This window comes from Spermophilus citellus, assembly GCF_964194105.1.
Source record: "Spermophilus citellus genome assembly, chromosome: 15".
Taxonomy (NCBI): domain Eukaryota; kingdom Metazoa; phylum Chordata; class Mammalia; order Rodentia; family Sciuridae; genus Spermophilus; species Spermophilus citellus.
Window position 1 is genome coordinate 52379481 of NC_138195.1, and position 119815 is coordinate 52499295.

Consider the following 119815-nt stretch of genomic DNA (forward strand, 5'->3'; position numbering starts at 1 on the left):
AGTATGCGGGGTCTCTCCTTCACTGAGTTTTTATCTCATAGAAGTGGATGAGGGAGACTGCAATGTCACACAGCTGGGACAGGCTGGGCTGGCCTGGCAGGAGCCCTGCAGAGGTCTCAGCACTCTTGGACAGAGACAGGCTCAGTGTCCTGGGCGCTGTACCCCTCTTAGGGCTCTGGAGGGTCCCCTGGCTGACAGAGAGCCTGGTGTGGAGTCTCCTCCTCTCTCTGGTGTCTAGGGCACCCTCTGCACTCACACACTTGGCTGGACTGGCACCTTCTACTTTGGGGCCTCCTCCAGCCCTGCCTGCCTTGTGTGCCCTGAGAAAGGGCAGTGGATGGGAATCCTCTTTATGCCAATAAACAGGAAAAGTCTTGGTGGCCTCTGCACCCCAAATCAGACAAGGGCTCCTGCTTCTAGAGTCAGGAACCTGTTCCTGCCTATCTCACCTGCTCCTGAATTCCTGTTCCCTGACCCCAAAGATTTGCATTTTGTTTCCTCTGCTCCATTTCATAGTCTGCAGTCAGGAAGCCTGGGCTTGTCCACAGTCCTCTGCTTTCACCTGTATAGGATTTAAATGTTTTGTCAACTAGTTGCCAAAACTTAAAACTTGGAAAATTTCACATGTCAAGTGGGATTTCCAGTTCTCTCCCCTCCCTCCCCACGGGGTAGCACTATTCTTAGATTGCCACAATTAGCTGGTCTGGGGTCTGGATGCCCCTCAGTGGGGCTGGAACCCCATGCCCATGGGCCTCCTTGATGACACCACCATCAGCCCCATGGAACCTCGAGGGACTGCCACAAATCCAGTGTGGCTCAGCCTTGGAGGCCCAGTGTGCTAATCTGGAGGGTCTTGTGAACCTGAGGACATCCCAGGCAGATTTCTCAGCATCTCTATGATGGGGCCAGAGCATTGGCATGTTTAAAGTCCCCCCGTAGGTAACCCCCCCACACACACACACACACAGGTGACTCTGGTGAGTGGCAAGGTTGGGAAGGACAAGAGCACTGATCCTGGGCGAGAGAGCTTTGCAGACACCTGGCTTCTGATGGTCCTGCTCCTCTATGGCTCCCGTCTGGGACACTCTACCAGGGGCCCACTTGTGAGAGTCCTGCCCAGTGCTGGCCTTGCTCCTGGAGGAACTCACTGTTCCCTCTCCCCTGGACACTTCACTGGTTCAGGGTGTGATGCCCAGTGTCGGGGGGCTCAAACCCCCATCTCAGACGAGAGGATCCAGTGTGAGCAGCCGCAGTGGGGCCCAGGGCTGCCATGCCCGTGGCAGATTCGCTCCTATATATGGTTACCCGGGAGTCCCGTGGCTGAGCTAACGTGTGACCTAATCTGCTGACAATCTCTCCCAGTCTGGGGCCTGACTTGGGGAGAGCCTCACCCTGGAGAGCGTCCACTTGGTGGCAGAGGGGTTGGGAGGAGGCAGGTCAGTGGCGTGGAGGCAGGGCAAGCACAAGTCGGAGGGCGGCCCCAAGTCCCTCGGGCTGGGCTGTGTCGTCCAGCTTCCTCCCCGTGCTCTGTGTAAACAAGGAAACCCCCAGCCTCTTTGCTTTCCAAAATCCTTTTAATACAGCGCGGAAGGCTACATTTCCTTAGGCAAGCCGTACAGTCTCCAGGAGTAAGGCACACAACGGAATGCCACCCCGCGGGCGGCCCCGGGGAAGCGCGGGGGGCTGACCCTCGCGCCCTCCAGCCAGGGCCCACGGGTTCTGTTTGTCTTCTTAGCTGGACACACACACACACACACACACATGAACAGACACAGACACGGACAGGGTCACCATCTGGGGGCTGGGGGGGGGGTGGAGGAGGTCCAACAGTGAGTTTGGCAATGAGAGCAAAGATCCCCGCTGCCACCAGCCTCCCAGCCCCAGGGTGGGGGGGCTCAGCCACCTCTTTGGAGGCTAGAACACCCCACAATTCAGGGTTAGTTGTTGCACTGGGCTAGAATGTAGTGAGGCTGGATTAAATATTTGTTTAGAGTAGATTCAAGTTGATTAGATGCTGGAGGGCAGGCGTAATGGCTCCGATGACATTTCCAAGTTCAAAGAGCACGGGGCGAGACCCGGCTCAGGTGAGAAAGCTCCAGACAGGGGCCTTGGGGACTCTTGCTTGCTTTTTCCTCTTCCCTCCTTGGGCACTGCGGATCGGGCCAAGGGGTGGCAGACCCTGGAGGGGCTAGGTCATCAAATGCTTCCCTCTTCCCCTGTCCATTCCCCGTGCTGCCCATGAAATTAATAAAAGTGTAATGACAAGCTCCTAGCAAGGAGGTGTAGGAAGAGACTACAACGCTGTGCTTGTTATCCTCAGTGGAAGAGGCACAAAGGGGTCACGGTTCCCTTTTTCGATATGTATCTAATAATAGCTCCCCTTAAAAAAGGGAATACTTTCCAAAATACACATATGTATAAATACAGGACAAGAACATATTAATAAGTCTAAACATTTGAATAATATGCTGGCTACTTAATACTGATATTTTCATCCATGGAAAACAATAACAGAATAACAATAACATGGCTTAGAGAATTGCAAAGATTTTTTTTCTCATCAGAATTATGTACCAACTTCATATAATATTCTATGTAGACAATATTTCCTTCTTAATGTAGTTCAGTTGCATACTTTTTACAGGACAAAAGCATAGTAAAAAAAAAAAAAATCCAAAACCATAACAGGAAAAAGAAAAAAGAAAACTTCTCACCATAAATATTTTCTTGCTGCTCAACCAGAAGGTTTGCAAAATACTTTCAGAAATCTTTCTTTGATATTCTATTGCCCTCCTGAAAGCTCTGAAAAATTGAAAATGCTTCTCTCTTTTTTTTTGTCTCAAAAAAATCAGGCAAACATATTTTTCTTTTCTTTCTTTTTTTTTAAAACAAGGCCCTCAAATATATACAGACAAAAATCACTGTGAAGATTTTTCGGGAGAAGCTACCAAATTCAGTGTTGTGAGAAAAACTGGTAACTGTGCAGAAATTTTAACATCTATGAGTTTTTTTTTCCCAAAATACACACATAGTATTTTTGTTTTTTTTTAAAAAAAGGATTTCTGTGTCAAGTATAATGCAAAATAAATACAAATTCACAAGTAGAGCTATCAAATACTTCATGGGGGGTAAACACCATTATCTCCCAACTAGATCGCTAGATCTACTGACTGCAAGCAGTTGTCCCTTTTGAACATACTAAAACCACAAAACTTTCTTGTCTCCTGGGCTCCCAGGTCCACTGAGCACTTAATTCTCACAGTACTGGCCCAGACAGCAATGTCTCCTGCTGACCTCGAAGAGCCTCCAAGGGCCACCCCAGGAGGGATAGCTCAGCCCCTGCTGCACAGATGTTAGGACAATGGCCACCAAAAAGGCCACTTTGGGGTGAGAGGCCATCTCTGGCTGGCTCTGGCCTCCTGTGCTCTGGAATCCCGGTTCTTTTAAGAGTGTGGGCTTCCCTACCTTTGCAGCCCAGTTGGCAGGCCCCAGGCATCCTTGGGCCAACGGTCCCCATGTCTGGCATGTCCTCACAGTGGAGGTTAGCATACTGCCACCATGGCAAAGTTTCTCTTTGGAGGCCCAGTAGGATGACTGACAGCAACAGCTTTTCCTTAGGGACAAAAGCTTTGGGCCAAGGCCACCCAGGTCACCCAAACACAGCAGCTGGGCTGGGGCAGCCTCAGAGGCAATCCCTAGAGGTGGTTGGGTGCTCAGTCCATCCCCCATCCCTACACGCAGCAAGGAGGGAGCTCAAAAACGGCTCTTAAGTGCTCAGAGGATATGGCCCCAAAATCTTCCCTGCAGCCAGCGGGTTGCAGATACTCTCCATCTCGTCCACTTGCTCCCTGGACCCTTGGTTAACACTTCACTGTAACTCTTCAGTTGCACAAAACATTTTCAATTGAAAACAAAAGGTGACTGGGCACCGGATGGGTGTCCTCAAGCCATGGTAAACACTGAATTTCAGGCCCATTTCATGGTCTGATTTTTTTTTTCCCCACAGAGGCAAAATGTTGGGGCAAAATCAAGCGACCCAGTCCTGGCAGCCAGTTCTCTCCCTCCCCCAGCGGGGGGACGGGGAGAGGACAATAGGAATGGGGCTTCTCACTGGGGAGAGAGGAGGCGCCCTCCTGCCTGCCAGAACGGTGGTCTCCCTGACCATGTGATGTACCAAGAGGCCTCTCTGATCCCTTGGGAGGTAGGCAATCATTGTCCCCTTTTTCCAAATGAGAGGTTCTGTGGCTTGTCTCAGGGTTGCCCCAGTGAGGGCTGGGGAGACCTGGGTTAGGAGGATGGGGGGGTTTGCAGGGAGGAGACAACAGTCAAAGCAGAGTTGCAGGGGGCAGAAGGGGAGAATGTGACTCCCCAGGCGACACAGTGAGGGGCAGTGGTATGGAGTACAGGGCTCCTGGAGGTGTTGCCCACCATCCAGGGGACTCCTTCCAAAAAAAAGCTCTCTGTTCTGGAGCATGGTCTGGGGCCAGCCTACTTCTGGAACATCAGAGCTGGGGGACTTCTAGGCTTTGTAGTGTTACTCTTTCATTTAACTCGTGGGGAAACTGAGGCTGGAGATGAGAAATCCTTGCCCCAGGTGACATGGTACATCTCCAGAATGCCAGGCCTGTGTCCTTCCTGTCAGAGTATTTTCTGTGCTACATCTGGCAGCTTGGTGGGGTTGCAGCACCTGGTATGGGTGGGAGGAAAGAGGCAGAACAGGGAACAGGGCTCACAGCACCCAGCTGGTGGGCAGTGCTGCTGGGGGTCACTGGGGTGCTTCCCCACAGGCCCCAGGACATACCTTGGAGCATCATTCAGAGCCTTCCCTGTCCTGCTTCTGCCCTCTGGGTCCCCCGGGTGTAGCTCCTGGGTGTGATGCACTGACATCAGAGACGGTCAGAGTTTGGGGCTCAGTGTGGGCAGGGCACAGAGGCCCGCTCCCCAGCAGCTGCAGAGGAGGCATCTGCCCCCGGTGGTTGCTACCTAGGACTGACTGATGGGGCTTTCCAAAGTGGCTTTTCATACAGGGCAAATCGAAAGGTTCTGGGTGAGAGAAGCTGGCCTGGCTGGTCTTGGGGAAGTAGTCCCCTGCAGGCTTTGGGATTCACAGTAAATTTAGTGCACTTGTGGCCAATACAAGGCTGCTCACTCCAAAGGGACTCTCAGAAGAGAAGAGCCAGGGGAACACCAAGGACTCTGTGGGGCCTAGGCCTCCACAGACCCCCAGGCTGTGAAGAGCCCCGGGCCTCTGCCTCCCGCAGCCTGTTGGGGCAGCAATGTCAGTAACACTGTTTGTCAACACACTCAAGACAAAGACCCCAAGAGCCCCCTGGCCAGGGGACATGCAGTCCCTGGGAGCAGCGCAGGGGAGGCAGCGTGGCCGGCAGGGGGCGCTGCAGGTGGCTCACTGTACGCGGCGACAGTAGTAGCCCAGGACCTTGCACTTCTCGCAGAGGTGCTGTGGGTGCTCCTTGCTCTGGTCAGACACGTCCAGGCCATCGGGCTTCTCCAGGGGTCTCTGCAGAGAGGGGGAGGAAAGGGCCCCAGAAGGGTGCAGAGACAGAGAAACACAGAGACACACAGGGAGAGTGAGACAGATGCAGAGAGAGGCCCAGAGACAGGGGAAAAGACGCAGAGAGATGGACGGACAGGTACAGATAGAGTGTCAGAGACAGAGATACACAGGGAGGGGCTCAGACCAAGAGGTAGAGAGACACACATTCACAGAAACAGACAGACACATACAGAGATACACACAGGGATGGGGGTGGGGGAGGTGGGGGGAGGAAGGAAGAGGGATGGGGGAGAGAGAGCGCCTGTAGTCACACAGGCAGTCCAGCCCAGATGCTCACGACCTTCCTGCCCGCCTCTTGCCTGTCTGCGGGGTTCTGTGGCTGGGCTGGGGCTGGAGCATGCAGGGCAGGGGGTGTCTTATACCTGGACCCCTGGGTATATATGCCACTTTGATCTCCCACCAGTGCCATCACCTGAAGCTCACAAAAGTCCAGGATCAAGGCACAATAGGGGTACACAGACATTTCCAGATGAGGAAACCATGTCCAGAGCGAGGGATACCCCACCCACATCTCCTGAGTCCCAGCATCCAGCATATCTTCCTTGGCCATGAGCCACTCCCACACCTGCTCAAGTGGCCTTAGGAATCAAGGAGAGATTCATCTGAACACAGCCACAGCTTCTGGCTCAGCTCAGTGAGCCTTAGCTGTATGAAGGCAGCATCTGGGGCTTGGACTCACCCCACAGCCCAGAGCCAGCCCTGTTCATGACATGACTGTGGACCTGCACTGTTTTCTAACAGGGAAACTGAGGCCCAGAGAAGGGGGGTGACTTGAAGACTGCAGGGAGTTCAGTTTCCTCATCTGTAAAGTGGGCTACCCACAGCACTACCCATGGGTTTGGGGAGGGTCCCAGAGACCTCCGGCTGTTTGTAAACTGGGCAGCGTTAAGCACGATTCTGATAGCCTGGGAGCTCCCCTGCTCCCTTGATCCCTCCCCTCCTGGCCCCCAAGAGCCAGCAAAGGCTTGTCTCCCTGGAAACATCCTGGAGGCCCCTAGCAGCACCCCCAGCAGACAGCTTCTTGGCTCGTTCACAGAGATGTTGCTTTTCCTCTAGTGTAGCCCCTGCCCAGACCCTGCAGAAGGGTCCCTTGAGTGGACTCAGAGGAAGCTAGTCGGGGCCAGCTGGGGCCACACACCAAGGAGAGGGGCCAGGAACTGCAGGCTAGTGTGTGGGAAGGGACCCTTGGATGCAGTGATGTGACCCAGGATGGTCAAGGGAGGGAAGCTGAGGGGCGCACTGTCCCCTCAGCCAGACGGTGAACTGCTCAAAAGTAGCACAGTGGCTTTCCTGCTCGATACTGTCCTGAACCTGAGCCGACACTGGGAACAGCTGGGGGAATGGGAGGGTGGGAATGTTCTATCAGGTAAGGCTGAAGACTGAGGGTGGAGAGGATTCCTGGTTTGTGCCTCCAAGCTTTAAGCGACAAAGGAAAGCCCTGGGGGAAGGGCGGGAGCCTGGGCCACAAGTCCAGGGGCTTTCAGAGGGCTGTCTTCCCTTCTGGATGCTTTCCTGGCCAGTGGAGGGGATGGAGTTTGACTTTGTGTTGGATCTCAAGTGCCAGTTCTGTTCCTACAGTAGACCAGGGAGACAGAACTGGGTCCAGGACCGGCAGCTCCCCATGGGCTGAGCCCACTGGCTAGTTCCCTGCCTGTGCTAAAAATGGCTGCTTGACCTTGAGCTGAAATCTGGGTCCCTGGACCCTCATTCTAGAGGTCTCAGCCACAGGGGGGCCACACGGGCTCCCTGCTCAGTTCCCAGACGATGGTCTGATCATCTTTCCCCAAAGCTTGGGTTCTGGCCACCCTTTGTGCTCTTCCTCCCCCACAGCCCTCTGACCACTGTGCCTCCCTCAGCCAGTGGCACAGAAGGGTCCAGAGAGGACGCAGTGAGCAGGCCTGGCCCTGCCTTGTTCCCCCGGCTTATACCTTACTTGGCTAAGAGCTGCCACCTCAGTTAGGCCGCCCAGTGAGAGGTGTATGACCGTCAGCCTCAGATGAGGAAACTGAGGCTCTAAGACATTCCAGAGTCTCATCCAGGGTCTTCATGGAGGAAGTGCAGCCAGACCCTCTGCCCCCAGAGTACCTGCACCTGTTAGCCAGGCCCCTAGCTGCCCCAGGCCTGGCTTATGACCAGGGCCCGCTCCAGATCTCATGCACTCCCTCTAACTGTCCTAGGTCCCTGGCTCTCTATCCCGAGGGCAGCATCCTCCCTTGACACTGCTCTGCCTCCTGGGAGGCATGCCCCTTCACAAGCACAGGGCACCCCTGGGATTCACCAGCACCTGTCCAGCTGCGTCCTCCCTGTGGAGCACCTGCCTTCTGGTCTCATCCAGGGGCTGTCAGAGGCTGAGCAGGACCAGGGGAAGAGCAGCGCTTCCCTGGAGCCCGAGAGACCCTCAGCTCATCCTGCAGACTTTGCTGGAAAACTCCTCCGTTGGTGTCTTCTGCAATGTCTCCATATGACATGATATCACTAGACTTAGAGCTTCGCACACCAGCTCGGCCCCCCAACAGCTGAGGGCTACTAGGGAGGATTTCTCCTCTAGAACCTTAACTTGCTGTGGGAGACCAACCTTACACATGACTGAGTCCACTCCCTGGCTGGGTGCAGAGGTACAGAAATGTGGCAGAGTTTTCCCCACCCTTCTTGGGTGCGAGGGTCGGTGTCTCTTGCATGGGTGTGTCAGCTCCATGGGTGAAGCTGTGCTCACCTGTTCCTTTGTAATATAACCCCTTGCCCTGTTTAGGATAGAATCTTCCATGGAAGTGCCTTGTGTGTGTCCCCTTCTCTTACTGTGCCCTTGGGTGTGGCCTACCCTGGTGTCAGTCAACCTGCTGACAGTGGACATCATGAAGATAGACTCAGCCCCCTGAAACCTAACCCCGTGCCTCATTTGAATAGCTTCTCCTCAATAAAAGGGGTCAGCGCGTGCTCTCGCTCTCTTCCTATGGACCCTTAACTTCAGAGGAGCTGTCACAACGACCCCAAACCAAAAGGTACTTGTGTCTCTTGTGTGGTTATTTCGTGCAGCCCAGTCAGCCCAGTTTACCTGGAGTGACCCCTGAGCCTTTTAGTGTCGAGAACAGAAACCCGCCAACTTGCCCTTCTGTAGCCTGGATGAGAGGTTAGAAATATTGGCTGCCCTTTGCTTACGGGTGTGTGTGTGTGTGTGTGTGTGTGTGTGTGTGTGTGAGAGAGAGAGAGAGAGAGAGAGAGAATTGAATGAGATGACTGTCTTAAAGAATTTGATACCCATAAAGAGCTCTGCAAAACTTAGTAATTGCTGTGTGGCCATAAGAAAGTTACTTTAACCTCTCTGTGCCTCAGTCCTCTCTTCCATAAAACAGGGCACAAGAACATCTACTTTTGATAGGGTTGTTGTAAGGGGTACATAAGGTATGTAAAGTGATTAGAATGGTGCCTATATATGGAGAGCATTTGAAATGTTGGCCAGTACTAATACCATGTATTATCATTAGTATTTTGTAGGATTAGGGGCAGGCTGGGGGCAGGGGAACCGGAGAGTCCCTGGCCAGCCCCAGCCCCCAGCTCATGGGACCTGTGCTCCTCCTTCCTTGGCCATGACCTGCTGGTGCTGCTTCCCTGCGTGGGCCCTAGCCTGGCTGCCCGGCCCTGGCCTGCTTGCCAGTGGGCGCTCGGGAGAGCCGTCAGGATGACTCCCCTCGAGGGAGGGGAAAACACGTAGCAGCTGGGACTGACCTGCGCAGTTGCCCCACCCCTGCGAGAGGCAGGCCCATTAGTGTTTTCTTCTCCTGGGGGGGGCAGGGTCTGCAGGGGCAGCCACAGCTGGAGCCTGACAGGAAACAGATGTGGCTGGGGCGGGTGGCGCAGGGTTCTCAGGGACTGTGGCATGGTCAGGGCGGGGGCAGGGTGGGAGATCCACCACAACCCTCCACTGGGGGCAGAGGGAGGAGCTCTGCCCTGTCCTCAGCTCACCACAGGCTCCCGCCTGCTGGAAAGACAGGAGGGATGCTGTCCCAGAGCCTCCTCCAGGCTTGTGACTTACTGAGAGAGAAGCACAAAGGCCCAGGAGAGTAGACCAGGGAGACAGAACTGGTCCAGGACCCTCCATGCTGGCTGGGTGCCCTGCTCAAGGCCCATCTCCTTTCCGGACCTCAGTCTTCCCACGCACACAGTAGGTGCTCCACAAACACTGGCTGAGTGACTGAGAGAGGGCAGGGGGAGCCCCAGGCCCTGGAGAGATCCTTCCAGACTGGGCCCTTGAAGGCTCCAATCCTGGAGATGGAGGTGGGGTGGTCACTCAGGCTGTGCTTGGCTGTGCAGGCAAGATGGAGGTGATGGGCAGGCCCAGGGATGGTGGGAAGGGACAGAGGCCAGCAGGATACAGGACAGCGACTGAGGAGACAGAACCAATGCTAAGAGCCAGGTCCCACCTGCTGTAGGTGATAAGCTGGGCCTGGCTTGATCCCATCTCCCATCCCCAGCCAGCCAGGGTGGCCTGCTCTGCCTGCTCCCCTCACTACTCCCAGGTCCCATCTACCTTGCCAGGTCCCCTGCTGTCCTCCAGCCCTAGACTTGTTCCCTCTTCATGAATCCCAGCTTCTCTCCTGATCCTGGGTAAGTCACTTACACCCCCATGCCTCAGTTTCCCCCTCTGTGAAATGGGGAAACAAGTTGTACCCCATGGGGTGTCTGAGAAAGAACAGATAGAAAGTCTTAGAGGGTGCCTGGGAGTCCAGCAAACACAGCACACCCAGGTCCTCGGTGACGGAACTGGGATGCAAATCGAGGCCCATCTGGCCTGGGGGGTGGGGCACTGTTCCCAAACATATTGGTGATTTCAACTCAGAAGTACCGTCTCCCACCTGGGGGACCCTTCCTAGACCAATCTCTGCACACCCCCTGGGTTAATCGTCTTAAAATGAAGTCGAAAGTCCTGTTGTTCTTGGGGTCCTTTACGTATCCGCCCCAGGCTCTGGTGACCTTCCCATTTAGCTCCCACCCTGTTCCTCTCCATCTGCTCCTTCACCCAGATGTAGGTTTTGAGCACCCCAAATCCTTAGAGCCTCAAGCATTTGCTCCTACAGAGCTCTTCCTAGGATGCATCCCCCCACTTATGACAGGCCTAACTCCCCCTCCTTTTGATCCCCAGGTACAGAACACCTCCTCTGAGTGGCTATCTCTTTGAGATCTGCCTTAGTAGGGCCCTCAACCCCTTCCCACCCCATTCACACGTGTGCACTGGATGAGTAGAGGAGGGGACCCTCCTGCTGCAGCACCCTGCTGGCCCCCTAACGGTTTCAGGGCAGCACCCCTATTCATTACTCCCATTCGTTAGTTTTAAAATTCACCTGGGTCCTCAGCTCTCAGGATCTTGCTGAAGTTGCACCTTTATCATATTCCTGTCCTGGGGAAGCGGCCGTCCCTCCCCCCTCACCCCATTTCTGGTGAAACAAGGGAAGAATGGACGATCTGGCCTCATCCTCACTGTACAAGTACCAAAAGGAGGACCAATAATGGAAGAGTCTCCTCCATTGTCCTTCAGAGCATGCCCCACCCTCTGCAGCCGGGCCGCCCCGCCCAGCCCATCAGGCAGCTGGCTCACCTGCTTGTGCGGGTACACGTTGATGTGGCACTTGATGCACTCCTGTCCCATGTTGGCCCAGGAGTTTCCGCTCATCCATTTTCTTTTGCACTTGGGACACTTGTACTCGCCAAAGCAGCGCTTTTTGCCCTGGTACGGTGTCAGACCCTCGCCTTTGGGGCGTGCCTAGAGGACAAGAAGCAAACACAGGGGATTAGGATCCATGGGTCCACAAGTCCCCACAGGGTCCCATGGCCTCTGCTTCAGCCTGCATATTCTGTGTCTGTGCAGACACCTTTTGTCCCCAATCCAGAGATTATAAGGTCACCTCCAGAGCACCAGGAATCACAAGCCTGGGAGACAACTCCATGCACACAGCGGAGAACAGACAAGGGGGCTCTACAAGGAGTAGAGTACTAAGGGAAGGCCAGGAGTTACTTTTTTTTTCCTTTTTTCTTTTTCCTTTTTCCTGGTGCTGAGGATTGAACCTACCACCTACTGCATGCTAAGCGAGTGCTTACTCTACCACTGAGCTACACCCCATCCTATTAACAGTCTTAATTATAGTATCTCCTCTTTAATGTAGTTTTGCTTTCCTCACTTTCAGTTACTTATGGTCAATATTAAATGGAAAATCCCAGAAACAAATAAGTGTTAAATTGCACATTGTTCTGAGTGGCATGATGAAATATCCCTCTGTCCTACCCTGGACATGAATCATTCCTTTGTCCAGTGTATCCATGCTGTATATGCTGCCTACCATTTATCAATTAGTAGTCATCTTGGTTATCTGGCTGACTGCCAAGATATGAAAGTGACTGTTCAAGAAACCCTTATTTTACCTAATACTGTCCTAAAGTGCAAGAGTAGTGATACCAGCAAATTCAGATATGTCAAAGAAAAGCCAAAAAGTACTTCCTTAAATGAAAAGATGGAAGTTCTCAATAAGAAAAGAAAAGTAGGCTGAGGTTGCTAAGATCTATGGTAAGAACAGATCCTCTGAACATTGAACTGTGAAGAAAAAAAAGAAAGAAAGGAACTCATGCTAGTTTTGCTGTCACAACTCAAATTACAAAAGTTTGGGTCAGAGTGCCCTAAAAGTGCTTAGTTAAGATGGAAAAGACATTAAATTATAGGATCTGGTGCTGTCCATGGAATCCACTGAGGCCCTGAAACGTATCTCCCTTGGTAAGGGGGAGACCGGGGGGACTATGGTATTGCTGATCTCAAAGGTAGAAAATCTCAGAGTTGCCTTGACTAGTACATCTTTTGTTATGAGCAAGAGGGATTTTTTAAATGTATTTAAGAACCATCAGACAAAAATGGGAATAACGGGGGATTGAGCCTGATGTAACTTCCCTATGATGTGTATGAATATACCACAGTGAATCTCACCTTTATGCACATCCACAAGGGCACTAATTTAAAAAACCTACAAATATATAGCAGAAAAATCAATAGTAGAGAGAAGTAACAGAGGGGAGGGAGAGGGGAAGTATAGGGGACCAAATTAGATCAAATCATATTCCATGCTTGTATAATCATGTTAAAACTAACCCAAATGTTATGTACAATTAAAAGAAACTAATTAGAGAAAAAAGAAGCAGAAAAAATTTCCTTTGTGAACTGTTTGTTCATATTCTCTGTGTTTTTTTTTTCCTGCTGGGGTTTGCTGATTTGTAACTGCACTTTACATACTAAAGAAGCCAGTTCTCTTCTACATGTTTTTAAAAATGGCTCTATTGAAATGGGATTCACATTTCCTACATTTCACCCATTTAAAGTGGACAATTTGCTGGTTTTTCGTATATTCACAGAGTTGTACAACCTTCACCACAATCTAATTTTAGAACACTTTTGTCAAATCCCCCAAAGTAGGCCTGAATCCACTGATGGTTACTCTCTATCCAACCCCCTTCTCCCCACACACCCAGCCCTATCTCCTGGATTTCCCTATTTTAGATATTTCATCTGAGTGGAAACATACAATGTTTGTCTCTGTGTTTCTGACTCCTCTCACTTACTGTTTAAAGGTGCCTCTGTGTTAAAGCACACGTCAATACTTCATTACTTGTTGCCAATTCCTGTTCCACTGTACTATGATGCTGTTTCATTTACCCATTCATCAGATAATAGACATTTGGACTGTCTCTGATTTGGGGCTATTAATAATAAAACTGCTCTGAGCACTCGATTCTGCACTGTAGTGTTTTACAAAGTTGGCTTGGTTACCCCCTGTTTAGAAATAGGAGATTTCACATAGAAACAAGACCACGCTGGTCTAGAACTCTTGCTGGATGAGAGCCGAGGAGTGGATGACCATTGGATGGCTCAGGTGCATCCTCCGTGTCCCCTCTTCCACCAGCGGCTCCCTCTATCTATCTTGCCTGTTTGGCCCATGCAGGCTCTGAGTTTAGGACAGGTTTAAACACAGGCTCTGCGCTGTGAACAAGCGTGGTCCCCAGAGGGTAGTGACAGCATCCCTTCACAGCCTGTTAGAAATGAAGACGCTCAAGCCCCGCCCCCCTTAGATCCATCGAATCAGAACCTGCATTTTGACAAGAGCCCCAGAGAATTTCCTTGCCATTAAGTTTAAGAAACCCTGGGCCACAAGTTGACCTGTGTCCATAGTAGTTTCCCTGAGTAGTTGCCCAAATTCTAAGTAGTGCGTTGTGGTGAAGAGCACAGACTGGATCCAAACCCAAGCTCTGTGATCCTGGGAAAGTTACTTAATAAGCATTGTGATGATCACCGAACACTTTTCTGAGGATTTTCTGATAATACAGACTCTAAGAATAGTGCAGGGCAGGCTGAAGGTAAAACAGGAGCATTAGCACCGAGATTATTGTGGATTAATACAGAACAACAGTGGCATATAAAATAATAACTTCTTCCTCTGGAAATCATGTTTTTGAAATTTTTCTATATATATTTTTTAATTTCAGGAGCCACGGTACCACTTGTGATGGCCTACTAGGATTTCACGAAAAATACTGAAGAGGGATATATGTGCTGAGTATGTAAATCTAAACTTAGAAAGTGACAGCAACACTGCCCTGATTTGGGTCCACTGCCTTCTGCCCCTGGGATCCTCACTGGACCTTGTAGCAGCTGGGCTGCCCTGGGGAGAAGGCTCAGTCTGCAGTCAGGCTGCTGGGTTTGTGGTGGAGGGGTTAACCTGAGTCTCTGGTGGCACCTTGATCTCTGTAGCTCTCAGGTTAGGGGGTGTCCCTCTGACCCTCCCAGGGCCACCTTCTCCACTGGGGCCTGGTACTCATAGCTCTGAGCAGCCTCCCTTCTCCTCTCCTGCCATTCTGCAGTAAGACCCCTTGTCGGCTGGCTCTCCTCTCTGCTCCTAGAAGCACCTACATGTTAAGGGGGACAAGGGAACAGGGGTGTCTGAGACTCCTTGATGAAGATGGGAATTCGGGGCACGTCCCCAGCCAGGCCTGCTTCTGCAGGAATCTGTTCTGTGGGCCTCCTGACTCACAGAGCCGACAGGACCTGGTGCCTGGCCTCACACAGTCAGGGCGAAGGGAAAGAGTCAAGGTACCAGAGGAGAGAGGTCAGGTCACCTAGGACACTCAGCAGAGCAAAGCATGAAGACTGAGGCAGGATTAGAGAGAGACCATCAATTTTAGCCCCGGGGAGTTTCTGCTTCAGAAATGAGTGGAAAAGAAACCACACAGATAATGGGGTGCAGAGTGTGGACCAAGGGAGAAGCAGGCCTCACTTCTGACGTAGATAAGCAGCCCTTCCAGTAGGCAGGTAGAGGGCCCTTGGCCTCACGTAGGCCCAGGCATCCTTGGCCTGCTGCTCCTATGACCATCAGGCCAGGCCCTGGGAGGACCCTGCACTGACACCCCATCACTCTGGATGTGTCTCAGATCCTGGACTCCAGGGCCAGATGCCAATGTCACAAGCTGGCTCCACATGTGACTATGTTGGGGGGATACTCTGCAAGTCACTCAACATCTCTGTGCCTCGGTTTCCTCATCTAGAAACTGGATGATGATGGAGAGCCTACCTCCCAAGTGCACGGGAGGCTGTAGGCATGTGACGGTCTCAGCTCAGAGTCCTGGCACACCGCAGGGCCTGGCCACATCGGCTCTTTCAGTCCCACTCCCTCGGCGGCACAGGGGGAGCTGAGGCTTTGCAGATGATACAAAAGCCAGGACTGAGATCTGCGGACTTCACCTAAGAGGAAGGTTCCAGAGACGGGGGGACACCTGGGTAGCAGGTGGGCTGTCTATCCCAGGGTTAGAGGGGTGGCATTAGGTGTATTCGCCTTCTGGAATTCTCGTGGAAGAACCAAGAAAGAGGAAGCTTGGAGATGTGCTGGCAGAGGACAAGGAAAGAGGGAAAGAGACTGAATTTGTGGGGCTCCCTGACCACCAGTGCCATGCAGCTCTTTCCAGAGCACTGGGGGGCAGGGAACAGTGTCGACTGCCTTGACAGCTGGTGACACTGAGGCACAGGGCAGAGGCAGGACTTGCCTACAAGCATCCTTACTGGGAGAGATAAGGCTCTTCCACCTGGCTTGCCCCTTCTGTCAAACCCCCACACGTGTGTCCCCCATGCAATGAAGCCACAGCCTGCTCTTGGGAGGCAAGATCTCCAGGCAGGAATTTTGGAGAAAATTCTTAGGGCCTCTAGCCCAGGCCAGGCCAGGGTTGGGCCTTGGCCTTGCCCGCTGTAGGACAGAGGGGTAGGTGGCCCACTGGGCAAGGAGGAAGAGGCAGTAGATAAGGGAAGACAGGCCAGTCAGTGGACAGCGGGCAGCAGTGAGGAGCACTTCCTGGAAGGGCCCGTCCTGACATTGTTTATGCTCCCAGTGAGGCAGGGCCAAAGACAGAAGGCATTTTTAGCAGAACAAAGGCTGTTCTGCCCCCAACACCCTCCCCTTGCCTTCTTCCAGAAAGACATGACCTCTCGTAAACTTCAGCAAGAAACATACAGTCCTGGCTCTGCAGGGGCCCCCACTGGGGTGGCCTGGACCTGGGGCAAGTTGTTAGGACCCAGGTCCCTGCTATATTCCCCCTGCCCTGAGAATCACTCTGCCAGGAACCCTGCACAGCTCAATGGGGCTTGGAAATCACCCCTGAGCGCACAGACAGGCCCTCTGGGGACACAAAAGGCAAGGGGACTTGATTGAGGACACAGTGGATCAGGGACAGAGCGGCGAGTGGGAAGTGGCCTCTTATCTTCAGATTGGGGCTCGAATGGCTGCCGCAGAGCATCCTGGAAAGTGGGTGGTTGTGGCTAGGGAGAAGGCAAAACTGGGCCTGGGACAGGGAGGAGCTACCCAGGCAGGCAGCAGCTTGGGACAAGGTGGAGGATGGGGACACCCTTCAGAATTCAGGTTCTGTGCTTTCTTCCCTTCGGTTCATGGATCTTTCGAGGTTGGCTGGGTGGTGGTGAGCTCCCTGAGGCTGTGGGTATGCAAGCAGAGACTGGAGAAGCAACTAGCAGGGAGCCTGCCGAGGGGATGTTTGTCCTGGTCAGGCAGTTGAGCCTGGTAAGGTCACTTCCTCCAGGGAACTTCTGACTCTGTCATCCTGACCTTGGAGCTGGTGAAGCTCACTGGGACAGGTTGGAGAATGGGCACTGTCAGACATTGCTGGGGCCGGGGCCGGCCAGACATATTTTCCTACTATATTCCTTCAGGAATACTTAGCTATGAGGCTTCAAGCTTTAAAAAAATATCCATTCCTTCCTCCTCTCTGGGTGACTGTCCTAATGAGATGATTAGACATGTGGACCAAGGGGGTGCTCCAGATGTTCACCACAGCTTTGAGAACAATGAGGCCCTGGACAAGCTCCATGTCCCACAACAGCTCCCCGGTTCTCTAAATTCTGTTACACCCATTGGACGAAGGACAACTCAGCCATTAAAATGGTGGCGATGACTTTTGTGAGGACCACAACCATGGAAAGAAAGAAGCAAAGAATGGGGCCAGCAGGAAGCCAGCCAGAGTTTCAGAGGTTGCCTCCAGGAGATAGGGCAGGGGTGGCCTCATTTATGCTTATGGTCGATCCTAATGAAGGAGCTGTCTTCCCTGAGTGGGCCCAACTCACTGACTGGGGTGATTGACCAGCCCACTTCATGGTCTGCAGACCCTGCCTGCCCACCAGGGGGCGCCCTGTGTTCTCCCTGTGATAGGGACCCTGTGAGGAGGGCAGTTCTGTCCTTACTCCTGCCCCTTGCAGTGTGGACACTGGGGCTGGTATGGGACACTGATGGGCCTCTGGCTGCTGGTTCTGCAGGACCATATTCATGTCCTAGAGCTACCTGCTCTCAATCACAGAAGGCATCCCCCACCCTCCACCCCTCCTGCTCCTGTGTGGTTCAGGGAAGCTAGAAGTAGTCCCCATTGTCCTGTGACATAGCCTGCTCACTCTGCTCTGCCCCGCTGCCTGATGTCCTTCCACAGTCAGTCATTCTCAGGGTGCAGGGGGTCCCTAAGGGTCCCTTTGGACTGGCAGTCTCTTTTTCATAGATGATGATCATGATGGCCTTTGGTGGTTTGGTGTGGAGCATCACAAGGACGCGGACACAGGAGGGGGTGGCAGGAAGTTGCTGAGGGCTTGTGGCTGTTGGACTTGACTTTCTCAACTTCTGGGAACCAGGATCACACAAAGGAAAAAGTCCAAGTTGGGATGGGAAGAAACAGGAGGGGGCCGCTGTCCCAAGTCTTGGCAAACTGGGGCATCCCTTCCCCTCTCTGGGCCTCAGTTTCCCCACTTCCAGAACACGAGGTGGGACTGGCCTCAGGGCAGGGACACTTGCCTCCCCAGAGGCCCGCAGCCCAGTGTGTGCCTGGCAGCCTTATGGCACTCCCCTTCTGCAGAGCACTGCGTGGTCCCCTGCGTCCAGCTGAGAGGCTCTGGCTGAAGCCAAGAGTGTCTGGGGAGGAAGCAAAGCTGGGCTCCTTGCCGCCCCGTCCTGCCCCTCTGTGTGCTCTCCCGCGGCCCTGGCCTTGAGTCCAGCGTCCCAGAGAGGAAGAGCCCTGGGTCTCGGGAGTTTCGGATGGTTCTGCCCTGTTAAAGAAGCAGAGGCCGAGGGGCAGCTGGCCCACTGCTTTGAGGGGCATCAGAGAAGGTGAGGAAAGGCTAAGCACAGGCTCATGGCCTAGCCTGGGGCTCTGTGTGGCCCTGCTGGCCCTTCTTGGAGGCTTCCCTAGCAGAGACCAAAACTTCCCCTCTGGAACCCCTCTTCTTGCTCTCCCTGCTGTCTCTCTTTGAGCCTGGGGTGCTGGAAGCACCAGATGCCCAGCTGGGCCCTGGCTCTCCCAGGTCCATCTCAGAGCCTCAATTTCCTCGTCTGCCAAGTGAGAAGACTGCTTCAGAGGAGCTGGGGACACTGACCTTCAGTGAGCACCTACTACATACTAGCACTTCCTAAGCTGCCACTCCACAGCCCTCCACTTGTCAGGAGTGCAGAGGCCCAGGGAGGCCAAGCAACCTGCAGAGAGCCCCAGCCCGGATGCCAGAGTGTCAAAGTGCCACTTTCCACCCAGTGCACAGCCTCCCCGGGAGGTGGTTGTGAGAGAGCCAGAGACCAGGCTGCTCTGAGGAACACAACCGCCTCTGGCTGACACCTCAGCCGCATCCATTCATTCACACGGCAGACGTTTTTTTGTTCCACACCCCCTCCGCACCCATACCAGGTTTTGTGGACAATTTCAGGGATATGGAAACAAACAATGCAGCGAGAAACACTCTGCCTTTATGGAGCTCAAGTCTAGGGCCTTCAAAAGGGTCAGCCCATCACTGTTCCCCCAGTCATGGCCCAATACCCATCACACACCCCTCAGTGACCCACCCCAGGCTCAAGCCTGGCTCAGACTCTGTGGAATCTGTGGAAACACATTAGACCCACATCCTCAGGCAACGGCCCCCCAGACCCCCTAGGTGACAGGCACAGGGCCAGTGGGTGACACCCAAAGTCATCTCTAATCCTTGTAGCAGCCCCTCAGAGGCAGCGCTCCTGTCCCTAATGGCAGGCGAGGAGCAAGGCTCAGGACGGGCAGCAGCTTCCGACATCACCTGACTGGTAAGCAGGGGGGTCAGATCCGAGGTCAGGGTGGTGGGTGCCCAAACCTGTGCTTTCCCTTCCTCCCTGTGCTCTGCCGCACGGCTGGGGGCCCTCCCAAGACCCCCACAATTACGTGTCCACACAACACATGCCCTGGGAGGCCCTGCTAGCCTTAGCCCGTCCCAGGCAGCCGCAGGCTGCAGGATGGCCCAGAGGAAGCAGCCGGTCAGAGGGACAGGTGGGCTGGGCCGAGGGGCCCGCAGGATGCTGGGAGGGAGGAAGGACGCAGTGAGCGGCCACCCTGGCTTCCTCCCGAGCCTCAAGGGCCTCCTTGTCTGAGCCCAGACGGCCTGGCCTCCTGGCCCCAGGCCCTCTCCTCTTTTCTGGGTTCCTGCCGCAGCCCAGCATGGGCCCAAGAGGCTCAGCCTCCTCGGCACCCCTCCCAACCCACTCCCAGCCCAAAACCACCGCAAAAATGCCATCCTGATTCCACAACACTAGGGTTTGTCAAAGTACAGGGAACAATGGGAGCTTTCACAGTGACAGGAAAAGGCCTCAGGAAAGCCCTGGGGAGGGGGCTTAGCTGGGCAGGGGGGTGGAGAGCAGCGAAGGGTCCAGATAGAGACAGAGAGCAAAGGAAAAGACAGAGGGGAGGGAGGAGACCCAGGAGGGGGGAGAGAGCAGCCATGGCAGGAATAAGGGATGGGGCAGGGCGGGCCCCACAGAGCAGAGGGGACAGGGTGTGACGAGAGGCACGGGGGTGATGCGGGAAATCAATCAACTTGAGGGAAAGAGGAAACAAACTTAGGAAGGGACAGAATGCAGGTCCCCAGGACCTGTGCGCCCCTGGCAGGTCTCCAGGCGCTGTGCCCAGGAACCCCTCTCTCCAATCCCCCCCCCCCCCCACTACCACCACCAGGCCATCTGCAGGAATCTCAGGCAGAACCTTTCAGAAAGCGAAGACTCTGAATCACATGCACAGGCGAGCACTCCCTGGTTATCTGTTTCCTGCTTCTGGCCTCCCTCCACCCGCCAACCAGCCACGGAGCGGAGCGAGGGCAGGGAGTGGGAGAGGGGCCAGGCCAAAGGGTGGAAAACATCCGAATCACAGGCATTGCAAAAGACGCGGGCATCCTCCCCTCATGTGACTGTGGGTGGCTGCGTAGGGGTGGATCTGAGATTTGCAACCACCCAGCGGTTTGTTGATCCCTTCAGTGGCGCTGAGTGGCAAGCCAGGTCCCTGTGCTTCCCTGCCTGCGACCCTGTATGTTCAGCAAGTGCTTTCCTCTCTGGTACCCCTTCTCTCCTGCTACACCCCAGTCCAGCCTGGCCAGGTCCCCCTCAGGTACTCTGACAGCCACTTCAGGCTCAGGGTCCCCCTCACTGGAGGACAGAGATGGGGCGCACAGGGTGCTGGAGCCCCTTCCCCATCTGTCCCCAGCTGACCGTCTAACCTCAGCCTCTGCGAATCCCTTCTACAAAACTGAAGCTTGAATAAAAACCCAAGTCACTTCCCCCCACCCAGCCCCTTGCTTTTGCTCTTGCGGTTCCCTATGCCCCCTACACAGCAAATGACCAGGTGTCCTTCAAGGACAATCTCTAGGGCACCCTCCTCACTTCCCTGCCCCCGACAGTGTCCACTGCCCTCCTGGAGTCCCGTGCTGGCTTTCCAGCCGAGAACCTCCTGTATCTCCCCTGAAGAAAGCTGGGCTCCCCAAACTCCCAGGCTGTGGCCTGCACCCCTTGCTTGGCTGTGGATTGGCTAGGACATCCGGCTCAGAGATTTCATCTGAAGTTAAAGACACTTGAGAGCTTCCATGATGACTCCCAGGAGCCTCTGTGTGCGTGGGTGGCCCTCTGGAGCCCTCACTGCCTCGTACTCCTCTTGGGGCCCCAGGCCCTGCCAGACCTCAGGACCCATCAGCAGCTGGAGGGGTCCCTGGACATGAGCAGATGTCATGATGGGAGAGGTGGACAGCAGGGACAAGGATGGGGCAGGAGCCCCACAGGCAGGAGATGGCAGCGTGGGGCTGACCCTGGGTGGGCTCTGTCCTCTCCTAGGACGCCCCTTCTGGACTCTGCTGACCACCCTGGCTGGCAGCGCCATTTTCATAAGCTGCCTGGTCCCTGGTCCCTGGTCTGTGTCTGAGGCTGCCCTGGGGAGGCCTGGAGAAGGTGGCCGTGGGGAGCCCGCTGTACCTGCTGGGGGGAGGCGCTACACGAATCCCGGGGGCAGGAAGGTGGTGGGTAAAGGGCAGTCCTCAGGGCACCAGGAGGTTTTCGGTGTGAGGGCCACAGCGCGGGAGGAGGGGACAGGGGAGCTCAGCTGAAAATAGCGATGGGGGAAGGGCGTGGAGGGTGGCCGAGTGCCAGAAAAGAGCTCTGGTCTGTCCTGGCTGGTGAAGCGCTGGAGTCAGCAGTTTGGGGCTACTCTGACAGGAGCCGGGGGGGGGGGGGGGGGGGCTGGGCTCCTAGGGCTGCCTGGCGGGAGGCTGTAGGTCTGACTTCCAGACTTGGCTCCGTCCTCACACAAATCACCTCCTGGCGGGGGCCTCCATTTCCTCATCTGGCTAGCAAGGGGTAGGCAGAGAAGCGAGCCTTCACCTCTGAGGACCCGGAGCTCTGGAGCTCTCGGAGCTTAGGACAACAGGACGACACAGGTACCGACTGCGCTACATCCACCAGGTGCAGAGGCTGGCCATGCAGTAGACATGGAGGCAGCTCCATGGTGAAATGGCTCCACATGAGAAACCGAAGGCCCAGAGAAGTTAAGTCACCTGTCCAAGGTCACAAAGCAAGGAAGAGGCAGGCCTTGAACCCTGGTCCTTCTTGTCCAAATCACTCATTGCTGTATGAGCTGCCCGAGGTCCAGAAGGCCATCGACTGGTGTTAAGGTCACTAGTGGTAACTGGACTCAGGCAGAGCAGGGTTTAAGAGGTTTCTGTGGCCGTCCCAGTGTTTGCCAGCTCTTCCCATGATTCCTTGGGGTCAGCTGGTGTTGGGAATCAGAGAACAAGAGGTGGGATGCCAGGTGTGCAGACCTCACAGGTTCTTCCCCTCAGGGTGGAGCCCTGCCAAGCGATGACCTTTCCATTTGACATTCCCTACCCTGCAGCTAGGTCATTCCTGACCCCAAGGGCTGGGAAGTCAGTGCAAAACTGACCCCGTCCCACTGTCCCCAAGGCCCCAGAGGGTTTGGTGCAGGCAGCTCTGTAGGAAGCAGGAGATTAGAGTGTCCCCAAAATGGCTGGTTCCCCTCCTGGGCCCCAGGTACCCCCAGAAGCAAAACTCTGACAGCTGCTGTGGGCAGGATCACCTTCAACAGCCATTCCATCCCCACTACAGATGAGGAATCCAAGGCACAGAGAGGTTGAGAGATCTTCCTGAAGTCACACAGCCTGAAAGTAGCAGAGCTGGGATCTAAACCAAGGCTTGGTTCGCTCCCACAACAACCCAAGCTTCCGGCCTGGCCTCCAGCTCTGACCTTCTTTGTGCCCTTGTCTATGGGCAGCCCCCACACCACAAATAATCCTGCTGGTGCCCCAACAAGAAAAAAGAGGGAGTGCATACCCAGAGTGGGGCTGGCTGGCTGGGGGTCACTCTTAACACCCACCTTTGCACTTCCCAGTCCCACGAGCTGCTTATCCTGCCCCAGTGAGATCCAGTAGAAATTGCACTTACTTCTAGAAACTTCCTTGGCTGTCCTGCCCTCTCTCGTAATCCCTCACACCTACCAAAGGAAACCAGCACCCTCCTGTGCCCGCAGCTCCTACAGTGGTGCAGGTCGCCAGCTGCAGGCCTGACCTCGTGCCATGCCTGTCACAGAGCACCCAGGCTGCAGGCGCTGTGGGAGCTGGCCGGCCAGGCTGGGTGCTGACTGCCGCCCTGAGCCAGTGCGGTCACCACCATGCGCCATGGAGGGAACTGCAGTCCACTTTTCTCACCAGGATATTGGCGGGTTCCTTCTCGAACCCCACGCGCCTCACAGTGGGGAAGTCTGCTCTCGTCTGACTCCAGGTGCCCGAGGCTTGATTTCAAGGCACAACATTTTCCTCACTCACACTTGAGCCTGTACCTTGAGCCTACACCTGGGGCACTGTTGTCACACAGACAGCTGGCCTCACCAGTGGGTTGGGGGTTGTCTCCAGAGTTTGCACCTCTAGTCCCCGGGGAAGCCGGAGTCCCATTTTGGTGACTACTAATCAGTCTGTGGAAGCAGCAGTGTCTGTCAGGAGCTGTCTCCACACTGCCCCCAAATGCCCATCCTACAGCTCAGGAAACTGAGTCACAAAGAAGGCAGGTGCCTTGCTCAAGCCTCACAGGAAGTCAGGGTGGGAGGGAGCTGGGATCGGGGCCCAGGGCTGCTGAGCTCAGGAGCAGGCTGGTTGCAAGTCTGAGAGGGCCGCAGCCTGGGCTGGGCAGAAGGGCCAGGTCTTTAGGGGCAGGACTAGGGGTGTTGGAGGTGGTGTCTTGGCAGCAGGGTGCTGGGAGAGGGCTGGCCTGGCACTCCTGGCCCAATCCCAAGCCTGTGACTCCTTGTCATCTGGAAGCCATCACTGCCAGTAATGACCACAGAGCAGACCTGGCTGCTGGGGGCTGTGGCCCCGTCTGTGCAAGACGGAAAAAGAACACGGCCTGCAGGGACCTCCTGCCCCCACCTGTGCTCCTGGCACTTGCCTTGGCCCTGGCACACACAGCTCCCAGTGGGCCCAGCTGTCAGGAAAAATCAGCCCTGGAGCTGTAGGCATGGGGGCCAGGATGGGTGCCCAGGAGCCTGGCCAAAGCCAGGAGACCTGGGCTTAGCTCCCTGCTCTGCCTACTAGATCCCCGGCTCTTGACTTAGCTCCTTGGGCCTCAGTGTCCCTGCGGTAGCTCGGGGGCTGCCTGGCTGGGCTGGGTGCCTTCCACAAACCGGCATGTGTTTGATCAGCTTGGGCCCAACCTGCCCAGGGGTCCTGCTTGTCCTCTGCAGGCCAGGGGGTGCGAAACAACCAGCACAGGAGTGAAGAAGGCGCTGGGTGACTGTCACATACACACTTATCTCACCAGCCATAGGGCCCTCCATCCTTACCCTCAACAACTAGGTACTGGGTACAACCAAGAGTAGGTGGTTAATGAGACAGACGTCACCCCTTTCCAGTGAACTTACAGGAGTTGGGGAAGGATCAAGACAAGGATCTCTTGCAAATTATCCAAGCTGTTCTGAGAACTAGGAAGGGATGGGGTGCTAGGGCCAAGGCTAACAGGGTCTTCTTTGGAGGGGGCAGTCACACTACAGGGTGGGTCCCGGGCGATCTGGGCCATTCCCAGTATCTGAAGTTTTACCACTTCAAACACTTAAAGGCGAACATTTCTTATCTCCCTCCCGCCCCCAGCACACCCCCCAGCACCCTCTGTGACCTGGGTAAGTTCCTCCACTGCCTGGGCTCAGTTTCTTCAACTGTCCACGAGGTGACGGGGTGGGCCCAGGAAGGCCAGGGCTTCATCTTGGGCGTCCCCTCCAACTGGCAGGTACCAGAGAACTGTGTGGAGAAGGATTCTGAAGCTTCCTGCCAGCTTGGTTGGCAAGAGCTGTGGTGGGGATGCCCACCTCCCACAGCTGGGGGCTAGGGGCTGGTACAGGCCACGTGACTTGTGTCAGCATTCCTGGTCTAGGACTCCTCAAGATCCTTCTGGAACTAATGTCCCACCACTAGACTGCACCCAGCCTTGAGAAGAGTGTGAATCCTAACATGGCCTGATCACTGTGCCTTCCTCCTCTGGACTCGTGACAAGCCTTGCTCTCGCCCTGCTGACACGTGGGTGCTGGGCCTTCCCAGCCTGGTCCTGGCTGCAGAATCGCTTCATGCCTCTTCCTCCAGGAAGCCTTCCTCCCACCCTCCCCGCAGCCCACCCACCCACCGCGCTCTGTGCGCATCTGTGGGAAGCTCTCGGATGCTCCCTGAGGTTGTGTGTCTCGCTCCTTCCCAGGCCCCTCAGGTGGAGACCTCAGAGGGCCTCTGATTCCCTGGTCCAGCATGGGTGTGGCACCAGGCAGGGAGCCTCCAGGAGGAGGTCAAGGGCACGTGGCCATCCCGACACTTCTCTCAGCCTGAGATTGGGAGCTAAGCAGAGAGCCAGAGAGTTGGGCGGCACACGGAAGGGGGAGGTGGCGGCCCGGCAGCTTCCTGGACAGCATGCCGGCTGATGCTCCCGGTCCTCAGTGTGGCTATTGTCCCTGATGGGCCAGAGAGAGGGCTCAATAGGCCCTCTGTCCCTCCCTGAGCAGGCTGGCCTGGCTCAGTGGCGTCCCACTCGGGCAGCTGGGAGGCGAGGGCCAACACTTCCTGTCCCCACCGCAAGTGTTCAGAGTGGCAGGAGGAGGGGGAGCTCTCAAGACAAGCACCCATCTGTGTTCCCCAGAGAAGAACTGCCCAGCTGGGGGAGGAGGCGGGAGAACGGAGGGCCAGCCATGGTAGGGACATTTCTAACTAACTCTGTGTCTCAGCCCTTCCCAACAAGCCTGGGGTCCCTTGAGCTGGAGCAGACAGGCCATGCACATCCTTGCCATACCTCAGGGCCTTTGCACTTGCTGTTCCCTCCCAAGAATACCCTTCCCCCAGATTGCCATACCATTCGCTTCTTTATTTTTCTCTTCCCATCCTCAGAGAAGCTGTCCCTGACCACCTTATTTGAACTTAACCTGCACCATGGCCTATCCATTTATGTGTGTTTCTTTACTGTCACCCCACAAAAATACTAGCTGCAATCTTTCCTTGTCTTCCTTGTTCACTGTAGTAGACTTCCTCATACCCAGGACAGAGCTAGGTGCATAGTAGGTGCTCAGTAAATACATTATGAGTGAATAGATCAAAGTAACATACACGAGCACTGGTTCACATGCTGAGGGACCTGCTCGGGAAGAGCAGAGCCCTGTGTTTGGGGAGCTGGAGAGGCCAGAGGGAGTGCAGGAGGAGTCAGGTAAGTCACAGGGGAGAGGGCTCCATGTGGCTACAGAAGCTGGTGTAAGGTCTGGATATCAGAATGTCTTGGGATGGCAGCGGGGGATGGGGAGGCCCCTGGGACCCCATCACAGGGTGGCTACTGTCTCTGATGGTCACCTGAGCCTGTGCAAGATGAAGGGGGACCAGGCACCTAGCACAGTGTTATATTCACATTGTCTCTCTCACGTCCACGTGTTCATGGCACACTCACGGGCTCCCCTGCAGGTGGGCACATGGCTCAGGGCAGGGCAGGCCAAGCTAGAGACAGCCAGGCCACGTGAAGAAGGGCACGAGGCAGACCCAGGCTCCCCACCATTCCCAGCTGCCGGCCAGGCCCCAGAACGTTTCTTCTGAGCCAAGAAGGAGGAATGGACGGGACAGGTGTTGAGTCCACAGTGGAAGGAAACCCAGGAGAGAGTGAAACTGGAGCCCCGAGGGCAGGCCACCAGGCCCTCCTGGTCACTCAGTATGAACAGGGCACCACAAAGTGTGAGGGTCTGGCTGCGCTTCCCGCTGGCCCTGTGCTCAGCAGACAGGGTGGCCGCGGCCAGGGAGGTGCGAGGTCTCCAGCCCCAGAGCCCAGACGGGCAGGAGTAGCTCAGGCCTGGGCCAAGAGCAGTGCCAGGGAAGAGTCTGAAGCAAACGTGGGGAGGGAGGAAGGCCAGGCGGCTTCCAGATACTCCCTGACTCCTCCCGGAGCTGCCATGCTCTGCTGGGACCCTGTCATGTGTCTGAGAAGGCCTGAACCCCATGGACTGCCTTGCCAGGCCACAGGGGAGGGCTCTTCAGTCTGCCACTGTCCACCTCTCCAGGAGGCTGGCACCAGGGCAGAGACCTGGGTAAGTCCTCAGCAAAGACAGTGTCCCCAGACCCTGGAGCTCATGCCATGTGCTCCTTACTGGGCACTGACCCTCTCCAGCTCTCGTCTGACTCCCAGTAGCTCAGAAGACTGGAATCCCAGGAGTGAAAAGAGCCACCGGGATCCTTGGCACGAGGAAACCCTGGGGAAAGGCTCCTGGCTCTGCCACCTGGAGCAATGGGCCTTTGTAGAGAGCTGGGCCTGCCAGGCACACGGTGCACACACAGGGAGCAACAGGTAATGTACTTCCCTCCATGACCAGCCAGATTCACCACCATCACCACCACCACCACCATCACCATCATCACCACCACCATCACCATCATCACCACCACCATCACCACCACCACCACCATCACTACCACCATCACAACCATCACCATCACCACCACCACCACCACAATCATCACCATCATCACCACCACCATCACCATCATCACCACCATCACCACCATTACCACCATCACTACCACCACCACCATCACTACCACCATCACCACCACCACCTCCATCACCATCACAATCACCACCACCACCACCTCCATTACCATCACAACCATCACCACCATCACCACCATCACCACCACCACCACCATCACTACCACCATCACCACCACCACCTCCATCACCATCACAATCACCACCACCACCACCTCCATTACCATCACAACCATCACCACCATCACCACCATCACCACCACCACCTCTATCACCATCACCACCACCACCTCCATCACCACCATCACCATTACCACCACCATCACCACCATCACCATTACCACTACCATCACCAACTGAAAGAGGAACACATGCCCAAGAGCAAAGCAAGTGACTCCAGGATTCCAAGCGAGGTGGTTGGCAGAGCTTGCAGCTAACCTCCAGATCTTGGTGGGGCTGCAAGGTGCGCAAGGGTGACCTCCTGAGAGCGTGCACACGTACTCTCTCTCTCTGTGTGTGTGTGTGTGTGTGTGTGTGGCTGTGCAAAGGCCTTTGCTCTAGGCCCCTCTTCACCAGCCAAGACAGGCTGGAGGAGGTTCAGGACTCATCACAGGTAGCTCTGAATTTCCAAAGTGACAGCATGAGCCACATGGAAAATTGTGACTACACTGAAGGAGGGGAAACTACAACAGCTCCAGCTCTTCTGAAAAAAGTCCTCTGCTTCCCTGGCGTGCCCTGCTTGTGGCCCCACTGGAGGTGGGCCATTGTCCGACTTGTGGCCCTGCAGCCTCTCATCCCACCATGGGCCAAGGGAGAGCTCTGGCTGTGTAGCTCTGGAGATCCAGGTTCAAATCCTGCTGATGTCATTTATTAAGAGCTTGGGGAAGTCTGTGAATCTCTCTGAACCTTAGTTTTCCAACATTCAACTGGGGATAGCAATAGCTATCTGGTGGGTAGTGAAGAATTTCTATACTTTTGAGTGCAAAGTACTTAACACATATTTGGAAATTTGGTAAATAGTAGCCATTATCACCACCACCACCATCACTATCACCACCAACATCATCATCACAACAATCACCATCATTATTACCACCACCACCACCGTCATCACCATCACCATCACCATCACTATCATCATCACCACCATCATCACCATCATCACCACCCCCACCACCATCATAACCATCACCATCATCACCAAAGCCATCACCATCATCACCTGCATCACCATCACCATCATCATCAGCAACGTCTTCATACTTGCCTAGAATCTCAGATATCCAAGACCTTTCCACCCTCCTGCACTAGCCTGCTAAACTTTTGAAAACCCCAGGGAGTCTGAAATGCACAGTTGCTCCCTCTGAGTGAGTATAAGCGAGCCCCCCCATTCTCCTCCAGCAAATGCAAGCCCCTCTTCAAGATGCGTTCTATGCTGAGATTGGCAGCTGGAGGTGGTCATGGAAGCCCCTGTTCCCTCCTAGTGTGCCAGGGTTGCCTGTGTGAGACCTCGTGAAATCCTCACTGTGACTCTGTGAGTTAGGATCCACCAGCCCCCAGCCAGGAAAGTCCCTGTGTAGGGACTTTCTCAAGGTCCCACAGTGAGCGAGGGACAGCTCACACCTGACTCTTCCCAGCCCACCCTGTCTCCTGCCTGACCTGCAGGCCAGGCACTGCCACACTCGTGCACAAGTCCTGGGGGAGTGAAACCAAGGCCTGTGTGGTTCGGCTGGCAGAAAACGGCCCAGGAGGTCACCTGGGACAGCAAGATCCCCTCCTGGGCCTGGTGAAATCGCCAGGCTACAGGCTGTACATGAGTAATCCTGAGTCGCGGAGCTGGCTCCTGTCACCTCAGGGGGACCTGAAGGTCAGTCCTACAGAAGGCTGATGGCTTTGTGCAAAAAGTCTGGCCTGGGAAGGGTCATGCAAAGGGCCATGTTGTGATGGCCAGCAATTAGGAGTCCTGGGCTTGGGCACCAACTCTATCAGGGCAGTCACCTCCTCCTGGACCTCAGTTTTCCCATCCAGAGTCGGGGGTGTGTGTGCGTGTAGGGAGGTCTCTAGGTGCAAAAGCCTCTACCGTCTAAGCCTGATCTTGCACTCTGGGGACTGACAGCTGTACTGTGAGATGGAACTGATGCAAGGAGCAATCGAGAGCTGCTGCTGCACATCTATCCTGCTGTCCTTCCTGTTGTATGGTCAGACGTGCCCCTCTCACTTGCTCTGCCTTCCACTCCTCCATTGCCAGTGCTGGAGGAAGAGCTGAAGCCAAGGGAGCTCCATGGGGGTCTCTGCTCTCCCCACCCCGACTCCTTCTCCCAAGAGAGGCCCTCTAGACCAGGAGGGAGGGGGCGCATGTCCAAGCTCACACAATCATCGCCCTGTCTCAGGGAGACAAAGGCCAGGCCCTGGGCCCTGGCTGCCGCCTGCCCAGAAGGAATGATACTTCACAGTGTTGCTGAATTTAGAATTTTACAAAATGTTAGTGCCATAATAACTTAGATGCCTGGAATCTCTAGAATTCAGGCTAATAACGTGTTGTGATCACAGACGTCGAGAATCTTCATTTCAAAGAACAATAACAACAGCACATCAGACACCCAGAAACAACATGGGAGGCTCAGACCCACACCATCTTGATCTGCACTGACGACGGAGGAACTCAGACTCAAAACCACACGATTCAGAACAATTGAGCGTCAGAGTCACCCAGTGTGGGCAGCCCGGCTGAGTGATAAAACTTAGTGATCACACAGTCTAGGAATCTGGGATGAACATCAGAAGGTGGTAGAAGCAGGACCCCTGCAACGTTTTTGCAGAACCTTGTCATCTTCACTGCCACGACTCAGAAGAATAAAATGGTTTTGCATGGCTGCAGAGCCCTGATCATCCCCTGCCTGAGGTTCACACCATTTCAGACCTGGGCACGTGCTTTTGCCCAGCTGCTCATCAGAATCACCTGAAGAGCTGACCAAATGCCCGTGGCCAGGCCTCCCCCAGACCTACTGAATCAAACTTTCCAGCACTCCCCAAAATAAACAAACCAAAACACCCCAGGATACTCTAATGTGAAGTCTCTGTTGAGAACCATAGACCTCGTCTCATCTCTCCTCCATATTACAGACGGGGAAACAGACTGCAATTAAAAGTCACTGGCCCGAGGACCCCAGTGATGTTCCCCAGCCCCTACATCAAGATCAACCCGCCTGGGCCTCTTGTTTCCTTCACCTGTACCCCTTTGGCTCCCGGGGTTCTATCCTCAAATCACTGCACCTGTCTCACAGGACCCTGCCCCCAGGGCTTCCCTAGGGGTCTTAGGTACCAAGCAGGTCAGGTCAGAGTGAGCCACAGAGAGTTGCCAGGCTCCCTCCCCCGCACGCTCAAAGCCCACCAGGAGGCCTGGGGTAAAGAGAAGCCCCAGGCACAGGCAGTCAGAAACCAGGGTCCCAGCCATCCATCACTAGCTTGCTGTGTGGCCTCAGGCAAGTCTCTTGGCCTCCAGGTCAATGATCTCAAGGTGCGAGGCTGGACAGAGGACTGCTGCGAACCCCTTCTGGCTCTGCCTCTTGACCTCCCACAACAGGGCCAATATTTAAGTGGGTGGAACCCTCAGGACTTTTGCTACTTTGTTCCTGGTCAATTAGGAAGCTGCTCATTGTGTCTAACCTGAAACATTCCAGCTGCAGTTTCTCAGTACCCTGCTGCATGATGATAGAGACTGTGGGAACAAATGCCCTTGGCTTGCTCAGGGGAAGCCCTGCCCTCCTGCCTCCAAGTTGATCTGGTTCCTCATCCCTAACCCTGTTCCAGGTCCTGCAGTCTCATTGCCTCTGGTGGGGACCACACTCCCAAATAAACTGGGGTGGCCTTATGGGGGACTGCTAGATGGACAGAGGCTGTCAAGGCCTCTGGATGTTTTAGTGCCCTCGACACAATCCTGGTTCCATAAACAGCCTCCAAAACAGGGGTCCTGCTGGGCCAGGGTGTCTTCTCCAGTGAGATGGGAATTTCCAACCAGGATCCCCTATTAGGCTCTAGCAAGAAGCCCAAGGGCTGACCCCCCAGGAATGGGGAAGTAGGAGTCAGGATGCTGCAGAACAGTGTTTCCTAAACTTGAATGTGCCCATGAGTGACCTGGAGAGCTTGTGAAAGCCTGGCTTCTGCAGCCTGGGGGGCGGAGGGCAGTGCTCTGCAGCTCTGATGAGCTCCTGGTGCTGCCCCTACTGCTGAGCCAAGGAGTAGACGTTGAGGCAGGACTTTGTGTGTTCACAAATAAAATTTTTTTTCTTCTGAGGACCCCCTTCCTTCATTCAACTTTGCTGGGAACTTTTCCACGGTTAGCTGGAGGATCCACACAGCAGCCAGGGGACAGGCTGGGGGCATATTCCTGGGTCCGCCATATAGAGTGAACACTTCCGTGTAGCAAGGGGCTGAAGGTAGGAGGGGCTTGTTCAAGGTCACCTGGCTGTCCTCCTACCTCTAAAGTCCCCTGTGGCTGATGGCAACCAAACACCTCGGCAAGGAGCAGCCCCATCCCCACCCCATCCCCATCCTGCAACTAACTCCCTGTCCTGCCTCCAGTTCGCCTAGGAGGACTGAGGCCCTCGGGGGCTCTCCAGGGGCCTGGGGGGGACTGTGCTAGCCCCTGCTCTGGCTCTCCATGGCGACCTGAGCCTGTGGGATAGGCCAGGCCACAGACCAGACTCCTGAGGGCTGCAGTGGCCTGGCCCGGGGGTGGGGGGAGGACACCCACAGAGGTGGCTTGGCTGGGCTCTGGGGGGGAACAGGAGAAACCAAGGAAGGGTACCCCAGGCAGGCGGCACAGCAGGAGCAAAGGTCTGGAGGCTGGAAAAGCTCCGCTGTCCAGTGCCTGTGGCTAGCGCTACTGGGGCGGGAGGGGCAAGGAAGGGGGAGCGCTGCAGGCTGCAGCAGCCCGGGCTGCCTCTCCTCCCCTTGCACCAACCCTCCCACTAGGCCCATGAGCCTCAGTGGACAAACGGGATAGATAAGACTCGGGAGGTCCAGTGGCCTCATGAGATGGATGCCCAGCCTCGCGTTAGCATTCTGCAGAGGTCAGTCTTTGCTGCCTGAAGAACAGGAGAGACCAGAGAAAGCTGCCTGCAGGAGGGGGCACTGGGGAGCTAGCCAGGTCACGGTTTGGAAGTGGCTTGTGTCCCCACGGGGCTATATGTTGGGAGCTTGGTCCTAGGGATGGTGCTACGGGGAGGTCCTTAGATCACTGAGGTGCACCCCTGAAAGGCAGCAAAGGCGTTTTCCTGGGTGGTTCTGAGAGGGTGGCTATGAAAGGCCACAAGCTGGGTTTCTCCCTCCTGGCCCTCGCCAGAGCTGTGCTGTGCACCTGCACTGTGAGTCTCTGGGTTCCCCGCTTAATAAATGTCTTTATAAGGCCAGCAGCAAACAGCTGACTAATACTGATGTGGTTTCTCACCCCAGGGCTCCATTCAGTCGGCCTCACAAGTAGTTCAAGTCCAGGGATGGGTCCCACCACCCACTCTGCTCGCGTCCCTGTCCCTCCAGGCCCAGGGCAGAAGATGGAGAAGGTGAGACCCAGACACATTGAGAGTCCCGGGGCGGGGAGGCTCCTCACCATCTGTGATCCTGTCTAAAGCAGAACTGGCGGCTGAGGATGTGAAACTGGCCCTCCTAGGCTCTTTCCTGCCCTGCCAGACAGCAGGAAGGCTGCCTGAAGCCCCACGCCCTGCACTCCACTCCGCATCCCTCCCCCAGCCCGGCAGCTGCTCCCTCTTTCTGAGCCAGGCAAGGTGGACACTTGGTGAGCCCACCCTTGGCCTGTCCCAGAGGGGCGCTGACAGCCACAGGCTACAGCAGGCACCTTCCATGACCCCTCAGCCTCCTCCTGAGGCCCCCCGCCCCCAGGGCAGGGCAGAGCTTCCATTCCTCATCCTGTGGGATAGGCCAGGCCACAGACCTGGAAGCAAACCTGGGTGACCCAAAAAGTCACCAGAGCCTTTCCCGCTCCCTCCCAAACCCCCTGACAGGCCTCCCTGCCACCCATCCTGGAATGGCAGGCCCCTTTCTCCAGAAAGGAGGGTGGGAGGGAGGCTGGAGGCCCCTCTGTGGAACCCCCAAGCCCTCTCAGGCCTCAGACCTCCCAAACGTGTAACGATGGTGACAGCTCACACAAATGGTCCACGGAGGGGCCAGGTGCTCCCCTCAGCACGTCACCTGAGGTGACCTATCCAGCCCCAGCATCCCAGGAGGCAGGATTCTTTAGTGTCATTGAGGGAGAAACTGAGGCCTAGATAGACTGGCTTCTTCTCCTGAAGGCGCACAGCTAGTAAGAGGCAGAGCTAGGAACTGATGGCAGGCCCTGGAGCCGAGGGGCCTCGGGAGGGGCTGGGGCAGTGCTGGGCCCCCAGACACCAGGCCTGGGGCACTACCCTCCCTCAGCACCTCCACCAAAGCCACCACCTGCCACGCAGCAGTCACACTGCAGCCCCCAGCAACGCCCATCCCCACTGACATTCTCGAAGTGCTTATGGCATTCCAGGTCCTGTGCCAAGTGTCTGCACACCGCAGCCAGGCCCTGGCCAGCCAGCCTGCCCGGCGGCAGAGGATCCCCAGCAGTACCTGCAGGAGTGATGGGCAGTGAGGATCACCGGCTGCACACTGGCCCTTCCTCCTCCTCCCTCCTCCCGTCTGCTGTAGGTTTTAAAATGTGCAGAGAGCGCAGCCACACTTTCTCTGCTACTTCCATTGTGTAGTGGTCAAAGGGCCTTTTGTCTGTGGTTTTCTTTCTTCCCCTACTTCCCTCCATCTCTTCCTTCCTTTCTTCCTCCCTTCCCACCTCCCTCCCTCTATAGAATTTTTTATAACTTGTCGTCCTCTCAGACTCTGTAAAAATACCCAGTTTTCCCCTGGCTCATTGATTGGTCTTGTCTGTTTTCTGTTACTATAATGAAATACCTGAGGCTGGGTAGTTCTAAAAAAAAAAAAACAAAAAAAGAGATTGACTTAGCCCACAAGTTTTGGAGGCCAAAAGTGCAAATAGCCCAGCACAGGTTGTGGTGAAGGCCTCATGGTGAGAGCTTAAAGGGAGAGACCACAGGGCAGAGACAGGAACTGAAGTGACGGGAGGGACCAGGCTTGCTCTCTTATAAAATCTTTTCCCAGGAGAGTGACCTTAAGCCCCTTCAAGGGTGGTGCCCAGTGACCTAATCACCTCCCACTAGGACTCAGCTCTCAAAGGTCCACCACCTCTCACCTCGCCACACTGAGGACCAAGCTTCCAGCACATGAACTCAAACTATGTCCAAACCAGAGCAGGTCTAACCTGGGCTAACTAACCAAGGACTTCACACGTCTTTAGCCTGAGAACCTATCTTCACATGGACTTTGCTAAGGTCATGTGTGAGGCAGGCTTCAGGGAAGGAAGGGGCCTGGATCCCACCCTGTTCCACCCCTCACCCTCTGCCCTCCATGACACTCAGCTGTGGGGCTCTGAGAGCTTCTAGCCCTGGGTCCGAGTTCTGCAGGAAAACGCCCACATACCCTCAGTCCCTCTCTGCCTGCCCCTGCCTTGGCTGCAGCCCCTCTGAACCCAGAGATTAGCCAGAGCTGCCATGCGGGCAGGGTCCAGGCAAGGGTCAGACGTGGTTGGCCGTCCCTGCTTGCTGTCTCTGGACACCCCCAGCCCTCAGGGTCGGGCCTTCCTGGGGAGGAGGCCTGGCCAGCTTCCTCTCTGCCCCTCCCCCAGCAGGACCCTGAGACTCTTTACATCCCTCACACCCGCCTCTAAGGTTTCAGCTGCTCTGGGACTCAGTTCTCTCCCTGCTCTATTTTTCTTTTTCTTTTGCAATCTCCAAGAAACCCGAGCTGCCAGATGGGTGGGGGTGATGATTGTGTTCTCTCGGACATCTGGATTTCATTAACAGCCCTGGGCAGGCTGACTCAGGAATGGCAGCTCCCCGGGGCTCGGGCCCTTCCCAGACCTCTCATGGTGCCCGTCTCTTAGCTGGACACAGGAGGCGCAGGTGACAACACTCCTCAGGCCTCCCTCAAAGGAGTAACCACTACCCCCCCCCAAATGCCTTGGGCCTGATGGAGGCTGAGGGCGTGGAGAATTTCTGCTCCCAACTCAGTACTTGAAGGGTGGGGACCAGGCTGGAGGTGGCTAGAAAGAGTAGAGGGCTTAGGGAGAGGACACTGGATCCTGTGTGTACTTCCCCCACCCTGCCCGAGGCTCTATTCCCACACAGGTGCTGAGTGAGTCATTGACTCCAAATTGGAGATGAGGAAAGGTGGCCCAGGGAGGTTAAGTGACTTGCTCAAGGTTGCACAGAACAGTAATATGCAGAGCTAGAACCTGAACTCTGATCTTTGGTTTATAAATTTGAGATTGTTTCCTTTGAGCACAACAAGATACCTCCCACACCAGCATCAGGGTCCTTACTAATGACATGTGGATTGTGAGTTTTAGAGAAAAGGTAGCATTTTGAGTTTTCATGTCATATCATCAGAGGGGCCCACCACAGCCATCCAATAGAAAGCAGCCCCCAGATTCTTTTCAGGATTGCACTCTGAGCTTGCATCCGTAGGTACTTTTGCCTTGTGGGCCCCTTCCTCCATATAATAGAGTTCCTGATTGTGTAAGTATAAAGATAAATATCCAAGGTGGATTCATAATTATAAATTCATCATTGTTATAGTAACTTTCTATTCTGGCCTTAAATACAAATGGAAACATTTCTGTGGAACCCCAAAAGTATCAGGGGCTTGGGCACTTGTCCCTCCTGTTCCTCATGGAGAAACCACCCTGGCAGGGCCTACCCAGGAACATTTTCACAGTCTCCATTACGTTTGATATTTCCTTGATTTTTCTTGATTTGCACTTTATGGTCCTTCTTCAACAACAGAACGCCAGCTCAGAGTGGGGACCTTTCCTCTTTTGTTTACTGGGGTGTCCACAAATGCCACCCTGCAACCTCTGCGCTCCCTGTCTTGGACCTGGTCTGACCATCTCCTATCCCTGCTCATGGCTGGTTTCCGCAGCAGCCTTCTCCCTTCCAGCCCGGCCTCCCACGGCCACTATCACGATCCTTCAAAATGCTAATCCCAGCCTGTCACCGAAAACCCTTGGATGGCTTCTCCCTGCCCTCCAGATTCAGTCCAAGTTTGTGCAGCCTGGCACGCAGGCCCTTCACCACCTGCTCCAACCACACCTTCCGCTCCCCCCTCGGGAGTGCCAGCCCTGGCCAATGGCTGGCGCTGCCCAGAAAGCATATTCCAGTTATTTACAGCCTGGCCTGGAAGCCTGCCCCACCCTAGGTCCCGCCTCCTCCTCTCCGAGGCCTCCCCGAAGCCTAGGCAGAGCTGGATTCTCACTCGGCAAACCTCCGTGGCAGCCTTGGTCACCCAGAATGGCCAGCACTGCTCTGTGTGTCTCCCTGAGGACGAGGTCAGGCCTCATCCAGCGAAGGTTTGGCACCCAGCAGATGCCCAGGAAGGGCTGCAATTCAAAGCCCCCGCTGCAAAGTCATACCTCATAGGCAAGTGCAGTGGGCTCAAAGAAGGACACTGCAACTTAGGTCCTTGTGGTCCTGCCCCATCAGTGTGCAGAAGCCAAGGCAAGACACCCAGGTGACCCTGCAGGCAGCCAGAGGATGCCAACCGTGCCTCCCTGCCGTCGATGCATGTCTGCTGCCACCAGAGCCACACCTGACCTCCCTGACTCCAAGAGGGCAGAAGGTGCCCTGATGCTGGCCTATTATGGGGCACACAGACTGGGTGAGACCAGGCAGGTCTGGCTTCTGTCTGCAGGGTCCTCGACCCTCTTTATTCCCAGCAGCTCATTTTTTGAAGAAAATTTCTTTTGAAGAACCCCAAACTTTCTGGGAATGACAGTGGAGATGGAAGTCTGAATGCAAAGGGTGACTGCAGGGTGTAAGTGGCAAAGATTGGGCTTTGGGATCAGCAGGAGCTGAGTCCCAGCCTCAGCCTTGAGACTCACCTGCTGTGTGACCTTGGGCAAGTCACATCTCTGGGCCTCAGTTTTACCCAGTGGCATTTGGGGATCTCTAGCATGTACCTGAGAGGGTTTTTGAGGGAACTGACAGAGTTAATGCATATAACATGCTAAACTCGGTGATGAACTCGTTCAGAAGCTTTTACTATCATCTCTAGGCAAGTGGCTGGCACACCTTGTAGGGAAGGCAAAGCTTGTGTTTTTAAGCACCACGTGGTGGACACTCTTGTCTCCTGAGACCCCTTGGGTCAGTGCTGACATTAGCTAGAGATGGAACGCTGGTCTCTCCTCCCATGAGGAGAGAATTTCCTTCAGCCACATTTAGAATTGGTCTCCAGCACCTTCCACCTCTGCTTTAGGGGCTCCCTGTCTTCCTGATGTGCCCAGTCCCCATCACACTGGCCTTAGGAACGGGTGAGGCCTATTCGTCAGATGAGTGGAGTTCTGAACACCTTTACCCTAATCTTAAGGTTGGAAAAGAATCAACTCATAGGCCACAAGTCCCGGCTCCTGGACTCCACTAGTGTGGCCGCTGCAGCCAGGGCTTGGGCTTCACCTTCTCTGCTGCCTCCCTCGGACCCCTGGGCTCATGGGCAGACTCAGGACTGACTAGGGGGAGGTGAAGTCCAGCCCAGTTGGATGACTGAGGATTCTAAAAACTTTTGAATCATTTAAAAATCATTCCACAGAAGAGAAGATCTGATGGAGCAGAAAGAAAATTTAAAGAAATAATAGCTGAAATTTTTCCAAATCTAATTTAAAAAAAAGAAAAAAAACTTTAATCAACACATCCAAGCAGCTCGACAAAATCTAAATAGGGTAAACAGAGATGCTTACACACAGACTCAGCATAGTGAGATGGCTGAAAAGTCCAAAAACACTGGAGAGCAGAGCTACGTAGGAATTATATGTCTACATGTCACTCTTGTAAGTTAAGATGATAAGATAAGCCCTACAGTGACCTAGAAAAAATGACTAAAACTATCATGAAAAATTAAAGAAATTAAAATATTACATTAGAAAATTAGTGCCAAAGAAAGCAATAAGAGAGAAATAGAGAAACAAAAACATGAGTGACTTAGGAAATAAAAAGTAAAATGCCAGGCAGAAATCCACCTGCCTCCATCATAGCATTAAATATGAATGGATTAAAGAATCCAATCAAAAGGCAGGGATCCTCAGATTGTGAAACAGAGCCCCTTTAAAGTTAGAAGTTCTGAATTGTTTTAGCTCCTGAACTTCCTTGTGCTGAGAATAGAAATAGAAAACTACCTGACCCAGGTGGGCACCAAGGAAACTGGGGTTCTGTGAGCTCTCTGGCTAGCACAGCCTAGCTAAGTCTACATATGTGTATCTCCTGGGTTTTGTTTCTACAAATGATAACCACTTCTATAAGACAAGAAAAACAATCTAACTGTTTCTCTCCAGTTTGATCAACTGCATTAAATTCATTTTTCCTTTTTGCATCTTTTGCTTATTTTGTAGCTAGGGACGTGGATTGGGGGAGCTGAATCCAGCCAGCTGGAATGCAGGCAGTTTCCCAGCTTGCCTGCCAGTAACAACTGGATAACAAAAAGCAATTGCTACATGGTGTCCTCAGGAAACACACTTTAGATTCAAACACAGCTACAAATTAGAAGTAAAAGAATAGGAAAATCCAGTAGTAACATTGAAAACTGGGAATTTGCTGTCAGAAAAAGTAAACTTTTAACACAAAAAAATATTACTGGAGATAAAAAAGGATATTTTAGAATGATAAAGGATCAATCTATCAGGAGACAAAACAATTAAAAACATACATGCACCTAAGAACAAAGCACCAAATATACATGAAACAAAAAAAAAATAGCATTAAAGAAAAGCAGATACTTCAAAAATAATAGCTGAAGACTTCAATATTCCCACTGAAAATAATGGACAGAATGGGGCAGAATATCAACAAGGCAAAAGGAGACAGATGCATCACTCTAAGCCACCCAGTCTCTACAGACACCCTCAGAACACTCCACCCAGCAACAGAATGCATTCTTCCCAAGTGCACATAGAACAGCCTCCAGGACTGCCCACGTGCTCTGAAGCAAACCACAATCAGTTTAGAAGGGATGAATAATTCAAACTTTCTCTTACCACAATGGAATAAAGTTAGAAATCATTAAAAGATATTTGGAAAATTCACAAATAAGTGGGTAGTAAACAACCCACTCCTCAACAACCAGTGGGTCAAGAGGAAACACACGAAGAAGAAGAAGATACTCTGTGATAAACGAAAATAAAGACACAACATACTAAAACTTACGGGATGCAGTTTTGTGGGAAATTCCTGGCTGCAAACATCTTAACTGAAAAGGGAAGGTTACAAGATCAGTAACCTAATCTTCTACCTCAAGAAAAAAGAAAAAGAACAAACTAAACCCAAAGCAAGATCATGGGAGGAAATTATAAAGGTCAGAGTGGAGAATCAAGCAAGGACTTGAAGAGGTATTTGCAAACCCATATTCACAATAGCCCCAAAGTAGAAGCATCCCCATTGATGAATGGGTGACAGACAAACGTGGTATATCCATCCAATGAAATATTATTCAGCCTTAAAAATAAAGGAAATTCAATAAAGGTATTGTGTCCAACTACAACTAAAACAAAAAATAAAATAAAGGAAATTCTGACACCTGCTAAGATGTGGATACACCACGGGGACATTATGCTAAGTGAAATGAGCCCTGAAGACAAATATGGTATGATTCCACTTCTATGAGGCATCTAGAGAAGTCAAACTCAGAGACAGAAAATGAAATAGTGATCACCAGGGGTGGAGAGGGGAAAAGGGGGATTGATTAAGGGGCTCAGAGTCAGTTTTACAAGATTAAAAAAAAAAGTTCTGTGAATGACAGTCGTGATGTTTGCACAACACTGTGAATGTACTTAATACACTTAAAAATGGTTAGGATGATATATTTTATGTTATGTGTATTTTACCACAATGTTTTAAAAGGTGAAGGTGGAATTCATCATTAAAAGAGAATAAAATCATGACATTTGCAGGGAAATGGATGGAGTTGGAGAATATAATGCTAACTGAAGTTAGCCAGTCCCCCCCACAAAAAAAATGCTGAATGTCTTCTCTGATTTAAGGATACTGATTCATAATGAGGTTTCAGGGGGTGGTGGGTCATGGGAGGAATAAACTTTAGATAGATAGGGAAAGGGGGAGGGGGCACAGGGGTAGGAAAAGACGGTGGAATGAGATGGACATCATTACCCCAAGTACATGTGTGAAGACATGAATGTGTGACTCCACTTTGTGTATAACCAAAGATATGAAAAATTGTGCTCTATATGGGTAATATGAATTGTAATGCATTCTGCTGTCATACGTAACAAATTAAAATTTAAAAAAATTAAAAAACAAAAAGATTAGGGTGGAAAGCAATGAAACAGAGAACAGAAAAACAACAGAGAAAATCAACTAAATCAAAAGTTGGTTCTTGGAAAAGTTCAACAAAATTGGCAAACCTTTAGTTAGTTAGATCAGTCCAAGAAAAGAAAACTCAAATTACAAGAATCAGAAATGGAAGTGGGCGACATTATTATTGACCTTACAGAAATAAAAAGGATTATAAGAGAACACCAGGAACAATTGTAAGCCAATAAATTAGATAAGTTAGATGAAACAGACAAAATCCTAGAAAAACACAAACTGTAGTAACTGAATCAAGAAGGAATACACAATCAGAACAGATCCATAACAAGAGATGGAACTAGTCATCAAAGATCTCCCCACAAAAGGAAAGCCCAGGCTCAGATGGCTTCAGAGGTGAATTCTACCAGACCTCGAAAGGAGAATTAATGATCACTCTCCTCAGTCTCATCCAGAGACTAGAACATGATAGAACACTTCCCAAATCACAGAAACGGGCACACGTGACAAGGATGAACCTGGAGAATGTCAAGCTCAGTGAAGAAGGCCAGTCACCAGATGCACGTTATTATACCACTCCATTTCTCTAGAGGGAGAGAAAGGAGGTGAGCCGATGCGGTGGGGATGGACGATCAGGAGAGGATTCCTCACAAGTATGAAGCTCTTTTTCTGAGTTGAAAAACAGATTCTGAGACTGATGGTCATGGTTTACACAACCCTGAGTGCATTAAAAATCACTGAACTATGCATCTCAAATGGGTAAATTATATGGTGAATGGATTCTGTCTCATTAAGGCTGTTACCAAAAAAAGAACATTCTAGAATCTTTTTCATATTATTTATGTCAAACTCATACAATCATTCGTTTGAAACACAGGCTTCCTTCCACGGCTTATAAAAGACTTGTACACCCATTCCCTTCCTTCAGGAGCACTTGTGCTGAGCACCTGCTGGGTGAAGTGTCTTGGGTGGGTGTCAGACAGCAGGGGGTTCAGGGACAAATCTAGCCCAATGCCAACCCTGTAGCTTGTGGTCAGGTGAGGTGGCGTGGACAGAGTCCAATTAAACCCAGCCTTGCCAAACTACCTAGTACCTTGCAAGATAGGTACACTTTTCAAGGTAACCCAAAGAAGAAATAAATGATTCTAGCCAGCATTTATTTAGTGCTTCCTGTATACAGGGCACCATGCTAGGCATTTCCTTGCATCCTCAAGCACTTGTGTGGGAGAGTGTTCCCACTAGTCCCATTGGACAGGGGACGAGAGGAAGACTGCGAACCTCTGTCATTCCACCCCTTGTGAAATGGGTAGGGGATCCCTGGGCCTTCAGGGTCCCGAGCAGAATCAGGTTTGGGATGGGTCAGGAAAAGGTCTCAGCCAGCTCAAGAAAGAGACTGAGGCTCCACAGACAGGGAGACTCAGCTTGGAGTGGCATGGGTGTTCAGGGAGGCAGGGCACAGAGGCCCCATGAGCAGAGTCCTCATACCTGTCCTACCCCTTTTACAATGCTTCATCTCTTGGAGATCAGCTGTGAAATGGGACCACTACTCCTACTTCTGACATTGAATTAAGAGATAATGATCCATATACAGGAAGAACCAGCGTTAGCACTGGGCTGGGAAGGGAGGGACGCTCTGCCCCAGCTTTTAAAAGACACTGGCTTGCCCAGGTGAAAATCCAGGTACTCCACTGAGTAGTTCAAAGATCACAGCGCATGAGTTCCTTACCTGCCCCTTTGTCCCCCATCTACCTAGAGAACCCTGACAGTGGGGGTCAGTCTCTGCAGGGAGCTCCTCATGCCAAGGGCCTCTTGCTTACTGCATCTGTTCAGAGACAGGGCCCAGAGGCGAGGTACCAGGTCTTGAGGTTGGCACTGTGGGCCAGCTCCCACTGTGAGGGGTCCAGGTCAGGGGAACACATCATCTGGGGATCTTACCCAGTGAGGTCTGGGTGGGTCAGGGACTCATGGGTTTTAGCAAGCCCCAGGAAATACTGGTGCTTTGGTCCGTGGGCTGCACTCTGAGAAGCCAGGACCTGAAGCCTGGGATGGCCGTTCCTGAGAAGAGCTTGGTGTGTGTGACAGCAACAAGCACAGATCAGCCTCCTGTGGCTCTGGACCCAGTCCTACACGGCCACAGTTGACTCCCAAAATCTGGAAGGTAATACTATGTGGACCTTCCGAGTCTCCAGGACTCCATTTCTACTACATTTATCAAATCTAACTAGCATCGCATTATAAAATAATTGGAAAATATGAAAAAAAACAGGGGAAAAAATCAGCAGTAATCTCATACCGTATTTTAAAAGACAGCTGCTGACTGCTTCCCCCAGGATCCCAAAGCCACATCTATGGAAGAGTTTGGGATCTGCCCCAGAGGTCCCACTTCATCTAGGCGAAGCACTGGGTAAGGGGGGGCACTCCCAGCACCCTCCATGTCCTGGCCCCCATGTACCCCAAGAGAGATGCCCAATCCCTTGGTGCCTGAGCCTTCCCGGACCTTTCTGGGGAATGGAGAGTGGGGTAGGACCCCCTTCCCTCATCTTTGCAGGCTGAGGAGGCAGAGGTGGGGTCCGAGGAGGGGGCACACATCTGGCTTCCTGGCCGGGAGCCCACATTCCTTCTGAGTGAGTGTGAGCAGATGGGGCCTCCAGAGAGCTATGAGGAGGCTGTTGGCCCCGTCCTGCCCCACCGTAAGGGGACCCACCCTGCAGGAGCTGGTGGAGACAAAAAGGCGCAAAACCTCATTTGGGGGCCCAGTTTGGGTCCAGGATCCCCCGCTCATTTCCACCCAGCTAGTTAGGCCCAAGCTGGGCCTCTGTTGCATCCACACCAGCAGCCTTGTCTCAGCAAGAGCAGGGGGGACAAAATGGTGGTGACCAGAGGGCCATGGGGCCACTCTCTGAGGGGACGGCTCCTGGGGAGGCCACTGTGCCTGCCCACAGGCCAGAGTTGCCCCAGGTCAGCAAGGGAGCCTGCGAGCCCTCCCCGAGTCAGGGCTGCCTTACCTGGGGGCAGTCCTTGATGTAGTGTCCTTTGTTGAAGCACAGGTGGCACAAGTAGTTAGGCGGGGGCCGCTTGCTGGGCTTGCGGGCCTCGGAGGTGAGGGTCAGGTCCGAGAAGTGCTCAGTGAGGGAGCTGAGGCCGTCCGCGATGTTGTTGAGGGAGCCGTAGGGCGAGGCGCTCTTGTAGGCGCTACTGCTCAGGGCCTGCGAAGGACAGGGGCGTGGGTCGCGGAGGCAGCCGGGGAGGAGGTTTCATGGCCCAACACACACACACACACACACACACACACACACACACACACACGAGCTTATGCAGAGCCTTCAGCTGCCCAAGGGCTCTGGCCCCCAAGTCCAGATCCCGAATTGTGTGTCCTAAGATGAGCCAGTGATCCCCCATGGGGCGACGGTGGCTCTGCTACACAATGGGCCCAACCAATGACAGCAATCTCCCAGGGTTTCTACAAGGCTAAAATGAGGTCAGAAATGTTTGACCTCAAGCCAGGCACTTAGGAACCACTCAGTACACAGTGATGACCACAGTGACTATGATTATCATTATTACAATTAATTCTCCCTTACGCACCGCCACAAGGTAGGAAGGTGGTGTAGAAAGCAACCTGTTAGATTTGGGGGTTCTGCCACTGGCTGGCAGAAGAACTTTGGCTGAGTCATGCTGACTCAGTTTCCCCATCTTGTAAGGAAGAGGCATTGCAGCCGACAGCGCCGTTTCCATTTTACAGGGGTCTGAGCCCCACTTGGCCTCCTGTGGCCAGAAGCCTTTAGTCTGTGTCTGGGAGCTCGGCGGGGCTCAGGCCACCTCTCAGAGAGCCCCAGGAGGGAAGCGGCCCACCTCTCCCACCCCCAGAAGACAGGAACCAGACCTGCCACTGAGCTTCAAAGCAGAGGCGGCCAGGCCCCTCCTGGTGTATACAGCCTCTATTTATAGGAGTCCCAGGCTCCGGGCGGCCTGGCACACTGGAAGTTAGAGAAGGTGGGGCCCTGTGGTGAGGTTGGCATGGATCGGCCATGGGTCCCCTTGACTACAGAATGGCCAAGGCTAGAAAGAGGGAGATTCTACAGGCGGCCCGAAGACCAACCTGGGCATGGGGCTAGGCACCCCTTGGCTCCAACACAGGTGCCCAGGAACTTGCAAGGGTAAGCTATGATCCTGGGGAGCCTTGGATCTGATGGGGGGAAGAGGACTTGTCCTTGGGAGTCTTCAAGCTGATGGGGAAGCAGGGACCCTGGAAGGAAGAGCCTAGAGCTCCCTGACAAAGATAGGACACATAGCAGCCCAGGGTGGGGACAGTCCTTTTTGTGCCCCCCTCAGTGTAGGAGGGGGAAGGAGGAGAGTTGAGAGTTGAGAGTTGTGCTCCTCTGTCCCCCATCCCCAGTACAGCTCCTCACCCATTCATCTCACTCCCTACAGTGTCCATCTTTAGAGGTCTGTTTCTCCCCTCTTAGAAGACAAAACCCCCATCAACTGGATGCCACTATTGATCTTGGTCCCTCAGGACACTATGCTGTGTGACTGTGGGACAACCCTTGCCCTCTCTGAACCTCTGTCCCTTTTATAAAGTTTTGCATCAGATCCTGGCACATAGAAGGAAAGACACAGACGCCATACCTGGAGCAGCCCTGGCCCTCATATAACCATCCTAAAGTGACTGGAGCACAGAATTCAATGGGTCCTGACACCCTAACTCTGCTCTACCACTGCCTGGTCCATCAGGACAGCCAGGACAGCAGACAATGCCACACCAGCAAGCATTTTCCGGAGTGCCTCTTCCTTTTTCAGATGAGCCTAAAATGGAGTGATCCACCCCAGGGGCAGAGGGCCCCCTCTCTGTAGAAGCCCAGTAGGAGATCCCCTTGCAGGGTACAGGGAGGGCTCAGATGGATTTCAGACTCCATCGTGGTGACATGCCAAACGCTCACCACTCTAGCACTGGAAACACCACACACATTCAGATAACTGGTCTCACCAACACCCTGTGAGTCACTGTCCCCATTATACAGATTAAATGAGTGAGTTCAAACTTGTATTGGATAGCCTGGGAAACCTGTAACACAAACAGTTCTCTGGACCTCATGTCAGACCCACCAAAGCAGCCACATGGGAGGGCCCAGAATCTGCATGTTTCCCTGTGTGGCAAGATACACATGACCAAAGTCACCATTTTAAAGTGCACAGTTCAGTCGCATGAAGAGCCTTTACACTGTTGTGCAACCATGGCCACCGTCCACCTCCAGAACATTTCCATCTTCCCAAACTGAAACTCTGCACCCGGCAGACTTTAACTCCCTGCTCTCCCCTCCCCCAGCCTAAATCTGCATTTTCCCCCAGGTCCCCAAGCTATTCTGGTGCCAGCAGGCAGGTCCACCCCTCCGGAGCCTGGACTTCTCAACCTTCAGGCCTCTCCTTATCTTCTCTCCAAGGCTCTCTGCAGACCCCCACCCCCACCCCCAATCAGCCAGATGGAGCCCAGCATGGTCCCAGCCCCTTAGAGAAAAGTTCATCCAAACAAGAAACTTGAGGCTCCAAATGGTGTGACTCACCCTCATGGATGGGAAGTGCAATTTCACAAATAACAACCCTCTTATTTTCCTTTTTCTTTTCTTTCTTTTTCTTTTTTCTTTCTTTCTTTCTTTCTTTTTTTTTTTTTTTTCTGGAGAAGATTTAAGCAAGTCCACAGGAATCAGATCTGTTTGGGCAGGGAACTGTCAAGAGGAAGGGGAAGTTCGGTGGATGTCCAAAAGTGCACTAATTACACCATGGAAAAAAGTCCTGTCCCCACCTTGTGGCCATGCTCCCCTGCTCACAGTGGCCCCTCGGGCATCCCGGGCAGCCAGAGGCCTCGGAGCAGGCTGCCCTGGCCTGGCAGCTCAACCCCCACCCACCCCACCGTAGGGTCACAGCTTCACCCCTACCCAGAGACTGCTCCACAGGCAGAGAAGGGAGGTCCTCTCGGCTCCCCGACCTCCAGTGTCCTCTAGTCTATCCCCAGGGACTGTGCAGCTCTCTGTCCCTAGCCCAATTCAAGACAAACACCACCTATAAGCTGAAAGGATAGAGTGCTCAGCCGACCTGACTTCATTCCCATGTTACAGATGGAGAAACTGAGGCCCAGAGAGGCAGCAGAGGGAGGCAGACCCAGCCATACAGGGCAGGGAGGGCCGCCTGCCCAGCCAGTGCAGGGCGGGCGGGGCAGCGGGTGGTTTCCTCTCCAAAGCCCCGCTTGAGCTCAGGCCATGGAGGTGAAAGGCAAGTCCTGGCTGTTTCCCGGCCTGCAGGGACTGGACAGAGCAGAGGTCAGGGCCTGGCCTCTTGGGTTTCCCATCTGCAAAACATAAAATGGAGCAGCAGGAAGGAGGGCACATTGGACTGTCCCTACGGTCCTGAGATCTTTCGGTACAAATAGCAGGTCCTGAGGGATGCCCCAGAGTGCAACATGCTGAAGGCACCCATCCTGCCATCTGCAGGTGGTCGACAAAGCGGGCACAGAAGCCTCCATCAGTCGATCCCACCTCTGCAACAGCCAACTGGCCCTGTCAGGGTCCCCACAGGACAACTCTGCTTTTCTCCCTGTGGCTCTGTACACGCTGCCGCTCCCCACAAAGCCCTTCCACTCAAGCCCCCCTGGGACTTAGCTCCAGGTCTGGCTCCCATCGGCCTTGACCCACCCCTCCCCTTGATTCAGGCCTCAGGCTCCAGGAACAGGGTGCAAATGAGGCCCTGCTGCCCGTGTGCTGCTGTTTTCCTCCAGGGACCTCCCTAGGCCCTCAACTCTGTCCTGACTCTGCCTGCAATTGACTCCAAGGCTCTGATCTCATGTCTCCTCATGTCCCACAAAGCTGGATGTCCCCGAAGGCAAGATTCTGTGTCTTCTGCACCCCAGGGAGCAGATGAGTTTTGCTGCTTCTTACACCTGTTACTGTCCTGGGTGCAACAGAGTCCAAGGTGGGGAAGGGCCTGAGAGCCCCACTGACCTGGTGAGGTAACACCTTGAAGGCTTTAGGCTGGGCCTCAGAGTTTTCGTGAACTGGTTGGGCTGCTCTGGGCACTGCTGGACATCAGCCCCACATGATCAGCCCCACATGCTGGGTGGAAGCTTCCAGGATGTTGCCAGCCTTTGAAAAGAGGCCACATCTCCTTCCTCCCTGGGTCAGTGACCCCTCAGCTAGCAGCAGAAAGCCTGGGGACCTTACATCATATATGGGGGACTGAGTATCACACTCCTGCCTGTTATTGGGACTTCTCCAAGGCTCTCACTTGACTGATGGGTAAGATCGGATGGGATGACACTACAGTTTGTTCTAATTGTACAGAGTGTGAGTACTTAATTAGATCTTTTCCTTCATTTCCCTTTGCCTGGCAAGAACACACTTAGGTGAGCAAGGTTGGTTTTATTGTACAGAGCTGGAAACTGAGACTCAGAAAGGCTGAGTAACTTGCCCAAGGTAACACAGCCAATATGTGTTGGCCTATGATATTTCAGCTTCCATGCAGCCTCCGAGGCTTGGCTTTCCCTACAGGAAGGGGAGCCAGAGGAAAATGCCAGGTGTGACATCATATGCTAAGCCCCTTGGCCCTGGCAAGATGAGACACCAGCTTTTCTGGGATGCCTGAGAGTTTTGGACCCCAGAGATGGTGGCTGCACTGTGGAATATGGAGCGCAGAGGCAGAGATTTCCAGGGCTGACTCCAGGCCTCACCAGAGTGTGCCTGCCAAGCTGGGGTTGTACCCCAGGAACAGAGGGAGGGCACCGTGGAAGGCGAGGGCAGGCAGGAGCTGACAGAGGTGGGAGGAGGACTCTGAGAGCAGCCCAGAGGGAAAAGAGCTGCACAGAGATGGGACGAGAGACAGGCAGGGACAGCAGGCAGAGCTGGGGAGCAGCATGCAGGAAGGCGAGGGCGAGCCCTGCAGTGCCCAGGGCCTGGATGTGGGCAGGACAGTGCCGAAGAGCCGGGCAGAAGCAAAGCTGAGTTGCCCCCGTCACAGGAGGCTCCTCTGACAGCAGACCACTGCTCTCTTACTCCCCCAAACCACCCCACGCCCCTCGCCGTGGCGGCACACACCCATGCTCCTGCTTCAGACAAGACATCATTCATTTCACAAATGACTCACCCCTTCTCCCTAGGGGACCTGCATTTCTTCTATCCCTAGGGCCTGTCTGGAGTCAAGCAAGTGCACAGGACACACCCACAGGTGGCCATGGGCTGGCCTCAGGGACCGGAGACAGCCCTGGGCCCAAAGGAAAACCACAGCCTGAATAAGGGTTTCCTAGCCTTTGAAAAGAGGCCACACTCAGCCCCAGCCCCAGACCTTCAGTTTCCAAGATCTAAAGCTGACCTGAGCGTCAGGAGGGGGCAGGGCTGGCCACTGCCACCTCCTGGAGGCCCACTCACCCAGCACATGTGAGCACGGCTCCCTGGGCACCGCCAGTGCCCATGAGAAGATTCTGACCTAATCAACACGACAAGCTCTTTCTGATGAGAGAAGTGGGCAGAGAGAAATGGGGACAGGACCAGGAACAGGGAAGCAGACAGCGAAAGCAGGACAAAGCAGAAAGGACTCAGGGGACGCTCTCTTCCCTGCCTTGGTTCCCCCGGCCCCTATAAGGGTCACCATGCACCTGACAGGTACTTGTGTTTCACGACTCTTCTGACCTCTGCCCTGGGGACCAGGTGCCTCTCATTTCTATTCATATTTGTCAAATGAAAGCACAAAGCATGAATAAGAATCCCAGGACTGGAAAGGGTCCCAATATTTATCCAGTCCCAGGTATCATTGAGGTCTGCAGCCTCTATAGCAGGGGCCCTGGAACTGGGATCCATGATCACATGAGGGTGTCCATGACCCTCTCCATCTGAAATTACTCATGAACACGCATGAACACGCATGCACATATGCTGGTGCTCTGTGCCCTGTGCTGACAACAGGGACTTCAGCTGTCTTCAGATTCTCAAAGAAGTCCATCCCAAACAAGGTCAGGACTATCAGTCATCTGTGCCTCTGCTGGGACACCTCTGGGGCAGGACTTCACTATCTCCCAAGTCAGCTCATTCCAATTAATCAAACTATTCAATAAACATTTCCTACTTGGAATGAAATAAGAAGCTAAGAGATTAGGGAGAGCATTCACCTAGTCAAGACTGAACATGGAGGAGGGGAGAGGCTTCAAGTCCTCTCTTCACCCACCCACCCATCCATAGTACCGGTACTCACTGAGCATCAGATACTAGAAACTGCTAAGTGGAAAAAGACAAGATTCCCTATCTCAGAGTGCTGACAATCTAGCTATTGAGATAGATACCCCTGTTGCCTACTGCACCACAAGACCAGCTGTTAAGACATGCTGTGTTAGAAGAAATATCTACAACTCACCTGTCCCCAGACCATAGCAACTGGAGGGAGGGCGGCTCCCCACAGCAGCCAGGCAAAGCCTCTTGGAAGAAGGACATCCACTTGTGCCATAAGAAGTATATTGGAGGGCTGGGGCTGGGGCTCAGTGGTAGAGTACTTGCCTAGCACGTGTGAGGCCCTGGGTTTGATTCTCAGCACCACATATAAATAAATAAAATAAATGTCCATTGACAACTAAAAAAATATTTTAAAAGGAAGAAATATATTGGATCTGTACACTGGACAAGGGTTGGGGATGACCAGGCTGGCCAGAGGAGGACTGAGTGTGTGTGTGCTTCATCTACACACACAGGGCACAGCAGGTGTCCTGGTCCTAGGCTGGAGCCCTGGGTCAGCTGCTGACTTTCTGGATGCATCATTTTTGTTAGTTTTGTGCCTTAGTTTCCCCATCTGTACCACAAGCCTGCCACGTACAGGCTGCGGGTACAGGCACAAAAGTACTAGAGGTTCCCTGTGTCCATCTCCTCTGCTTTTCCTAAGCCAGGAAAAAGGACATGGGAAGAAACCCAGCACCCACAACTATGCCCACCACTCCTCAAACCTCAAGGATTCAGGACAAAATGTCAAAGGCACCACAGCTTGACAAGAGACCCTGGTTACTGCCTGCCCTGCAGGGGAAGGGTAGAGAATGATCTGGATGAGAGCAAACCGGGGAACCGGCTGCAGGCTGAGCCACAGACACAAGTCCTGAATGGAACCCAGAAGAGGTTTGGGTCTGGCTCTGCCACTGGCTTGTTGGGTGATTTGCCAGGCCTCAATTTTGCCTTCTATAAAATGGGAGTTATGAGGAAAGAGATGCCCAGATTAAAGTGCCACCTGAGTACAGACCACCGACAGCACCTGGCTGATTACAAATTACTAATGCTACCTGCTTTCCTCCCTCCCACCTGACTCAGAAGACCTATGAGGGGTGGCCCCCTTCCTAGCCTGTGCTCGCCCAGTCAAATAAATCTGGTGGAAGGAGGGTCAGACTGCTTTGGCCAACAGACTCCCAACTGCGGGCCTCCTTGTCTGAGTCACTGATCAGCTTCCCAGCTCCTGGCTGGGCTACGATGGCCATTCCTCCCCAGCCCTGGGACTCCCTTCCCACCTATCCCATAGAGACCACAAAGGCTGCTGGGAATCAATCTTAGTCCCTGGAGACCACTCTCAGCCCCTGCCAGGCAAACTTCCACTTTAGGCAGAAGTGTGGCTTCATTTCACATATCCACACTGGTGGCCCTTTGGCTCATCTCCATCCATTGTAGGCACTGGTGACACATTTAAACTCTCGGGGAAAGTGTCAAAAGTAGGACCTTCTAAAGCAGGTCAGTATAGTTGCTCCTCTAAGGTCTCTCAGCTGTGTCTGCAGAACCGTTAAAGGTCCTGGGGTGCCTCATGACTCCCTTGCTGCCATTCCCAAATTTCCAACAGAGGGACCACAGAGGCAAAGAGGAAGGGACCTATGACGCTGAAGAAGATGATGCTAGAACCTGGGAAGGCTCCCAAACTTATGCTCCAGGAAGAGCTTCCTAGTTTGGATCTATGCAATGAGGAAGGAGCTGTCTGGCTCCTTGGAGCATCTGGAGATGCTAGAAGAACACTGGCAGGTGTCCTGTGCCAAAGATGTTCTCTGGTTAAATAGGTATGGAAAATGCTGGGCTGAAGAATGGTTACTGTGTTTTATTCTGTAGGATTTTTCAGGACAGTGCCAGCAGGCATTGTATGAATCCAAGAAAAGACAGCATGGTGTTTTCCAAACAAATTTGATCCCAAATCCCTTCCCCCATCACCCACAAAGTACAGATCGATTGACAGTAGGGTTATGCTTCCCAGCTACTTCTGTCCCTGGAGGAAAAGGGAAAGAAAGAGACTGCCCTGATAATCCAAACTGAACGGAGAGGGACAGCCATATTGTTCCCGGTGATGGTGGTGGTGGTAGGGGTACAAGAATTAGCCAGGACAGGACCTGGGTATGACTCCAAGGGACTCAAAAGTAATGCTTAACTCTACTTTTTGCAGAACTAGAATCCCACAGTCCCTACACTGCTGTGAATTTAAATTCCAAACAGAACTTGGCAGGGAGGACCCCCATGCAGCCCAACCCCCACTCCTAAGAACTGCCTTCCAGGGCACCTGGAGAGAAAGGAGGGGCTTAGCCAAGGCCCGAGTCACCCTCCAAAGACATACTTGTTGCCACAGATCAGGTTTCTGAAACGGAGGATTCACGGGGCCTGGTGTGTGGACCCAGAGGTCTTTTGAGAAACTGTATGAGGTGCCTGTTCTGCCTTAGGTCACCTGCTGGTACTTGCCCCTACACTTACATGTGAACTCTGCCATCTCCCTTTCTGTTCCCAGGGCCAGAGTGCCACTCAGAACCCTTGGCTTATCTTCAGCTTCCATGGCTGAGGTTCCAGGGGTACAATGGGCCTCTGTGCCCCCATGTCCTCACCCCCCATGCCAGCTGCATTCATGGTGTTTTGCTATTGTGGTGGGAGCAGCCTGGGGGTGGTGCAGGAGGGGGTGGGCTCTTGGCACAGGGGCTGGCGCAGACAGGCTGTGGTCAGCGGTCAGCATGCAAGTCACATCCGCAGGCACTGCCACCAGGCCTGCCAGGCCTTGCACAGAATGGCAACGTTTCTGGGCCCCTAGGTCCCTTCATAGAGTCCCCTCCAGCCCACACAGGACTTGATGCTTCTCTGACTAGCCCCATGGTGGCATTGAGGTGGGGGGTATTTCTTCTTGCCTTCTCAGCCAGTTGCTATTTTGAAGCCATATTAGGTCACCAGCTAAGCCCTGTATGCAGGAAAGGCCTGTCCCCAAAGCACAGCTGGGGCTCTGAGAGGGTTTAAGAGGCGCAGTGGGAGGGGGGTGAGGACAAGGGAGCCTGAAGCCAAGAGAGCCTTCCGGATCTGCAGGCACAGCCCTCTATCCCATCCAAGGAAGCCACTGGCCTGTGAGCATAAGAGAAGCCCTTCTGGGCTCCCCAGCCCAGCCCCCTGCAGGCACATTCTCCCTCATTTGTACAGGTTTCCAGTCTCAGACACACTACCCTGGGAGACAAGAGGCTAACTTTAACAGAGGGGCAATCTGAGACCCAGAGAGGGTCAGGAAGCTCCCTGAAGACAGCCATGAAAGAATGTTCCACCATTGGCCCTTTATCTGCTCTTCCGCATTGCTGGGCCTCTTCATGGGGAAACTGAGTCACAGAAACAACAGCAGACAGCTCTCACTGAGCTACCACTGGGATCCTGGAGGCCAGAAATTTCCAAGAAGAGGCACAACATCCCACTCCTACAGGGGACTCCTAAGGGCCCCAAACTCCCAGGACCACTTAGCAGAGACCCACATGTGGAGAACAAGGCCATCATACAGTGGGAACAGAAGGAGGATAGTAGGGACTGAGAAGGGACCCTGCTTGATCCACAGGTAATGACAATCTTCTCCCTGGATAAGACACTCTTGGGGCACATACCAATCGCCACTACTCACCCCCTGCCATCATGGCACCGCCACTCAATCACCTGCTACCATGGCTCCCCACCCAATTCCTCACCATTCACACACACTGTCTCATCTGCCTACTGATCTGTGGCCTCCACTATCCTGTGCCCACAAAGCCCCATGGACCCACACAGAGCTGAAAAAATGTTTGGTAAGAGAATCAACAATGGGAAACATCCAGGCACTGAGGAACCACTCCACAGTTTTCCGAAGTCACTGTACCTGAATCCAGTTCCCTGAGAGGTGGCAAAGTCTCTTACAAGAAAGATCCCCAGCTAAGAGCCATTCCTCCCCCAAAGACAGTACTTTACTCTCTGGCATACAAATGCCTGGTACCAAAGGGTGCTTTTCCAGACTCATCTCTCTCTACCATGCTCAGTCTCCCCACACCAGTTCTAGTCACACAGGTCCACAGAGCAATTCAGGAGGTGCTGGCCTTAGGCCAGGATTTTTTGTGTCCATGAATCCTCTGGTAAATAATGGCCAAACACATCTATGAGACCAGAAAGGGTGACCCTCTGCCTCCTCCATATAACCTGGCACTCCCTGGCATAAACAGGCCCTCTTCCCCAACCTTCTCAGAACTCTGACTCTCCAGAGAAAGTGAAAGTGACCCTCATGTATGGCCCCCAAACACCTCTGCACCTTTCTTTGCAGACAGCCGCCACAAGATGGACAACTGAAAGCCAGTGATGGTTGTCTGCAATTCTCAAATAAGGCTGGAGTAAGTGGGGAGTGCATGAGAAGTCCAGCAGGAGAGAGGAGTGGAATCTGGGGAGGCTCTGGAGAAGACCCCTCAAAAGGTTCTAAGAGGTCATGGCTATCTGTGTGTTTATCTAGCTGGGGAAGAGGCACTGCCCGGTAGACTTTGTAACTGAATCCACCAAACAGACAGACTTTGCGACATAGGCGGCCCAGGTTTCTGGAGAAGGCGCTGGGCAGCTGGAACTGCTCCCCCTATCTAGTCCTCCCCCACTCCCTCTAAGGATTTCCCTTTCATTTCCTTCCAGGCTGGGAGGGCAGAGGACAGCGCAGTCTGCGGGGTCAAGCCCTCAAAAACCACTTCCTATGTGGCTGGGGGAGGGCCAAGCAGCTGAAGGATGGATCTGGAGGGTCCCTGTGTGGGAACAGCAGGAAAAACCCTCTGGGCGAGTCACTGTTCTCCAGGGCGCCCCTCGGGTCGTCAACCTCCGGAGGTCGAGGAGAAAAGATTTTAGGCCTTTCTAAGAGGAGTTCGGAGCAGAATCTGCTCTGGGTCTCAGTCCGCGATCGCCAGGAGGGGTATAGGGAGGGGTATAGGATTGGGCGAGGGAAAGTCACTTGGAAGGGGCTCCCCGCCCTGGCCGCACCCCGGCTGTCTGGAAAGAATCCGGAGACACCCCCCCTGCCCCGCCTCAGCCTGCTTCGAGCAGGGCTCCCAGGCTGGGAGAGGGGGCGGGAGGGCCCTGCCCGGGCCTGAGCTGCTCCCAGCCGTACTCTGACGGGAGGTGACGCGCTCCCGGCGCCCCAGGGACTTCGGGCGGCAAGTTTGGCAAAGCTGAACGAAGTCGAGCCAAACCCGGTCGGGCAATGAGGAGCCGTCCGGGGCCAGGCCAGGAAGAGCCGGGCAGATAGGAAACGGTCTGGCGCAGTGGGGCGGAGGGCGGGAGCGCGCGGGGGCACCCACCTCTCCGCGCTGCAGCTGGAAGAAGCTGTTGAGATAGCTGGAGTGCAGGGGCGAGCCCAGCTGCTCCGGGCGGCCCTTGCCGAAGGCCAGCTCCGGGGGCGCGGCGCCGGCGGGCGGTTCTGGCCTGAAGGCATCGAAGGCACTAGCCTGGTGCGTGTCCTGCAGCGACAGGTAGACCCAGTTGAGCAGCTGGGCCGGCTGGTACACCGAGGCGGCACTCGTGTCGATGGCCGACAGCAGGCTCATTTTGCCGCGGCTGTGCCGGCCCCTCCCCGGCCGCCCGCTCGCGCCCCCCTCCCAGCGGAGGGGCGGGCACCGGGGAGCCTGTGCCCACTGCCAGCCGCCCAAGCCCCGACGGCGATCGCCTCGCGTCCTATGCCCTACGCCCCGAGCGCTGCCCGCAGCCGCCGCCGCTACCGCCTCCCCCCGACTGCAGCCGGGGCGAGCGCGGGCGGAGGAAGGAGGCAGCGAAAGTTGGGCAGGAAACTTTTGGGCCCGCCCCCTCTCGCCGCCCGCCCCTCCCCGCCCCGCCCGCGATCCGCTATCTGCCTCAGTGCTGACCCCTCCGGCGGCCGCTCCCAGGGTGGGGTCCACAGAGACTCCGCCCCGTCCTCGTCCTCCATTGGCTGTCTCATTGAATATGGGATAGCAGGGTGGGCAGAATGGGGAAAGGAGGCTCAACTACACATGTAGCGCAGCGTAGGCCCCGCCCCTGGACGGCCCCCTCGCACGTCCTCCGCCCCCAGCCCGGCCACCACTGGCGCTCGGTACTGCCCTGCCTAATCCCTACTGTCCGCTCTCTTCCATTTCTTTTCGAGTCCTCTCCAAATACTTCATTTTCACTTGCTTTTCCTTCTTTCTCTCTCTTCAGTGTCTCTCTTCTCGCTGTTGATCTGTTTTTCGGTTATTCTGTTCTTGTCCGTCGGTCTCCTTCTCTCCCTCTCCCGTCTCTTCTACTTATGTCCAGTTTGATCATTTCTTCTCTGTCCCTCACCCCTCTTTCTCTCTCACACACATACCCACACACACACTTCTACCTCCCTTCTCTTGCTATCACCGTAGGACCCTCCCCTCCCACTTAATTCCTTCCATCTGCAGAATCGCTTTGCGGGCCGGCTGCGCCAAGGGGGGGCCCGGGTTCCTGCCCCAGGAAAGACTCCCCGCCCCCTTACCTCCTCCCTCTCTCCCTTCTCCTATTTCGACTGTGGGCCCGCCTCGCTTCTCGCCCCTCTCCTCCACCTCGGCGCTATTCTCAACCCGCCCCAGTCCCTTGGCCAGTCGCCAGGACTCCAGCTTGGGGCCCATTACTCCTCAGAACCAAGATTCGCCTGGGGGAGCCCCGCCCTGGTCTGACACCTCCCGAAGCCCCCAGGCTTTAGCCTTCTCAGGAGCCGGGTAGTTAGCACCGTTAGCACCGGCGCCAGCTCTGGGGACCTAGCAACAAGGTTCAGCCTCACTGAGCCCACGCAGCGGAACTGCCCTCCTGGCAGGGATCGGAGTCACCTCTCCCACCTCCAGTCGGGCTCTGGAGCTGTTCCCCTCAGCCTTTAAGTGCCAGCTCGGCCACCTTCCAGCTGAGTGACCTCAGAGTGACGCCTGACTGCAAGAGAGCCTGTTTTCTCCTCTGTAAAATGGGATGGTCCTAATGCTAACGCTGGGGATATTTGTGAGTTTACCAGCTCCGGTTTGGAAAGCCAAAAATGTATCTTGCAGGTCAGCTCTCCACCAGACCACCCGCTCCTGGAGGATTTCTCCCATTACCTTTTAGGCAGGGCAGCTGAGCACATCTATGGATGCTTGGACCAGAATGACTTTCAGTGGTGACCAAGTGCTACCCAGTCCCAACAACCAAGAACACCTTTGATCTCAGATCTCCATCTTTTGAGTTTGTCTATCAAACAATTTGCAATTTTTAAGGCAAATGATAACACATATACCAATCATATCTCAGTATTATTCATCAAAGACATCTACATCACAGTGTTAAGCCTGTTCCTTTCAAGAGGAGTTACAAGATTATTGGAAATAAATGTGAAAGCCATTTTAATCTTAGAAATATTGGGGGTCATCTCTGGAACTCTGCTACTGTCTTTGAGCTCCCAAAGATAGAGGGAAGGGAGCCACAGTGCAGATCTTCCCTAGATTTTATAAAAAGAAAACTGCTTTTCAAAGAGGTGATATTTTCCAACTGCACAAGCAAGCAGTTGGGAATCCCAGAGGAGACCCTGAGTCACCCAGCCCCATCCTGGAGCCCACTCTGCCCCCACTCTGTTTTTCTTCTGGATGAAGGTAGCCTTGTTATGTCAAATGCTGAAATTTTTCCCTAGTGTGGATTACAAATCCAAATTCCTTCAGGGACCAGGCAGGTATAGGACAATAAATAGGTAGTGATAGGATTGGTGAAGAACCAAAGTGCTGGGCAGAAAAAAATACTTCCATCATCTTGTCAGCTTGAGACTGCAAGATGCCTTTCTGGTCCTTCCCTGTCCTCAGAGGGTGCTTGTCATACCTGGGGACCCTGCTAATGGGCCCTTCCTCTTTCTCTCCTCTCTCTTCCCATAGTTCCTACACAGACACTGGTGTACAGATAGTGGATGGTGGGGAATTATGAGCTGGTTTGATGACTGGATGGAGGGGTGGAGAAGGATGGATGGAAGGGAGGCCAGTTAGCTCCCCCTTTGAAGCCTAACTGGCTTCTTTGGTTTGGTACTCTTCTCTTCTTGACCACAGCGAACCTGCTCAACTCTTGAGCTCTGTACCCAGTAGGTGATCAATTAATGTGAGCAACTTATAGGCAGTTGGCCTAGATAACAACTGGTTGACCTGAGGTCAGCCTCTCAGCAGGCTGCTGGGGACATATGCTCTTCCAGAGACAAAATGTCCTATGGGATGGGGGTGGTGGGTGTGATTAACTAGGTACCAGGCCAGAGGACTGGGCCAGCCTAGACTCTGTGCCTTCCTACCCTATCATGTACAAACCGAGAAAGCTTGCATAGAAAAAAAATGTCAGAGGTTCTAGCCCAATCCCTCATTTTACATGGAAGGAGGCACAAAGGCCCAAACAAGAAAGGGACTTTGCCAGAGTCAACCACTAAGCCACCTGCTTCTAACCACATTCTAGTTCTTCCTTCATGGGTCCCAATCTGGCAGGCTCCTAGGAGGCTTCTATATTTCAGCTTGTGGGATGCCTATTTGAAAGATGGGAATTAAAATGCCCACCCTAAAGCTGAGTGGCAGATCTACATTATTTTGAGAAAGCCTTATCTACATCAAAAAACAGAAGGGAAGCCAGCTTGTGGAGACTGCTTCCTAGGTCACCTGTGGCCTTCCTTTCCACTCAGAGTCTTTCCATCCCCTTGAATAAATGCCCAATGGGCATAGCATCCAAGACCTTTTCTGTATTTGACTCCTGATCACCTCTCTACCCAAATTGCAGGTACACCTTGGTCCCAGATGTTGACCTCACAGCTGAAGGTGAGAAAGAGCCTTCCAAGTGAACCTCTAGTCCTTGCCTGCTGTTTTGGTGACTCCAACCATTCAAAGTCCCCAGAATAGGACAATGGATACAAGATGATTGGAGAAAAGACACCTGGGCGAGTGTCCTTGAGCAGGTCTCTGCCCAGTCAACAAATAAAAATGTGTGTCACATGCCTACTTACTTCTCCAGGGACTAACAGGATTGAAGGAGGATCTGAGCAGTGGGCTGGTACTGAGGGAAGGGTGGTCCGGTCATTTTAGTCATAGTAGTAGGCCGTTTATCTAGGGAGATGGGAAAGAGCGAGCAGGGATATGTCTGCCTTTAAGTTGCCCGGGCAGCAGGTTTGACAGGCATGTGGTGGAGTTTCAAACCAAGAGCTCTGAGCTGTGAAGGGGCAGGAGAAGCTTGAGGGAGAAAAGGAAGCGGGCCATCTGTGCGAGGGCATCAGCCTTCAATTTGGGCCTGTGCGGCAGAGGTGAGCAGAGAAGTCGTGGCTGCACAGGGCTGTGCAAAGCCATGCTGCCTCTTCCTCTGAAAAACACCTCATGGTGAAGTGTTCTGCAAAGGAATCCCCCACCTACTCAAACTGCCTTTGCCCCCTGCATCAGGAGGAAACAGCAAAGCATACCCCGGCAGGGCTGTGATTCCCTGTCCTCTGTGCCTGGGCGGGTATTAGGTGCCTTTGGACTGTGTGTTGACACAGAAGGTATCAGCTTACAGCAGAGGGTAAAATGGCAAATACTCTCCTTGCCAGCGCCTGTCCCCTCCCCCACCAGGGACCAACATGCTGAATGCAGACCTCCTGCCCGGACCTGATTATCTTCCTCCTGGACGCTGCACTCCTGGTCACCACGAGCAAGGGCCCACGAGATGAAACGTATTTGCCATCTCGGCCTTTTGCCCACCCTTCCAGGGCACTTGCTAATCTTCATCATGACTCAGAATTAGAAAAGCGGTTATACTACACCCAGTGCCACCGCACAGTACCTTGGTGTCTTACAGAGGCAGCCCCTTGTTGCCAGGGCACACAGTTTGGTGAACACCAACTAGATTTCACCCTCACTAGTCCCAGATGTCTTGCAAAGCCCAGATGGCAACACTATAAGGGCGGCCTGACCACTCCAGGCCCTCACCCCCAGGCTCTTGACCAGCTTTTAGGATAGTGCCAAAAGGGGAGCTCAGCCTGTCACTGCATGCAGGTTCTGAATGGTGGGGAGCCACCTGTGTCTTTGGAGACTGCTCCCTTTCTAGCTGTGTGACACTGGCCTCCCTGCAGTTGCTGGAACCCCAGGATGATGCTGGGAGGGCAGGATCCTCTGAAGACCCTGTCTCTGGAAGATCCTCAGAGAGCACCTACGTGGATCCATGGCTGCTAGACCGTGTGAGGTGGGCACAAGGTGCAGGACTGGATGTCAGGGCTTAGGGCTTGTGTGTGGCCTGGGCACCTGCAGACCCCTGGGCTACTGAAAGTCCCAAGAACAGGCCTAGTGGGCTCTCAGCCATCTTCAGAAAAGCAGTGGAGTAAGGAAAGACCCTCTGCACACTGGAACCATGCGTGCAGTCCCTTCTTCCCCTCCTTCCAATTTCATATCCACTTTCCTAAAAAGAAGGAAGGAAGGAAGGAAGGAAGGAAGGAAGGAAGGAAGGAAGGAAGGAAGGAAGGAAGGAAAGAAGGGAGGGAGGGAGGGGGAGAGAAGAATGGAGGGGCATATCATATACAGTTTCCCAGTGGCCTCTCAGCAAGCCTTACCTTGTGGGGGACCCCAGGTTTCCAGGGCCCCTGGCCACTTCAGAAGATGCCTGGTCACTTGGGACAGCAGCCAAACAGTAGTGTGTTCCTCTGTGGAGGACGGTGCTTAGGAGGGATCATTCTGGAATTCGTCTATATTTCAGCTTGTGGGATGCCTGTTTGAGAGATGGGAATTAAAATGCCCACCCTAAAGCTGAGTGGCAGATCTACATTATTTTGAGAAAAACCTTATCTACACCAAAAAAACAGAAGGGAAGCCAGCTTGTGGAGACTGCTTCCTGGGTCATCTGTGGCCTTCCTTTCCACTTAGAGTCTTTCCATCCCCTTGAATAAATGCCTAATGGGCATAGCATCCAAGACCTTTTCTGCATTTGACTCCTGACCACCTCTCTACCCAAATTGCAGGTACACCCTGGTCCCCAGCCCCAGGCCACATGGACGCCCCACTCTCCAGCAACGTGAGACGCTGGCCTTTCCCCACAGGTACAAGGGCTTCCTTGCTTCTGTTCTTGCATATGCTGGTCCCCCTCCTGGGAAGGAAGCCTCACTCAGTCCTCCCTGCCAGTCTCCTTTCACCCTTTAAGACCCTGATGAGAAAATGACCCCACCTCTACCCTCACACACCCATCAGATACTCCCCCTTTTACACTGAACTCTGGGGTGCACATGGCACTACGACATTCAGAAAATAGCCGTCCTCCCTCCCCGCCTCTGCTTCCCACCAGCACCACTGGATGTGAGTTCCTTAAGGAGCTATAAGCTCCTCAGCCTCACCCAGGGCCGGACCAGAGCAGGCCCTCTGTTTACTTAAGGGACAGATGAATAAACTCAGAAAGCCTTTGGACTGAGAGACAGCAGACTGTCAGATCTGTTCTGGAACAACTCAAGAGACTTAGAGGGGCTCTATCAGGGCCAGTCACTGTGCACTGAATATCTGTCTTTGGCTATGTTTGAATGTGTCCCCAAAGCCCTTGGGTTGGAAATGTGATCCCCAGTGCAGCAGGGTTGTGCAGTGGGACCTGTAAGAGGTGGTTAGGACCTCGGGGTGTAGCTCAGTGGTGGGGCACTTGCCTAGCATTTACAAGCTCCTTGGTTCTATTCCATTAAAAAAAGTGACTAGGTCACAAAGGCTCTGCCCCATGAATAGATTAATGTCCCTATTGAGGGAGAGGGCTTGTGATAAAAGCCAATACCCCTCCTCCCCCCCACTCTCTCTTGCCCTCTGGCCTTCCTCACTGCAAGATGCAGAATGAGGGCTTGGCCAGATACCAGCATCTTGCTATTGGTCTTCCCCGCCTCCATAACTGTGAGGAAATCTAATTCTGCTCTTGATAAAGTGTCCAGTCTCTGGCTTTCTGTTACAGTAGCACAATACAGATTAAAAAAAACCCTCTTGAGTAGCTCGCTTGATGAGCTTCTTGGCGTGGGCCATGCCACCTTCCTCCGCTCTGCTCAGCTGCCTGCAATCCCACCTGTCACTGATAGCTTTGCTCCAGGGCCCTGTCTTTTCCTCCATCCTGAGGCCAAGCACCAGGCTCACCATGCGGCTTGCTTAGGACAGTCTAGAGTCACGCCGGTTATTCTGGGGTGGATGATGCATTAATAACACCTCCCTTCACTTTCAAAAGTGGACAATAAAATAAATGATGACCTATCACCACCCAACCCGGCTTAGCTCCTTAATTGCCTCATCTCCTGGAACTGTCATTTCCACTGCACTTTGGTCCTTGAACTTCCCTTGACCATGCTCTGGGCTTTGTCACTCAGAACTGCTCCATCTCTGACATTGAAAATGCAAACATTTCCCTTTGACCTCCTCTCTGTCTAGCTCAGCCACCAGCTTCCCTTACCCCATTTTCTTCTTTGCCCATCCACCTTACCTGTCTTGGTACACCTGGTCACTCATATTTGTTAGTTTCCCACTGGTCCCATTGGCCGGGTGTCCCACATGCCTGCAGAATTTCCAGTGTCAATTTACCCAGTGTCTTTCTCCTCTGGACTGGCCTCGGTTATCAAGGGATGCTGGATACCTTTGCCCAATGACACAGGCTGGGGCCACCAAATTCTTGGTTTCCAGCTTCCACTGGCCCTCAGCAGAGTTCAGACAGCCTTCCCCTGCCTCTTTGCATTTCTCAAAGCCTATTTAGAACCGTTCTCCCACTTTTCCTCTCACAATTTTCAATCCTAACATTTTCTCATTCTTCTGGGCAGGTGAGCTTATCTTTTACGCTAAAGACTAAATAGAAGCCACTGGATGGATGGTCCCTCCACATCCTGCCACAGCCTTTGTTACTCACCTGTAGTGGGATCTATTTTTGGAAGAAGGAGGGTTTCTCTGGAGCTTGGGAACCTTATTTTTGCAGTCGCCCGGTATCTTTAACCTTCCTTTCTCTCCTGTTTCTTCATCAGCAACTGAGCATCCTTGAGTCTCCTCCATCTAAAGAATCCTCTGCTTTCTTTAGCTGTTCTATCACTTCACGCTCAGACCTGGGGGAGTTTCCAGGCTGTTTCCCCCTTTCCGACACCCGCTCATCCCTAGATCTCTGCCCCCACTCCTGCTCCCACTGATCCACTGAAAATGCTTTGATGAAAGTCAAAGTTGCCCTCCCTGGTGTTTCAATGGTCCAGTTCTCGGCTCTGACCCACACCTCGGCTCTGCCTCAGGTGCTTGATACTGGCACTCATCTCGCCCTATGATCGCCTGCTTTCCTCCTCTCTGGCCACTTCCTGGGCAGGTTCTCCTTTGCCAGACTTAGCCGTTGGTCTCCCAGGATGCTGAGCCTTCCCTGAGGAACCTCAGCCACTTTCATTGTCTCAGTGACTCATGTTGATTTTCTGTAGCTGGTATAACGAATCACCACGAACTCCATGGCTCAAAACAGCAAAAATCATTGTCTATGGCTCTGGAGGCCAGAAGTCTGAAATCAAAGTGTCAGCATGGCAGCTGGGCAGGATGTTCCTTTGCCTTTAGCTCCTTGGTGGCTATTGACGTTCTTTAACTTGTGGCCTTATGTCCACATCAATAGGTCCTTGTGGTCACATCATCTCTTCTACTTTATACCTGCTCTCTGTGCATTTCCCAAAAAGACACTTGTCATTTAATTTAAGGCAACATGGGTAATTCAGGATGGTATCATCTTAAGAGCCTTAACTTAATTACATCTGCAAATCCCTTTCTTCAAATAAGGAAATAGTCACAGGTTCCATGGATATCTACTGGGCAAGGGCCACTGGAACTCTTATCAATAACAAATAGGTCCATTTTCACATAGGAGAAAACTTCAGCCTAATCATAGATTAATAATAGATTAATATCCCTATTGAGGGAGAAGGCTTGTGATAAAAGTCAATACCCCCTACCCCCCACTCTCTTTTGCCCTCTGGCCAGATGCCAGCATTTCTCTTGGACATGAAAGTAGCATGGAGATAGGTAGCTTTCATACAAGAGAGAAACACTACGCCAGTGTGAAAGTTGCAAGTGTCATCAGAGCCCAAGTTCCTAGCTTTCTGCTCCATGTCATATGCACTGGCTTCTTTCCTTCAAATAATTTCACAGTCTAAAATAGCTGCTGGAGTTTCAGCCATTGTGCCATGATAATTTGGAAGCCAGAATTTAGTCACAAAGCCATAGCTAGTTACAAGGGAATAGGAGAGATATCAACTTGTATTCCAGATTTAATGTGTACACCTAACAACAGGGTTCTTATGCTAATAAGAAAGGAAGAATGGATAGATAGATAATTCACATCGCTATTGTTAACTCTGAGTTCAAAATTTGTACTCTTGTTAGAGATAGCAGAAATAGGAAAGTGTGTTCTCTCCTGTTGGAGTTCCACATGCCTTCAGATGTGTTTAAACTGAACGGTTCTTCCTCTACATATCCCACCCTCACTTCCTTTGTTCCCTGCTGAGTGATTAGACTGTGATTCACAGAACTAACTTAGGAACGGTCCCTGCCATCTGACTGCCCAATGCCACAGACCAAGTTTCAGCAAAGGCAGAACCCTTCTGGCCAGTCTCCAGTCAGGCCACACCTGCCCCTTCAGTGCAGCCACAGACAGAGCTTCCACCTGCTCTGGGCACCCAGCCTCCCTGGAATTCTAGTCTCCTGGTCAGCATTCCTGAATTTACCCAGTTCTGAGATGTGGATACTGGGGAGAAACTTTGAGAACAGAATGAAGGACAGGGAGGAAGGACCTCACCCTGTCTCCCAGGCCCTACAGAAATACCTGCCTCTCTGAGTGTCAGGAACAGGGTCTGGGAAAGGGCCCACAGCTCAGCTCAGCTCTGATGAATGGAGGCCCCTTCAGCTCTCTCAAATTTACCACCCTGAAATCTTTCCTACTGCACATAATGAATGACAACAAGCTGGGTTGATCTGTGCTTGTCCAGGGTCTTGTTGATTCAGACTAGGAGATCCGTATCATAAGGGCAGAGTAGTTCGTGTGTGAGTGTGTGTTTGTGTGTGTGAGTGTGAGTGTGTATTTGTGTGTGAGTGTGTGAGTGTGTGTTTGTGAGTGTGTGTGTGTGTGGGTGTGGGTGTGTGTGAGTGTGTGTGTGTGTTTGTGAGTGTGTGTGTGGGTGTGGATGTGAGTGTGTGTGTGTGTGACTGTGTGTGACTGTGTGTGTGGGTGTGTGTGTTTAAATTTTCACAGAGTTTCAGGGTGGAGCAGGAAGAGATGACTTGAAGACATGGGCAGGGCCCAGGCCATAGCTGGTCCCAAAGAGTTGGGGCTGGGAAACAGGGAGCCACTCACTGGTGCTAAGGGAGGAGGTCACCCGATCACTTATGTTTCTAACAGGCCCCCTGTCTGCAGCATGAAGCACAGACTGGAGGGGAGGCCCAGCCAGTAGGAGACCAGAGAGAAATCACTCATTCACCAAAAACTTACCAAGCACCTGCTTCATGCAAGTATTAGTTAAGGTTCTAGAAATAAAAGAGTTTACACAGAAAAAGTTTTGCCACCAGAAAGCTTACGTGTTATTGGAGGGGTTAGACAATAAACAAGTAAATCTATAAGATAAATAGCATATTACAAAATGATGAGTACGTCAGGCATGGTGGTGCATGCCTGTAATCCCAGTGGCTCAGGAGGCTGAGGCAGGAGGGTCTCAAGTTCAAGGCCAGTCTCAGCAATTTAGTGAGGCCCTGTCTCAAAATAAAAAATAAAAAGGGCTGAAGGCCTGGGGATATGGCTTAGTGGTTAGGTGTCACTGGGTTCAATCCCTGGTACAAAAAAAAAAAGGAGGTTGGGATGAGTACTAAGGAGAAGTCACAAATAAAGCAGGAGAGTAGGATAAGAAAAGTCAGCAGTTATTAGAATGGGGCAGTCAGGGAGAGCGTCTCTGAGAAAGTGACAAGCAGGGACCTGAATTAAGGGAGGAAGTACTGTCTGGGGACATCAAGAGGAGACCATAAAAAGGACAGAAATCAGGAAGTTCAAAGGCTTCAAGGTGGAACATGGTGGGGCATAGAGTAGGACTTGGGTGACCAGGTGAAAAGCAGGAGGTGATGAGTTAGGGGCCTGTGGAGAGCTTTGTGGCTTTTCCTGAGAGTGGAAGGGGAGGCGTGGGGAGTGCTGGGTGGGCAGACATGAGCCTTCATACACTGGAAGCTCATGTGTAGGCTGGGGCAGAAGTATCGGTGCTGTTTGGAAGCCACCATGGGAATCCAGGCAAGAGATCACTGTGTCTGGGAACAGCACGTGCTCTGGTGAGGTGGTGAGGAGTGTGGATTCCAGACAGATTCTAGAGTAGAGCTGATGGGATTTCCTGAAAGATTCCTTGTGAAGCATTAGAGATAACACCATTTTTTTCCCCTAAGCAACTGAAAGTGGCCATTCGCTGAGATGGGAAAGATGGGTCGCAGGAGAAGAGGCTTGAGGAACAAGGAGAGCTTGGTTCTGGAAATGGTTTATTTGAGATGTTCATTAGACAGCTGATCAGAGATACTGAGAAGCAGTTAGATACAAAATCTTAAGAAAGCTCAGGACTAGAGCCTGGAATCTTCCACATTGCTGTGCTTTGGTGAAGTGTCCCCCAGAGGCCATGAGTGGAAGTCTTGGTTGCCAGGCTGTGGTGCTATTGGAGGTGATGGAACCTTGAAGTGGTTCCTACCACTTTAAGTGGGAGGCTGTTAGATTGTTGGGGGCGGGGCTGTCTTTGGAGCCCAGTCCTTTCCTCTCTGTTTTTGCTTCCCAGCCACCCTGAGGTGAGCAACTTTTCTCCATCTGACACTTCCGCCATGATGCTCTGCCTTGCCACAGAACCAAGTGCAACTAGGTCAAACAACCTTGGACTGAAGCCTTGGAAATGATGAGCCAGGATAAACTTTTCCTTCTTAAATGTTGGTTTATCTCTGATATTTTGTCACAGTGGTGGAAAACTGACTAATACAAACATATAGACAGGATTTAGATCCACGGGACAGTATAAGATCCCCTATTGAATAAGAACTATTGGTCTCATATTTATGGATTTCCCATCTATGAAAATAATCATGTGAAAATTGAAAATATTGAGAGAAAAAAACCCTGCATCTGTGCTGAAGATGGACAGACTTATTCTCCTTGTCATTATTCCCTAAACAATACACTAGAACAACTATGTGCAAAGCATTTACATTGTCCTAGGTATAGTATATATCATTATAAGTATAGTAATTTTAAGTAATCTAGAGATGATTTAAAGTATACAAGAGATGTACATAGACCATATCCAAACACTGTGTAATTTCATATAAGGGGCTTGAGCATCTGCCAATTTTGGTAGTCTTGGGGGACCTGAAAAAATTCCCCTGAGGATACTGTGGGGTAACTTATAGGTAGAAAATATGAGTTAAGAACTAAGATCTAGGGGCTGGGGTTGTGGCTCAGTGGTAGAGCTCTTGCCTAACACATGTGAGGCCCTGAGTTTGATCCTCAGCACCACACACACACATATATATATATATATATATATATATATATATATATATATATATATAGTTATTGTGTCCACCTACAACTAAAAAAAAAATTAAGAGTAAAAAAGAACTAAGATCTAGGAAACTCCAACACTTGGTCTCAGAAAGAGAAACGAGGGAGAAGCAGCTTGAGGGCTACAAGGGAAATCAGGCGATGGCAGGGTCTTGGAGGATAAGTGAAGGGGTGTCTCAGGTCAAATGCTGCAGATGGCTCAGGAAAGATGAGGCCCAGGTATTGACTGTTGGCTTGAGCATTGTGGAGGTGTTGGGGATCTTCAAGAGGGGAGCCTGGGGTACATAGAAGGCAGAAGCCTGATAGGAGTTGGTAGGAAAGCAACTAAGAAGACACGAGGAAGTAGTGTGTGAGGAGAAAGTGCCTGGAAAGCCCTAAGGTGACCCTCAATGCACATGGGTCATGAGCAGAGAGAGCAGGATGGGACTGGGGGTGTCCAGGAGGGTCTGCTGACCGACTAGATATGGGGACTTTAGAAGAGCAGAACCCTAGGATGACACCCAGCTTTCTGACTTGGGCCACTGGCTGGATGGCGGGGTCTTCCTGAGATTGCAAACCTGGGAAGGGAAGCAAGTTTTCAGGGGGAGATGGGCTCAGCCTGGAGGTGCTGAGACAGTTGAGGTGCCTCAAGACTCCAGGTGAACACGACTGGGACTAACAAGCTAGGCAAGTCTTCCGGACAGAGATCTGGGCTCAGGTACTGATTGAGGAGATTAAAGAAGACATAAAAGTAAGATCAGGATGGAGAGTTGGCTCTGTAGTTAATGATAACAATATTTTCTGTTTATCAAGCTTTGTCAATATTTATCAAGTTTATCAATATTTTCCGTTTATCTGTCAGTTCTATGTTGCCTTAGATCTTTAGATACATGATGATAAATTTTAATTGTCCACTTGCCTGGATTAAGGGGTGCCCAGATAGCAGGTAGAACATCATTTCTGAATATGTCCGTGAGAGTGTCTCCAGAAGAGTTGAGCATTTGAATCAGTAGACTGAGTAATGAAAATCCATCCTCACCAATGTGAGCGAGCATCCTCCTGCCCACTGAGGGCCTGGTAGGACAAAAGTGTAGAGGGAAGATGAATTCCCTCTCTCCTCTGGGGCTGGGACATCCATATTCCCCTCCCCTTGGATATCAGAGCTCCAGGTTCCCGGGCCTTTGGCTTCCCTGCTTCCCCAGCTTACAGGTAACATCAGGGAACTTCTCGGCCCCCATCATCATGTGACATAATTCCCAAAATAAATCCTCTCATATCTATCTACCTGTCTATCTCTCTGCCCACCTACCTACCTATTGCCTATCTATCACCCATCTATATCCAGTTGTCTCTGCTTCTCTGGAGAACCCTAACTCATACACCCTGCTCACAGTCATCCTGTGACACCAGTTACATCATCTCCCTGAGGTGAGAGTGACTCGTCCAGAATCACACTTGGTTGCATGGTAATCCAACATGAGGAGCCTGTATTTCATCCATGATTTTGGAGTTGAGCAGGGATGCTAGACTGAAGCACCAATCCAAACCCCAGAGCCTGGAGGCCCAGAGCTGAGGCCCTGGACAGAGGGCGTCATGGAGTCCAGCACAGGCATGAGGTGGGAGCTCTCTCAGTGATGACAGATCACATGTATTGAGTTCAGCTAATGCCCAGTGGGGTGGAAAGCCTGGAATCTCATGGCCCCTGTCCACTGGCAGAAAATGTGCCTGCTTCAGGTGGCCTTGCTCTTTCTTGGCCTGGGAAGATCCCCAGAGACAAATATCTGACAAGGGTTGGGTCCAAGATTGCTGACCAAAACCAGCTGTAGCTCTCAGGAGCTGAGCACCACCTTCCTCTGTTCCCTGCTCGCGGCCTGCCCTGTCTGGGTTACTGTCCTTAGCCCAAGCTGACAGTACCGGGACCTTGACCCTGCCCAGCCACCATCCTTTTCTCTCTTGGAGTTGAAGAGGGTGTGCCAGCTCCCAACCCCGGCCATTGTCCCAGCTCAAAGTGCAGCCCTGGGCTTGGTGAAAAGCCAGGCTTGGAGGCCATTTGCTGATGATGGTCTGGCTCCAAGTCGTGTGGCAGCTCTAGACTCCCTCCATTGTGTCAGGGTCTCTCCCTCCTCTCCTTCACAACCAAGTCCTCTCCAGAAACTGTGGAAAGGAAATGGATTTATTCTGCAATCTGAGGTTAGACTCAAGGGAAAGCTTACTGACCCTTGGGTCATTATCGCGATCATCATTAAAAAGCTTTGATTCATTGCACAGTGTGGGCTTGTTTTTTCAGAGTTGGTCACTGCTCCTGGGGGAATTTGTTATCTGAGGCAGATAGACTCATTCAAGATGCAAGGAGTAGAAAAGATATTTGCAAACATGGGGCCTAATCTGGAACTCAACAGATGGAAGGAATCAACTGAAGGAAAAGATGGGTATCTTATATAGGTCATCAAAGGCCCAAGCAACAACATCAAAAAGGTAGATGTTTTGGTTTGAAGTGAGGTGTCCCCCCATTGTGACATTAATGTAGTAATGTGACACCATTGGATTGTGAGAGCTGTAACCTAACCAAATCATCCTAGTTTGAATGAACTGGGTGGTAACTAGAGAGGTGAGGCATGGCAGGAGGAGGGTCATGGAGAGAATCTCCTGGAGGGGTGCATCTTCCCTGCGGCCCCCTCCTCTCTCCCTCTCTGCGTCCTGACCTGCCATGAGCTGAGCAGCTGTCCTCTGCTAGTCCCTTCCCCTGTGATGTGTTACCTTGCCTTGGCCTCAGAGCAATGCAGTCGGCCACCTATGTATTCAGGCCTCTGAAACCATGAGCCCTAAATAAACGGTTCCTGCTCTAAGTTCTTCTAGTCTGGTATTTTGGTCACAGTGATGCAAAAGCTAACTAAAACAGCAGACAAAGGAGACTTCTTTTGTGCTTCGAATGATATAGTCAAGGAAGTAAAAGGGCAACATATAAAAATGGGAGAAATTATTTGCAAATCATATATTTGGTAAGGGACCTATATCCGTAATATAAAAGAGTGGCTACAACTCATAAAAAGACATTTCAATTTTTAAAAGATCTCAATAGTCATTTCTCCAAAGAAGGTGGGCAAATGGCCAGTAGGCATTTGAGAAATGCCTCATCAGGGAAATGCAAATCAAAACCATAAGGAGACATCACTCCACACCCACCCAGCCTGGGGAGGAGGTGGAGAAATTAGGACCCTCAAATGTTGCTTCTGGAAATGTGAAGTGTGGTGTGGCCACTATAAATAACCAGTTCCTCAAAGAATTAAACATGGAATACTATATGACCCAGCTATTCTATGCCAAGATACATACCCCAAAGAATTGACAACAGGTATTCAACAAAGAGCTGTATACAAACGCTTGTAGTAGCGCTATTTGCCATAGACGAGAAGGGAAAACAACCCATCAATTGATGATGGGTAAAAATATGTGACCCTCATTCAGCCATAAGAAGAAATAAAGTACTGATACATGGTAAACATAGGTAACCCTCGAGACAACAGGGGAAGAATCAAGTCATACATAAACGATCATGTTTTTCAATTCCATGTATATGAATGTGCAGAATAGGCAAATCCACGGAAACAGAAAGTAATTTTTTTGCATGACCAGGGCTGGAGAGGGATAGGGAGAAAAGGCAGGTGATAGCTAATGCGCCTGTGGTCTCATTCTGTGGTCTTGAAAATATTCTGGATTTGCTGATGGTGATGGTTGCGCAACTCTGTGAATACATGAAGAAACACTCAATTGTATGCTTTCTTTTTTTTTCTTTCCATTTTTTTATTGGTACATTATAATTAAACATATCAATCGTATACTTCAAAATGGTGAATTTCTGGGTGTAAATTATATCATAGTTTAAAAAGAAGACTTGAATAAAACTCCAAAGTCATGTCAGGGACCTGCTGCCCAGAATCCCTAAGGGTGACCTTGGACCCTCTTCATGTTGGTAGCGGAATAGGATAGCCACGGCAAGGAACAGGAGCCCTGACTCATCAGCATGAGCAAAGAGAAGACTTTCCAGACAGAGGCAGAGTATCTCAGGTGCCCGAGGGCAGGAGGGGCAGGTCTTAGAAAGGAGTGGGCAGCCAGCCAGAGCCAAGGCAGCCCCTCTCCCAGCCTCTCCCCGTCTCCCTCTGACCTTCTCAGGCTCTGGGAGTCGTGCATAGCTATTTCTTTGCTAGGTACGTTTCCTCACATCTGCCCTGAAAGCTCTGTCTATGTACCTCACAAGCTTAGCACAGGCAGATATCTGACCTCGCCTCTGTGTTGCAATTCCAGGAAATACTGGAGAAGTCTGATTTCTGGATTAATTCCCCTTGGTCAAATGTCCTCTCCAAATTCAACCAGTTAGACCTCAGGAGAGGTTGAGAAAAATGAGCTGCTCCTCATGTATCCTAAGCATGCTTTGGGCCACTAGCCTTTGGGACAGACAGGGCTGGGGAATGCCTGGACCAAGAGCTCAGATGGGCTGTGTCTCTGGGCCCTGCTTCTTCTCTCCATGCATGAGCTCTTTTCTCTTGTTGCAAAGCAAAATATCTAAGTGGAGAGCACTGTCTAACCCAGACTAGGGTGTGAGGTCACCAGAGACCCAGGGCATGTGTGGCAATACAGCAAGTGGCTCCCTCTATAGACATATGACCGGGTGGGGACAGTTCCCAAGCAAAGGGAGGGGAAGATAGAACCACAGTTGTCTAAAGAAGCTGGGAAGAAGGGCTGAGAGGGTAGGGCCTTAGCCTAACTGGCCAACCTGTGAGGGCTTCTTGGAGGAAGGCAGGAGGGTGTCCTTGGGGGAAGAATTTCAAGATCTTAGTGACCATCTCAACAGCTTCTGATAATCAGGGGAGCATCAGGGGAAGACTTCTCCAATAAAGCACTGTAAAGAACCTGTGAAGAACCCCTAGGTTTAGGTAAACTCTCTGTCCTGACTGCTTCACACACCTGTGAAGAACCTACCAAATGCTCTGTGCTCCGGCATTTCCAGAGTATCTCCACGGATAGGTTCCTTTTCTTGCTTTTCAGAGGGGAAACTGGGGCTTTGAACTTCAAAGTCATTTATCTGAGTAGCACAAGACTCACTGGGGGATGCTCACTGCAGTGGCCCCTTGGTTGTGGGGGTCTGGATGCCTGTGACCAGATGGAAGGAGCCTAGATCCAGAAACTGAAGCCATGTGGCACAGGGCCACCTCTAGGCACGTCAGAGCTCCTGTGGGAGCCCACAGGGTGGGAGGAAGGCAGAGTGTCAGCATGTTGGGGAGGTGACACCTCCAAACAAACATCCCAGGGGAGCTGGGCGCCTCCCTAGGATAGAGGCCATTTGTTTCTGAGTATTAAACTGGCTGACCTGGAGACTGGCCAATACTTCTCAGGAAGAAACTCATCCGAAGCTCCACCAGCTCCAAAATGCCTTTCCCAGGGCTTCTCCAGCTTCCCATTCCAGATGTTGGGACTCTTCTGTGACCATCATTGCTGAGGCCACAGGGCTGGGAGTGGTCATTTTGTTCCAGAGAGGTCCTGGGGATATGTAATCACCGTTTACATGTCCCCGTAGGACTCACAGATGAAGCAGATGTGTCCTGGATTCCCCAGAGGGCTGGCTGGGGAAGGCACAAAGAGTGGTCATAGATGTCTCTAGAACCACTGTGGCTTACTCTGTAGGTCTGTGGACTCCCCTTTGTTGGAGATGTATTAGCTGAGACCAGATGTCACCTTGGAGGACAGATGAGCAGAGGACCCTAGTAGCACATGTGATTGAAGCTCCTCTCTGAGCCCTGAGTCCCCAAGGTCCCATATCCTTCCTCCTTCAAGTTTTATTTTCATTCAGTTACCTTCTTTGTAGTTAATACTTCTGTGATGGACATTGTCTCTTGCTCCACAGAATCTTTCCCATCTGTCCAACATTCCAGAGCAGCTGCCACCCAGTTCTGATGGGACCAGCCCCACTGCCAGCCCTGGGGATGCCCTGGTTGGCCTCAGCCAGTCAGCATGACCCCATTTCTCACCATAGTGGTGAGTGACCTGAAGCAGTCAGGGCAGAGAGTTCACCTGAACCTAGGGGTTGGTTCAGGCATAGGCTGGGACCTCAGCAGGGCACACCAGAGTGAATCTCAGGCCTTCTGTGGGATGGCTATGGGAAGGATCTTTCCCCATCCAGTGGGCTTGACTGAGGAAGCACACTTCTTGGCCTAATGGATGCCCTGATGCCCTCACCTACCCCCTGTCCTCCTTCGAGTTATTATCCCCTCACATTTTTTGAATTTTGGTCTGAGTTTTTTTCTGGCTTCTGGAGGCCTCTCTACCTGCTCCTGAGGCAGGCTGAAGTGTCCAGTACCATTTGGTGGGGGTAGTTCTGACACATGGTTCTATGTTGTTCCCCAAAACATTTCTCAGTAAGACCTCATTCTAGTTTTCAAAAGTTCTTTTCTTCTTTTCTTGATATATATTTTTTTCAAGCCCACTGGATTGAACTCAGGGGCACTCAACCACTGAGCCACATCTCCAGTCCTACTTTGTATTTTATTTAGAGACAGGGCCTCACTGGGTTGCTTAGCATCTCGCTATTGCTGAGGCTGGCTTTGAACTCCTGATCCTTCTGCCTCAGCCTCCCGAGCCACTGGAATTACAGGTGTGCACCACTGTACTGGGATAATTCTTTATGGGCTCTCTTTCCTTATCTGAGCTTCTCATTTTCCTAGTAATGTTTCCAGGAATCACCTCCCAAATCACGTACTTATCTTCATGTCCTTGTCTCAGGATGTAACAGAAGGACCCTGACTGCTGTGGACCACATCCTGAGACACTGTGGGAGCCACTGTAGGAAAGATGGATTTGGATTTCACAGCTTCTAGAACCATGAGCCAAATAAACTTCTATTGTTTATAAATTACCCAGTCTGTGGCATTCTGTTAGAGCAACACAAAAAGAACTGAGAGAATGACCTTACAGGTTGGGTGGTAGACAGTGAATGTGTAATAATAAAGCAATCTGCCACAGAAAACAGAGTCAGAAGGACACGGATGAACTCCCGGCTCTGCCTCTGAGCAATAAAGTGACGTGGACCACTTGCTTTCCCTTCTAAGGCTCACTTTCCTTATCAATAAAATAGGAAAACTTTCAGGGATATTGCAAAGGTTAAAAATATAATGTTTGGCTGGGCAAGGTGATGCACGCCTGAAATCCCAGTGGCTAGGGAGGCTGAGGCAGAAGGATCGTGAGTTCAAAGCCAGCCTCAGCAAATGGAGAGGCGCTAAGCAACTCAGTGAGGCTGTCTCTAAATAAAATACAAAGTAGGGCTGGGGATGTGGCTTAGGGTTGAATGCCCCTGAGTTCAATCCCCAGTACAAATATATATATATAAAATCTTTGAGAAGGAGCTAGCATGTACCCAGGGTTCAAAAATGGTAGTTACCATAAGTAATATGAGAAAGAAACAAAAGGGGAAAGAGGAAAGGAAAAGTAAAACAAGGATTTAATTTTTGCCTAAAAGAAGCTTCAGAGCTGGAGCGGGAGGAAGCAGTGGTCCTGTCAGATGTTCTGGGAAGTGAAGGGGTAGGGACAGGAGCCGACATCTGCAGAGCACAGGTGCTATTCTGAGCCCTTTCCTTTACCTTCCTAAAAGTTCACTGAATCTCCCTAAAAACTGCTTGAGGCACATAACACCACTGTTATCTTCCCACAGAGAAGGAAACCGAGGCCCAGAGAGTGACATCAATCACTTGCACAAGACCTCACAGCGAGCACAGCAGTCAGATCACAGACCCAGATGCTCTGGCTGCAGACTCAGGCTCTTAATCTGCTGAGTCTTTGCAGCCTGAGATAAGATTAATACTGCAGATATTGGGTGGCTTTGGTGACCGGATGGGACATTTGAGCTCTCTCTGGTAAGCAGGAACAGTTTACCCTCACAGGCCTCCAGACAGTGAGAACGTTGCATAAACCCTTGGTCGTTGGCTACGTAGCTATGGAGTCATCCTAAGAACCAGATTTGCTTTCCATCCTTCCCATGGGAAAAAACCTCCAGTGTATTTTCCAAAAAGGAAACCAGAGAGCTGGGAGGCTTTTGACCCCAGTGAGAGATGAGTTGACGAGGTAGGAGGAAGGATGAAGGTTAAAATAGACCCTAAGAAAGGCACCACGGGGTGGAAAGACCACAACCCCCTTTCACGAGGGGTTGAGAATCATCCTTCCTTGCACATGATGGACTTGCACTTGTGTGAAGGGAGTTTCAGGGCTGAAGGGAGACCTCGAGAGCCTTTGAGCATGGACCCTTGGAAAGGACAGACAGGTTCTTTCAATCTCAAGTCACATAGCTGTCTTGCCCCCACCCAAAGACCTAACAAATTATATCAATGGTAAAGGCTACCAAATAAATACATAACAGTCCTCAGAAACAAGAGCAAATATGTAAGTAAACCAGAAGGCATGTGATTTGAAGGGGTGTGATCTGAAGAGGGCAGAGTGGCATGGGGGACGTGTGGCCATGATGCCTGTGATACACTGAGGGCAAACCTTCTCCACTAACTAGAGCTCACAAAGGGCACCATGTCTGGAGACATCACCTGAGAATCCCCAGAACACATGCTATCGATGAGGACACTGAGTCACCCAGGGAAGGCACACTGGGTAGAGGGAAAGGAGAGAAGAGCAAGGCCACAGGTTGTCATGGCAGCAGGAGGGGATTCCAGTCAATGGCCACTCACTTAATGGCTTGGTTCTAACTCCAGGCTTCATCACCCCAGCCACTTGCCCCAAAGGTTTGCTGAAAGAAACGGGTAGGAAAAAGAGAGTGGACGTGTCAGTGACTAGAAAAATGTCAATCAAGTTTATTGATTGATGGGGCACTTGCTGCATTTCCCCTTCCCCTCCATTTGGATCACTTCCCCAGGTTGAGCTGTGGCCACACAGGACTTTGCTATGAGGCTCCAGCACAGAATATCGAGCTGACCCACCCCACCCCTCATGGGTTTGGACCTACAGAGCCCTAAGGGTAGAGAACTATGGCCAGACTCTGCTGGGATAGTGAAATGGGAAAAGGGTTTGGAGGCACAGGGTTATATGCTTGGAGTCACAGCAACCATGATTTTACTTATGCTGCCTCTGTCTATTAGCTAGAGTTTGCATATGGTCTGTCCCCAAAGAATTCATCTGCTAGAAGCTTGGTCCTTGGTGTGGCAATTTTGGGAGGTGATAGAGCTTTTAAGAGGTGGGGTCTAGTGCAAAGTAATTAGGTACTGGGGGCACCACCATCCAAAGGAATTAATGCTAGTCTCTCTGGAGGAGTTTGTTATAGAGTGAAGTTATTCCACATGCTTGGTTCTTTCTGCATGCAGCCAGTTCCTTTGCCATCTTTTCTGCCATATTGCAATCCACCCACAGGGGACATTTACCAGAGTCCAAATGGATGAGGCTGCCCAGTCTTGAACTTTCAGCCTCCAAAATGATGAGCTAAATAAACCCATTTTCTTAAAAGTACTTAGCCTCAGGTGTTTTGTTATAGCAACAGAAAACAGACTAAGACATTATCCTATCCCCAGGGAACTCAAATATGACCCTCTGAGAAAGAAAAGAGGGGACACTTCTGGTTGAGGTTGGTGCGTTGAACACATGTTGGGATTTGCATTGAATGACACTGCTCTGAACAGGCAGCACCTCTCTCCTCTGGAAGTGAGTGTGAAGGTGGAGCCAAAAAGAGAAACGATTGGCCAAAGGTCTATTTAGATAGGCAACGGACTTGAAAACCTAAACCCTCACAAGAATCTGCATGCAAATGTTCCTAGCACTTCTATTCATAACATGCTGGAAGCAACCCAGATGTCCTTCAATAGGTAAATGGAAAAACAAACTATTGCACACTCATACAATTGAATATTGTTCAGTGATAAAAAGAAATGAGCTATCAAGCTTGAAAAGATATGGATGAATCTTAATAAAATATTGCTAAGGGAAATAAGCCAGTTTGAAAAGTCTATATTCTATGTAATTCTAAATACACGCTGTCTAGAAAAGGCAAAGCTGCAGAGAAAGCAAAAGATGAGTGATTGCTGGGGAGAGAAGGAGACTGAATGGGTAAGGCACAGGGAACTTTTAGAGCTGTAAAACTTCTGTATGATACTGACACAGTGAATTTGTCAAACCCGTAGAACTTTACGGCACACAGGCTGAATCCACATGAATGAAAAAAAAATTTTTTTCTTAAATCATTTAGGAGGTCTGCAGAGCTTAGAACAAAATGAAGAATATGACAAAACGACTTAACCGTATTACAGGTACAGGAACACAAATGACTGAAGGGATGGGGGGAAAAGGTGCTCACGTAGTAACTTTGGAAGTGAGTCCATTTGGGAATGCGTAATATTAATGGGCAAAAACCCTGTACGTGATCTGTGCACTTGATTTATATTCTAGTTATCTCCCGTGGGAACACAGGCTAATGATTCTGTTTTAGTCATCTTTCTTGCTGATGTGGCTTAAAGACCCAACCAGCACAACTTTAGAGAAGGAAAAGTTTATTTGAGAGCTCACAGTTTCAGAGATTGACAGAGGCTCCACTCCTGGCAGCTCAAGGTGAGGCAGGAATCATGGCTGGAGAGTGAGATGGAGGGAAGCAGCTCCCACCATGGTGATCAGAAGCAGAAAGAGATTTTACTCTCCAGATACAAAACATACACCCCAAAAACCATGCCCCCCAAAGTCCCTCCTCCAGCCATACTCTACCACTTCAGTTATCTACCACTCAAATTAATCCCTGTTAGGAGATTAATACGCTGATTGTGTTAAGATTCTTATAACCCAATCATTTCTCCCCTGAACCTTCTTGCATTGTCTCACATGTGAGACATTGTGAGACACGTCACATCCAAACCATAACAGATTCTGATACTGCTCTTCATGTATATTGGAATTGAATGATTAGGTAAATAGATGGAGTCTGGTTTTAACTGTGGGATAGAAGGTTCCAGATCAGTAGGAGAAGAACCTAGAATGATCTGTTTGTTAATGGATTAGAGTAAGAAATACCACCATGAACCCATGTTTAGTTTAATATAGATATAATATAACTGGTTACATACAGAAATACATACATGTGTATGTGTATTCATGGGTATACACTCATATAATTCTTGTTCTGTCAGCTGAGCAGGCCCAAAAGCCATGACATCTCGACATTACTGAGCACCCCTAGCACCCAGGTCTTGGTTACTAATATCATTTTCCAAAAACTAGAACCAGGAGCCGTGGTTACTAATGATATTAGTAACAGGAGAAATGTCTGTTTCTATAACTGGACCCGAAATACACAAATAAGCCTGGGGCATCATTTAATGCCAGAAAGTAAGAGAGGGCTCAATTAAACACGTGTGCACACACACAAAGTACACACAAAGTGATAGGTATATGCGTGAATGCCAACTGTAAGGGCTCCTCATAGGCAAAGCTGGAACAATTTGGACAATGAAATAAAGTGGTATTAGATTATAACTCAAGTATAAAATGAAAATCTTTTAGTCCATTCTGACATAAATGATGATCGAATACATAGACGAGAGAGAAAAATTCAATCTCCTGATTAGAATAATTCCAAATGATTTATATAGACACTCTATGTTCAAACAGTTGAAATGTAATTCCCCAGTCCTCAAATATAGGTTGTACACAGTAACCTCCTTCTAAAAAGTCCAGTAAGGAAGGGTTGTTTCGAGGAGTAGTGGTGGACAGAGTAACTGTATAGTGGAGAAACCTAACAAACACCTTGGCCCGTGAGTGTGGTTGACATCATTGTGTAACTGACATGTGTCATGCAACACCTCAACACAATTGCTACCATCTCTCTCTAGAATGCATATCCCAGTCTAATCCCAAGAAATGCATCAGACAGATCCCAATTGAAGGATGTTCTATAAAATACCTGGCTCCTCAAAGTACTCAAGGTCACCAAAACGAAGGAAACTCAGAAACTGTCCCAGCCAGGAGGAGCCTAAGGAGACATGTTTACCAAATAGAAAATTAATTTTAAACAAAGTCAGTGGAAACAATAAATATTAAATAATGCTAGTTAGAATCCAGAATAGCCTGAAGAATTTATCAATTAAAATCTATAGATGGGCTGGGGATGTGGCTCAAGCGGTAGCGCGCTCGCCTGGCATGCGTGCGGCCCGGGTTCGATCCTCAGCACCACATACCAACAAAGATGTTGTGTCCGCCGAGAATTAAAAAAAAATAAAATAAATATTAAAAATTCTCTCTCTCTCTCTCTCTCTCTCTCTCTCTCTCTCTCTCTCTCTCTCTCTCCTCTCTCACTCTCTCTTTAAAAAAAAAATCTATAGAAACAGGGGCTGGAGTTGTGGCTCAGTAGTACAGCACTTGCTTGGCACATGTGAGACCCTGGGTTCAATCCTCAGTACTGCATATAAATAAATAAAATAAAAAATCCATTTACAACTAAAAAAAAATCTATAGAAACAGTTTCTAATAGGAGTGCTTTGTTCAAATTCCAATAGTATAGGCAAGTTTGAGGGTAAGAAAAATCTGGATATTTGTATGAATAGATGATCAGAAAGTACAAATTTTAGTAAAACCTTATTGCAGGGTAACAGAAAAATAATTCTATCCTATTTTACTAAAAGAGAGTTATTAGAAATAAATAACACGAAAAGATATTGGACATTATTCTTGTATGCTATTAAAACACTAGGGGAAAGTGAAATTATCCCCATGGGATAAAATATATTATGTCTTAAAAATGTCTAAGAAGTAATGAGACTCCCCAGATCCATTCACCCCAGCACACACATAAGGGTCAGTCTGATCTCCTCCTTGGCAGAATCATGGAGGTCCATTATCTGAGGAGAACAAAATCAAGGTATCTGAACTGAAAGACATTGGGTTCAGATGAGTGTAGAGTAATAAAAGTCAGGAGCACCTGGAAGTTAACTTGTTAGAATAGCTAAACAGTGTGGAGTTTCCTCAATCAAAAACAGAACTACTGTATGATCCAGGACTCCCACTACTGGGTATATATCCAAAGGAAAGAGACTCAGTATGTCAAAGACATCTGCATTCCCATATTCACTGCAGCATGAATATTCTGAAAGAGATAAGAGTAAGTGTTGCATATCTGAGACAAAAAGAAAGAACTACAAGAAAAGACATTCAGAGAACAAAAATTAAATGTTAGAAATTCAACATAAACTAGCAATAAAAACTCAGTAGGTTAAGGAAATGCAAAGACATGCCAAAGTCTCGGAGAAAGTATTTGCAAAATATAACCTGTAAAGGACTTCTATCCTCTAATATACAAAGAACTCTTAAGACTCAACAAGAAGAAAACAACCCAATTAAGAAATGGGCAAAATGCAGGAACAGATACCTTCTCAAAGAAGACACACAGTAGTTTCTCCCCTTACCTTCAATTCTGCTTTTCAAAGTTTCATTTATCTGGTGTTAACCAGGATCCAAACATATTAATTGGAAAATCCCAGAAATAAACAATTCATAAATTTCAAATAACTTTTATTACAGGCTATTGTTATGATTGTTCCATTTTATTATTAGTTGTTTTTGTTAATCTCTTATTGTGCCTAATTTAAAAGTTAAGTTTTTTAATAGGTATGTGGGTACGATAAAAAAAAAGTGATATACATAGGATTTGCTGTTATCTGTGGTTTTAAGGATCTACAGAACCTTTTGTACCCCTGTGAGTAAAAGGAGACTACTGCATAGATGGCAGATAAGAAAATATGACATCATCATGCACCTATAATGGCTACATCTGAAACCCTCTGACACCAAATGCTGGTGAGGATGTGAAACAACAGGAACTCTCGTTCACTGCCAGTGGGAATACAAGACGGTTTGGCTACTTTGGAAGATAGTCCGGCAGTTTCTTAAAAAGCTAAAAATACTCTTACCATATGACCCAGCAATAGTGCTCCTTGCTATTTACCTAAATGAGTTCAAAACTTAGGTCAGTACAAAAATCTGCATACAAATGTTCACAGTTACTTTATTCACATTTGCCCCTAACTGGAAGCAACCACGATGTCCTTGGATATAGATAACTGGATAGATAAACTGTGGTGCATTTATACAATGGACACTTCTTCGGTGATAAAACATATAAATATATATGTTACCAAACTAAGAAAAAACATGAAAGAACCTTAAATGCTTCTTACTAAGTGAAAAATCCAGCCTTCAGAGATTTGTGATTCTAACTACATGGCATTGGGGAAGAAGCAAAAACCAGAGATGCTAGGGGTTGGAGGACGAAAAGAGTGAAGGACTTTTTCAAGGAGGTAAAACTATTCTGCATGAAGTGTATCATGGTTGATTCGTGACATACATTTGTCAAAACACATAGAACATGCACTACAAGGAGCAAGTCCTAATATGAATTACAGACTTCAGTTAATCATAATACATCAATATTGGCTCATCAGTTGGAACCAACTTATCACACTAATGCCAAATGTTAATAATAGAGGGAGCCACATGTGGGGGAAGAGGTACCATGTAGGATCTCTCTGTACTTCCACTCCAAACTTTCTGTAAACTTGAAATTGCTATAAAATTAAGTCCTATTAATTTTAAAAACAGGGATATATAATTTTTAAAAAGTAAATAAATTAATTAGGAAAGAACATGAAATTTAGGAATTCTCCCAGAAAGAGGAAGGAAAATATAAAAATGGAAATCAGGAAAGAAAAAAATGAGAAAACTGAAGGAACAATTCAAGGTTCAACAGGTAAGCCTGAAACCAGGGAGCAGAGAGAAGAAATCGGGGAAGAAAATCATTAAAAAAAAGTGATTCAAGGAACCAACCTTGATACCCTTCAACAGATGAATAGATAAAGAAAATGTGGCATATATACAAAATGGAATATTACTCAGCCTTAAGGAAGAATGAAATAATGGCATTTGCAAGTAAATGGATAAAGTTGGAGAATATCATGCTAAGTGAAATAAGCCAATCCCCCCCAAAACAAAAGGCCAAATGTTTTCTCTGGTATACAGATGCTGATCCATAATGGGGGAAGGCTAGAGAAGAATGTAGGAACTTTGTATTGGGCAGAGGGGAGAGAAGGGAGGGTAGGGGGAGTGGGTGCAGGAAGGATGGTGGAATGAGACTGACATTATTATCCCGTGTATAAGTATGATTGCACAAACAGTGTGACTCTGCATTGTACAGAGAAATTCGAAGTTGTGCTCCATTTGTGTACAATGAGTTGAAATACATCTGCTGTCATGTATAACTAGTTAGAAAAAACAACAAAAAAATGATTCAAGAAATATTCCTAGAATGAAAAGACATGAATTCCTAGATGAAAAAGTCAGCATGTGCCTTGCACCGTGGGTGAAAATAGACCCATACACAAGAAGTCAACATGATGAGATATGGGTGATATGGGAACACTTGGAGCAAAGAGAAGGTCCTTAACAATTTTGGAAACACAAATAGGCTTATTAACAAATATCCAGTCATTAGAATGGCATGAGCTCACAGTCGATGCGAAGGAATGTCTTCAACTTTTCCAGATAAAATTATTTTCAAACTAGAATTCTATGCCCAGCTAAACTATCAACCTAGAGTGTGTGCGGTGTGTGTGTGTGGGGGGGGAGAATCAGAACATTCTTAGTTATTTGCCTCACATGCTCTTTGTCCTCATGCTTTTAGAGGGTTTGTCCCACCAAAAATGAGGGTCCAAACCAAGAAAGACCTGGAATCCAGAAAGCAGGAGATCTAACACAAGAGAGATGGAGGATGAGAGTGAAAGAAGATTGGGTAGCCAACTGCGCCAGAGCCCAGACAGCAGCCAACCAGAGGCGCTGCTCCAGAGGCCAGGAGGGACTCCAGGAAGACGGGAACCGGGTACTCAGATGTGGCTGAACACACGGAGGGACTTACCCAACAAAGTGGGTGTTTGGGTAGATAAAACAAAATACACCAAACATTTAAAAATACCAGTTGAACAGAATGGTAATTATTAATTCCAGAAGGGAAAATGCCATTCAGAGGAGAAAAAGCAACTGCGGTCTAAATTATGTCTCAACTGTGGAGGGTGTTTACATAATCAAAAGAGATGAGAACCATGAAAATGACTCGAACCAAGATGATGACACAATTGTAATTGGAGGACCGGGGACAACAACACCGGCAGTATGTGTGTGTGTGTGTGTGTGTGTATGTGTGTGTGTGCGTGCGTGTGCGCGCGCGCGCGTCTGAGAGAAAAGGGGGAAGGGAGAGGGAGTGGTAGATACAGAGACTAAATGTGAGATGGAGAATAAGGATCATCTCCCATGATTAAAAAAAAAAAGTCAGTTGGAAATGTTTAAAATAAGAAATTCAAAAAGTAGCCCTGCAAGTAGTTATTTCAAACTATGGAAATAAATACCAGAAGAATTGTTTTATAGAAGAGTTGCCTCTGGGGAAAAAGAAATAGTGGGGATAGGGTAGGAAGGTGTTTTTTTGTTGTTGTTGTAACAAAGTGACAATTTGTTAATATAACTATATCCATAAAGAACTGTGATGAAAAATATAGAGAAAAAGAAAAAAAGAGAAGAAAGCTCTCACACACACTGAGCACTTGCTCTGAGCCAGTGCTGCACAGAACACAGCCTCATGCTTTGCCTCAGTTAATCTCCCCACCACAGTCCCTACTTCTATTATCCAGGTGAGAAAAGAGGCCCAGAGACTATGAGATCCTGCCTAGGGACACACAGCTAGTGAGTGATGTGCTAGTAACCCAAGCCTTTTCTCCTACCCCTAAGAGCAGCTCTTACCAGCACATTATTTTCCTTCTGAGTTAGCTCCTCCAAGGAGGAAAGGTCTGGTCTGTTTCCCAAACCTTCCTCCAGCCCCTGCTGACTGAGAGACATAACTCTGTCAGTGATTTAATTCAATCCAGATGGAAGGCTCTCCTTGGCTCTTAAGCCTGCTTTTTGTGAGTCTTGGGATTTGTAGATAAGCCTCCGGACGAGGGAGGGGGACAAGGAAACTGGAGGGCTAGAGCACAAAGGCAGGGGTGGGAGAGTCACTTGGGCTGAGTTTGGACCTGATGGAATAGACTCCTCCACAGCTGTCAGGCCTGTGGCCAGGGCTTGGGTCTCGGGCCACCAGCCCAGAAGCTTGGAGTCAGAGATGCCTGCACTCCACCCATTCACAAGTCCACGCACACTTTTGAGGCCCCGGGGCAGGCATTTGGGTGAGAGGGGGGGTGTGGTGTTGAATCAGACACGAACTGCTGCTGGAGGGGTCCACAGGCTAGCCAGTGAGACAGCAAGATGGACAGACAGAGGGACAACCAAATATTTATGAGCTGATGGGATCATAAGTAAGCATTACGGTAGAGGCAGGAGAGTATGCAAGGAGGACCGAAGAGAGTCACGGTCCTGGAGGAGTTGACACGGGGCTGAGTCATGAAAAATGAGCAGACGCATGCCAGGGAAAGAAGTTGGGAAGGACCCACCACGCAGAGAAAACAGCAGGTGCCACGGCACAGCAGCCTGGATGGATGGTGAGTCACAGCGGCTGCCAGGGAAGGACTCTTAGGGGTTCTTTGGGGGCCACTCCAGACAGCACTAAGGAGCTGGTGTCAGGAAATAGGGCATTCATTTTGGTCCCTTTTCTTCTGAGCATTGTGACTTTAGGAAAGACAGTTCACCTCTCTGAACTTCAGTGTCTTCATCTATTTAATGGAGAAGATCACTTTAGAATTAATTTTTTTAAATGAAGTAGTATATTACATCGTATTTGTTTTAACCAAGAAGCAATAGACATGTTTATGATGAAAAACAAATTTCTTGGACCAACCCTCCCTACCCTGGATTCCTTTCCATGGCAACCTTCTTTTAACCATTTGTATTTTTTCTTTTCTTTTTCTTTTCTTTTCTATGCTTTTATTAGTGCATTATAGTTATACATGATAGTTGGGTTCATTTTAACGTAATCATATATGCATGAAATTTAATAGGCTCCATTTCAGTCCCCCATGCCTCTATTTATTTTATTTTCTAGGTGTTCAGCCTCTGCAACTCTAAATAAAATGCTTATAGTTTTTTTTGTTTTTTGTTTTTTTTTTTTGGTACCGGGGATTGAACTCAGGGGCACTTTACTACTGAGCTACATCCCCTGCCATTTATCTATCTATCTATCTATCTATCTATCTATCTATCTATTTATTTTGGAGGTGGGGTCTTGCTAACTGCCCAGACTGGACTCAAAGTTGTACTCCTCCTGCCTCAGCCTCCCAAGTCACTGAGATGTGCCACTTTGCCCAGCTAGATCTATTTCTTGATTTACTAACTTTAGGTAATAGAAAATGATAATTTAGTTCACACAAACTCCTTTTTTCTTCTTTCTCTTTGTTTAGTCAATTGATCTCCCATCTCTTTCTTTCTCTCTTACTATGACAATCACTACAGCTGCTGCTGCTGCTACTTCTAATACACTGTTACTTCAAGTACTTACACTTGAGTATTTCAACAAAATACTTACGTTTTGATTTTTAAAAAATTAACTCTATTCAATATTCCAACAATCCTGTATGAGGATTATGCTATTAACACCTCATCTTTTCTTACATTTTTTCCATCTTGAATATTCCATTTGCTATTCACGTATTTTAATTTTTTTATTGGTTATTCCATTGGGTACACTTTTTTAAAAAATTTATTTTTAGGAAGAGGTGTTTTCAGAACAGGGAAAGAAGAGAAATTGCTCAGACAAGTTCTTTCTGAGGGATGTAAGTTCTGAAGTCACACATAGCAGGGTATGAAAATGAGTGCCATCAATTACTAGCATTTAAAAATTTTTTAGTTGTAGATGGACACAATACCTTTATTTGATTGATTTTTTTTTTTTTTTTTTTTTTTTTTTTTACTGAGGATCAAACCCAGTGCCTCCATGTGCTAGACAGGTTCTCTACCACTGAGCCACAATTCCAGCCCCTACATGTTTATTTTTATATTTTCAAAATAGTTTCCATTTACTTTTCTTTCTTAAATCATCACTAAGCATGCAAGCTTTGTCTACAAGTTGTTTCAGAAACTGAAAAGCATTTATTTACATTCTTATGATTAAGTAAATATTGTTTACCATGTAATCAGTAGTATGCTATGATTAAATTACCTTTATTGTTTTTGTTATAGTTTATAATTGCCTTTCTTAATTTTCTTATATTGACTTATTTTACCCTAACTTTAAGTTCTTCTAGTTTCTTAAGGATAATATAACATCTATGGAATTTCTACATTGCAAACACCACAAAAGTAAGCACTTCTGTTTTGTTCACATGTCCTCAATCTACCATCTGAAATCTAAAGTCAGATAATGTTTTACCTCTCAATACTGTTTTAAAATGCAATTGTATTAAAACAACATAATAAATGTGTGTACTAGAATCATAAAACTATTATTTTCATTATTTGTATTTAATTTCATTATTTTAATTTAAATGTAGTAATGTTCTCCACCTCTTCCCAAATGACTGTCCAAACTCTGCATCCAGTATTAAGAAGCTATTACTTAGGCATCGTTAATTCCTAGGCTTCTTTCCTCTTATAAGCTGAAATGTGCCTTTCCGTCATTTCTCCCCATTAGTCCCAGCTTTTCTTTCTAAATTCAAAGAACTTAAGCAGCCTGCTCCTTCCTGGGCCATCCCTGGAGAGAAATGAAAATCACATCATGACCTGCTGGGGATTCATCTGCAGAGGTTGTTTCCTCTTCCCTCTGCCATCCAGGTGCCCACCCTTCACCATCCTGACCAGGGCAGTGCCTACGACTTTCCACCAATAACTGGACATTGAACCCCTCAAGCAGACTCTGTGTGCCTCCTGAGATGGTATTTCTTTCTTAACTTTTCATAAACTCTCAATCCTTGGATCAGCATGAAGATCAAGTGTAGAAGACAACAGCAATAACCTCTCCCTTTTATTTAAAATGCCAGATCTTTACATTACACAGAGTGTGAACTGGAATCCCAGAACTGACCCTCAGTCTTGGTACTGCAGTCACAGCGGTCCTCAGCAGGGACCTATGCTCATAGTAGGGGCACATCCACTCTTTCTTTTCAAACCCTAGCCCAAGGACACAAGTTGGCTTGTGGTAAGGTTTTTCTTTGTTTTCAAAAAAAAAAATTTAAAGTTGTGGAAAAAATAATGAACTTTCAATAAAGTTAAATTTATTAACTTAGGGGGTTTTATTCTGAAAATCTATTCCTTTTGCATTTTTGGTTAAAAACATTAAAATTTTGTTTTAAAATTATTTTACAAAAGCCAGGTGATTCTCATTCAAAAGCCCCAAGAATCACACTTTTGGAAAACTAAAGCACAGATCAGACAATATTTTAATGGGCCTTTCAGCAGTTGGGAACCTTAGTGGGCATTTCACATGGGCACTTAGGGACGGTTTGCTTATGGACTGTCTGAGTGTTTTCTGTTGCTATAACTGAATACCACAGACTGGGTAATTTATAAAGAACAGAAGTTTATTTGGCTTACAGTTCTGGAGACTGGGGAGTTTAAGAGCATGATGCCAGCATCTGGGAGGGCCTTGAGCTGTATCATAACATGGCAGAGGACATCACACAGTGAGATAGAAGAATTATGTTAGCACTCTTCTTATAAAGCCACTAATGCCACCATGGCAGCTCCGCTTTCATGACTTCAGTAATCCTAATTATCTCCCAAGGTCTCCACCTCCAAACACCACTGACATGTGACTTTGAGGATTAAGTTTCCAACACATGAACTTATGGAGGACACATTCAAACTCTAGCACAGGCCTTTGAAAGCCATAAGTTCAGGAACCACTGAACTAACCTGATGGATAATGGAAACCGAGTGGCCTGCGACTTTAGCTGCAATGACTTTCTGTCCCCTCTGAGCAGGTGTAACCACCTCTGCTGGTCCCGAGAGTAGCCCAGGGTGGTGATGAGTGAACCAGTGTCTGCATGAGGCAGGCCAGGGGATGAGATGCTGAGCTGGGAAGGGGCGGGGCCAACTTGCTGGGGCTCAGGCTAGACTTGGGGTTTGGAGCAGTTTTGCCTTTTCCTTTCCTGGAGATGTTGCCCAGCAGGGTCAGTATTATCGCTTCTCCTTGAGAACAAAAGGAGAAGAAAGGTTTTGCTATACTAAGTTGGCTGGAAGTGGAGAACCCAGTAAGTGACCCAAATGACATATAAGGGAGGGTTATTTAAACTTGGAGACCCCGAAAAGCCTCAGGTGTGCTACAGAGATCCAGGAAGTCTTCCCCAGGGAGGGAGAGGGTGGTAGAGAAGTGGCACAATGTGTAGTGTTTGAGGACATCAAGGAGGGAACCCTGGGGTCCAGCCTGAAGGTGGTTAGGGTGGCCCTTCTCCAGGCTGCTTCATTAGATATAAGTGGGAAATGGGGTTCCCTGTCAAATAACTTGGGAGAACTGCTGGGTTTAACAGAGTCATGCAGGCTTTTTTGCTACAGGGCTTTTAACATGGTGTGAGTCATGAATCTACAGAAATAAAGTATTGTTCCCTAAATTACAGACCCTTTACCTGCCATGAAAAATAGGCAAGAGAAGAACAGAGAAGTGTAAAGGACTGAGATTATGCAAAGCCTCAATCCTGGGGTTCTCAGCCCATCTTGTGCCTGAGAGGAACATGGGCCAAGTGCTAAATATGCGGATTCCTGGAATTGACATGTTTAATGAGCTGATGCCATTGCAATGCCTTGAGCGACCACACTTGAGAAATCGGGAGTGCAGATGCGACAATACCAATGAAAAGCAGTGGAAACCACAGCTTTGGACGGCTTTCATGGACTCGAGCCTCCAAGGAGTTGGAGTCTGGCGTCGGTTTCCCCTCCTGCTGCAGCTCCTGGTGATCTGGGAGCTTTGACCCCTGGCGGCCTGCAGAGCTCAAGAGGGCCCAGCACGGCCCCCTCGTCTGTCCTCTGGCGTCTGCAATCAGGTACTGCAGTTCGGTCTGGCAGCTCCTGAGAGCCGTCGGCCACAGCTGCTCAGCTGCTTGCAGAGACCCAAGTGGACAAGACTCAGGGCAAGCCCTCCTCTTCCAGAAAGCCTCTCTTAACTTCCGCTCCTCCTCTGTGCTCCTGCAGCACCCATTTCTGACCCAACAGCTCACTGTACCACATCTCCTCCTGAGGTCTCTAAGATGATTTTTTTTCGAATTTATGTGAAGAGTAGGGACAGATCACAGCTACAGATTTGCCTTTAACTTAGAATTATGAAGACAGAAACCAAGGAGCAGACATCAGTGACACTGAATAGGGAGGAAGGCAAAAGAGAGGTCTCTATTCAGTCACCTCTATAAAGTGGATAAATCTAGAGACTGCAGAAAGGCGACACACGGAAAGCCCCCATTTATATGACATTATGCAAAAAGGCAGAGTCACAGGGACATAAGTCATCAGATCAAGGATTGTCAGGGAAGATCTGAAGATGAGCAGAAGAAGGAAGCTGCTCTGCAGTCCAGCTGAGGACAGTCCATTGAGGAGCAGGGTGGGTTAGAGAAGCCCCTACCTCAGTAGATCACGCAATGGTCATGGGGAATGCTCACCCTGCTGGGCTAGCACACAGATTGCTCCCAACCCTGCCCCAGTTGCTGACTGACGTCTTAGGGATATGAGAGGCAGGGAAAGGGATGAGGCACAGGATCTTGGGTAGGAATGGGAACAACAACAAGTACAACCGACTTGATCAGAGCTTGTCGTGTGCCAGGCTAGTGTGCCATGGGCTTTAGGTGTAATATTTCATTTAACCCTCACAGCAATTCAATGGGCTTCTTATTATCCCAACATTATGGAAGAGGAGACTGGAGCCCAGAGACATTAAGTAATCTGGACATAGTAACACAGCTGTTGAGAGAGAACAGAATTTGGACACAGGTGCCTCTGGCTCCAGAGACTTTGCCTTTAACTGCCCTGCACTGTCACACAGTCTAGGCCAGTAATGGCAAAGAGGCTCCATCATGTTCCTGCAATGTGTCCATCCTGCCTTGGCCTCTGTGGATGGGCATTCACAGTTTCCCTGAGAAGGTCATGCTTAGGTGGTCTCACAAATGCATCCACCCACAGGCCAGTCATCTCTTTGGCCTTGAGGTGGTCATAAGTACTGTCCATCAGACATTTCCCTCTGCTCCTGGGCACTGGGTGGGTTGTGCTTCCTGGAACCTTAAATTAGATACTGCCATATACCATGGTTTGAACAAGTGTCCCCTAAAGGTCCCCCTGTTAATAGCCTGTGGTGTTACTAGGAGGTGGTGGAAACGCTCAGAAGTGGGGCCTGGTTGGAAGTTTTCCAATTATATAGGAGCATGAACTTGAAGGGTATAGCATGACCCTGGGTTCTCCTTTTCCTCTTTCTTTGTTTCCCTGCTACCATGAGGTAAATAGCTTCCAGTGCCACGTGTCCCCACCTAGATGTACTGCCTTGATACCTATCCAAGAGCAACAGGGCCAGCCAGTCATGGACTGAAGCCTGTGAAACTGTGAGCCAAAATAAACATTTCCTGCTTTTAAGTCATTTAGCTCAGGCATTTTGTCACAGTGACAGAAAGCTGACTAGTATATCATGTGACTTCCTTTGTTCCAGTGAAGTGCAAGCAAAAGATGTAAAAGCCATGATGCAGTTTGCCTCTTTCCTGTGCCCCTGTTGCAGGATGAAGCCTGACTTGATCTATTCAGTGAGCAGAGCCCCCCTGTTGACTTGTGCTGAGTAAGTAATGTAAGAAATAAGCCTTCATTGTGTGAACCACTGAGATTTGGAAATTATTTGTTATTGCAGCAACTTCTAGCCTATCCTGGCTGAATCAAGTCCCACGGGATAAGTCATTATGCTCAGTACCAGCAATTATCTGGCCTCTCTAAGTGTTTTCTAAGATATCTAGTTTTGTTTGTTTGTTTTAGTTTGTTTCAGCTAAACCTCTAGTTTGTTGACATCTGACTTGATCTTTTCTTTTGGACTCACTGCAGGGTGGGAACTAAACTGTCATCCAGGAGCAATTTGCAAAGCTGGTGACCTCTTCTGCCTTCTCAGTGTGCTACCTCGACAATGTAGCCATTGACCGAACAAAGCCTCAGAATGCAGACAAGGCCAACCCACCCCTGGCTTCCATTCTGACCTGCCCCCCATTCTAATTATTTTGGCTCCAGGTAGAGCGGGGACTCAAGGTTTATAACTAGGTTCACCCCAACCTGGATTTTCATCTTGCCACTAACTTACTGGGCCATGATGAGCAAATTTCTTAACCTCTCTGAACCTGTCTTCTCAAATGAAGCATGGAAACAGTAAGACTGACCTTGAGATAGTTCTAAGAAGTAGGTTAAGTGCCCTGCACTACCCTGCTGCCTCCCTTATCTCTCCCCACCCCTTTCTCTTTGAGGCTCACAAGTCTTGGGAAGGGGAAGGCGTTTCTGGGATGAGGTGCCAGATGGCTTCTGTACTGTTGCTGGGTCCCCATCAGAGGTCTTAGGCCAGTCAGCGACCCCTCCCAACCCTGCTCCAGGACGCAGCTGTCTGTCCCCTCCTCAACAGCAGAGGGCTGCCCCGCAGAGCTGAGAGACAGAGAAATGGACTCCTGGCTGCAGATGTCCGGAGCTCAGAGAAGCCTGCTATAATCCTGGGCTGTTGGCGAGGCTGGGCCAGAGCTCAGAGGTAGCCTTTCAAGTGGCCTCTCCTGCCTGCAGAGGCCTGTGACTCAGCTCCAATTTCCCAGGCCCCCAGCTCCGAACAGCTGTGTGGCTTCCCCTCCCCTCCCTCGTTCCTCTCTTCCCTCTACAGGGTCACAGAGGCAGCAGCGCAGGGCTAGTCAGGGCTCTGGAGGGAGTCCAGGAGGCTCCAACCACTCCACTGGGTCTCTCTGAAGCCTCAGGGAACCCAAACACCTGGGGCTTCTTGGGCCTTTCAACTCAAAGATCCATTTCCTGCTGCTCTTCATTTGGCCCCAAACCTCTGGCCCAGCTTTGATGTCTGGATTTCTGTCCACCCTGGCTCCTTGGCTGGCTGTGCCTCCCAGGACACCTTCTACCCAGCATGGGTAGAAGGAGGCCTGACTTGGGGTGGAGATTCCTTGGTTTAAGCAGCGCCCCTACCTATAAAGCCTTCCCAGCACCCTCCTGACTTCAGGTTCCTTAATGTCCCTTTCATCTGCCTCCCTGGACACTGGCCCTCTGACCACCCAGTTCTTGCCCTTATCACACCCTTCCACCTCCAGCAGAAGTGTGTGTGTGTGTGTGTGTGTGTGTGTGTGCGCGCGCGTGCACGCGTGCTTCTGCTCATTACCTTTTCCTGAATACTCATTACCTGAGAAACTTGTTTGGTTTTATCCTCAACCATCTTGCTTTTTCTCTTTCACAAATATGGAAATGGAGGGCCAGAGAGAGTAAGAAACTTGACTCCTTGATAGAAAAGGGATATGGCCGGGGCAGGATTGGAAGCTGGTGAGATGACGGGAGCCCATGCTCCTTCTACATCCCAGTGCCGGCCCAGGAACAGGCAGGGAAGCCGAACGAGTTACTAGCTGGATGCCAAGCACTGCGTGAGCCACGGCCAGGCCACATCAGCAGAACCCGCTTGTCCAAGGGTGAGGATGCTGAGGGAGAAAGCTGTCTGCTGGCTCAGCTGAGTGGACTCATACAAGACATGACTTTTGTGTTTGGTTTCTGTCACTGAGAATGATGTTTTCAAGGTTCGATTATGTGGCAGCATGTATCAGTACTTCTCCTCTTTATGGCGGAATGACTTTCCATGGTATGAAAGGACCCCACTGTATCTACCCACTCATCTGTTGGTAAACATCTGGATGGTTCTCTTGGCCCCCGGTGGAAGTCTCTGGAAGCCTGACTCAAGTTCCATTTCTGACATTGCTAACCCTTTGGGGTGTCTAGCTCCATGCAGAGTCTTCGTCACTGTGTTTAACATGTGGGTCCTCTCAGAAGCCTTGCCCAGCCTGCCTAGGAAGCCGCTGTGATGACCAGTGGTGACTGGGCAGCGGGTCCTGAGGAGCACCTCTGCAGGGACTGGCCTTTATTTAGACTCCAGGATGCAGGACAGAGAGAGAAGAGGACAGGCGGAGAAAGGGAAGGTGGGGGCAGGGCGAGAATGAGCTTCCCCCTGAAGCCCCTGGAAGCTCTTGGCTGATGACTGGAGTCCAACAGGGCACAAAACCTAGCTGTGTTCCAGTCTCACAGAAGCCCCCTCGAGCCCATCAGCTGGACTGGGCTTGGCTTGTCTAGGAGGAGAAGCGGAGTCCCAGGGACAGCAGCGTCTTGCCTAATCTACAGCAGGACTGGGGATCCACCCTGACGCTCCGCTTCCCAGCATGGGGTTTGCCCTGCTTCCCTGGTGTTGGCATTGGGCCTGGCGCAGGCCTGCAGGGCTGGGCTACCTGCTTGGAAGGCTGGTTACCACCATTCCACAGGAAGCTGACCAGCATATTAGCTCCTACCATTGAACAGGGTGGTTGTGAAGCCCAAATAAGGCCATGCTTGTGAATGGGGTTGGTAGGTTATAAAGTCCCAAAGTAGGAAAGACGAAGGCACCAACTCTTTGGGCAGCTGGCATCCTGGCAGGGGAGGGCCAGCAGTCTTGTTCTCCTGGAAAGATGATGTGTAACTCAACCTCCCCTGCGCCTGGCTTCAGGCCCCTTTAACCAGTCACACCCTTAACCAAACACTGGCTCTCAGCGAAGCCGTAGCCCCAGCCCTGAGGAAAGAACTGCACCTGACCTGCATTAATCTGCCCTTGCTTTGCCAGACTAAACTAAGTCCACCCCTGGCCAGCAGCCCTGTCCCCATAGACAGAGCATATACTTCCTCCCTCTTTCTCCCGGTTCCACAGCTGCGCCTTCCCATCAGTCTGGATGATGGCAAGTTGACAGGACCTTTCATCCTCAGCCACCAGAGGCTGTCCTCTGTCCCTGGCTGTCCCAGGCAGTCAGTGGGAGAACAGGGTCCAAACACCTGGGCCACGGGCCCATGCCCAGGGAGTGCTGGTGCGAGGTCCTTCCCATGCTTGAACACACATTTTTTTTCTTTCTTTTTAAATCTTCTTCTATATGTCACACACTTTTCTAGACACATGGAAAAACAAGACAACGCTGCCATCATGGAGCTTCCAGTCTAGTGAGGGGGTACCAATTTGAAATTTGCAGAGGCACAAACCATAGCGGATGTTCGAAGGTGATAAGGACTATTGAAAAGAAAAAAGGACCACAGGGCAGGGGTCAGGAGTGTGATGGCAGGGAGCAGTGGCACTGCAACAGGAAGAGGCGGCTGGACAGGTGTGTGCGAGGCTGACAGGTGGGGTGGCACTAGAGCCCCCGGCAGGGACTGATGTCAGCACCAGTGTGCGGTGCTAGCATTCACCTTTCCATGGATGGGGAAGAAAAAGAGTTATTGGTGCGACTCCTCTGGTCAGGTAAGAGATGGCTCCCTACCCCAGGCAGGAGGAGGATCTCGTGTGGGCAGAAGTCCTGCCAGAGCTCAGGGAGGCTGCTGTGGCCCAGAAGCAGTGGGCAGCTGGCACCTGGCCATGTGAAGTCCAGGTCTAGACAAGCATCCCGGCCATGTCTAAAATAAAAGGCACCGGCTTGATAAACTGAGAGGCCTCGGCTGGGCTTGCTGACCTTACGAGGAAGTGACACCAGGAAGGGTCATGAGACATGGTGGAGGGCACATCTGGGAGGGAGCCCAGGCCACGAGTGCTGTGGAGACACTGACGTCCTCTCTGGCCTGCTCAGCCGCAGACCTGGCTGCCCCACTGGAACACATACACGTGCATGCCCCTCACACACACTGTTCTGCACACTCCCTCCTTCACACATCACCCACCCATGTGAGCCCCCACATGACTCAGAGGATCCCTCAGCACACTCATGTGCGTTTCCACACATCACACACACACACACACACACACACACACACACACTCACACACACTCACACACGCCACACCTCCAAGTGAACATACCCACCACACACATGCACATCACAGACACACATCACGTTCACCCACCATCCATGCTCAGCGCACGTGCCACACAGGAACCTACACACTTGTAAAGCACAGGCCAGATACATCTGGGAGAGCTCTTTAGAACTGTTCCTGTCACTCTACAGAGCTGGGTGGCTTCTAACTGCCTGAGAACTGGTCTCTAGGAGGTACCCACCTGACAACCATTTTGTTTCTATTCCAGGGCAGGGAGAAAGAGAGAGGCCACCGTTTTCTAAGTGTCCAGAAATGCAAACTCCCTTCTAACCTGCATGACAATCATGATGACATTACTCCTTCATCCAACTAAGACCCCATGCTTCCAGGACAGAAGAGTTCGAGATGTACCAAGACCTCTGAAATATAGTACGGTGTCAACAAAGGAAAAAAGGTGAAGACATAGTTCCTGGCCGAGCGTGGTGAAGCACGCCTATAATCCCAGCAGTTTGGGAGGCGGAGGCAGGAGGATGGGGAGTTCAAAGCCAGCCTCAGCAATTTAGCGAGGCGCTAAGCATCTCAGTGAGACCCTGTCTCTAATAAAATACAAAATAGGGCTGGGGATGTGGCTCAGTGGCCGAGTGCCCTGAGATCAATCCTTAGTACCCCCCTCCCGCAAAAAAGACATAGTTCCTGCCAAGGAAGGGCTTACAATGAAAAAGTAAACAAGCAAATGAATGATTCTAAAACACTATAGTGTTATTCAATCCCTCCATCCAAATTTTTTTAATTCTACACTGTAATCCCAGCTACTCAGGAGATTAAGGCAGGAGAATCACAAGTTCAAAGCCAGCCTCAGCAACTTAGCAAGGCCCTAAACAACTTAGTGAGACTCTGTCTCAAAATAAAAAACAAAGGGCCAGGGATGTGACTCAATGGTTAAGCACCCCTGGGTTTAATCCAGGTACCAACAAGCAAACCAAAACAGCTTTATTGAGAGACAATATACGTACCATTTAAATGCACAATTAAACGTTTTCAGTGTATTTATAGAGTTGTACAACCATCTCCACAGTCAGTTTTAGAACAAGGTCATTGACCCTCAAAAGAAACCCTGTATCCTTCAGCAATTACTCCTTATTTCTGCTGAATCCTCCTCAGCCCAAGGTAGCCAGTAATTAACCTTCTGTCTGTATAGATTAACTTGTTCAGGATATGTCATATAAATGGAGTATAATATATGGTCATTTGTGAATGCCTCCTTCCACTTAGCATGAGGTTTTAAAAGTTCATCGGTATTGTAACAGATGTCAGTATTTCACTTCTGCTTATTGCTGAATAATATTCCATTGTATGGATGGACCATGTTTCTCTTATTAGTTGAAGGACATGTGGGTTGTTTGTACTTTGGAGTTATGAAATAACAGTGCTATGAACATCGTTTTTGTGTGGACATGTGTTAATTTTTTTTTTCGGTCTGTACCTATAAATTGAATTACTGAGTCAAATGGTAACTCTATGCTTAATTTTTTGAGAGCCCACCAACTCTTTTTCACAGAAGCTGTACTATTTTACATTTTCACTGGCAATGTAAGAGGATTCTAGTTTCTCCATATTCTCACCAACATATGTCTTTGTGTGTGTGTGTGTGTGTGTGTGTGTGTGGTGCTGGGGATTGAATCCAGGGCCTTGTGCATGTGAGGCAAGCACTCTACCAACTTAGTTATATCCCCAGCCCAACATATATCTTTTTTATTATATTCATTCTACTGATATCGAGGTGGCATTACTGTGGTTATGGTTTATATTTACCTAATTGTTAATTGTGTTGAACATCTTTTTATGTAATCGTTGCCTAGTTGTATATTGTTATGGTTTGGATGTGAGGTGTCCCCATGAGAAAGCTCATGTGTGAGACAGTGCAAGAGGGTTCAGAGGAGAAATGATTGGGTTGTTAAGAGTCTTAACCAAATCAGTGATTTAATCCCCTGATAGAGATGAACTGAGTGGTAACTGAAGTAGTAGGGCGTGGCTGGAGGAGGTGGGAATTGGGGTGGGGCTTTGGGTATAACTTTGTATCTGGTGATTTGACTCTCTCTCCTCACTTCAAGCCCTAAGGAGTGGAGCTGGCCTAAGACCTCTGAAACTGTGAGGCCAAATAAACTTTTACTCCTTCAAAATTGTTCTGGTCAGAACTTTTAGTCACAGCAGCAAAAAAAATCTAACCAAAATATATATCATTTAGAGAAATGTGTCTTCACATCCTTTGCCCATTTTTAAATAGGATTATTTGTGTTTTTATCATTCATTTTAAGTGTCCTTTAAATATTATGGATGCAAGTCTATTAAGTGATTTTCAAAAGTTGTTTTTCCCCCCATTCTGTGGGTTGCTTCACATTTTTGATGGCACAGAAGTTTTTAATTGTTAGTAAATACAACTTGTCTATTTCTTATTTCTACTTTGTTGATTGTGTTTTTGGTGTCATATCTTAAAAGAAAAAAAAAGACTTCACCTAACCCAAAGATTTACTCCTATATTTTCCTCTAAGTGTTCTAGTTTTAGATCTTGCACTTGAGTCTATGATCTGTCTTGGTCAGTGTCCTCTATGGTGACGAGGGCACCGAAATCCACTTGGCATGTGGCGCAATAGTTGTACAAACATCATTTCTTGAAAAGACAATTTTATTTCCCATTGAATTTTCTTGGCAACCTTGTCAAAAATCAATTGACCACAAATGTAGGGATTTATTTTTAGTCTCTCGATTCTGTTCCATTGTCTTATGTCTGTCCTTCCGTCAGTCTCATATTGTCTTGATTACCGTTGCTTTGTAGTCAGTTTTGAAATTTGGAAGCAAGTCCTCCAGCTTTGTTCTTTCTCAAGATTGTTTTGGCTATTTGGGGTCTTTTGAGTTTCCATGTGAATTTTGGGATACATTTGTCAATTCCTAGAAAAGAGACTCAGTGATTGCACTGAGTCTGCAGACCACGTTGAGGAGCACTGTCATCCCAACAGCATCAAGGCTTCCAGGCTGTGTGCACGGGATTTTTTTTATCTATTAGATTTAATCTTAAATATCATCTTCTCTTTCATGCTATGGTGAATGGAATTGAGCACTTCTCCTTTTAAGGTCATAAAAAAGAGGATGTAAATCCAGGGATGGAAGCACCTTCTGAATACCTGCTTTTATGATAAGGGGAAGCTTAATTGGTGGAACTAAACGAGAGACTACAAATACACATAAGCCATATTTGCATGAAGTCCTCTGTCATTGAAGCAGAGCAGAGAAGAAAAATCGTGCAGTGTGAATGGCCCTGAAACTGACAAGCTCAGTCAGCCTGGAAAAAGGAAAGGCTAAAACAGCCCAGATACAGCCCTGTGTCATGTGGAAGGTTCGAGCTATTCTGGAACACAGCCTTCCTCGCCTCCTCAGTGAACTTCTTACAAATATCTAGTTGAGGAACAGCTCATCTCAGTCACGGATAAGTAATAATCAAAGAAGACCACAGCATCTATAAAAAGTTACTCCATAAATATAAGAAAATGTCAGAATACTCTGCAGATGAATGATAGAAAAATATCACTACACAATAAATGAAAATCAGGTTCAAGTCCATCAGCATATTGATAAATAAAATAAAGCAATTGTTTCTATGATGCAAAGTTTTTGAGCAGATCCTAAGAACTCAGGGAAGACCCAGCCAGACAGAAGAGAAGACACGAGCTGGCAGAGATCTTGAAAAGAGTGCAGGTGGAAAAACATTCCAGAAATGAATGATACCCTGGAGCAGCAAAAGATTCACCCCGGAAAACACACAAATAGGTGGAGGATTTTTTTTTTTCCTTATCGTAAACCAAGAGATGCATTTGGAGTGAACAATTTAAAAGATTAGAGAGAAAAGTGTAAATATGGAAGACAGATGAGAAATATCCAATGCAGGGGAAATTGGTATACCCCAAGACATAACAGAAATTAAAAGAACCTAAAGAAATACTTAAAGGTGTAACTTAAAACTTGTAGAACACAGAAGGTGGAACCTATGACCCCAGGACCAAGAGAACAGGGAAAGGTCAACAGCAGAGAAGACATGTCTGCAAGATTCTAGAGACTGGAAATAAAGGTGTGTGGCAGCTGATCTAATAGTCAGGAGAAAGAACACGAAGTGCTCTCTGGGGAAAGAGGAGGCCAAGGAGCTCACATTCATGTAGCAGAATCCTGGAAGGGTCAGAAATTGGAGGCACCAAGGAGGGTGTGGCCAAGAGGGCTAAGTGAGTAACAAAATCTGTTCTCTTCTTTCTGAGTAATGGAATTGCAGCTTGGCATGTTACTGCCTGGTGGGATCCATGTTTCACATCTTTCATTTGCTATGTGACTCAGTAACCAAAAGTGTTTCAGGTAACATCCACCATTCCTGGGTCAGGGAGTTAATGCACTGCATGCTCCTCTGTGGTCTTTATCCTCTTCAGAACTAGAAGACACAGGCACCTACATCTGTCCCTGCTTTGGTGATGCAGATGAGAACCACAATCCAGGGGATGCAGAACAACAAGAGAGAAGATCCTTGGGTCCCTGGATGACTGTGAGGAGCAAAGATTCACCCATCTCGATGGCTTACCATGGGGATGTTTTATTTAAGAACATGAAAGAAGTTTCTATTTTCTCTAAGCTGATCTATGTTTGGTGTATGTTGTTGTTGGTGGTGGTGGTGATTTTTGTTTATTACACTGGTTTAGTTGTTGTTCTAACTGACGCAACCAGTGTAGAGAGTGTGGCAAAGACAGGAATACTGACTGAGGTTAGAAAAAAAAAAAAAAAAGCAACACTCCTAGATTTCCCCCATCTTCATGAGCATTCCTCTTCTACATTAGCAAAAAACTGGAATTTACACAGAGAAAATGTTGAACCCTCTGTCCTTGGGGACCCCAGGCACAGCATCGGTGGGCATTAAGTGCTGGAATGAACGTGGGATATTAAATATAGACCATAGAGGCTCCTGCTCCCTCAGCCCACAGAACCCCACTCATCTTCTGCTCTAGGATGCTGGCCTCATTCTTACTGTTCCATTCTCACATCCAAAGCACAGAACTAGTGGATTCCAGTCTAGGGAAATATTAGCCCTCGCACTCTAAAAGATGTATAGGAATTCAAAAGTGATACCCACCAATCACCCTACAGTGAACCCACCAGTTGACAGGCTTATTCATGCCTACAGAGTTCTCAGTATGTGTTTTAGTGTGTCACTACACACAAACAGATAGCCAAGGATTTCTCAAAGTTGCTAGAAAACTTCTAATATGAACGATGGAGGCAAAGAATAGACAAGCAAATAAAAAATATCCTCAAAAGCATCTTGGAAAAGACAAGCACAATATAAGCAGGGAAAATCCTTAAAACTATGTCACCTTTGCATTTAAGAAAGTAAAAGAAGATTGTATACATAAAATAAACAGATTGTTTAAAAAAAACTAAAAGAAACAGTCATAGGACAGAAAAGAGCCAATGAAAATTCCATAGAAACAATAGAAAGCTGTAGAAGTCTTTTAGAAACTAGTATGAGGAGGAAACGAAAGAACATTGGAGAGAAAAGATGAGGAAATTAGGTCAGTCGATAGGTCCAATATTTGATTAATAGGAATTCCAGAAAGAAATAACAGGGGGAAAAAACAGGCCAAAGAAAAAATTAAAGTTAGTAATTTCATAAACAATCATCCCAGAACTGACAGGCATGGGCTTCTAGATCAAAAGGATTCATGAAGTATCTTGTGAAATGGACAAAAAATAACACATCATTGTGATGTTCCGAAGTTCCAAGAATAAAATGAAACTTCCAGGAAAAAAAATATTAAAATAAGAAACATACAAAACAATCAAGAATCAAAATAACACGGGACTTTTACTAAAGTCACTGGAACACAGCATACCGCATAGGGATGCCTTCAAAACTCAGACCCAGTCAAAATATCACTCACGTATGAGAGCAGAGATATTTATCCACAGGAAGACTTAAAAATTTACCTCCCAAGCATTCTTTCTCAAGAAACTATTGGAGGATGTACTTCAGGGAAAAAAAAAAGAAAAGAAAAGGGAGTAAACCAAGAAAGGAGAGGATATGAGATCCAAGGAAAACATTGGCAAGGAGAATGCTCAGAGGATGGCAAACGAAAATTCCAGCATAGGAGCTATGCAGCAAGCCTTCAGCAACCAGTTCAGAGTGGAGCAGGCCAGAAGTTTCTCCAAGGTTGTTAACATGTGAATCTTTTATGTGGAGATAAAAGCTCTTAGCAGAGTTAAATAAAAAGCACTCAAAATGTGGTGAATTGATATAGAAAATTAATTACTCCAAGGTAGTTTTTCAAATGTTAAAAATGAATAAAGCAATTATTATGTACTTCAGAACTCAATTGTGAGTAGCATTTATAGAATCATCCTGGAATGGAGACCTGGAGGAACCAATTATGATGTCAATAAATTGGGAGAACAAAGGGAGGTATGTCTATGAATGGGTGGAATAGAGAGTCCCCAAATCCTCCTGAGTTCAATCACAGTAAAAAACAAGTTATTTAAAGATGTTGAAGGAATTACAGGAAGAAATATCTTAAGGGTTACTGCTGGTGAGGAGAACACAGAGAAGTATTTTTTATAAGTGTTGTAGATCTAATTGACTTTTTAAAAGAATATAAGCATTACATTAAACTTCAATTTGAAAAAGCCAAATTAATGAATTGAGTGAATCCTGCTTTCACTGTGATAGAGTAATAGGGGTCAGACTGACCTTCACGTCATAAACAGTTAGAAAACTGGAAAAATATATGGCAGACACTGGGCCAGAAGTGACACAGAACCATGTTACCGGAAGGAATACATCCACATGAGACGGCTTTACTATCAACCTTGGTTTTCCACTGGGAGGCACATTCTGTACCATAGTGCCAGGAGGGTGATCTCAAGCAGAGCATGGTGACCTTCCCAAGTGAAAGATTAGGGAATTGGAGATCATGCAGGCCAAAACCTTGGAGTGACACCAGAATTTGTTCCTACATTTTTTCCTTGGAATATTTGCCAAATTTCAGCCCTGGGCATAGAGGCCAAGCAGAAAATATTGGATTCAGCTTTAAAGAAATCTCACTGAGCCAAAGAAATTAAAACTGGAGTTCATTATTACCAAGGTAGTAAGCACTGGAGAAAAGAGGACCATCAAGAACAGAGTCTTGGGACTGGGACTGAGGCTGGGGTTCAGTGGTAGAGTACTTGTATCACATGTGTGAGGCACTGAGTTCAATCCTCAGCACCACATAAAAATAAATAAACAAAAATAAAGGTATTGTGTCCATTTATAACTAAAAAAAAATTACAAAAAAAAAGAGTCTGGTATTATCCATGAACTTTTCCCCCAAAGCATTTGCCAGGCTTGAAGAAGCAGAAGCTCTGTTCACATGAGATGAAAGATGGAAAACTACGTCATAGAGAGTGTCTGCTAAGAGGCCATGTAGGCAGGCATTTTGACAATCTCACAATGGAGAAACAAAAATTGAGGTTCACAATCTACCTAAAAGAAGATGTTCTGAAAAATATTCCAGACTTTCATCTGAGACTCTAAAAGGATTGCACTGTGAAAAATAAACAAACAAATATAGACTACCTTGCAAAAGCCTGAACCCAGTCTTGAGTCCTTTTACTGATTAGAGCAAGGTGATATGCCCACACTCCTTGGCACGACAGGAAAAAGATTCTATTCGTTCTTGGAGTTGATAACACCATCCATTGCCTCTGTAATTTGCATACACTAAGTCTACTGTTCCATTAAAAATAACTAGGTGTGCCAAGATACAAGGCCAAATGAGAAAAAATGGAGAGAGAAAAAAATAGCAACAGACCTACAGATTGTCTAGGTTTTAAAGTTATCAGACACAAATCTTAAATTAAATGACTAATTGTCAAATAGATGAAAATATGGAGAAAGTTACCAAAAACTGGGAAAATTTTTTAAAGAATTAAATAAAAATTATAGAATTGAGAAAACTAACAAATTAAGAATTTTCTGCCAGATGCAGTGGCACACTCCTGTAATCCCAGCAGCTCAGGAGGCCGAGGCAGGAGGATCACATGTTCAAAGCTAAAAGCAAGACACTAAGCAACTCAGTGAGACCGTGTCTCTAAATAAAATTCAGAATAAGGCTGGGGATGTGGCTCAGTGGTTGAGTGTCCCTGAGTTCAATCCCCGGTACCAAAAAAAAAAATAATAATAATAATCATTTTCTATCCAATAGCAAATTAAACAAAACAGAAATTGAAGATTAGATCAGTAGAAAACACTGAAGTTGAAGCTAAGAGAGAGAGAAAAAAAAAGGATGGAAAATAAAGAATAGTGAATGAAGTACCTAAAATAAGCTTTATAAGTTGTCTAAGTGGAAAAAAAAATAAGTCTTTATGAAGAATATTAAACAAGATTTATGTAAAGGAGATATGGCCACATTCCTTGACTGGAATATTCCATATTTTAAAGATGCCAATCCTCCAACTGATTTATAGATATAATAGTACCATTAAAACAAATTCTAATAGGTTTTCTTCTAAATATTGGTAATCTATTTTAAGTCTTATTTAGAAGAAAGAAAAGCCAAGGGCTGGGGATGTGACTCAAGTAGTAGCATGCTCGCCTAGCATGCGTGAGGCACTGGGTTCGATTCTCGGCACCACATAAAAAATAATAAAGATATTGTGTCCACCTAAAAAAAATATTAAAACAAAAGAAATAAAAGACAAGACACTCTTGAAGAACAAGACAGGTAAGTTACTTTAACAGACATCTAGAAGATGACGAGAAAGTTAGAGTAGCCACAGGACAATTAAACATTGATGGATAAATAAAATGTTACAAAATAAAGAGGCCAGAAACAGACCATGTTAGTCCATTGCTGTAACAAATACCTGAGATACTGAACTTGTGAGGAAGAAAGGTTTATGTTGGGCCACAGTTTCAGAGGTTTCAGTCTGTGGTTAGTTGGTCTGATGCCTTGGGCCTGTGGTGAGGCAGAACATCATGGTGGGGAGCCCATGGTGGAGCAGAGAGATGGGGAGGAAGGGGCTGAGGTCCCAATGTACCAATGACCTCACTTCCTTCCAGCAGGTCCCACCTCTTAAAGGTTCCATCACCTCCCAACAGTGCCACAGACTGGTGACCAAGCCTTCAACACATGGGCCATAACCATAACACAGATCCTTCATAACAGGAAAAGTTGATGCATAACTGAATTGTAACTGCAGATTTGTGAATAAATGATGAGTTATTCAATAAATAGTCCCAGGATAAATTTTCATGAATCAGATCTCTACCTCTCACCATGGGTGGTGGGGGACGGGGTGGGGATCAATTTTAGGAAGATTAAAATTTAAATGTGAAAAAGAAAAACTATAAACCTTTTTAGAAGAGAGTCCCTTCATGACCTCAGCATACAGAATGACTTATTTTTAAACTTAGAAAGTGAAATAAATACAGGAAATGATGATAAATAGAACTACTGTATCAGTTTTCCTCTACTATACAACAAACGGCCACACAGTTGAACATTTGTTAGCTCAGGGGCCCCAAAGCAGACCCCATGGCCATGTGCTCTTCTCTGAGTCTCAGGCTTAATCAGGGTGTTGGCAGGGCCATGTTCTCATCTGGACCCTGGTTCTCTTCTGCACTCCCATGGTTATTGCAGGTTCAGCTCCTTGGTGATGAGGTAGAGGTCCCTGGTCTCTGTTGGCTGTCAGTCAGCACCTGTCAACTGCCTAGAGGCCGTCTGTGTTGTCATATAGTCCCCTCCGTCTTCAAAGCCAGCAGTGCATACCAAATATTTCTCATGCTTTGAAACTCTGACATTCTCTTTCTCTGATCTCAAGACCCTGAACTGATGGTATGGAGTCATGAGGTCAGATCCATCTAGATAATTTCCCTCTTGATTAACTTGTACACAACTGTTAGTAATCCTAATTACACCTGCAAAGTTCCTACTGCCATATAATCCCAAAAGTGAGATCCTGTCGTATTTGAAGTTCGTGTCTACACTCAAGGGGTGAGAGAGGCATTGTACAGAGAGAGGCAAGGGTCATGAGAGTCATCTTAGAATTCTGGCTTCCACCACTCCATTACAATTAAAAGTTTGTGTTCTTGCCAGGTGCCACATACCTGCCTGTAATCTCAGCAATTTGAGAGGCTGAGACAGGAGGATTGTAAATTTGAGCCAAGCCTGAGCAACTTAGCAAGACCCTTTTTCAAATTAAAAATAAAAAGGGCCTGAGAAGAAGCTCTGTGGGGGAGGACCCTGAATTCAATCCCCTGTACTGAAAAAAAATTCTTCTCTTTGAATGACACTACAGATGATCCCCTACTTGTGATTCTTAGGCTTTTTTTTTAAAAAAAATTTATAGTTGTAGATGGACACAATGCCTTTTTTGTTGTTTATTTATTTATATGTGGTGCTGAGGAATGAACCCAGTACCTCACATGTGCTAGGCAAGCACTTTACCACTGAGCCACAGCCCCAGCCTTATACTTAGGCTTTTTGATGATGTGAAAGCAATGCACACTCAGTAGAAGCCAAGCTTCAATTCTGAATCTTGATCTTCTCCTGGGCTGGCGGCATAATGCTGGGCACAGTCAGTGAGGCACAGTTCCCAGTCACATAATCACAGGGAGGAATGACGACACTCTATAGTACCATGTGTTGCTGGTAATTTTTGGACACAGGTATTCAAAAAATTACATGAGCTATTCAACACATTATAAAATACGTTTTGTGTTAGATGACTTTGCCCAACTAGAGTCTAATTTAAGCACTCTGAACACATTTATGGTAGGCTAGGTTAACTGTGATATTCAGGAGGTTAAATGTATTAAAAGCTTTTTTAACTCAGTGTTTTGTACCTAAGCTGGGGTCACATCCCAATTAGCCTGTCTGATGGAACCCCAATGTGTGTTGCGGAGCATCTGTGTAAGAAAGTGAAAAGTCAAGCTACAGATGTAGTAAAAAAAAATTACAATATACATAAATGATGAAAGAATCAAATCTCGCATGTCTTATTAATTTCTTACATGTTAGTAAGAAATAGAATCAATGGAAAAAACAGACAAAAGAAAAAAACATTTTCACAGAAGAAACTCAGAATATCAACAAGTGTGTGAACATTGTTCCCACATTGTGAATCACGAAGAGCTTTTCTTTGTTAACTGAGGAAAAGTAAAAGTAAACTCAGTATGACACCATTTCACCTCACTAAGTTACCAAAACTTTTTGAATCTGACATTATCAAGTATTTGTAGTGAATAATAGGAATGTACACATTTTTAATGTGAACTTAAATTGGTGCAACTTCGCTGAACAACAAATCATGATGATATTTCATTTCGTTCTATTTTATTTTGTTTCATTTGGTTTTTGCAGTGCTGGGGGTGGAGCCTAGGGCCTCAGCCTGCCAAGCAAAAGCTCTACCACTGAGCCACATCCCCAGCCCAATTGTGATAGTCTCTAAGGTTGAAAATGCACATGCTCTACAAATAGTGATTCCACCCCTGGGGATATACTAGACAGAAATGCATGCACAGGAAGGTTCAAGGCAGGGAAAGAAAAACTGAAAACACTGGGGAAAATCCAAATGTCTAGCAACAGTAGCATGTGTGAATAAATCAGTCGTGGAATACTTCAAGGTAATGGTATGGTGATATTTCTTAAAGTTGGTAGAAACCACACAGGTGTTTATTTCATTCTTCCTTTAAGAAGTTTTCCCAATTCCTCCATTCCTTGCCCTGAGCAGTAATCAGAGGAGGACAGGGGCTTACAGGTCTGGACCCCAACCCTCAGCTTCATTCACAAAGGGGCAAGGGAAGGAGATCTCACTCAGGGCTTCCAGGGGCTTCCACTGACGCCCACCTCTTTACCTAGGATGCCCTCTTCCTTCCTTCCTTCCTTCTCAGAGCCCTCTTACCAACATCCTCTGCATCTTCTAGGTCCTTCCCTAGTCCATCCACTTGATTTAGGAAACTGTTGTTCAGAGAAGTGAGAAACTGACATTCAGAGAGATCAAAGAGTATGCTTAAGGCATGCAGTTATTAAGGGGCAGACCTGGCTCTTGGAATCTGCACTTTCTTTATCAGCCGCTTCCAGGGCTAATTCTCTCCGTATTCACAGCACCTTTGAAGACAGTCCTTTGTAAACAGCAGATGTTCAGTCAAGGCCACTTCCTCCCTCTAGTCCCTTAACCCACGTTTGAAACAAGAACTTTCCATTAATGCTGCGACACAGCAGGTGGCCAGCAGAGGACAGCATTTAGCTTTCCCAGCTCCCTACTCTTAACCATCGCGAGCTTGAGAGGGAGCAAAGTTGGGTTTGCTTTTCTGTTTGCAGTCTGAGCCTCGTGGTGATGCCCTCTGCTCCTATTGGGAGCCGCGTCCTCTTTCTTCTTTGCTGAAAAACATCTTAACTGAACTTCTGCAGGAGCTCCAGTTTTAGACATGGTGGGGAGGAGGCACGTGGATACGCAATAAGAAAGTGACCCTTTTTACCTCTAAGGAGCCTTATGAGATGTCAATTCTCACAAAGCCATGTAAAGCAGTGGACAGGGACTGTCTCCCTTTCAGCAGGGATGACTCAGGCTCAGGGAGAGGGAGAGGTGCTCAAGTTCACAGAGCAAGGTCAATTTTTCTGACTTTAATCCAGAGAACTTTCTGCATTACCACGTTAGTTAGTTCTCAAAGGTAAAATGTAGCCAGAAGGCATTCTTAGCCTGTACATGCAGCAAGGAGACCTGAAAGTTGCTGTTGAGATATATTTTTTTCAAATACAAAACACTGTCTTGAAATGACAAAGGATAGCCTTGAACAGAATGTTGAGGCTCTGAGGAGGAGATGGTACCATTTGTAGGGAGTAGGTGTGGGAGGAACTGAGGAGACAGAGAAGAGTTCCTATAAACAGAAGAGCCCTCATCCTTAAACACAGTCAAGATGTGAAAAAGAAAAAGTGCAGTGGTGGAAATTCCAGATCAGGATATGCAATACATGGTCTGGCTCTTCCATTTTCTTGTATCTCCCCCTTCCTTCAACCCCTGTCCATGACAGACATCATTAATCAATTGTAGAATTCTTTCCCCTTGAGCTCACAGCCTGCCCAGAACCCATTGCATCATGATATTCCCTTACCAACCAATAGGAAGTGGTCTATGAGGAAAGCCTATCTGCTCTCTCCCCCAACTCCACTGCATCTGTAGTAAACATAACTGCACACTCTGTGCAGGAAGCTCTATGGAGCCCCTTATACACAACTTCCTCTGAAACTACCAGATGACAAATTCTCAGGAGTTAGGCACACTTCTAATTTTACAAATAAAAAAAAAATACCTTGAGGCTCGGAGATGTTAAAACTTCACAGTGGCACAGCCAGGATTTGAACTCAAGCCCATGTCTTCAAAGCCCAGGCTTAGAATCTCCTGGATGGTTGGGATCAGCTCAGCACAGAAGAAGTCCTGGGGTATAGGCCTTGTTTAGCCTGAAGGTAGTTTTTGGAAGTCTAATTTTTCTCATTTCCTTTAGTACTAGGGATTGACCCTGGGGGCCCTTACCACTGAGTTATATCCCCAACCCTTTTTATTTTATTTTATTTTGCGATAGGGTCTTGCTAAGTTACTGATACTGACCTTAAACTTGAGATCCTCCTGCCTCAGGTGTGTGCCACACCTGAAGGTATAATGAGACTAACCATGTTGCAGTGCAGACCAAGCCCAAAGAACAGAAGACATTAAAATTGCTTTTGTTTCTTTAGTAAATGTCAGACACCTTGTATATGCTGGGAGTGTAGTGGTTAACAAGAGAGACAAGACTCCCCACCCCTGAACCTGTGAGATTAACAAATACACAGGACAACTGTATTATGTATGGGATGATGTTATGGGGTAAGGGGGGAAATGAAGACTGGGGGAGGAGTAGAGGGAGTCACAGAGAGCTATGTGGGGACTCAAGCCTGGGAGATAAGGAATGACCAAGGGCCCTGAGCTTCCTGGGGTGACTGATGCAAACGGAGTGAAGGTCCTGATAATATGGGTCCTGATGTCCTCAAGACAGACAGTGATGGTGAGTGTGAGTGGCAGGGAGGAGAGCAGACTCCTTGTCAGGAATATGTGGAGTTCCAGAGGACTTCCTCATTCTTCTGAAGATGATGTGCCAGGGAAGGAGCAGGATTAGTAAAAAATGCACCCATCTCCTGGGCCCCTTTCCACCCTAGCAGATGTGGGTGGAGGCAGAGTTCCACTCACGCATCATGCATTTGTCGAGCACCTCATGGAATCAACAGCGTTTTGCAAGCCTTTCTGCCCATTGCCGGCATCCAGCCCCATGGGAAGGACAGAGGAGCGGGAGGGGGTTTTCAGCATCTGAGAACTGACTTCGTGCAGGGCCAGGAGTGGGTTCTTATTGTGCCAAAAGACGTGGAAACGTGGAGGCTGCTATTTGCCTCCATCAACAAGGAGAACATTGTTCAGTTGGGAGGGCAAAATGATGGCCCATGGGTCTGTGTAATGACCCAGGAACCTCGTTCATAGAGTAGTGTCTATTTTGGCAGGAATAAAAATGCAAAAAAAAAAAAAAAAGGCCTAACCCTACTGGAGAATCTTGGGGTCTCCCCTGGGGTGCAAGTAATCTGGAAAGGAATGGAAGAGGAGGAAGAAATGTCACCTCCATAACTGGGACAGAGTGCAGAACTCTCATACTCTCATAGTTATTTTGAGTTACAACATGCATCCCCAGAGAGTTCCAGAGCTTTCTGGGAGCCTTTTAGTGGCTGCCCTAGAACCAGAGCAGGCCTTCCTTAGATAACTGTCCCTCTAGGCACTCTTCACCTAGAGCCTGTGAAGGCCTTAGGAATAGGATCCACCAGAATAGGGTGGATAATTACAGGTATGTGCACATGCCTGATTATACAGATCCACACAGATTTCTTCAAGTGCCCCCAAGGTATCTATGCTAGTAACTAAATTCTTCCTTCTCAGCTCCAAATTCATTCACCGTATTAGCTTTCTGTCGTTATAGAGAAATATCTGAGGCAATTAACTTATAAAAGAGAAGGTTTATTTAGCCAACAGTTTTGGAAGTTCTAGTCCAAGTTCTAGGTAGCCTCACTGCTTTCTTTGGGGGCTCTGGTGAGGCAGCATATCATGGCAGGAGGGTGTGATGGAACAAATGCTTGCCTCATGATCCAGGACTCAAGAGGAAAAGAAGAAGAGACCGGGGTCTCACAATCCTCTTCAAGGGCATGCCCTCAATGACTTAAAGACCTCCTAAAGGCCCTACCTCCTTGAGGTGCTACCACCACCCAGTAACCCTACCCTGGGGAACAAGCTTTTAACACATGGGCCTTTGGAGGGTATGTGATAGAAATTTGCCCAAGCTTTTACAGCTGATCCTATAGCACTCAACAATACCTTCTCTGTGATCATGGGTAGAATTCCCATATGCTTCTCTCCTTGCAAGTGAACACAATATGGGACTTTCACAAATAGAAGGTACTGAGAGAATAAGTTAGAATGAAGGGGCTTCTCTTGCTGTTTTGGTGGGAGTGAGGATATTCAGTGATTCTATCCCATCCACGTCTCCAAAGGTCCCAGGAGATGCCAGCCCTGGCCTGGTCATCACCTCCTTAGGATCCTCCCAACACAGTCACTGCACGTTTCATGCTTCCTGTCCTTGCTGGAGACCCAGCTCCTTGCACATACTCATATACCCACCCTCTGCTGGTGGCTCACCTGTGCCCTGGAAGTTTGTTTCCTGCTTTCCCAGTTATTTCAGACCAGCTGTGGCGTAGGCTACCCAACAAATTTCTCTGCCACCAAGAAGCCTCCAAAAATATCTGATCCCCTAGGGAAAGAGCCCTTGCAAGGTTGTTCTTCCTGGGGTACTCCTCCCCAGCTATAGGGGCAGTAGCCCCACAGGGTTCTCTTTAAATCACATTTACTTGTTTTTTTTTCTTTTGTGGGGGAGTACTATGGATTGAACTCAGGGGCTCTCGACCACTGAGCCACATCCCCAGCCCTATTTTGTATTTTATTTAGAGACGGGGTCTCTCTGGGTTGCTTAGAGCCTTACTTTTTGCTGAGGCTGGCTCTGAACTTGCAATCCTCCTGCCTCCGCCTCCCAAGCTGCTGGGATTACAGATGTGCGCCACTGTGCCTGGCACATGTTTACTTTTTAATCACTGTGTAATAATTATCTTTATTAAACTTCCATTGTATAACTATCATATGGTTTCTGTTTTTTGTTTGCACTTGAACTGATAAAGCACTCATTATCCTCAAATATTAAGATTTCTGCATATCTAGTCCCAAAAGAAATATCAGGCCAAAAGAAAAATATAAAAACTCTCACTCAGTTCATTGCCTCATGCATAGAAAATGAGAACTCTAACTAGCTCTGTTACTACCACAAGTCGGAGATGGAGACCAGTTTCTGTTACCACAAAGGGTTGGTAGCCTTGGAGACTTGCCCTCAGCCATTCCCCTTGCTGTTATAGCTTAAGCTCTCTTTTCTCTTGCTGTAGCTGCAAAATAACAAGTAGAATTATCATTTATGGAGCACACACTTCAGACGGAGCAGTGTGGCATGAGTATTATGTATTCTATTAACCTATTTTGCATATAAAAAAGTTGAAGACTAAGGAAGTTAGAAATTTGCCCAAGCTTTTACGGCTGACCCTCAGAAGGGTTAGAAGCCAAGTACATCCAATTCCAAGGAGCAGAGCTTCTCTGAGTCTTTCTCTCTTTGGAGATACTGGGGATGGAACCTGGAACTCATATATGCTTGGCAGGTGCTCCACCTGTGCGCTACATTCCCAGTCCTCAAAGACCAAACTCTGAATCACGTTTGTTCATAATAAACATCTCTTGCTGCGTCAGGCTCTGTGTTAAATGACTCACAGTAGTTATGTAATGTGTTTCCCATAACAACCATGTTTGGTAAGCAGTGTTTTTGTTCCTATTTTATAGATAAAAAGACTGAATGCTTTACCCAAGGCTACTCAGCTAATGAGTGGTGAAACCAGGATTTGAAAAGAGGCCCTCTGACTTCAGAGCCCACATTTTAATATCTCCAGTGACCTGATTCTCTGATTCACATAATATAAGAGAACTCTAGAGAGAAGCACTTACACCTGGGGACCGAAAGGGAAACAATGGAAAGCATATGATGTTTGACTTACCAATAATCCCTGCTGTTCCCACTGATGCTATCCATGTGTGTTAATAAAGAATAGAAAGCTGGTGAAGGAGAAGGGTATAAGACAAGATGGGCCATGTCATTACCCTATGCTTCTGTGTTATTCCATTTTTCTGTTATTATAATGAAATGCTGGGGCTGAATGCTTTATAAAGAAAAGATGTTTATTTAGCATAGAGTTTGGGAGTGGAAATTCAAACAGTGTGGGTCTGGCTCTGGCAGAAGAATACATGTCTAAGGATTGCATAGAATACACAGTGTGTGGGTACTTATCCGTAAATAGCATTTCTCTAACTGAGCTTTTAAAAAGTACAGCATGGGTATGAGGCTGAGAGTGTACTTAAAATGCTAATGGTTTCCATTGCCAATGAAAAGATATGAGTCATCTCCCTTAATAATAAACTGAGCTGAGGCTTCTATTCAATCCTTTTACAAAAACTCAAGCACCAGCAAGAACATTTTCCTGAAGAGAAGGCTGAGTCACATGCCCTTTGAGATGTATCAAGAGAGATCCTGCAAGCATAGCCCAGATTCTTTTCAGGAGGAACTTTGAGCGTTCTCTAACAATACAATGAATTAGTAATCAAGGACCCACAGTTCCACATCCAAAAGTGCGATGGCAATAGAAATCAGCCTGGAAAAACTGGAGAGCAGGAGTGGAACCTTAAAACTTTTTTACATCCTGCCCCCCTCCCGAGAAATCTGCTACATATCTAATTTTGAGCAACAAGCTCCGCTCGTTAGACTAGTTGTGTAATGTACATGCAAAGTAACTCACAAAGTGATATATTTACAGTTTATAATTATTTTCTATAATTTCCCCTAAAGTTGGGTGTAGCTCAGTGATAGAGTGCATGCTTAGTATGTGTGAGGCCCTGGGTTTAAACTCCAGCACCAAAAAGGGGGAAAAAAAAGATTATTTTAGATCTAGAATTGGTAGCCTCTATTTCCAGAGGCAATTAGATAGCAGTGTTGTCCATTAGGACCACTCCTGGTCCACAATATCAAAACCAGGTAATTTTCATCCACGGGGAGGCTTAACATTCTGTTCTGTGTGTCAGGGTGTCAGGGCTATACCATTTCTAGGATTCTTCATGAGACAGACACCAACCCTTGGAACTGATGTTACAGATGGGCTGCACTATGTCTAATGGTTGAGCAGGCCAGTAGGAAAGCACATGTATAGCTCCCCCTTGAATGTGGAGTGTCCTGTTGCTGTTCCCACTTTTGTAGTACATATTGTAGAATATAGATACAAGAATACATATATAATATCTATAGTATATACTATATATGATATATATATATATAACATATGTACCTATGTGCCTATGTATACACACACACACACACACACACACACACACACACACACAGAGTCTTCTTGACCAGTGCTGTTCCTGTTTCAGCCTTTTATAACTTCCTGAGGGCTTCTGATTCTCTGCACATACCCTGTAATCTATTTGAAAACACTATTTGTTTCCTTCCCCATCATTTTTGGAATTCAAGACAGGTAAGAGAGATGGTAGCATACACTCAGTCCATTATTATAGGAAGGGAATTTAGAGAGTTTCTAAAAAAGATGAGAATTAGGCAGAATCTTGGATCATGAGTCAGAGCAGCCAAAGTGAAAAGAAGAGGGAAAAAAAAAAAACCACAAAACTTTGCAGATGAGGAGATACAAGAGCAAGGTTTGGAGATAGAATATGGTCTAGATGAGAAGGAATACAAGAAATTTGACGTTTGGTGAGAGGCAAAGGTGTAGGGCTGCAGAGACAGGTAGGGCGTGAATAAACATGTGTCATGCTCAGGGGTGAGCTTTATCCTGGAGAGTCCACATCTTGTCTCCCCTGGGTGATAGACTTGAGGGGAGTGAGACTGGAGCCTGGAAGACTAATTAGAAAGTTCCTGCAGAGGTCCCAGTTAGATTCCACAAGGGCCAGAGAAAGAGGACAGTAATATGTTAGGGATGGAGAAGAGGGGTTAGATTCGACAAGTGTGTGGGAAGTAAAACCTGTAGACAAGGAGGATGTTCTAATGTTGTTTTCTATAGATTGAATAGAAAGATTCTTCAGTCTTCTTCTAGGACAGTCATATGTTTTTGTAAAATTTGCAAAAGTTATCTGTTAACTGCAAATGGTTAATACCGTTAGTAATAATGTGAATTTTTGTGACTACTGTCAGAACCAGAAATATTCCTATCAAGTGTCAAATATAAGCCATAAGATTAGAGGGCATCTTAAGTGCAGTGTCTCATCTTAATCTTTCTTGAATAGACACAAGTATTATCCAATTTGTCATGGATGTTCTTATTGTAATGGTGGATTAAATTTTATATTATCCTTGTAAATGTATTTCATGTCAAATTATCATAAAATTTAATCTTAGTGTTTATATCTAGCATTTGCAGACTTCATCAGAATAAAAGATGTCAGATAAAGTCAGTCGCAACCAGATATGTCAAGATGCACAGAACATTCAATTTTCATGCAAGCATACTTCTATTTGTAGCATGTGCACATTTTGTGACTTGCTATGTAAGAGTTATAATAAAATGTTTCCCGGGGGGGCTGGGGTTATGGCTCTACCGCTGTAGAGCCCTCGCCTCACATGTGCAAGGCTCTGGGTTCGATCCTCAGCACCACATTAAAAAAAAAGTTATTAAAAAAATGTTTCCTGAAATTGCTCAAAAAAGATGCATTTATATATTGTGTTAAAACTGTATGTTGCTTTATTGAATATATTTCCTATAGGAGAGAACTTCTATGTTAAATGGGCATAGATGAGAATAGAGTTACATGCTTAAAACTATATATACACACACAACACACATAGAGTGGTTGAATGAGTTTTCCATAGTCTGATTTCTGCTCCATACATCTGCGCCCTACATGTCAATTCTTGTATTTCCTCCACTGTTGACTTATTTCTGAAGACGGGTGCTTTAGAACAGGTCATTATTGAGATGCTGATTCTGGAGCTGCTGACTGAATTAGAACAGGAATCCTGGAAGCCATTCCTACACCAGAAACACCACCAGGAAAGTGACTACACATTGAAGTGACTGCAAACTACATCAACATGTCCCATCCCTAGCCAGATCCCCCAAATATCTGTGGCTACTCCACACCAGGGGCACAAGGAGAAATGAGATGAAGAGGAATCAGAGTGGAAAGACCCAGCCATTTTGACTCTTTGCACATATAGCTCCCCTCTGAATGTGAAGTGTCCTGTTGCTGTTCCCACTTTGTAGTACATATTGTAGAATATAGATACAAGAATACATATATATTATCTATAGTGTATACTATATATGATATATATAATATGTATGTACCTATGTGTACACACACACACACACACACATACACACACACTTGGGAAATTCTACAAAAACACATGATATAGTACATTATTGAGCCACCTTGTTAGGAGTCCTAACAAGGGGGCTTTGCAGCTTCCTGATGAATCTTTCTCTATTAACAGGTCTTGAAAAGTGATTCTGGCAGAGGGGAATTCAGTTGCTATCAGACCCATGGCATGAATGACTTGGCAGAAGTGTTACCCCACCAAGATACAGAACCCAGGAGGAAAAGTGGGTCTGGGGGTGAAGAGGGTTAGTTCATTTTTCTGACATGATAAATTTGAGTGTTTTGAGTAATGGACCTAGTAGATGCCTATGTTTGTAACTCTAGAATCACCTTCCTGTTAAAACAAAACAAAACAAAAATTCAAACAGAACAAAGGAATATAGGTAAAGAGGAAAAAAGAACGAGAATGGGAAAGTACATTTCACATGTTATTCAAAATACTAAACTATCAGTATGGCCTATTTGCTGACCTATTAGGGCCTTGGAAAATGTTCTAGAAAGGCCTTCCTTTGATTAGTCATTGGCTTTTTTATTGACAGATCAGGGGAAGGTCATAGGTGGGGGCATTGTGGAGATGAGAGCTATTAGGGTTCTCTAGAGGAACAGAATCAACAGGAAGTATAATTATTAAAAGGGGACGTATTAGGTTGGCTTACGGAACCAGAAGCTATATAGTCCACAATGGCCGTCTGCAGACTGGAGAACTGGGAGAACCAGTAGCTGCACAGCCCAAGAGACTGAAGCCCCAGTACAAGAGGGATCAACAGTGCTACCCTAGTCCAAGACGGAAGGTTTCTAGAGAATTATTGGCAGAGTCCGCTTTGGAAGAGTAAAGAAGCGAGACTGGATACCCTTAGATGATCACAGCAGCAAATAAGAACCGGTTCCAGAAGAATGGAGTTTGCATCTGCTGCTGCTCCTTGTTCTTACAACTTTTATTCCATTCAACCCACCATCCTATTGGATGGTGCTGCCCATACTTAGGGAGGGTCTCTATTTCAGTTGGCTATCATGCCAATCATTCCTAGACACACCCTCATCAACACACCCATAAACTCCTTGCTCTTTGGCATCTCTTAATCCAATCAAGGTGACAATTCAAATTAACCATTACAGCTATGCACCAAACAGAACTTCAATTTGTAACAATTTATAGAGTTATATCAATGTGTTCTAGATGAATATCAGCCCTGGGGGGTATGGAGCTACCTATATCTATATCTATATATCACAAGGAGGACAGAAAGAAATCCAAATATCTTTGTAATTATTATCAATATAAATGGTTTAAATGTACTGGTTAAAAGCAGATACTCAAATGATTCTTTAAAAATCTTATATAAGAAATGTCATTTCCAACAGACAAACCTAAAAGGAGTAAAAACAGAAGAAGTAAGAAACAAAAGAAAGAGAAAGGGGAGATAGATATACACTAGACAAATACTACCTTAGGATGTCAATATTAATAGAAAAAATAATAAAATGGAGTAAGTCACGAAAGAATACAACAATTACGTACTTGTACGTGCCTAATAATTTGCTTTCAAAATTAAAGGCAAACTCAGACCAAACAAATTATAAGGAGAAATTGACAACCTACAGTAAAAGTAGGAAATATTAAACTACTCTTTCAGAAATCAATAATTAGTAGTTTGAAGTGGGGGAAGGATGTGTTGGGGGGGCAGAGATCTAAATAACCTGATTAGTAAGCCGGATGGAGAAATAGAGAACATTGCATATAAAAAGGACTAAGCCACATTCACAAAAACTAGGTTTGCCCCCCTCCCTCAGAAAAGGTCTGCATATTAGGCCACAAAGGAAATTTCAACAATTAAAAAAAAAAAAACACGTTTTCTCATCTCTGACCATTAAAGTGAGAAGTCAATGACAAAATGATTACTTTTTTAAACAAAGCTGTAGGGTTTTAAGAAAATTTGTTTTAATAGTTTTTGGATCTTTATTTTATTTGCTTATTTATATGTGGTGCTGAGAATCGAACACCAGTGCCTCACACATACGAGGCAAGCATTCTACCACTGAGCTACAACTCCAGACTAACAAAGCTCTAAGTTTGAAAATAGAAAGTTGAAAACATACTTCTAAATAATCCACGAATTAAAGGTAAAGTCCCAACAAAAACCCAAGGTATTTATAACTGAGGGGTCATGAAAGCATGGCATATTAAAACTTGTGTGATGCAGGATTTACAGGGAGATTTGCAGTGATAGAAAGTTACTAGAAGATAAGACTTTGGAAAGCATGATCCTAACATTCAACTCTAGAAGCCAAAACATTACAGTAAACCCAAAGAAGGAAAACTATTACAAAGATAAAAGTAGAATTAAAGCAATAGATAACTTTAAAAAGAGTGAAAATGATTTAAAAAATTAAAAGCTATTTCTTTGCTAAGCCTGGTGAGAGAGATCAGAAGCCTTTGAGATCCCATCCTCTCAACAACCCGCAGGATTCCTGCTAGAAAGCTTTATTATGTGTGGCATTTATGATTTATTTGTTTCCCTATTAGATTAGGAACTGTGTTAAGAATATAGGAATTTTCTTTTATTCTTGTATCCATGGTACCAAGCACAGGGCCAGTTATATAGGCTGTACTCAAATGTTGTTGGTTGAATGAGTCAATATAAGAATGATTATAATAATACTGTATCACTCGGAATCCAACAGCATGTGACATTTTTCTTATTTGTTTATTTATTTCGGTACTGGGGATTGAACCCCAAGGAGCTTTACCACTGAGTTACACCCCCAGTTCTTTTTGTTTCTTATTTTGAGATAGGGTCTAGCTAAGTTGCTGAGATTGACCTTGAATTTATGATCCTCCTGCCTCAGTTGGCCAAGTCCCTGGGATTACAGGCGTGTGCCACCGGTTAGGCACGTTTTTTTTCCTTTTACAAGGGATTTACTTTCCCTTTCCTCATTTGATGTTTGTATGATTCCTGAACAGCAAGGAAGTCAGGGTTAATTTTCTAATCTTGAAGATTTTATAGGTGAGAAAGCCTGAGGCTTGGAGGATGAATCACTTGTAATGTCAGAATCAGAACTAGAACCCAGGCATTGGAAAACTAAGTTTTGCAGCTCTCACAAGGTGTTCCCTGTATGGAAGCCCTAGCAGTGAGCCTGTCCACCCACCTGGAGAACCAGGTCCTAGGCCAGGCCCCTCTGCAGTACCTCCTCAGCCCCTAGCATCTTGCTGGCGCCGTCAGGGCTTAACACATGTTTGTTGAGACTATATGGTTGAAAATTATGAAAAGGGGAGCACAGTGGTGGCTATTCACCATTCTGGCCTTGAAGAGTTCTGAGACAGGAAAGTGTGTACCAGGGAAAGAAGGAATCCACTCTAAGGATTGTTTATTTTTAAACAAAGAAACATTTGCTCAGTAGTGGATGAAAGTATTTCTCCAGGGAGAAAAGAAGATCACCTCTGCTGCCGACCACGGGCATGCAAGCAGAAGTCACCTGGCTCCCTTCCCATACAAATCTCCCTGATCCACTGAGAACACCAGGTGACAGGGGTTCCCGAGAGCTGAAAAGGCGCGCTGGTTTCTTTGCGGGTTTCACTCTGATGCAATCTCTGCAGTATGTCCGCGCCTCTGCAAGGATAATAAC

General features: G+C 48.7%; 1 protein-coding gene and 1 long non-coding RNA gene across 3 annotated transcripts; one reads left to right on the forward strand and one right to left on the reverse strand.

Moving 5' to 3' along the window:
- Nucleotides 1-1391: 1391 nt before the first annotated feature.
- ZCCHC24 (zinc finger CCHC-type containing 24) lies at nt 1392-55909 on the reverse strand. 2 transcript variants are annotated; one of them, XM_081268687.1, is made up of 4 exons: nt 55462-55909; nt 43889-44089; nt 11166-11330; nt 1392-5518 (listed from the first exon to the last, which is right to left on the reverse strand). In XM_081268687.1, exons 1-4 carry the CDS (start codon nt 55705-55707, stop codon nt 5405-5407), a joined length of 726 nt encoding a protein of 241 aa, XP_081124813.1. In that variant the 5' UTR covers nt 55708-55909; the 3' UTR covers nt 1392-5404. The 2 variants fall into 2 exon arrangements, with proteins under 2 accessions (XP_081124813.1, XP_081124814.1); XM_081268688.1 differs by lacking the exon at nt 1392-5518 and adding an exon at nt 5528-9955.
- Nucleotides 55910-85039: 29130 nt separating this feature from the next.
- Nucleotides 85040-95987, forward strand: LOC308634460. The gene is made up of 3 exons (XR_014019011.1): nt 85040-85179; nt 91251-91373; nt 95853-95987. It is a non-coding gene; the product is annotated as an uncharacterized lncRNA (long non-coding RNA).
- The last annotated feature ends 23828 nt before the right edge of the window (nt 95988-119815 follow it).

Excerpts from the sequence above, each read along its gene's own strand:
- ZCCHC24 (XM_081268687.1), bottom strand. The coding sequence starts at position 55,707 with ATGAGCCTGCTGTCGGCCATCGACACGAGTGCCGCCTCGGTGTACCAG. Across the intron at positions 44,090-55,461 it reads TCCAGCTGCAGCGCGGAGAG|GCCCTGAGCAGTAGCGCCTA; the intron begins GTGGGTGCCCCC and ends TGTCCTTCGCAG. Across the intron at positions 11,331-43,888 it reads ACATCAAGGACTGCCCCCAG|GCACGCCCCAAAGGCGAGGG; the intron begins GTAAGGCAGCCC and ends CTTGTCCTCTAG.